The sequence below is a fragment of the Bombina bombina genome, chromosome 5, assembly GCF_027579735.1.
Source record: "Bombina bombina isolate aBomBom1 chromosome 5, aBomBom1.pri, whole genome shotgun sequence".
In the NCBI taxonomy this organism is placed as follows: domain Eukaryota; kingdom Metazoa; phylum Chordata; class Amphibia; order Anura; family Bombinatoridae; genus Bombina; species Bombina bombina.
Genome location: NC_069503.1, coordinates 1044071325 through 1044215503, shown reverse-complemented (window position 1 = coordinate 1044215503; position 144179 = coordinate 1044071325).

Below are 144179 nucleotides of genomic sequence, written 5' to 3'. Positions count from 1 at the left end.
TGAGCCTGTCAAGTCCTTCTTTTGACCCATTTTGCCAAAGGAAAGGAAGTTGCCTAATAATTATGCACACCTGATATAGGGTGTTGATGTCATTAGACCACACCCCTTCTCATTACAGAGATGCACATCACCTAATATGCTTAATTGGTAGTAGGCTTTCAAGCCTATACAGCTTGGAGTAAGACAACATGCATAAAGAGGATGATGTGGTCAAAATACTAATTTGCCTAATAATTCTGCACTCCCTGTATATATATATAAACAGCAACAAACCAGGATTTTCACCATAGCATATGATCAAATTTATTGACGTTTCAGGAATATGTTTCTCCCAAAATCGTGCTACCTATAATAGTGTACAAACACACAAATTAACTCCCACTTCCTTTGATAAAAAGCACCAAAATATACATCATATCCAGTATTCGTTATTGTGTACAACCAAGTGAGCCAGAAGTTATCACTAATCACTACCGGTATTTGAAATGCTTCTTTATTTACATAAGTGTCAAATCCTTGCACAACATAAACATTATTATAACCAATGTTTTTAAGGATATACATTCCTAGAGTATATTTACATCATCACACAATATTAACTGCTGTTACCTACAGACTTTTTGTGTACCTGGAAGTAGTTCATTTACATCACATCCGGTTCCAAAACTTCCGGATGTTGTCATCTTACATCACATCCGGTTTCATGAATACCGGAACTTCCCCAAAACTGTTATTTCCGATCTTTGCCGTGTACCCTATTACATTTGCTAAGTGTAAATCCACCTAGACACCTAAAAATAATAGGTAAGGGACCATATACTGCCCCTACAATGCAATCATAGTATCAACCGGAATGACATGGCAATATATAGGTAGTGTACCTCAGTGATATAGGAACATTACAAACACATACTCACTCTTAGTGATCCTAACCAATTATCCCAAATTGAATACACATAATATATACACATTGGTTCAGAAAGTGGATTAGCTGCTACATTCCATACATGGATTGATCCTATACATACATGATGCTGTATTATTTGTTACAATATATTATTCTCTGTATCACTTCACCTATCCGAGTCATTAGCCCTTTGGTTTAAAAAAAGAGAACAGTGCTTATACACAGAGAGAATGTATACAGAGTATCTGACTGGTATATGGAGTTACCATGTGAACATGCAGACACTTTCAGTCCACTGGCGCACATGTACTAACCAACAACATAGATCAGAGATTCACCTCCAATCCATAGACATAAAGGAACACCCATCCTGTCCCCACAAACGATCACTCTACTTTCCCTCATGCTTTTTTATTTCCACCGGGTGTTCAGCCTCCATCCAATGGTGTGCTACGGGCTGTTCAGATTCACCCTTTTTAATTGCTTGCCTCATCGCGATGATTTGCCATGCACTCATGGATAGTCCCTTGGGTTTTCCCTATATAATGCATGCCACAAGGACAGATCAACATTTAAACCACATGTGTGGTAGTACATGTGATAGAATGATTTATGGTATACTTTTTACTACTATGAGGATGAGTAAACTTCTTGATAGCAATCAGTCCATTGCAGGTGGTGCAGTTCGGGCACTTGTAGCATCCTTTACGTAATCCACATGCCTCATCTTTCATGTAGCATTTGATAGGGTCTTAGATGACCAATAGGTCCCTCAGATTAGTGTTACAACAGAAACCCACGATAGAGGTGATGTCCTTGGTGAATTTTAACTTTGTATCTGATAACAAAATATGCCAGAACTCTTTAATAGAACGTTCCACTCTGGATGTGTTGGGAGCAAATGTGGTAGTAAAGATGATATTATCCTTTTCTTAGTTTCTCACTTGCTTCTGTAACAATTTCTCTTAGGTAACATACTTCAGTTGTTCTTTGACAGAATCTATGAGGACTTTATTATATCCTCTTTTTTGGAATTTATTTTGCATCTCCTCTACTTGTGAGACCCCCTTCTCAATGTTAGAACTGTTCCTAATCTTACAATATCGTCATTAATTTAAGTTCCCACACCCTAACTGACTTGGAAAATTGGAATTGTTTCCCAAACAAAAATGGAAGGATAATTTAACCATGGGCCAATGTGAGGCCATTAGGAGATTGCAAAATGACAACACCATTGCCATCCGCAACGCAGATAAAGGGGGCACTTGTTAGGGTGCCAGGAATCAAACTGATATGAGAAGTGCAAAAATAATCATACCTTTATTAATAACAAAAATAATGAAAAGTCCACAAGTCAAACATCAAGCCAGGATTCTAAGCCAGAGATGGTAGTTAGATGAGTTGAATCAAGAGCCAAAGCGAGCAGTCAGACGAGCCGGAATCAGGAAAAAGGAGAACATCAGAGTCAGGAGCAAGCCAGGGAATACACAGGAACTGGAACACAGGAACTCACAAACAGGTCTGAGACAATGCAAGGGCAAAGCATACTGAACAGAGGCCCTTTAAATAATAAGTGATGACATCACAATACTGAGACTGCAACCTGTCTCACACGGATGATGTACACCAGTCTGGCCATAAGAGGGCGTGCAGGAAATGAGCAGCATCAGACACTCTGCACCAGATTCAGTAAGAGGTGAGTAAAATGGCTGCCAGCAGCACATGGCAAACAAAGCAGGGAAAAAACCCTGACAGTACCCTCTCCTCAATGTCCCCTCCCCCACAGAACGGGCATGGAGGAGGGCGGGAGCATGAACATCAGAGGAGGGAACCCATGAATGCTCCTCTGGACCGTAGCCCCTCCAGTGAACCAAATACTGTACGCGGCCCCTGGACATAGGATAATCAATAATGCTGCTGACCTCATATTCCTCATGGTTGTCAACAGAGATAGGACGAGGCAACACTGTAGCAAACCGATTGCAAACCAATGGTTTAAAGAGGGAGACATGAAAAACATTGGAGATGCGCAATGCAGGAGGAAAAGATGCGCAATGCAGGAGGAAGGTCAAGAAGGTAGGCCACAGGATTGACCCGGAAGAGTATACAAAAAGGACCAACATAATGGGGAGCCGGTTTATTGGAAGGCACCAGAAGGTTCAAGTTGCAGGAGGACAGCCAAACCCTCTCACCAACCTGGTAGGAAGCCACGGCAGTTGCCTACGATCAGCCTGAAACTTTTGGCACTGCATAGAACGATGAAGGCAATCCTGAATCTGCACCCACGTGGAACGGAGTTGCCGGATATGCTCCTTCAAAGCCGGAATACCCTGAGACTTGAATGAATCGGACAACAAGGATGGTTGGATCCCATAATTCACCATGAACGGGGTTAACTGGAAAGAAGCATTAATAGCACTATTACGAGCAAACTCTGCCCAAGGTAACAGTTCAGAAAAATTATTGTGGTGATCTGAGACATAGCAACGGAGGAACTGTTCCAGAGCATGATTAGACCCTTCCGTAGCCTCATTGGATTGAGGGTGATATGCTGAGGAGAAAGAAAGCTGGATCCCTATTTGAGAACAAAAGAAATGCCAAAATCTGGAGACAAATTGGCTACCCCAACAAGCAAGAAGGGGGCCAACGGCACTACTTGTCAGTATATATATATATATATATATATATATATATATATATATATATAAAATTAACCCACTGTTTCCAATCTGTCAATAAGGGAATTAATCCCTGTATAAAAATATGTTGGATAGAGTAGGTGCTATGTAGTAATAGATTAGTAAGAACAGTTCAGTAGAGGAGAAAACTCTAACTGGAAAAGACTACATATATAGCACTATAACACACATTATCTATACAGGGAGTGCAGAATTATTAGGCAAATGAGTATTTTGACCACATCATCCTCTTTATGCATGTTGTCTTACTCCAAGCTGTATAGGCTCGAAAGCCTACTACCAATTAAGCATATTAGGTGATGTGCATCTCTGTAATGAGAAGGGGTGTGGGCTAATGACATCAACACCCTATATCAGGTGTGCATAATTATTAGGCAACTTCCTTTCCTTTGGCAAAATGGGTCAAAAGAAGGACTTGACAGGCTGAGAAAAGTCAAAAATAGTGAGATATCTTGCAGAGGGATGCAGCACTCTTAAAATTGCAAAGCTTCTGAAGCGTGATCATCGAACAATCAAGCGTTTCATTCAAAATAGTCAACAGGGTCGCAAGAAGCGTGTGGAAAAACCAAGGCGCAAAATAACTGCCCATGAACTGAGAAAAGTCAAGCGTGCAGCTGCCAAGATGCCACTTGCCACCAGTTTGGCCATATTTCAGAGCTGCAACATCACTGGAGTGCCCAAAAGCACAAGGTGTGCAATACTCAGAGACATGGCCAAGGTAAGAAAGGCTGAAAGATGACCAGCACTGAACAAGACACACAAGCTGAAATGTCAAGACTGGGCCAAGAAATATCTCAAGACTGATTTTTCTAAGGTTTTATGGACTGATGAAATGAGAGTGAGTCTTGATGGGCCAGATGGATGGGCCCGTGGCTGGATTGGTAAAGGGCAGAGAGCTCCAGTCCGACTCAGATGCCAGCAAGGTGGAGGTGGAGTACTGGTTTGGGCTGGTATCATCAAAGATGAGCTTGTGGGGCCTTTTCGGGTTGAGGATGGAGTCAAGCTCAACTCCCAGTCCTACTGCCAGTTTCTGGAAGACACCTTCTTCAAGCAGTGGTACAGGAAGAAGTCTGCATCCTTCAAGAAAAACATGATTTTCATGCAGGACAATGCTCCATCACACGCGTCCAAGTACTCCACAGCGTGGCTGACAAGAAAGGGTATAAAAGAAGAAAATCTAATGACATGGCCTCCTTGTTCACCTGATCTGAACCCCATTGAGAACCTGTGGTCCATCATCAAATGTGAGATTTACAAGGAGGGAAAACAGTACACCTCTCTGAACAGTGTCTGGGAGGCTGTGGTTGCTGCTGCACGCAATGTTGATGGTGAACAGATCAAAACACTGACAGAATTCATGGATGGCAGGCTTTTGAGTGTCCTTGCAAAGAAAGGTGGCTATATTGGTCACTGATTTGCTTTTGTTTTGTTTTTGAATGTCAGAAATGTATATTTGTGAATGTTGAGATGTTATATTGGTTTCACTGGTAAAAATAAATAATTGAAATAGGTATATATTTGTTTTTTGTTAAGTTGCCTAATAATTATGCACAGTAATAGTCACCTGCACACACAGATATCCCCCTAAAATAGCTATAACTAAAAACAAACTAAAAACTACTTCCAAAACTATTCAGCTTTGATATTAATGAGTTTTTTGGGTTCATTGAGAACATGGTTGTTGTTCAATAATAAAATTAATCCTCAAAAATACAACTTGCCTAATAATTCTGCACTAACTGTACATGATGATCTATTCCATATTAACCCTTTGAGTGCTATATATATGTAGTCTTTCTAAGTTAGAGTTTTCTCCTCTACTGAACTGTTCTTACTAAACTGGCTACCCCAGTCCGAGACTATCTCCTTGGGTAACCCATGTAAATGGAAGACCTCCTGGGCAAAAATTGAAGCAAGTTCCTGAGCGGTAGGCAGCTTCTTCAAGGGAATGCAATGTGACATTTTAGAAAAACGGTCACCACTATTAGGATAACAGTATTGCTATTGGAAACAGGGAGCTTGACAATGAAGTCCATGGAAAGATGTGTCCAAGGACACTCACCATTAGCAATAGGTTGAAGAAGACCCAAAGGAAGATGTCGAGGAGTCTAATTCTGTGCACAGACTGAGCAGGAGGCAAAATACTCAGCAACATCAGAATGAAGACCTGGCCACCAGAATTGTCGAGTGACAGACCAAATAATTTGGTTCTTGCCCGGGTGACCTGCGGCTTTAGGATAATGGTAAGTGTGCAATAGTTTAGTTTGAAGATTCTCAGGAACAAAGCACTTAACACTAGGTTTCTCAGGAGGCGCATTGGTTTGTGCAGTCAGGATCTCCTCCCCCAAGGGAGAAGTCAAATTAGTATGTATGGTAACCAAAATATATTCAGGAGGTATAACTGGAAAAGTAAAGACTCCTCCTTGGACAGAGGAGAAAATTGTTGAGAGAGGACATCAACCCAACATTCTTACTACCAGGCAGGTAGGAGACCACATAATTAAACCGAGACAAAAATGGTGCCCATCTGGCCTGTTGGGGCGACAAACGTTTTGCTTCAGATAGATAAGTCAAATTCTTGTGGTCAGTAAGAATGAGAACTGGTACACTAGTACCCTCGAGAAGGTGCCTCCATTCCTTGAGTGCCAAAATTATGGCCAGTAATTCCCTGTTGCCAATTTCATAATTGCACTCCGCCGGAGACAATTTCTTAGAGAAGAAACCGCACGGATGCAAGGAACCATCAGGCGTAGGATATTGAGATAAGAGGGCACCTACTCCAGTCTCAGATGCATCAACCTCAAAAATGAAAGGCAGGACAGGGTTAGGATGAGCCAGAACTGGAGCAGCAGCAAAGGCAGTCTTAAGACTCTCAAAAACCTTATTGGCATCATGTCAGTGATAGGTTTGACCAAGGAAGAAAAGTTTTTAATAAACTTCCTATAGTAATTGGCAAAGACCAAAAAATGTTGAGTAGAGCGAAGACCAACTGGGCGAGGCCATTGCAGGACTGCAGACAACTTGTCAGGATCCATGGAGAACCCTGCAACAGAGATTACATAACCTAGGAGGGTTACTTGAGTCTGATGGAACTCACATTTTTCGAGTTTACACAACAGGCCGTTCTCACGTAATCTCTGAAGTACCCGTGTAACATCAGAATGATGAACCTCAAGAGTGGGTGAGTGTATGAGGATATCATCTAAATACACCACATTACACTGTTGCAACATATCTCGTAGGACATCATTAATAAATTGCTGGAAAACAGCTGGAGCATTACATAGGCCAAAAGGCATTACAAGATACTCATAGTGCCCGCTCCTGGTGTTAAATGCTGTTTTCCATTCATGGCCCTACTTAATCCTAACGAGATTGTATGCTCCTCTCAAATCAAGTTTAGAAAAGACTGTAGCAGAATAGGGTAAGCATTCTTAATGGTAAGATGATTAAGACCCCTATAATCGATGCATGGTCTTAACTCGACAAAATTTTCTTCACGAAGAAGAAGCCAGCCCCTGCAGGAGAGCAGGATTTGTGGATGATCCCCACGACAGAGCATTGGCAACATACTCCTCCATAGCACAATTCTTGAAGACATCGCCCGGATGGAAGAAGACTTCTCTGCCGCTTGATTGAAGACATCGCCTGGATGGGATGAAGAGTTCTGCCCTGCTGGGTGAATACAAGGTAGGGAGATCTTCAGGGGGGTAGTGTTAGGTTTTTTAAGGGGGGTTTGGGTGGGTTTAGAATAGGGGTATGTGGGTGGTGGGTTGTAATGTTGGGGGTGGTATTGTGTTTTTTTTACAGTCAAAAGAGCTGTTTTCTTTGGGGCATGCCCTGCAAAAGGCCCTTTTAAGGGCTGGTAAGGTAAAAGAGCTGTTAACTTTTTTAATTTAGAATAGGGTAGGGAATTTTTTTTATTTTGGGGGGCTTTATTATTTTATTAGGGGGCTTAGAATAGGTGTAATTAGCTTAACAATCTTGTAATCTTTTTTTATTTTTTGTAATTTAGTGGGTTTTTTTTTTGTAATTTAGTTTAGTTTATTTAATTGTATATTTAGATAGATATTTGTAGTTTATTTAATTTATTGATAGTGTAGGTGTATTTGTAACTTAGGTTAGGATTTATTTTACAGGTAAATTGGTAATTATTTTAACTAGGTAGATATTAAATAGTTATTAACTATTTAATAGCTATTGTACCTAGTTAAAATAAATACCAAGTTACCTGTAAAATAAATATAAACCCTAAAATAGCTACAATGTAATTATTAATTACATTGCAGCTATCTAACGGCTAGATTTAGAGTTGGGCGGTAGCCGTCAAAACCAGCGTTAGAGGCTCCTAACGCTGGTTTTTACCGAACTCTGGTATTTGGAGTCAGTCAGGAAAGGGTCTAACGCTCACTTTACAGCCGCGACTTTTCCATACCGCAGATCCCCCTACGCCATTTGCGTATCCTATCTTTTCAATGGGATCTTTCTAACGCCGGTATTTAGAGTCTTGGCTGAAGTGAGCGTTAGAAATCTAACGACAAAACTCCAGCCGCAGAAAAAAGTCAGTAGCCGGTTTATAAAGCTCTTCACTACTGTGCTCTAAAGTACACTAACACCCATAAACTACCTATGTACCCCTAAACCGAGCCCCCCCCCCACATCGCCGCCACTCTATTAAAATTTTTTAAACCCTAATCTGCCGACCGCACACCGCTGCCACCTACGTTATCCCTATGAACCCCTAATCTGCTGCCCCTAACACCGCCGACCCCTATATTATATTTATTAACCCCTAATATGCCGCCCCCAATGTCGCCCCTACCTACCTACCTACACTTATTAACCCCTAATCTGCCGACCGGACCGCGCCGCTATTATAATAAAGTTATTAACCCCTAATCCGCCTCACTCCCGCCTCAATAACCCTATAATAAATAGTATTAACCCATAATCTGCCCACCCTAACCTCACCGGCACCTAACTTCAAGTATTAACCCCTAATCTGCCGATCGGAGCTCACAGCTACTCTAATAAATTTTTTAACCCCTAAAGCTAATTATAACCCTAACCCTAACACCCCCTAAGTTAAATATAATTTTATTCTAACGAAATAAATTAACTCTTTTTAAATAAATTATTCCTATTTAAATCTAAATACTTACCTGTAAAATAAACCCTAATATAGCTACAATATAAATTATAATTATATTGTAGCTATTTTAGGATTAATATTTATTTTACAGGCAACTTTGTAATTATATTAACCAGGTACAATAGCTATTAAATAGTTAATAACTATTTAATAGTTACCTAGTTAAAATAATTACAAAATTACCTGTAAAATAAATCCTAACCTAAGTTACAATTAAACCTAACACTATACTATCATTAAATTAATTAAATACAATACCTACAATTATCTACAATTAAACCTAACACTACACTATCAATAAATTAAATACAATATCTACAAATAAATACAATGAAATAAACTAACTAAAGTACAAAAAATAAAAAAGAACTAAGTTACAAAAAATAAAAAAATATTTACAAACATTAGAAATAGATTACAACAATTTTAAACTAATTACACCTACTCTAAGCCCCCTAATAAAATAACAAAGCCCCCCAAAATAAAAAAAATGCCCTACCCTATTCTAAATTAAAAAAGTTCAAAGCTCTTTTACCTTACCAGCCCTGAAAAGGGCCCTTTGCGGGGCATGCCCCAAAGAATTCAGCTCTTTTGCCTGTAAAAAAAACACATACAATACCCCCCCCAACATTACAACCCACCACCCACATACCCCTAATCTAACCCAAACCCCCCTTAAATAAACTTAACACTAAGCCCCTGAAGATCTCCCTACCTTGTCTTCACCTCACCGGGTTCAGCGATCGGTCCAGAAGAGGGTCCGAAGTCTTGATCCAAGCGGTGGCTGAAGAACTCCATCATCGGGCTGAAGTCGGAAGTCCATGATCGGGATGAAGTCTTCTATCAAGCGGCATCTTCAATCTTCTTTCTTCCGGAGCGGAGCGGAGCCATCTTCTTCCCAGCCGACGCGGATCCATCCTCTTCAACTGACGCCTGCTAGCCGAATGACGGTTCCTTTAAATGACGTCATCCAAGATGGCGTCCCTCGATTTCCGATTGGCTGATAGGATCAGCTCAATCTGATTGGCTGATTGGATCAGCCAATCGGATTGAACTTGAATCTGATTGGCTGATTCCATCAGCCAATCAGAATATTCCTACCTTAATTCCGATTGGCTGATAGAATCCTATCAGCCAATCGGAATTCGAGGGACGCCATCTTGGATGACGTCATTTAAAGGAACCGTCATTCGGCTAGTAGGCGTCGGTTGAAGAGGATGGATCCGCGTCAGCTGGGAAGAAGATGGCTCCGCTCCGCTCTGGAAGAAAGAAGATTGAAGATGCCGCTTGATAGAAGACTTCATCCCGATGATGGACTTCCGACTTCAGCCCGATGATGGAGTTCTTCAGCCGCCGCTTGGATCAAGACTTCTGACCCTCTTCTGGACCGAACGCTGAACCCGGTGAGGTGAAGACAAGGTAGGGAGATCTTCAGGGGCTTAGTGTTAGGTTTATTTAAGGGGGGTTTGGATTAGATTAGGGGTATGTGGGTGGTGGGTTGTAATGTTGGGGGGGTATTATATGTGTTTTTTTTACAGGCAAAAGAGCTGAATTCTTTGGGGCATGCCCCGCAAAGGGCCCTTTTCAGGGCTGGTTAGGTAAAAGAGCTTTGAACTTTTTTAATTTAAAATAGGGTAGGGCATTTTTTTATTTTGGGGGGCTTTGTTATTTTATTAGGGGGCTTAGAGTAGGTGTAATTAGTTTAAAATTGTTGTAATATTTTTCTAATGTTTGTAAATATTTTTTTATTTTTTGTAACTTAGTTCTTTTTTATTTTTTGTACTTTAGTTAGTTTATTTCATTGTATTTATTTGTAGATATTGTATATAATAGTGTATTGATAGTGTAGTGTTAGGTTTAATTGTAACTTAGGTTAGGATTTATTTTACAGGTAATTTTGTAATTATTTTAACTAGGTAACTATTAAATAGTTATTAACTATTTAATAGCTATTGTACCTGGTTAATATATTTACAAAGTTGCCTGTAAAATAAATATTAATCCTAAAATAGCTACAATATAATCATTATTTATATTGTAGCTATATTAGGATTTATTTTACAGGTAAGTATTTAGCTTTAAATAGGAATAATTTATTTAATAATAGTTAATTTATTTCGTTAGATTTAAATTATATTTAAGTTAGGGGGGTGTTAGGGTTAGGGTTAGACTTAGCTTTAGGGGTTAATACATTTATTATAGTAGCGGTGAGCTCCGTTCGGCAGATTAGGGGTTAATGCTTGAAGTTAGGTGTTGGCGATGTTAGGGAGGGCAGATTAGGGGTTAATACAATTTATTATAAGGTTATTGAGGCGGGAGTGAGGCGGATTAGGGGTTAATAACTTTATTATAATAGCGGCGCAGTCCGGTCGGCAGATTAGGGGTTAATAAGTGTAAGCAGGTGGAGGCGACGTTGAGGGGGGCAGATTAGGGGTTAATAAATATAATATAGGGGTCGGCGGTGTTAGGGGCAGCAGATTAGGGGTACATAGCAATAATGTAGCTTGCGGTGGTGTACGGAGCAGCAGATTAGGGGTTAATAATAATATGCAGGGGTCAGCGATAGCGGGGGCGGCGGATTAGGGGTTAATAAGTGTAAGGTTAGGGATGTTTAGACTCGGGGTACATGTTAGAGTGTTAGGTGCAGACTTAGGAAGTGTTTCCCCATAGGAAACAATGTAGCTGCATTTGGAGCTGAACGCTGCTTTTTTGCAGGTGTTAGGTTTTTTTTCAGCTCAAACAGCCCCATTGTTTCCTATGGGGGAATCGTGCACGAGCACGTTTTTGAAGCTGGCCGCGTCCGTAAGCAACGCTGGTATCTAGAGTTGCAGTGGCGGTAAATATGCTCTACGCTCCCTTTTTGGAGCCTAACGCAGCCCTTCTGTGAACTCTAAATACCAGCGGTATTTAAAAGGTGCGGGAGAAAAAAAGCACGCGTAGCTAACGCACCCCTTTGGCCGCAGAACTCTAAATCAAGCCGTTAGGGTTTATTTTATAGGTAAATATTTAGATTTATAAATAAAGAATATTTTAATTAATAATATCAATATTAATTAGATTTATTTTAATAAGAATTTAGTTAGGGATGTTAGAGTTAGATAAGGTTATTATACTTAATATATATATATATATATATATATATATATATATATATATATATATAATATAATAACTATATTATCTATATTAACCCTAATATAATTAGGGTTAATATAGTTAATATAGCTGGCGGCGGTGTAGGGGGATTAGATTAGGGGTTAATCTATTTAATATAGCTGGCGGCGGTGTAAGGGGCTCACATTAGGTTGTAGTTAATGTAGATGGCGGGGGGTAGGAGCTCACATTAGGGGGTAGTTAATGTAGATGGTGGCGGGGTAGGAGCTCACATTAGGGGGTAGTTAATGTAGATGGCGGCGGGGTAGGAGCTCACATTAGGGGGTAATATAGATAATGTAGGTGGCGGCGGGGTCCGGGAGCGGCGGTTTAGGGGTTAATAACTTTATTAGGTGGTGGCGGGTTCCCGGGAGTGGTGGTTTAGGGGTTAATACATTTTTAATTGTTAGGATAGTGAGGGGGGATAGCGAATAGAGGGTTAGACGTGTCGGGCTATGTTTGGGAGGCATGTTAGACAGTACGGGAGATTTAATACTTTAGTCAGGTTTTGTAGGCGCCGCAGTTTCTAAAGTGCCGTAAGTCACTGGCGACTCCAGAAATTTGTACTTACGCAGATTTCTGGACATCGCTGGTTTATCAGACTTACGGCACTTTAGCATCTGACGGCGCTGTATATAGGATAGCTTGAGTTGCGAGCTGAAACTATGTGCGGCGGGGGTTCCCGCGCTTGCGCCGCAAACTATGATCTTTATCGGATCACGCCCCATAAGCCTATGCATCTTGTTTGTGCAAACTTAGGATAACATGAGAATAAACCTTATGTGATTATTAAAGTCAATTTGTATTTAATTTTCAAATCTGCTCTGTCTGAATCATGAAAGAATAGATTATTTTGTCATTTCCCTTTCAATAGTGATGTCGTGAACATAAAATTTTCCGTTTGCGAACGGCGCACGCAAATTTCCTCAAATGTTCGCGAACGGGCGAACTGAGCGAACCGCCATAGACTTCAATAGGCAGGCGAATTTTAAAACACACAGGGACTCTTTCTGGCCACAACAGTGATGGAAAAGTTGTTTCAAGGGGACTAACACCTGGACTGTGGCATGTCGGAGGGGGATCCATGGCAAAACTCCCATGGAAAATTACATAGTTGATGCAGAGTCTGGTTTTAATCCATAAAGGGCATAAATCACCTAACATTCCTAAATCCCCGAAAGGTGACAACAAGCCCCCTGGGACGCCTTCTGTGTTTGGTCTTCCACCTCCTCAAAGCCACCTTCCTCCTTTGACTCCTCTTCTTCAGACTCCTCTCTCTGCGTTGCCTCTCTCTGCGTTATTATAAGGTGTGTTAAGTAGTACTATTCTTATCAGTTTAATCCCTGTTATGTCCCCTATCAGGGGACATGTATATGGCATCGATTTTATGAACCGGGAGATGTAAAAAGATGCTTGGTCGGACCTCCTACTTCAAATTTGAGGCACTGCGCGTGCAATCTAATGTGCCACCAGATAGGAGTGGTGTGTTAAGTAGTACTATTCCTATCAGTTTAATCCCTATTATGTGCCTTTTTATTGGTTTGGTTTATGAAGCCACAGTGCAGCACCAGAAAAACTAGGTATTGTTGCTGCCGCTGCTGTAGCAGCGGCCTGAAAAATTGATGTTTGTTTCCATGGCAGAAAGTGCCCTAAAACATTGCGGCTTGAACCCTAGTTGGTGGCGGATAAGTCACGCAAGTCATCCGGCATTCAGAGATAAAATACAGCAGCGTGTGGACCATTTTTAGCCCAAGGCAGCTCATCTCATCAGGCCTTTTTTAGTCGAATGTATCGCCCACTGTCAGTCCCTTCGGGATCCATCCCTCATTCATTTTAATAAATGTGAGGTAATCTAGACTTTTTTGACCTAGGCGACTTCACTTCTCAGTGACAATACCTCCTGCTGCACTGAAGGTCCTTTCTGACAGGACACTTGAAGCGGGGCAGGCCAGAAGTTCTATCGCAAATTGGGATAGCTCAGGCCACAGGTCAAGCCTGCACACCCAATAGTCAAGGGGTTCATCGCTCCTCAGAGTGTCGATATCTGCAGTTAAGGCGAGGTAGTCTGCTACCTGACGGTTGAGTCGTTCTCTGAGGGTGGACCCGAAGGGCTGTGGCGATGCGTAGGACTTAAAAAGCTCTGCATGTCCTCCATCAACAACACGTCTGTAATGCATCTTATCCTTGCCGGCGTGGTCGTGGGAAGAGGAGGATTACTTTCACCTCTTCCCCTGTTAGATTCCAGTTGTGCTGTGACATCACCCTTATACGCTGTGTAAAGCATACTTTTTAATTTATTTTGAAACTGCTGCATCCTTTCCGACTTGCGGTAATTCTGTAACATTTCAGGCACTTTCTGCTTATACCGGGGGTCTAGTAGCGTGGACACCCAGTACAGGTCGTTCTCCTTCAGCCTTTTTATAAGAGGGTCCCTCAACAGGCACGACAGCATGAAAGACCCCATCTGCACAAGGTTTGATGCCGAGCTACTCATGTCCCGTTCCTCGCCCTCAGTGATCTCACTGAAGGTATGTTCTTCCCCCCAGCCATGTACAACACCACGGGTACCAGATAGGTGACAACGAGCACCCTGGGATGCCTGTTGTGGTTGGTCTTCCTCCTCCTCCTCAAAGCCACATTCCTCCTCTGACTCCTCTTCCTCACAATCCTCTTCCAGCGTTGCCGCAGGTCCAGCAAGCGATGCTGATAAGGCTGTTTCTGGTGGTGATGGTGACCACAACTCTTCCTCTTCACGCTCATCTACGGCCTGATACAGCACTCTTCGCAGGGCACGCTCCAGGAAGAAAACAAATGGTATGATGTCGCTGATGGTGCCTTCGGTGCGACTGACTAGGTTTGTCACCTCCTCAAAAGGACGCATGAGCCTACAGGCATTGCGCATGAGCGTCCAGTAACGTGGCAAAAAAAATCCCAGCTCCGCAGAGGCTGTCCTAGCACCCCGGTCATACAAATAGTCGTTAACGGCTTTTTCTTGTTGGAGCAGGCGGTCGAACATTAGGAGTGTTGAATTCCAATGTCTCGGGCTGTCGCAAATCATGCGCCTCACTGGCATGTTGTTTCAACGCTGGATATCTGAAAAGTGCGCCATGGCCATGTAGGAACGCCTGAAATGGCCACACACCTTTCTGGCCTGCTTCAGGACGTCCTGTAAGCCTGGGTACTTATGCACAAAGCCGTGAGAATAGAATTCAGAACAGCGCCTAGATCTGTTTACCTGCTGCACTATAAAGGACCCCCTAAATAGGTCCTGGGGAGTAAGACAGTACAAAGGATTATAGGAGCGCCAATAAAGGCTAAAGTAAACTGCAGGTTCCTTAATATCGGTTACACAAAACAATAAAACCAATTATGATGTATCCAATAAGTACAAAAATGTGACAAGAGAAATGTGTAAAATGTATCCTTTTAATAACACACAAGAATTTTAAAAATTTCTTTCTAAAATCATAGAGTATTAATACAACCGGATCAGACAACTTCACTGATCACGACTTAACTAATGACGTAGGGGTCACTAATAGCATAAGAAAACTACTATTCTTGTAATGTTACAGCCGGTTGAGGCAAATTTGTGAAATACTAAAAAGTGCATAAAAAAGGGGAATGTGATAGTGAATTGAAACCAAAATCACAATTACATATACAAAAATATTATTAATTCTCGGGTGGGTGTACAATAGACACACAAAAATGTGGGAAAAAAGAAAAAACAAATATAATCACTTGTGAAAAAAATGTGTACCAATAAATGTGTACAAAAAATATATAATACGATCTAATACCGGTATGATCTGGGAATAAAATCAAAAATAAAGTGTGATATCCATAAGTATCAGAGAAACAAGATGGATAACCAGAGCTGTCCTTAGCTGTTGTATCTAAGAGCCAGGTCTGGTTATATCAGAAACTGTAAGTTTCCTAAGCAATTTTCTAAATGCTATAATTATCAAAACACAATATCTGGCAACATCTGGGAATGACAGAAAAAATAAAAAATTGTATATATGATTGTATCCCAGCAGTTATACTTGTACAGAGCAAGCTGCTACTGTCTCAATACTCAATACAGTGGTTTCATGTTTCCGGAGACCTTGGGACTCAAGGATTATTTTCACTATTTGGCTGTCATTTGGACCAGTTATTTATTGGACTATGGACTTTGTTTTTTAATTGCTTTGTTCTTCTACCAAATTTGGTTTTATTATTGTCAACATCGTTATATTATTGCCAATTTTTTATTTTTTCTGTCATTCCCATATGTTGCCAGATATTGTGTTTTGATAATTATAGCATTTAGAAAATTGCTTAGGAAACTTAAAGTTTCTGATATAACCAGACCTGGCTCTTAGATACAACAGCTAAGGACAGCTCTGGTTATCCATCTTGTTTCTCTGATACTTATGGATATCACACTTTATTTTTGATTTTATTCCCAGATCATACCAGTATTAGATCGTATTATATATTTTTTGGTATATATTTTTTGTACACATTTATTGGTACACATTTTTTTCACAAGTGATTATATTAGTTTTTTCTTTTTTCCCACATTTTTGTGTGTCTATTGTACACCCACCCGAGAATTAATAATATTTTTGTATATGTAATTGTGATTTTGGTTTCAATTCACTATCACATTCCCCTTTTTTATGCACTTTTTAGTATTTCACAAATTTGCCTCAACCGGCTGTAACATTACCAGAATAGTAGTTTTCTTATGCTATTAGTGACCCCTACGTCATTAGTTAAGTCGTGATCAGTGAAGTTGTCTGATCCGGTTGTATTAATACTCTATGATTTTAGAAAGAAATTTTTAAAATTCTTGTGTGTTATTAAAAGGATACATTTTACACATTTCTCTTGTCACATTTTTGTACTTATTGGATACATCATAATTGGTGTTATTGTTTTGTGTAACCGATATTAAGGAACCTGCAGTTTACTTTAGCCTTTATTGGTGCTCCTATAATACTTATGCACAAAGCGTTGTACGATCAGATTACACACATATGCCATGCACGGCACATGTGTCAACTTGCCCAAATTCAATGCCGCCAACAAATTTCTTTCGTTTCACAAACCACTATGCCGATCTCCAGTTGGTGCAGAGTCAGCCACTGATCCACCTGTGCATTCAAGGCGGACAGGAGTGCTGGTCCGGTGTGACCCTCTGCTTTCAGGCAAGTCAACCCCAAGATGGCGTGACACTGCCGTATCCGGGATGTGGAATAGTACCTGGGGAGCTGGGGGGGGGGGTGCCGTTGATGTGGAGCAAGACGCAGCAGCAGAAGAGGACTCAGCCGAGGAGGTTATGGAAGAGGATGGAGTAGGAGGAGTAGAGGATGTGGCAGCAGGCCTGCCTGCAAGTTGTGGCGGTGTCACCAACTTCTCTGCAAAGCCACGCATTCCATGCTTGGCAGCCATCAGCAGGTTTACCCAATGCGCAATGTAGGTGATATACCTGCCCTGACCATGCTTTGCAGACCAGGTATCAGTGGTCAGATGGACCCTTGCCCCAACACTCTGTGCCAGACATGCCATTACTTCCTTTTGCACAATCGAGTACAGGTTGGGGATTGCCTTTTGTGCAAAGAAATTTCGGCCGGGTACCTTCCACTGCGGTGTCCCAATAGCTACAAATTTTTGGAACGCCTCAGACTCCACCAGCTTGTATGGTAAAAGCTGGCGGGCTAAGAGTTCAGACAAGCCAGCTGTCAGATGCCGGGCAAGGGGGTGACTTTGTGACATTGGCTTCTGACGCTCAAACATGTCCTTGACAGACACCTGACTGTGGGCAGATGAGCAGGAACTGCTCAAGGCGAGAGACAGAGTGGCGGATGGTTGAGATGGGGCAAGGAGGACAGCAGTGGTTGACGTGGCTGAAGATGCTGGACCAGGAGGAGGATGGCGGCTTAGAGTTTGTGTGCTGCTTGTACTCATGTGTTGATCCCATAGGCGTTTGTGATGTGCGATCATGTGCCTTCGCAAAGCAGTTGTACCTAGGTTGGTGTTGGACTTCCCACGACTCAGTTTCTTTTGGCACAGGTTGCAAATGGCATCGCTGTTGTCAGAGGCAGACACACAAAAAAATGCCACACTGCTGAGCTCTGCAATGACGGCATTCTGGTGGTGGCAACAGCATGCGTTGATTGGCGTGCTGTCTGGCTGACCCCGGGTGCCGATGCATGCTGTCTGACTGTGCCACTAGCTCCTTGCGACGACCTCCCCCTGCTTCCAACTCATCTCCTCCATCTGAACTTTCCCCCTTTTCTTCTTCTCTTCTAGCGGGCACCAACGTGACATCCACGGACGCATCGTCATCATCAACCGCTTCACTTGTATCTGACAACTCAGCAAAGGAAGCAGCAGCGGGTACAACATCATCATCATCACACCGTACGTCCATGTGTGTAATGCTGCCTGACTGAGACATATCCCTGTTATTTACATCCTCTGGCAATAATGTTTGCGCATCACTCATTTCTTCCAACTGATGTGTAAATAACGCCTCTGACAGATCAAGTGAAGCGGCTGTGGTGCTAGTGTTGGTGGTGGTGGCAGGCGGGCGAGTGGTAACTTGAGAGGTGCCCAAAGCTAAGCTGGAGGAAGATGGTGCATCAAGGTTCCGAGCGGAAGCTGTAGAAGATTGGGTGTCCTGTGTTAGCCAGTCAACTATGTCCTCAGAACTTTTCGAGTTCAGGGTACGTGGCCTCTGAAGACTGGGCATTATTCTAGGGCCAAAGGGAATCACAGCACCACAACCACGACAGCCCCTGTGGGGTGGCCTGCCTCTGCCTGTCATTTTTTTTTCGATTAGTGGTACTATGCGTGCAAGCTACTGTGACAACAGATATGAGTGGCACTGTGCACTGGCAGAAGTTGGCAGAGTAGACGCTGTAGGCCTGACACACACGCTTGCAGACAACTAACTGCTATTCAATCTATTACAGTCAAAATTGTATTTTTTTTTAAAATGTACACTACTGTTACAACAGATATGAGTTGCACTGGTGTGACACTGTGCCCTGGCAGGCCCTGAAATGCACACGCGTGAAGGAAACTGACTATTATTTCACAGTCAAATTTCTAGTTTTTTTTTAATGTACACTACTGTTACACCAGATATGAGTTGCACTGGTGTGACACTGTGCCCTGGCAGGCCCTGAAACGCACACCTGTGAAGGAAACTGACTGCTATTATTTCACAGTCAAATTTCTAGGTTTTTTTAACCCCTAAATGACCACAGCACTTTTCCATTTTCTGTCCGTTTGGGACCAAGGCTATTTTTTAATTTTTGCGGTGTTTGTGTTTAGCTGTAATTTTCCTCTTACTCATTTACTGTACCCACACATATTATATACCGTTTTTCTCGCCATTAAATGGACTTTTCAAAGATATCAGTATTTTTATCATATCTTATAATTTACTATAAAAAAAATTATAAAATATGAGGAAAAAATGGAAAAAAACACACTTTTTTTTAACTTTGACCCCCAAAATCTGTTACACATCTACAACCACCAAAAAAAAAAAAAACATGCTAAATAGTTTCTAAATTTTGTCCTGAGTTCAGAAATACCCAATGTTTACATGTTCTATGCTTTTTTTGCAAGTTATAGGGCCATAAATACAAGTAGCACTTTGCTATTTCCAAACCACTTTTTTTCAAAATTAGCGCTAGTTACATTGGAACACTAATATCTTTCAGGAATCCCTGAATATCCATTGACATGTATATATTTTTTTTTAGAAGACATCCCAAAGTATTGATCTAGCCCAATTTTGGTATATTTCATGCCACCATTTCACCGCCAAATGCGATCAAATACAAAAAATCGTTCACTTTTTCACAAACTTTTGGTTTCTCACTGAAATTATTTACAAACAGCTTGTGCAATTATGGCATAAATGGTTATAAATTCTTCTCTGGGATCCCCTTTGTTCAAAAATAGCAGACATATATGGCTTTGGCGTTGCTTTTTGGTAATTAGAAGGCCGCTAAATGCCACTGTGCACCACACGTGTATTATGCCCAGCAGTGAAGGGGTTAATTAGAGAGCATGTAGGGAGCTTTTTGGGGTAATTTTAGATTTAGTGTAGGGTAGTAGACAACCCCATTTATTGATTTAGGCCCATTTTGGTATATTTCATGCCACCATTTCACCGCCAAATACGATCAAATTAAAAAAAAAATGTAAAATTTTTCACAATTTTAGGTTTCTCACTGAAATCATTTACAAACAGCTTGTGCAATTATGGCACAAATGGTTGTAAATGCTTCTCTGGGATCCCCTTTGTTCAGAAATAGCAGACATATATGACTTTGGCGTTGCTTTCTGGTAATTAGAAGGCTGCTAAATGCTGCTGCGCATCACACGTGTATTATGGTTAGCAGTGAAGGGGTTAATTAGGTAGTTTGTAGGGAGCTTGCAGGGTTAATTTTAGCTTTAGTGTAGAGATCAGCCTCCCACCTGACCCATCAGACCCCCTGATCCCTCCCAATCAGCTCCCTTCCCTCCCCCACCCCACAATTGTCCCCGCCATCTTAAGTACTGGCAGAAAGTCTGCTAGTACTAAAAAAAAAAAAAAAAAAATGTTTTAGCATATTTACATATGCTGTGGTGTAGCATCCCCCCTTAGCCCCCAACCTCCCTGATCCCAACCAAAACAGCTCTCTAACCCTCCCCATCTGCCTTATTGGGGGCCATCTTGGGTACTGGCAGCTGTCTGCCAGTACCCAGTTTGCAAAAAAAAGGGCTTTTTTTTCTGTAGTGTAGTTTCCCCCCCCCTCAGAAAACCCCCCACCACCTTACTGATCGTTTGTTTGTTTTTTACTTCTACTTTACTTACTTACTTTTATCAACATTTTGTTATTACAGATTTTGCTGTAGTGTAGCGGTTCCCACCTGCTCCCTCCCCGTGCACGTGCCCGCCCCCGCCCTCCCGTGCACGTGCGCGCATCCGTGCTTGCCCCCGGCCATCCCCGCCCACGATCCCGCCCCCCTCCACATGACCAGGGCCATCGATGGCCGCCACCCGCCTCCCTAGTCTGCTCCCACCAAGAGGAAAGCCACCGATCTCCGGTGCAGATAGGGCCACAGAGTGGCTCTCTCTGCATCGGATGGCTACCAAAGGTTATTGCAGGATGACTCCATATCAAGGCATCATTGCAATAACCGGAAAGCAGCTGGAAGCGAGCAGGATCGCTTCCAGCTGCTTTCCACACTGAGGACGTGCAGGGTACGTCCTCAGGCGTTAACTGCCTTTTTTTTGAGGACGTACCCTGTACGTCCTCGGTCGTTAAAGGGTTAATGTACACTACTGTTACACCAGATATGAGTTGCACTGGTTTGACACTGTGCCCTGGCAGGCCCTGAAACGCACACGTGTGAAGGAAACTGACTGCTATTATTTCACAGTCAAAAAAGTGTTGTTTTTTTAAAATGTACACTACTGTTACACCAGATATGAGTTGCACTGGTGTGACACTGTGCCCCAGCAGGCCCTGAAACGCACACGTGAGAAGGAAACTGACTGCTATTATTTCAAAGTCAAAAAAGTGTTTTGTTTTTTTTAAATGTACACTACTGTTACACCAGATATGAGTGGTGGCACTGGGCAAGTGGGCACAGTATACGCTGTGGGTCTGACCCACACGCTGGCAGGCAGGCAACTGCAATTAGATTACACAGGAAAAAAAAGCAGACTGATGTTCTAGCCCTAAAAAGGGCTTTTTGGGGTGCTGTCCTTACAGCAGATATCAGATGTGTCCTTCAGGACTGTAGTGGACACTGAATACACTAGCCTAGCTATCGATTTCCCTATTAAATCAGCAGCAGCTACACTGTCCCTCCTCTCACTAAGAATGCAGCTTCCGAATGAATCTAAAATGGATGCTGTCCAGGAGGTGGGAGGGTCTGGGAGGGAGGGTCTGCTGCTGATTGGCTGGAATGTGTCTGCTGACTGTGAGGTACAGGGTTAAAGTTTACTCAATGATGACGAATTGGGGCCGGACCGAACATCACATATGTTCGCCCGCCTCGGCGAACGCGAACAAGCTATGTTCGCCGGGAACTATTCGCCGGCGAACTATTCACTACCTTTCAATAAAAATGAAATAGCCATCACAAGCTCTAAACTAAAACTAAGTTTATTTTTTAAATATGCAGTCATGTGTGAATATGAAAAATACATTTAAATATATTATTTTATATACATATAAAAGGGACAGTAAACCCGAAATATATTTACATTAAAACACTACTAATCATTGCATATTCGATCCTGTTATATGAATATACGTTTGACCTGTGTGAGAACCTTGTTTGTAAAATTTCCACATATCTCCATCCTTTCATGGAGCTTTTAAATGATTCAGAGCAGACTCTTAAAGGAATAGTATACTGTAATATTGTGATAAATTTATGTGTTTACAATTCATTATTATTTTATTATCAGCAGAGTATATAATGCATGAAATTAAATGGTTCATGTTAGTTTATGAATTATTATTGGGAATCGAAAACCACAAATATGTGTATTAGCTTGGATAGATAGTCTGATCTCCTAACTTTATCCCATTTTTAGACATATACATACTTCTTATATCTGCCAAACAATCAACATAAAACATTTGTAATTTGTATTACCTTATGTATTGTATGCCCCACTGTGAGTGAAATATCTTACAATGGCTGTATTTATACAGCTTTGCCTTAAAGGGACATTAAACCCAAATTATTTATTTCCTGATTTAGAAAGAGAATACAATGTTAAACAACTTTCTAATTTACTTCTTTTATCTCATTTGCTTTTATCTCTTGATATTCTTTCGTGAAAAGCATATCTAGATAGGCTCAGGTGCTGCTGATTGGTGGCTGCACATAGATGCCTTGTGTAATTGGCTAATCCATGTGCATTGTTATTTATTTAACAAAGGATATCTAAAGAATGAAGCAAATTAGATAATATAAGTAAATTTGAATGTTATTTAAATTTGTATTCTCTGTCTGAATCATGAAATAAAATTTTGGGTTTAATGTCCCTTTAAGGACAAAACCATTAGGAATAGGTGGAGATAAAATTGAAGAAATAAACCAAATTAAAATCAAGGGTAACAGAAATACTTATATAAATTTGATACACTCAAACAAGTAAAGAGTATAATTGTGAGAAATTATATTTTGATATATCTATAGTTAAATGATCCTTCAAATGACTCCACTAGAGTAAAAAGTCATCAATATGGCATACAATAACTAGCTTGGTATAAATGTGAAATTAACTTACTTTTTCTTTAAAGATAATTTAAACTAGATTACCTTTCAAATAATGAAAGCATAATAAATAACCTATATTTATTTTAAAAATATTTTTGCTACCTAAGAAAGATTAGAGATATTAGAATATAAATATAACATTAAACTACACTGTCACTTTAATGTAACAACTTTAATTGTAAAACTTTCATTTCTTAAATGTATGTATGTATTGGGTACTTGTAAAGCACGGCTAATCACCCGTAAGGGTCTCAAGACGCTGCTCATTTTATCAACCTCAGAACGATGAAAGGCTGAGTGGATTTTGCCAGGGATTGAACCTGCAACCCTTGGGTTGCTACAGAGCTCAGCCACAGTTGTTATGTATAATTTATACCGCATATCCTCGTCATAAACATTTTATGATTTTGAAATCTCTAAATCACACAACCAAATCATAGATGGCTGTATCTAACTCCACCTTAACTTTACTTTAACATTATCTGCTTAAGCTGAGTTGATATTTTTTCATTCAATAAATTAATCAAAATTAGTATATTTGATATCAGGCATGTGCTTGTAAAATAGATACTTTAACAGTCATGGGACTAATATTTTGTTTACATGTCAGAATATTAGATTGATGTATTTCTTCTTATCTAACTGGGATAGAGATATGTATCAAATATGTATTTCAATAAATAAAATATAAACATATAGTATGTAAAGAAATGTATTTAAAAATTTTTTTCAATATTAGTTTTGGAATTCATCCAAAATGAAAATCTGAAAAAGAAAGAATTTTTTTTAAAAAACATTAGCCAATTAAGTTATTTAATGAACATATGACTAACAAAATATTCATTAAATATAATAATTGTAAATTCATCTTCTGTCTATGCTCTAACATGTATTGTTTGTCTTGATATGAAAGACAGATTCAAGCTGGAGAGCTATATCTATCCATCTGTACATAATTTGAAATTAATCACATTAAATTGTCTAATCAATAGTTGAATTACACATATTAGCATTTCAAATTAGGCAAAATAATGCATAATATCAAATTTTGAAGAAAAAAATGATTCTATAGTATGAGGGACATAATTGAATGTAATATTTCATGTCCCTGAAAATAATAATATACCTAAATGTCAACTATAAAATGTATCCCTTTATCCGTCTGATTGCTCACAATCTGAGTCCTCTCTAGCACAAAGTAGGGGTAATGTATATAAAATAAACTTATTCTGAAATAGGACATGTATATATTATTAATTCCTTGAACATTATTCCTCCCATGATTCTTAAATAGCATGCATTGTGCAAACTAACCTGGATGTATGGACTTTGAAAGGCAATTCTATTCAAAATATTAGTTTATCTTCAATATGTGTCCTATTCATCATTTTCAAAATATAGCATTGTGAAATACCATCTAAAAAAAAAAATATATTATGAACCATAAGTGTCTCCCATAGGATGCATCCTGCATCCCAAGTCTTGTTCCAGAGAATTGTGCCCACTTACCATGTGAACGTGTCTTTATATGTTTTTCAAAGTCAGCACAGTTGAAAGACAATGCCACAGGCATGATCACTTTGGGATTCTTCACTTTCAGTCTGGGATTCTTCATTTTCAGTCTGGGATTCTTCACTTTCAGTCTGTAAATGAAGTCATCTCCCTAATGGAAAATAAAGTGTAAATAAAATCATTAATAAAAATGTGTGACTTGGTTCTGCATCCCCCCCTAACCATTTCTGAAACTATTTAGATCAATAGCTTACTAAGCATATTTAGCATATTTTGTGTTATGTTCTATCAAGTGTGAAGCTGATCATATACATTGTGCATACCTAACCTCTGATGTATGACCTTGAAGCACATAGTATTGATAGAGTATCCCTTTCTGACTATCTAAGAATCTAGTAATGTTTAAACTAAATAATACATTTAAAATTGTATGCCATATGATGGATCATTGTGTAAAATCCCCCCCCCCGTCCATAAATTGTGTATACTTACCATCTGATGTTGTCTTTGAAAATCAGGTGTCGAAGTCATTACAGGTGCCAATGCCAGAATCCTCTGATGTATATATTACCTATGATAAGAAAAATCTAAAATTATATTTGAATATAATCATTTGTTCAACAATCCTAACATGTTTGCACAATTCTCTACTTCTCATTTCCCTAAAATTCACACATACTCGCAATGCTACTATATAACTTATATTATTTACCGTCTGAAGTTGTGGTTGATGATGTTGTCTCTGACATTGAGCCCCTCGTCCCGGAATGGTCCCTCTAGAACTGGGTTGTCCTCCTCATCTTGGAGGAGGTCTCAGGGGGGCCTGGACGGTCTGCAGCATACCAGCCCGCTGAGCTATGTTATGCAGGGCGCTGCAGGCTATAACAATCTTTGCCACCTTCCTAGGGCTGTATTGGAGGGCTCCTCCAGACCTGTCCAGGCATCTTAAGCGCATTTTGAGGAGCCCAAACATCCACTCCACTACAGCCCTAGTCCGCTTGTGCACCCGATTGTAGCGCTCCTGGGCTTAGTCTGCGGGGTTATGCAATGGCGTAATGAGCCAAGGACGGCTCATGTAAACTGAATCACCTATAAATAATGAACATAACAAAATGTAAAATATTACAAATATTGTAAAAATTATTATATTAAAATACATTTCAATCAGATACAATGCATTTGTGTACATGAAAATGGCATAAACTAGACATTTGCTAAAAGAGAAATAAATGGTTTAATTGCAACCTATAGCTGCACATTTAAGCTAGGACCTGCTACATATCTGTTTGGAGCTAAAACTAGACATTTGCAGAAAGACAATTAAATGGTTAAATCGCATCCTATAGCTACACGTTTAAGCTAGGACATGCTACATATGCATTTTTTGCATAAACTAGACATTTTCTGAAAGAGAAATAAATGGTTAAATCGCATCCTATAGCTGCACATTTAAGCTAGGACATGCTACATATCTGTTTGGAGCTAAAACTAGACATTTACAGAAAGACAAATAAATGGTTAAATCGCATCCTATATCTGCATTTAAAGGGACAGTCTAGTCCAAAATAAACTTTCTCCAACATTGGTGTGTCCGGTCCACGGCGTCATCCATTACTTGTGGGATATTCTCCTCCCCCACAGGGAAAGGCAAGGAGAGCACACAGCAAGAGCTGTCCATATAGTCCCTCCCAGGCTCCGCCCCCTCAGTCATTCTCCTTGCCGCTCTGAACAAGTAGCATCTCCTCGGGGATGGTGAGGAGTTTGTGGTGTTTAGTTGTAGTTTTTTATTCTTCTATCAAGAGTTTGTTATTTTAAAATAGTGCTGGTATGTACTATTTACTCTGAAACAGAAAGAGATGAAGAGTTCTGTTTAAAAGAGGATTATGATTTTAGCAGACAGTAACTAAAATCAGTTGCTGTTCCCACACAGGACTGTTGAGATGAGAGAACTTCAGTTGGGGGGAACAGTTTGCAGACTTTTCTGCTCAAGGTATGACTAGTCATTTTTCTAACAAGACTGTGTAATGCTGGAAGGCTGTCATTTTCCCTCATGGGGTTTGGTAAGCCATTTTCTTAGTCTCAAACAGAATAAAGGGCTTATTATGGGCTATACACTGGTAGACACTCTTAAGGGCTAAATCGATTGCTTTATTTAAGTATTATATGCAGTTTGAAGTTGAATTTCACACTTTTATAACATTGGGGAACGTTTTTTAGCACCAGGCACTTGTTAAGACACCTTCCCAGTCAGGAAGGGCCTTTCTCTGTAGTAGGCAGAGCCTCATTTTCGTGCCATTACTGTGCAGTTACTTTTGAGTACAGTACATGCAGCTGCATGTGTGTGGGTCTGGAATCCACTAAAAACATTCCTAGAAGGCTTCATTTGATATCATATACCCCCCTGGGATTGGTGAAGTTGCAGCAAAGGCTCCGGTTTCCACATTTTAAGGGTTAACAGCTTGAAAATTGGGGTGCAATACTTTGAATGCATTAAGACACTGTGGTGAAAATTTGGTAAAGATTGGATAATTCCTTCATAGTTTTTCACAAATTCAGTAATAAAGTGTTCCCTGTTTAACATTTAAAGAGACAGAAACGGTTTTGGTTTGAAACGGTTTTTGTGCTTTATTAACCAGTTTAAGCCTGTTTAACATGTCTGTACCTTCAGATAGATCATGTTCTGTATGTATGGTAGCCAATGTGGTTCCCCCTTCAAATATGTGTGATAATTGTGCCATAGCGTCCAAACAAAGTAAGGACAGTACTGTCACAAATTGTAAAGTTGCCCAGGATGATTCCTCAGATGAAGGAAGTAGACATAGTTCTACATCATCTCCTTCTGTATCTATACCAGTTATGCCCGCGCAGGCGACCCCTAGTACTTCTAGCACGCCAATGCTTGTTACTATGCAGCAATTGACGGCAGTAATGGATAACTCCATAGCTAATATTTTATCCAAAATGCCAGCATTTCAGAGAAAGCGCTATTGCTCTGTTTTAAACACTGTAGAGCAGGAGGGCGCTGATGATAATTTTTCTGTCATACCCTCACACCAATCTGAAGTGGCAGTGAGGGAGGGTTTGTCAGATGGGGAAATTTCTGATACAGGAAGAATTTCTCAGCAGGCAGAACCTGATGTTGTGACATTTAAATCAAAATTAGAGCATCTCCGCGCATTACTTAAGGAGGTGCTATCTACTCTGGATGATTGTGACAATCTGGTCAACCCAGAAAAATTGTGCAAGATGGACAAGTTCCTTGAGGTCCCGGTGCACCCTGATGCTTTTCCGATACCTAAACGGGTGGCGGACATAGTGAATAAGGAGTGGGAGAAGCCAGGCATACCTTTTGTCCCTCCTCCTATATTTAAGAAATTGTTCCCTATGGTCGACCCCAGGAAGAACACATGGCAAACAGTCCCTAAGGTCGAGGGGGCGGTTTCTACTCTAGCCAAGCGCACGACCATTCCTATTGAGGACAATTGTGCTTTCAAAGATCCTATGGATAAAAAATTGGAGGGTTTGCTTAAAAAGATTTTTGTACAGCAAGGTTACCTCCTTTAACCTATTTCGTGCATTATTCCTGTCACTACAGCGGCGTGGTTCTGGTTCGAGGAACTGGAAAAGTCGCTCAGTAGGGAGACTCCGTATGAGGAAGTCATGGACAGAATTCACGCACTTAAGTTAGCTAATTCCTTTATTTTAGACACCGCTTTGCAGTTAGCGAGGTTAGCGGCGAAAAATTCAGGGTTTACAATTGGGGCGCGTAGAGCGCTCTGGCTAAAGTCTTGGTCGGCGGATGTATCTGCCAAGACAAAATTGCTTAATACCCCTTTCAAAGGTAAGACCCTTTTTGGGCCAGAATTGAAAGAGATTATTTCAGACATCACTGAGGGAAAGGGCCATGCCCTCCCACAAGATAAACCTTTCAAGGCTAAGAATAAGTCCAATTTTCGTTCCATTCGCAATTTCAGGAACGGACCGGCTTCCAACTCGGCAGCCTCTAGACAAGAGGGTAACGCTTCCCAGACTAAACCAGCTTGGAAATCAATGCAAGGCTGGAACAAGGGTAAACAGGCCAAGAAGCCTGCTGCTGCTACCAAAACAGCATGAAGGGGTAGCCCCCGATCCGGGACCGGATCTAGTAGGGGGCAGACTCTCTCTCTTTGCTCAGGCTTAGGCAAGAGATGTTCAGGATCCCTGGACACTAGAAATAGTCTCTCAGGGTTTTCTTCTGGAGTTCAAGGAACTACCCTCAAGGGGAAGGTTCCACATGTCTAACTTATCTTCAAACCAAATAAAGAGACAGGCATTCTTACATTGTGTAGAAGACCTGTTAAAGATGGGAGTGATACACCCAGTTCCAACTGTGTAACAAGGTCGGGGGTTTTACTCAAATCTGTTTGTAGTTCCCAAAAAAGAGGGAATTTTCAGACCAATTCTGGATTTAAAAATTCTAAACAAATTTCTCAGAGTTCCATCGTTCAAATGGAAACCATTCGAACAATTTTATCTACAATCCAGGAGGGTCAATTTATGACTACCGTGGATTTAAAGGATGCGTATCTACATATTCCTATCCACAAAGATCATCCAAGGATTTTCACAAAGGTGCTAGGGTCCCTTCTAGAGGTTCTAAGACCAAGGGGTATTGCAGTGGCACCTTATCTGGACGACATTCTAATCCAAACGTCGTCTCTTTCCAAAGCAAAGGCTCATACAGACATTGTTCTAGCCTTTCTCATATCTCACGGGTGGAAGGTGAATGTAGAAAAGAGTTCCCTGTCTCCGTCGACAAGAGTTCCCTTCTTGGGAACGATAATAGATTCTTTAAAAATGAAGATCTTCCTGACAAAAGTCAAAAAGTCAAAGCTTCTAAAGCTTGTCAAGTTCTTCACTCTATTCTGCAGCCTTCCATAGCTCAGTGCATTGTAGTAGTAGGGTTGATGGTTGCAGCAATGAACATAGTTCCTTTTGCTCAAATTCATCTAAGACCATTACAACTGTGCATGCTCAAGCAGTGGAATGGGGACTACACAGACTTGTCTCCCCAGATTCAAGTAGACCAGATGACCAGAGACTCACTCCGTTGGTGGTTGTCACAGGATCACCTGTCTCAGGGAATGAGTTTCCGCAGACCAGAGTGGGTCATTGTCACGACCGACGCCAGTCTATTAGGCTGGGGCGCGGTCTGGGATTCCCTGAAAGCTCAGGGTCTATGGTCTCGGGAAGAGTCTCTTCTCCCGATAAACATCCTGGAACTGAGAGCGATATTCAATGCTCTCCGGGCTTGGCCTCAACTAGCGAAGGCCGGATTCATAAGATTCCAGTCAGACAACATGACGACTGTAGCTTACATCAACCATCAGGGAGGAACAAAGAGTTCCTTGGCGATGAGAGAGGTATCCAAGATCATCAAATGGGCGGAGGATCACTCCTGCCATCTATCTGCAATTCACATCCCAGGAGTAGACAACTGGGAGGCGGATTATCTGAGTCGTCAGACTTTCCATCAGGGGGAGTGGGAACTCCACCCGGAGGTTTTTGCCCAGTTGACTCAATTATGGGACATTCCAGACATGGATCTGATGGCGTCTCGTTAGAACTTCAAGGTTCCTTGCTACGGGTCCAGATCCAGGGATCCCAAGGCGACTCTAGTGGATGCATTAGTGACGCCTTGGTCGTTCAACCTAGCTTATGCATTTCCACCGTTCCCTCTCCTTCCCAGGCTTGTAGCCAGGATCAAACAGGAGAAGGCCTCAGTGATTCTGATAGCTCCTGCGTGGCCACGCAGGACTTGGTATGCAGACCTGGTGAATATGTCATCGGCTCCACCATGGAAGCTACCTTTGAGACAGGATCTTCTAGTGCAAGGTCCATTCGAACATCCAAATCTAGTTTCTCTCCAGCTGACTGCTTGGAAATTGAATGCTTGATTTTATCCAAGCGCGGGTTTTCAGATTCAGTGATAGATACTCTGGTCCAAGCCAGAAAACCTGTGACTAGAAGGATTTACCATAAAATATGGAAAGGATATATCTGTTGGTGTGAATCCAAGGGATTCTCATGGATTAATATTCCCAGGATCCTCTCCTTTCTAACAAGAAGGTTTGGATAAGGGATTGTCAGCGAGTTCTCTAAAAGGACAGAGATCTTCTTTATCTGTCTTGTTACACAGACGACTGGCAGCTGTGCCAGATGTACAAGCTTTTGTACAGGCTTTGGTCAGAATCAAACCTGTTTACAGACCTTTGACTCCTCCCTGGAGTCTAAATTTAGTTTTTTCAGTTCTTCAAGGGGTTCCATTTGAACCCTTACATTCCATAGATATCAAGTTACTATCTTGGAAAGTTCTGTTTTTGGTTGCTATTTCTTCTGCTAGAAGAGTTTCTGAACTATCTGCTTTGCAGTGTGATCCACCCTATCTGGTGTTCCATTCAGATAAGGTTGTTTTGCGTACCAAGCCTGGTTTTCTTCCAAAAGTTGTTTCCAACAAGAATATTAACCAGGAAATAGTTGTCCCTTCTTTGTGTCCGAATCCAGTTTCAAAGAAGGAACATTTGTTACACCATTTAGATGTAGTCCGTGCTTTAAAGTTCTATTTAGAAGCAACAAAGGATTTCAGACAAAACTTCTTTTTTGTTTGTCGTTTATTCTGGTAAGAGGAGAGGACAAAAAGCTACTGCTACCTCTCTTTCTTTCTGGCTGAAAAGCATTATCCGATTGGCTTATGAGACTGCCGGACGGCAGCCTCCTGAACGAATCACAGCTCACTTCACTAGGGCTGTGGCTTCCACATGGGCCTTCAAGAACGAGGCTTCTGTTGATCAGATATGTGAGGCAGCAACTTGGTCTTCTCTGCACACTTTTGCCAAATTCTACAAATTTGATACTTTTTGCTTCTTCGGAGGCTATTTTTGGGAGAAAGGTTTTGCAAGCCGTGGTGCCTTCTGTTTAGGTAACCTGATTTGCTCCCTCCCTTCATCCGTGTCCTAAAGCTTTGGTATTGGTTCCCACAAGTAATGGATGACGCCGTGGACCGGACACACCAATGTTGGAGAAAACAGAATTTATGCTTACCTGATAAATTACTTTCTCCAACGGTGTGTCCGGTCCACGGCCCGCCCTGGTTTTTTAATCAGGTTTGAAAAATTTCTCTCTCTATACACTACAGTCACCACGGCACCCTATAGTTTCTCCTTTTTTTCTCCTAACCGTCGGTCGAATGACTGGGGGGGCGGAGCCTGGGAGGGACTATATGGACAGCTCTTGCTGTGTGCTCTCCTTGCCTTTCCCTGTGGGGGAGGAGAATATCCCACAAGTAATGGATGACACCGTGGACCGGACACACCGTTGGAGAAAGTAATTTATCAGGTAAGCATAATTTCTGTTTTCATGATTCAGATACAGGGCATGTAATTTTAAACAATTTTCCAATTTACGTTTATCACCAATTTTGCTTAGTTCTCTTGGTATTCTTAGTTGAAAGCTTAAGCTTAGGAGGTTCATATACTAATTTCTTAGACCTTGAAGGCCACCTCTTAAGATCGCATTTTAACAGGTTTTTCACCACTAGAGGGTGTTAGTTCATGAATTTCATATAGATAACAATATGCTCATGCACGTGAAGTTACCTGGGAGCTATCACTGATTGGCTAAACTGCAAGTCTGTCAAAAGAACTGAAAAAAGGGGCAGTTTGCAGAGGCTCAGATACAAGATAATCACAGAGGTAAAAAATATATAAATATAACTGTGTTGGTTATGCAAAACTGGGGAATGCGTAAAAAAGGGATTATCTATCTTTTAAAACAATAACAATTCTGGTGTAGACTGTCCATTTAAGCTAGGACATGCTACATATGCGTTTTTCGCATAAAGTCGACATTTGCTAAAAGAGAAAGAAATGGGTAAATTGCATCCTATAGCTGCACATTTAAGCTAGGACATGCTACATGTCTGTTTGGAGCTAAAACTAGACATTTGCAGAAAGACAATTAAATGGTTAAAGCGCATCCTATATCTGCACATTTAAGCTAGTACATGCTACATATGAGTTTTTGGCATAAACTAGACATTTGCTGAAAAAGAAAGAAATGGTTAAATTGCATCCTATAGCTGCACATTTAAGCTAGGACATGCTACATGTCTGTTTGGAGCTAAAACTAGACATTTGCAGAAAGACAATTAAATGGTTAAAGCGCATCTTATATCTGCACATTTAAGCTAGGACATGCTACATATGCGTTTTTCACATAAACTAGACATTTACTGAAAGAGAAAGAAATGGTTAAATCGCATCTTATAGCTGCACATTTAAGCTAGGACATGCTACATATCTGTTTGGAGCTAAAACTAGACATTTGCAGAAAGACAATTAAATGGGTAAAGCGCATCCTATAACTGCACATTTTGCACATTACAAAAACACAACTGTTTTTGAACATTAGTGGCAATTGTCTAAATTCTGAACCGTGCTGTGCCCAAATACTCACCAACGAGCCACCCATGGGGAAACTGTCTGCCCTCAAACTGCCGCCACAGTGACGACTGCCTGAGAATATGGGCATCATGACAAGCCCCACCGAAATTTGTGCACACATTCATAATCTGCACGTTGAGGCTATGAAAATGTTTGCGATTTCAGAAGGGCTGGTCATTTGCTGGAGCACGCAGTGCAATGTGGGTGCAATCTATTGCTCCCAACACATTGGGCATTCAAGCTTTTGCATAGAATTCCCTCTTCAGGCTCCTCCAATTGTCATCATTTTGAGGAAATCCTATGTAAAGCTTACAAACTCGTACCATGGCGTCCAAAAAATTGTTAAAAAACACAGAGAAGGTACCCCGAGACAGCCCATGCATGTACCCCAAAAAATAGGAAAGGCAGCACTAGCATTAAAATTCAAAAAATCTTTATTTTTTCATAGAGGCAAAAAAAGTGTATGACATGGAATGAACGTCTGACGCGTTTCATCAGAGACGAAAAAATTAAAAATAAAAAATAAAGATTTTTTGAATTTTAATGCTAGTGCTGCCTTTCCTATTTTTTTGATTGCTGCTTAGGGCAATAGATTCATTGCCTTCTAGGCTTAGCACCCAGCCACTGTGAGTTCTCTTTTGCCCATACCAGCCGAGTCACAGCGACGTCATTGACGTCATCAACCTGAGCCACAGTCAATGCCGACCTGAGAGTTTGGAGCTGCCGCTTTCACATTACATGCATGTACCCCTCTCCGGATTAAAAACTTTCGGAAGCCAGGGTAACATGACTCACATTTGGTGGAGCTGTGATAGACTGGATACTTTCTGGTTAGAGATTCTAAAACATATGTCAGATTTGGTAGGAGAACGAATACCCAATGATCCTTTAATACTCTTATATATGTCTCTCCCCAAGCTCACTAACAAAATAGCCAAGCTTCTGCTAATACTAATGATAAATAGCGCTAAATCAATTATACCAAAACACTGGAAATCAGACACCCCACCTACAGTAGAGGAATGGAAAGGACAGGTGGAAAACCTGCTCCATTTGGAAAGATACCATCACCTACAATCAGGCACCATAGAAACACACAAGCTAATGTTACTCTTATGGAAGCAACACCTCTCAGTAGACTAAAATAGGATATCACAACACAAAAAGAGACTCAGGTACCTTTCACATGGCTCACACACATGTTTAGCAGGCGGGGCGGATAGAGACACAGAGGCAGATGTTGGCAAACGGGTACGGTAGGTGTGTCAGAGAAACAGGTAACCTGTAGATAAGTGATTTTGTGTTCCTACAACAAGTATGTACTGTGTCTCACAAAACCTCCTCTTCTCTACCCTGTTGTTAGAAAGAGATTTATACAAGTTAATAGACCAATTTCATTCAACTAATTGCTCTCTCCAAAGACTGTGTCAGAGATATGGAACAGACACTTTGCTGGATAATGTGTGTCACCAATGTGGCAAGATTGAGAGACTTTTTCATGATATAAATGTTAAATTGGTTATGAATGTATACTGTTACAAAATACTATTTAATGCCTTGTATGACATTTTTGTTTCAATAAAGTATTTTTTGAAAAAAAAAAAAAAACTTTCGTAAGCCAGGACGTGTATGCAACTTAGCATCTTGGTCATGCCAGGTTTTGTATTCCACATACGTTTACGCGGCTCCAGATGAGGTTTAAGTACTTTGTAAAGGCCCATGAGTTGCTCTCGATTGATCCAAGGTGGGCCTCACCCTGTGAACAGGAAGATCTCTGATCAGCCGAACCTTACGCCTCTCTTGGAAAACGCAGAGAATGCCTGATTCTGTTGTACACAATTCGTGCAACAGCACCATCACCAACTAACTGGGGATCATCCATATTTGCCAAACCAAACAGCACAAAGCTAAACAGATGAGCAAATACACAAGGAGTAACAAGGTATGCAAAAACATAAAAGCGATTTGATACAATGTCGATCACATGGGATGCTTTGGCCGTGTTGTTTGGGTGATTTAAAGTACAAAATGTCCAATGGTAGTGTGTTCGTAATGATTGATGATTGTATACACTTGATTGTATCTGAGCGGCGTGAATGCTTTCAAAGTGGGCAGATTTTCTTGTGTTTGATGAAATTTATTTTCCCCCCAATGAATCGTAATGTGAAAGTGTAAAATATAACATATACAGTGCACCTTCGTGGTGTTTGTTCATATGCGTAATAAATACTTATTGAACGCAATGTTATAGTAAAAACCACACGTCCATGCTAACATGATTAAAAGTGCATACTTTTGTATAATGTGCATAGACATGGCATAGAATCTGATCGATCAATGTTGCTGCAATATTGTTGCCAAATGATAAAGTAATGACTGACATCTATAATACTATATATATAAGTGATTGGCGAGATTTCAATATGTTACATGTAACATTGAAACCGCAATAATAATGAAGATCTTCCAGCCCTCTATTACGTATATGTAGTACTGAGTGAGAAACTGATGAAAGGGGAGGTACAGTCCTAATGCTGTAATCTGTATGGTTGAAGCTTAGAATGATGTCATCATATTAGCAACATACCTGTCTAGTTTGCAAATCTTCATTCTCTTGTTGTATTTTTCAACATTCTTATTGTGTGCTGATTTAAAAGATAAATGTGTGCTTTGTTGTTGTGTGATATGTGTTATGTACATCTATGTATGTATTGTAATTCTCTCCCACATATGCTGATTTATATAAAGCAGTATAGCATTGTTGTTCCTTCCAAAAAAACGACAACTCTAATATATTCTAATGATATGTTATTATTGTACGTAATTCCTAATGGTATATTATGAGTGAATCGGGATGTTAAAGGGACACTAAATCCATATTTTATGTTTCATGATTCATAGAGAGAATCTAATGTTAAGCAACCTTCCAATGTAGTTGTATGATGTAAATGTGTTCATTGTTTATATCTGTTTTTTGACTGAATATCAATGCACATGTATGAGTCAGTGCCAAAATGCATGCATGTGCATCGATCAATTATCATCTGGTGAGCCTATCTAGATATGCTGTTCATCCAAGCATATGAGTTGAATAAATTAAATGCTAAAATAGATGTAAATGAGACGTGTTTACAATTGGCTACTGTTTGTGAATATTGAAATCTTAAAAAATAATATTTCTGTCCGTTTAAATATGATTTAATTTTTTAAACCGATTTCGTATTGTTGATGATAGAATTTATGGTGATTTATAGTTGATGTAATGTAATTTCCTTTAAGAATTTGATGTTTTAGTGATGTTCACACAAGTAAAAGCCATAACTCCATAGGGAAATAGTAATTTCTTGATCAATTTATCATAGCGGGACTAACGCAAGAATGAATGAATTAGCGCCACAATTCTAATGCTGGTATTACGAGTTTTAAAGGCTAAAAAAGTTTTGTGCATTAGGTAAATCTGCCGGTCTCATGCACGAGCACGTATTCCCCATAGAAGTCAATGAAAGAGAGAAATTTCAAGAGAAATAAAACCCAACACTTGTGTTGAGCGTAAAGTGAGTGACGTCATGTTATTCAGTGAAAAAGTAGCTAAATTATGTTAAACTTATAATAAACTAATGTTTTGTGTACGTAATGTGCTGTATATTGTTTGTATGTATCTAATTCTGTATTTATGTGATAATATTTGTAGTTAGATGTAGTTAGATGAGTGTTTGTTCTCGTATGTCTATGTAAGTCAATGTAAAATGGGTTTGTGTGCATTTTTTTCAAACACCCGAGATCTCGTAACTTTGATCCGTTATATTTTGACATGAAAAATTTTAATTTAATAATGAAATATTGTAGAGTGTTTGTATGAGTGTAAGTGTACTTTGTGTAATGCTTTTGAAGTGATTTGTGGATGTTTTTGTTATTGGTATATCATTAACTACTGGGTCTGTGTGAGCGTTTGGTATTTGAGCGTAGATGTGGATATTTGTGGCACTACGGAAACTTGTAATAGCAGCGTTAGGGAAAATGAAGAGTTATGGCCCTTAACGATGATATTTGAGTCATAACGCACATCTCGTAATCTAGCTGACAGTCATTTATGGATGAAACCAAAGTTTATTCAAAAACTGTGTATTACGAATTCTTCACATTGGTCTTGTGTGTATTCCAGGCTGCAGAAAAAAACATAACATTTTCAGGAAAATTAAAAAATACTTTATTTACAGCAATAGCAACATGGACACAGGATAAAAACACACTTGCAAGTGTTAGACTAGAGGGCTTGACGCGTTTCGACTTACGCCGTCATCAGAAGCCTGAGTCATATTACCCACCTATACCCATTTAAAGACAAATTACTGATAGGTTAATCACATAATTACACTTTTAGATGTTAGACAGTTTAACCCCTTAAAAGATCTACCCATCCCCATATCCTTGTCCTGTGTTTGAATAAATAACACCTAGATTTAGAGTTTTGCGGCCAAAGGGATGCATTAGCTACGCATGATTTTTTCCCCCCCGCACCTTTTAAATAACGCTGGTATTTAGAGTTCTCTGAAGGGATGCGTTAGGCTCCAAAAAGGGAGCGTAGAGGCATATTTACCGCCACTTCAACTCTCAATACCAGCATTGCTTACGGTAGCGGCTAGCTGGAAAAACCTGCTTGTGCACGATTCCCCCATAGGAAACAATGGGGCAGTTTGGGCTGAAAAAAAACCTAACACCTGCAAAAAAGTAGCGTTAAGCTCCTAACGCAGCCCCATTGTTTCCTATGGGGAAACAGTTTCTAAGTCTGCACCCTAATCTGCTGCCCACAACATCGCCGACCCCTATATTATATTTATTAACCCCTAATCTGCTGCCCCAACGTCGCCGCTACCTTACCTACACTTATTAACCCCTAATCTGCCGACCGGACCTCGCCGCCACTATAATAAATGTATTAACACCTAAACCGCCGCACTCCCGCCTCGCAAACCCTATAATAAATAGTATTAACCCCTAATCTGCCCTCCCTAACATCTGCGAAACCTAACTTCAAGTATTAACCCCGAATCTGCCGACCGGACCTCGCCGCTACTCTAATAAATGTATTAACCCCTAAAGCTAAGTCTAACCCTAACCCTAACACCCCCCTAAGTTAAATATAATTTTATTCTAACTAAATAAATTATTTCTTATTAAAAAAAATTATCCTATTTAAAGCTAAATACTTACCTGTAAAATAAACCCTATTATAGCTACAATATAAATAATGATTACATTGTAGCTATTTTAGGATTTATATTTATTTTACAGGCAACTTTGTATTTATTTTAACTAGGTACATTAGCTATTAAATAGTTATTTAATATTTAATAGCTACCTAGTTAAAATAATTACAAAATTACCTGTAAAATAAATCCTAACCTAAGTTACAATTAAACCTAACACTACACAATCAATAAATTAATTAACTAAACTACCTACAATTACCTACAATTAAATCAACTAAACTAAATTACAAAAACAAACAAACACTAAATTACAAAAAAAAAAAGATTACAAGAATTTTAAACTAATTAAACCTACTCTAAGCCCCCTAAAAAAATAACAAAGTCCCCCAAAATAAAAAAATGCCCTACCCTATTCGAAAATAAAAAGTTAACAGCTCTATTACCTTACCAGGGTTTTTTGCGGGGCATGCCCAAAAGAAATCAGCTCTGATCGGAACAGCCAATAGAATGCAAGCTCAATCTGATTGGCTGATTGGATCAGCCAATCCGATTGAACTTGAATCTGATTGGCTGATTCAATCAGCCAATCAGATTTTTCCTACCTTAATTCCGATTGGCTGATAGAATCCTATCAGCCAATCGGAATTCGAGGGACGCCATCTTGCATGACGTCATTTAAAGGAACCTTCATTCGGTGTTAGGACGTCGGAAGAAGAGGATGGATCCGTGCCGGCTGCTTCAAGATGGCCCGCTCAGCTCCGGATGGAAGAAGATAGAAGATGCCGCCTTTATGAAGACTTCAGACCCTCTGGAGGACCTCTTCTGGCCGGATAGGATGAAGACTTCGGACCCTCTGGAGGACCTCTTCTTGCCGGATAAGATGAAGACTTCGGACCCTCTGGAGGACCTCTTCTTGCCGGATAGGATGAAGACTTCGGACCCTCTTCTGGACGGATCAGATGGTACCCGGCTGGGTGAAGACAAGATAGGAAGATCTTCAGGGGCTTAGTGTTAGGTTTTTTAAGGGGGGTTTGGGTGTGTTAGATTAGGGGTATGTGGGTGGTGGGTTGTAATGTTGGGGGGGGTATTGTATGGTTTTTTTACAGGCAAAAGAGATGATTTCTTTGGGGCATGCCCCGCAAAAAGCCCTTTTAAGGGCTGGTAACATAATAGAGCTGTTAACTTTTTATTTTAGAATAGGGTAGGGCATTTTTTTATTTTGGGGGGCTTTGTTATTTTTTTAAGGGGCTTAGAGTAGGTGTAATTAGTTTAAAATTCTTGTAATCTTTTTTTTTGTAATTTGGTGGGTTTTTTTTGTAATTTAGTTTAGTTGATTTAATTGTAGGTAATTGTAGGTAGTTTAGTTAATTAATTTATTGATAGTGTAGTGTTAGGTTTAATTGTAACTTAGGTTAGGATTTATTTTACAGGTAATTTTGTAATTATTTTAACTAGGTAGCTATTAAATAGTAAATAACTATTTAATAGCTATTGTACCTAGTTAAAATAAATACAAAGTTGCCTGTAAAATAAATATAAATCCTAAAATAGCTACAATGTAATTATTATTTATATTGTAGCTATATTAGGGTTTATTTTACAGGTAAGTATTTAGCTTTAAATAGGATTAATTTTTTAATAAGAAATAATTTATTTAGTTAGATAAAAATTATATTTAACTTAGGGGGGTGTTAGGGTTAGGGTTAGACTAAGCTTTAGGGGTTAATACATTAATTAGAGTAGCGGCGAGGTCTGGTCGGCAGATTAGGGGTTAATACTTGAAGTTAGGTGTCGCAGATGTTAGGGAGGGCAGATTAGGGGTTAATACTATTTATTATAGGGTTTGCGAGGCGGGAGTGCGGCGGTTTAGGGGTTAATACATTTATTATAGTAGCGGCGAGGTCCGGTCGGCAGATTAGGGGTTAATAAGTGTAGGTAAGGTAGCGGCGACATTGGGGGGGGGGCAGATTAGGGGTTAATAAATATTATGTAGGTGTCGGCATATTTAGGGGAAGCAGATTAGGGGTACATAGGGATAATGTATGTGGCGGCGGTGTGCGGTCGGCAGATTAGGGGTTAAAAAAATTTATTAGAGTGGCGGCGATGTGGGGGGGCCTCGGTTTAGGGGTACATAGGTAGTTTATCGGTGTTAGTGTACTTTAGAGCACAGTAGTTAAGAGCTTTATAAACCGGCGTTAGCCCATAAAGCTCTTAACTCCTGACTTTTTTCTGCGGCTGGAGTCTTGTCGGTAGAGGGTCTACCGCTCACTTCAGCCAAGACTCTAAATACCGTCGTTAGGAAGATCCCATTGAAAAGATAGGATACGCAATTGGCGTTAGGGGATCTGCGGTATGGAAAAGTCGCGGCTGGAAAGTGAGCGTTAGACCCTTTCCTGACTGACTCCAAATACCAGCGGGCGGTAAAAAGCAGCGTTAGGACCCCTTAACGCTGCTTTTGATGGCTAATGCAGAACTCTAAATCTAGGCGATTGTCTTTAACTAAATTTTGTTTATAACTCAACTTTCTTCCTTAGCCTACCTCCCTACTTCTCATTTTTATAATTTGTTTAGAGTTTTCAGCTACACATATGATTATCTGGGCAGAGACCGTAACTAAAAAAACTTTTAGCTTATAATCTAGAACCTTACTTAAGTTACATTCCTAGTTTATTAAGGTAAGACTTAAAAAAAATATATAGATAAAAGTGTAGACAGTGAGGATTTCTATTGTGTCTTCTCTTATGCTTTTTGTCATCAGACAACAGCTCTTTCCTGTCTAAATCTACTACTTGTGCTATAGCTCTGTCTATAACTTCACCGTCATATACTCTGTCTAAGAACCTTTGCTTAAGTTCCAGTCCTTTCCTCTGAAAAACATCAGCCTCTGAGCAGTTTCTTTTCAACCTTATATATTCCCCCTTAATTATCCCAAAGCCATTTTGCTTGGGATTCTGTAACACTTTGTATAGTGTTTTGTACTGTGCCTTTAAGAATATCACTTACCAATTTCCTGCGCCTTTAAAAGGCAACCTCACTTTCAGAACGATGCTTGGTAATTTGTTGTTACCGTACATCGTTCCAAGCCTTTACAACAGCTCTTGACCTGTAGGACCTTCAGCTGAAGAATCGTTCTTCATACCTGCTTTCTAAACGCCTCAGTAAAGGTTATCCGCCACAGCAGCATTACTACGTCCTGTTAATCCTGATTTAAGTCTGCCTGTTACACTGCTACCTGCAGCTCCGGACTCAGCACTGCTGTGTGATGTCACCGCGGCCTCCGTGTTTGCTCTGTGTCTCTGTGAACAGCTCAGCTCTCTCCCTCAAAACCGATGCGGTAAGCGTTAATATAACCACAAGATCTTGTACTTTGTTTACTCTAGAGACTCTACTATTTATACTTAATAGTCTGTTGCTTAAACATATCTATTCTAACTTATATACTATTCACTGATATCAGCCTATTTCCTATTGGTGTCCTGTTGCAAACTTGAGACACCTGTCTTAATTACATTGGTTTACTTTCAGACACAGGGAAAGATGAAAATTGATCCATATGACACAGGATATTACAACAATAATATTCTGTATCATATTTGTCCGAATCCATCTTTTCTACCTTGGAGCATACATAAACTATATATATATATATATATATATATATATATATATATATATATATATATATATATATATATATATATATATATATATATACAGGGAGGTCAGAATTATTAGGCAAATGAGTATTTTGACCACATCATCCTCTTTATGCATGTTGTCTTACTCCAAGCTGTATAGGCTCGAAAGCCTACTACCAATTAAGCATATTAGGTGATGTGCATCTCTGTAATGAGAAGGGGTGTGGTCTAATGACATCAACACCCTATATCAGGTGTGCATAATTATTAGGCAACTTCCTTTCCTTTGGCAAAATGGGTCAAAAGAAGTACTTGACAGGCTCAGAAAAGTAAAAAATAGTGAGATATCTTGCAGAGGGATGCAGCACTCTTAAAATTGCAAAGCTTCTGAAGCGTGATCATCGAACAATCAAGCGTTTCATTCAAAATAGTCAACAGGGTCGCAAGAAGCATGTGGAAAAACCAAGGCGCAAAATAACTGCCCATGAACTGAGAAAAGTCAAGCGTGCAGCTGCCAAGATGCCACTTGCCACCAGTTTGGCCATATTTCAGAGCTGCAACATCACTGGAGTGCCCAAAAGCACAAGGTGTGCAATACTCAGAGACATGGCCAAGGTAAGAAAGGCTGAAAGACAACCACCACTGAACAAGACACACAAGCTGAAATGTCAAGACTGGGCCAAGAAATATCTCAAGACTGATTTTTCTAAGGTTTTATGGACTGATGAAATGAGGGTGAGTCTTGATGGGCCAGATGGATGGGCCCGTGGCTGGATTGGTAAAGGGCAGAGAGCTCCAGTCCGACTCAGATGCCAGCAAGGTGGAGGTGGAGTACTGGTTTGGGCTGGTATCATCAAAGATGAGCTTGTGGGGCCTTTTCGGGTTGAGGATGGAGTCAAGCTCAACTCCCAGTCCTACTGCCAGTTTCTGGAAGACACCTTCTTCAAGCAGTGGTACAGGAAGAAGTCTGCATCCTTCAAGAAAAACATGATTTTCATGCAGGACAATGTTCCATCACACGCGTCCAAGTACTCCACAGCGTGGCTGGCAAGAAAGGGTATAAAAGAAGAAAATCTAATGACATGGCCTCCTTGTTCACCTGATCTGAACCCCATTGAGAACCTGTGGTCCATCATCAAATGTGAGATTTACAAGGAGGGAAAACAGTACACCTCTCTGAACAGTGTCTGGGAGGCTGTGGTTGCTGCTGCACACAATGTTGATGGTGAACAGATCAAAACACTGACAGAATCCATGGATGGCAGGCTTTTGAGTGTCCTTGCAAAGAAAGGTGGCTATATTGGTCACTGATTTGTTTTTGTTTTGTTTTTGAATGTCAGAAATGTATATTTGTGAATGTTGAGATGTTATATTGGTTTCACTGGTAAAAATAAATAATTGAAATGGGTATATATTTTTTTTTGTTAAGTTGCCTAATAATTATGCACAGTAATAGTCACCTGCACACACAGATATCCCCCTAAAATAGCTAAAACTAAACACAAACTAAAAACTACTTCCAAAAATATTCAGCTTTGATATTAATGAGTTTTTTGGGTTCATTGAGAACATGGTTGTTGTTCAATAATAAAATTAATCCTCAAAAATACAACTTGCCTAATAATTCTGCACTCCCTGTATAAATATATATATAATATAATATAATTAAATTTCACACTACTTTATACAATAACAACTGATAATCTTATTGTTATATGCAGGAAACTACAGATGTGATTCACCAAGCAACCACTAGTGTTTTGAGTTATAATAAGAGAGTAACAGATGCAAGGTTTTAGCATGGAGAATTGAGTTAGACTAAATTGGCTTGCAATATAGTTCGTTTTTGATATTGCCCTTTGCAGCATCACCCTTTAGCGTCACATCAAGAAAGGATGTCTCCTTAGAACTGACTGTATATGTAAACTGTAACTTATGCCTGAGGGAGTTTTTTCTTTTTTGATATATTTGTTTAGAGCGGACTGCCAAGAGTGGAAATCCTCACATTGAGTGTTGGATACCCGGATGCATAACCTGCTCCACGCTGTATGGACGACAGCTTTTAAACCCCCAAGCTAAGTAATCAAGTAACCGCACCTTGCCTAAAGTCTTTTTTGTCTTTATGTAAACTGTAAGCCTACAGTGTTAGAATTTAAATACTTTACTTATCATCTATATATCGATGATAAAACTTAATCCAGTTTATGTATGGGTTACTATCTCCATAAACGTGGAACAGCTCCCACCAAACCATAAATAGTTTGGCATAGAAGGGGGCAAACATAGCCCCCATAGCTATTCCACACTTCTGGAGATAGTAATTCCCATCAAACAAAAAGTAATTATGATTTAACAGAAATCTTGTTACTCTGATAACATAATCTTTAAATGACTCATTAAAATTGGTATACTTGTCTAAAAAGAATCTAACCGCTGTAAGGCCTTTACTGCGAGGGATAGAAGAATAAAGTCCTACCACATCCACTGTCACCCAAAAATACCCTTCCTGCCAAGTTTCATCTTCCAATAATCTCAGGAGATGCTTTGTATTTCTTAAATATCTGGGAATGAGTTGAAAAAGTGGCTGCAAGAAGGAATCAATCCAAGTTGAAAGATTCTCAAATGGGGACCCTATCCCGGAGACTATGGGCCTCCTCTGCACATGTTCCAGGGACTTGTGTACTTTTGGCAAGTGGTGAAAAATTGGCACTACCGGGTCAGATACAAACAGAAAATCAAAAGTTGAATCATCTATAAGACCCGCTTCCCTGCCATCATCCAATATTTCATACACAAGCCCATGGAACACACCAGTGGGATTGCCAAACAGCCTGCAATAAACTTCACCATCCGCAAGCTGTCTTTCTGCTTCCCTTATATAGTCCTCCCTCCACATAACCACCTTGTTCCCTCCCTTGTCTGCCTTTATGTAAACTAGGTCACTTTTGTTACTTAATGACTTAGGGGCCTTTCTCAGTACAAAGGTAAGATTATTAGTATCCCTTTTAGCCTGATTCTGGCTGTGTAGTATTCTTAAATCAGCCTCCACATGATTATGAAAAGTTTCTAAAACTCCCCCTCTAACTTTTGTAGGGTAAAAAAAAATAATATATATATATATATATATATATATATATATATATATATATATATATGTATATACATATATATATTTACAGGGAACACACAGTTCCCATAGACTGCACTTTAAAGGAACTTTTCAGTACCGTTTTCTTTCTAACACCCTATACTCATCACTTTTAACCCATAGAAACAGCTAAGTCTTTTATTTTTTTTATGAAAAAAATGCTACACTTTTTTTCATAAAAAATAAAAGACTCTGGGCGAGATTACATATACGGCATTGGGCGCAAAACCCAGGGTTTCCAATTTTTAGTCAGATCGAGCAATCACATATACACGCAGCGTACATTTGTGCCAGGCTAAAACCTGTGGCTTGGATGGGAGTCACCCTATAGGCCAAGAGAGCTAGGTATGGATCAAATTGCTTCAGAATGAACTTGGTTATTTGAACTGCCCTTTTGGCCATTCCATTGGCCTGCGGGTAATGCAGACTTGATGTAGAATGGATAAAATAATATTCACTGCTGAAAGAACTGAACTCCATGGAAGCAAACTGCATTCCGTTCTCACTCACTAGCTCCATCAGTATGCCCCACCAGGCGAACAAGCTTTTGAGATGAGTGATAACCGCCAGACTGGTGGTCTCATTCAGGGGTACAATCTCCAAATACCTGGAATAGTAGTAGATCACAACCAGGTACTTCTTTCCATGAAGATTGAACAAATCTGCGTCTATCTTATGCTACAGGCCTGTAGGCAGTGGGGTAGAAAGTAAGGGCTCTCTTCTCTGAGTAGGAAGGTGTTCTCGGCAAAAGTCACATTTTAACACGTGGCTTGCAATGTCGGTGCTGATCCCACGCCACCATACCACTGAAGCTGCCCTTTCTCTGCACTTTGTAATTCCCAAGTGACCATCGTGAATCCTGTTTAACATCTTCTGCCGCATGCTAACAGGAATAACAATGCAGTCTTGGAACAGCACTAAACCATCCAGCTCCGTGAGCTAGCTGTGACCTCTCTGACTGGTAAGAGCTCAAAGACATCCAGGCTGCTGGGCTCTCGGGCCAACCTCATGAAGATCTGTATCTAAACGTGTCTCCTTTCTTATTTGCTCTAACTTTCTTGACGAGATGGATTTAGATGCCAGAACTAAATCTACGTACAAATCACATCTGATTCCGTTAAGATCTTTCTGCAGCAGCCAGCAGGAGCCTGGATAGTGTATCTGCCACAACCAGTTGTTTCCCCGGCACATGCACTGCCTGAATGTTGAACCTGAGTAGCCTCATCAGAAGTCTCTGGCATCTTAGGGGTGTCTTGTCAATATCATAAGAATTTATTAGACGGACTAGTAGTTTATGGTTAGTTTCAAGACTACATTTCTCTAAACCCACTAGGTAATGCTGGAAGTGCTCACAGACCTAAACTGCAGCCAGGCACTCTTTCTCAATTTTGGTGTATTTCGATTCTGCAGCCATTAGTGTACGGGAACAGTAAGCGATGGGCTGTAGTTTGTTCTCATTCAGCTGCAAAAGGGTGGCCCCTAGCCCATAACTGCTCGCATCAGCACTAACCATGGTCTTTTTAGAAGGGTCATAGAACCCCAACACTGGGAAAGACCCCAGCAGGGACTTGACCTGTATAAAATCTTCTTCCTGTGGAGGTCCCCAGAACCAGGCAGCATCTTTCTCAACAACTCAGTGATAGGATGGAGTACTGTGGATAAATCTGGTAGGAACCTGCCCACATAATTCACAAGGCACAGTATTTGTCTCAGCTCGAGTACATCAGAAGGACTTTTCATCTGTTCAATAGCAAGGTTTTTATCAGGGTTGATAATGGGTTGATGCCATTCCCATTGATGATATGCCCAAAATAACATAACTTAGATTTTCCAAAGTGGCATTTCTCTTTATTTGATTTTAGCCCGGACTCTCTAATGGTCTGCAGCACACAGCTTAATCGCTGATCATATTCTTCCTGTGTAGATCCATACACTAAAATGTCATCCATGACAACTGCCGTGCCCTCGTGGTCCCTTAAGAGGGAAATCATCTTTCTTTGAAAGATTTCAGGAGCAGAGGATATCCCGAAGGGGAGTCTACAGAAGCAAAACCGACCTACCGGTGTAATGAAGGTAGTCAGTTTGCGTCACTTTGGGTCTAGAGGTATCTTCCAGAAGCCACTTGAAGCATCCTGTATAGAGAAGAACTTCACCCAGCAAGTTTCGGAGCTATGTCTTCAAGCATCGGCAGCACGTATCGCTCTCTTTTCACCGCCTCATTCAACTGTTTCAAGTCTACGCAGATGTGTAACTTCCCGTTCTTCTTTGCAATGGGCACAATGGGGGCACCCCAGTCAGTTGCTTTGACAACCTCTTCAATAACCCCCATATTCTTCATAAGCAGAAGTTCCTTCTCCACTTGAGGCATGAGCGGGAATGGAATTCTACGAGGAGTAGTAATGCTGTATGGGACTGCATCAACTTTAAGTGATATTCGGACTGGGTTGCAATTTATCAGGCCCAATTCATCAAACATGTCTTCCATAATCTCATTTACTCTGGTGACAAAGCCCAAACCACAGGCTGCTTTCCTGCTCAATAGGTTGTTAACATACTGTCCTCTAATTTCATGTACCCACATGGTGAATTTTCTCTGCTTGTACTCGCAGCTGGCAAGAAATTTCCCGCACAATCGATGCGGCCACCAGGACTATGAACTTTCATTGTAACTTTTGCCAGCTGAGGCTGTCGATGCAGTTTTATGAATGCTGCAAGGGACAGAACAGTGATGCCTGCTCCTGTGTCAATCTTGAAGGCAACCTTGGCTCCAATTACAGTAAGGATAACCCACCAATCTTCATCTGAACCAGATCATTCAACAACAGACCCTTCAAAGGACACTTCTTAATCCTCCGGGTCACTATCCTTCTGCATCTCCTTAATGGACTCAGTTTTAGACACCACTTCAAAATGGCCCATCCGGTTACACTTTCTACATCTTTTATCTTTAGCAGGGCATATGACATTCTGATCATGAGTACGGTTACACCATGTGCAGAGAACCTGCTGCACCCATCCGCTTCTGGGCCTATCTGTTGCCCTTGGTCTACCACTCACACTGTGTCTTTCGCCTGCAGCTCTCCTGAACTGCTGCACTTCATCCACAATACTCTCAGAACTCATGTCAGCACTTTGCTTTTTCACCAGTTCACTCTGGCGGGCCATCCTAATAGCCCCATCTAACGTCAATTCAGCCTCCAACTGTAACTTCAGTGAGACTTCAGCATCTGTAATTCCTATAACTATTCTGTCTCTGATTTGCTCTTCTTTAGCAACGCCAAACTCACAGAATTCAGCTAGTTCATACAGGCTGCGCACAGGTGGGGTAAACTTCGACATCGCCATTAATCAGGAAACAGAAGCGCAGGCAAGTACTTCTGACACCATGTCATGAGATGGAGGACACAGCATAGAAGGTACAATGCTATTTTATTGCAGAGCATAGAAGTACAGACTGCACAACACATCCAACTTAGTAACAGCAACATTGACTATAACGGCTATAAGCAACGCCCCCATCTGGTGCGTCACACTCCCACTCTCAGCTCTTTTACTGCCCATAAAAATAAAAAAGTCCTAATCTAAAAAAAAAAAAAAAAGCACCCCAAAAAAATAAAATTAACACTAACCCCAAAATAAGTACTCACTATTGATGAAGTCCGGCTATCCATCTTCTTTCAGGCGGCGAAAAGTCCATCCAGGCAGATCCATCTTTATCCATCGCGGAACCATCTTCTTTCTTCTTGCCGGAGGTGCAAAGCGGTCTTCTGATGCGTGGATCCGGAGCAGTGGTTCTCGTCGACGATGATCATCAGCTTTGTGGAGGTCCTCTTCATGTGATCGTCCACCGCACACTGAAGATTGAGAGCAAGGTACCCCTTTTGGAGTGACCTTGCATTTCTAAGAGCTGCTTACATCCTATTGGCTGATTTTGAACCTAGGGGTTAATAGGTTTATATATTTATTTATCACATACCTGGCGCAGCAGACACCTTACGTGCAAATATTTTTGACGGCGTGCAGAACTGGCCTCACAAGTAAGTATCACATATTCAGAGCAAGGACTTAGGAGTGCAGAATGGATATATTTTACTCCATTTTAACCTCGCCACACATAGGCAGGCGCAGCAACCCTTGCGCATAGTAACAAAGCACCGTAACGCTCTGGAATCCTTAACAAACACCTAACGCATGCTCAATATCAACCCCTAAACCGACACTCCCCCACATCGCAATCACTAATGAAAGTGAACCCCTAAACCGCCATCCCTTCAAATCGCAATAACTAATAAAATGTAACTCCTAAACCGCCATCCCCCCACATAGCAAATACTAATAAAATGTATTAACCCCTAAACCACCATCCCCCCACAGCGCAAACTACTATATAAACCTATTAACCCCTAAACCTCCACCCCCACAATGCAAACTACCTAATGAACATATTAACCCCTAATCCGTCAACCCCCCACAATGCAGACACCTAATAAACCTTTTAACACCTAAACCGCCAACCCCCCACAAGGCAAACAACTAATACAACTGTTAACGCCTAAACCGTCAACCCCTACACTGCAATGTATCAAACTAAAAACTAAGCCCCCTAACCTAACACCCCCTAACTTAACCCCAATTAAAGTACACATAAATAAAAGTAAAAATATACTAACTACAATAAAAATTATAAAGTTACACAAAATATAAAACCTAATTTACAAAAAAAAACTAACATTACATTAAAATGATGTTCCCGTACTGCTGAACGGCATTGGAGAAAATCACGGAGTTCAGCTGATTTTCTTCATTACAAATTCATCTTGAACTCCTACTACTCTGCCCTTAATCTCCACAAGCAACACTACTTCTCTACTCTTATCTCTAATCTTTCTTCAAACCCAAAACGTCTGTTCTCCACTTTCAATACTCTCCTCCGCCCTCCCCCACTTCCTAATACAACTTCTCTGTCAGCTCAAGACTTTGCCAGTCACGTCATTAACAAAATTGATTCCATCAGACATGAAATCAGCTCTCAACACAATTCCATTCTCTCCCCCCCTCAAACACTCTCACTCACCCACAACCCTCATAACCTGAAACTTAGTTCATTCTCCCCTGTTACTGAGGATGAAGTTTCAGCACTTATACTGCGCTCTCACCTCACTACCTGTCCCCTTGACCCTATCCCCTTACAGCTGCTCCCCTCTCTCTCTGCTACCCTTACCCCTATACTAACACACATTTTCAACCTCTCCCTCAGCACTGGTACATTTCCCTCATCAATGAAGCATGCACTGGTCACACCTATCCTCAAAAAACCTTCCCTTGATCCTACCTCCCCATCCAACTACCACCCAATTTCCCTCCTCCCTCTTGCTTCAAAGCTTCTCGAAAAACTAGTATATGCACGCCTATCCCATTTCCTTACGCTAAACTCCCTTCTTGACCCGCTGCAATCTGGATTTCGTCCCTATCACTCCACAGAGACAGCTATTGTTAAGGTCAACAACGACCTACTTACAGCTAAATCAAAAGGCCACTTCTCTCTGCTTATCCTCCTTGATCTGTCCGCAGCCTTTGACACTGTCGACCACCCTCTTTTGCTCCAAACCCTCCAATCCTTCGGCATCTGTGACACAGCCCTTTCGTGGCTCTCTTCCTACCTGTCAAACCGTACCTTCAGTGTAGCCTTCTCTGGGGCCTCCTCTGCCCCGTCACCACTTTCTGTTGGAGTACCGCAAGGCTCTGTCCTCGGTCCCCTTCTCTTCTCAATCTATACGTCATCACTAGGTTCCCTAATTAAGTCCCACGGTTTCCAATATCATTTGTATGCCGATGACACCCAAATCTACTTCTCTGCACCAGAACTATCCCCTCCCTTGCTAACCCATGTCACTAACTGTCTATCTCACATCTCTTCCTGGATGTCCTCTCACTACCTCAGGCTAAATCTCTCCAAAACTGAGCTCCTCATTTTCCCCCCTTCTTCCAAAATCTCCACCCCCAATATCTCCATAACTGTCGACAACTCCATCATTACCCCTACCCCGCATGCCCGATGTCTCGGGGTCACATTTGACTCAGATCTTTCCTTCAATCCTCACATTCAGTCCTTGGCTACAGCCTGCCGCTTCCACCTTAAAAACATCTCTAAAATTAGACACTTCCTTACACAAGACACAACTAAGATTTTAATCCACTCTCTCATTCTTTCCCGCCTTGATTACTGCAACTCTGTCCTCTCTGGTCTCCCCACCTGCCGCCTAGCTCCTCTACAATCCATAATGAATGCCTCTGCCAGACTCATCTTCCTTACACGTCGCTCTTCATCTGCTGCGCCTCTCTGCCAATCCCTTCACTGGCTTCCTCTTGCCTCTAGGATCAAACACAAAACTCTCACTCTTACATACAAAGCCCTCAACTGCAGTGCTCCCCCCTACATCTCAGACCTTGCCTCCAGATACTCTCCCTCCTGTCCTCTTTGCTCTGCTCATGACCTCCTACTCTCCTCCTCTCTTGTCATCTCATCACACTCCCGTTTACAGGACTTCTCCAGACTGGCTCCCATCTTGTGGAACTCTCTGCCTCGCTCCACAAGACTCTCTTCTAGTTTTAAAAGCTTCAAGTGCTCCCTAAAGACTCTACTGTTCAGGGACGCATACAACCTACGCTAACCTTTCCTAACACCAGTTCCTCTCCTCCACTGCAATCCCCTGAACCCTCTTAGCATGTAAGCCTTAAAGTCCAGCTGTTTGTAGATCACCTTCTTAAGAGCTGACTACAACAGTGCAACTCTTGGCAGGGCCCTCTACCCTATAATTGTTTTGTTGTACTCCCCCTTTGTTTATAGCGCTGCGGAATCTGTTTGCGCTCTAAAAATAACCGATAATAATAATAATAATTAAAAAAAACATCTACCATTTTAGAAAATAAGAAAAACTACCATTACAGAAAATAACAAACGAAATTAAAATAATAAAGTTATTCCTATTCTAATACCTCCGTTTAAAAAAAAACAATTCCCCACATTAAAAAAAAAAACATAATCTATAAATAAACTACAAATAGCCCTTAAGAGGGCCTTTTGAATGTCAATGCCCTAAAGTTAGCAGCTCTTTTGCCAAAAGAAATAAACAAATTACCCCCTAACACTACAAACCCCCAAAATATTTTTTTTTTATAATCTACCCATTGCCCTGAAAAGGGCATTTGTATGGGCATTGCCCTTAAAGTGATAGTAAACACCAAAAATGTTATTGTTTAAAAAGATAGATAATCCCTTTATTTACCATTTTCCAGTTTTGCATAACCAACACTGTTATAGAAATATACTTTTTACCTCTGTAATTACCTTGTATCTAAACTTCTGCAGACTGCTTCCTTATCTCAGATCTTTTGACAGACTTGAATTTCAGGCAATTAGTGCTGACTCTTAAATAACTTCACGTGCGTGAGCACAGTCATCTATATGAAACACATGAACTAACGCCCTCTAGCTGTGAAAAAATGTCAAATTCATTCAGATTAGAGGCAGCCTTCAAGGGCTTAGAAATTAGCATATGAGCCTACCTAGTTTTAGCTTTCAACTAAGAATACCAAGAGAACAAAGCAAATTTGATGATAAAAGTAAATTAGAAAGTTGTTTAAAACTACATGCCCTATCTGAATCATGAAAGTTTAATTTGGACTTTACTATCCCTTTAAAAGGGCATTCAGCTCTTTTTAAAACCATTAAAAAAAAAAAAAATCTTAATCTTTAAAAAAAACACCCCAAAATGATCAGTCAAATCAGCCAATAGAATGTAAGCAGTTCTCATCCTATTGGCTGATTTGAATTTTTCAGCCAAAAGGGATGCAAGGGTACCCCCATATAAAAGGGGTACCTTGCATTCAATCTTCAGTGTGCAGCAAGAGACCGCATGAAGCGGACCTCCGTGTCGCTGATGACCTCCACCTCCATGACTCCGCCAACGGGATGAAGATAGAAGATGGACCTGAGGCCGGGATGAAGATGTTTCGCCGCATGGATGAAGACCTTTTGCCGCCGGGATGAAGATGGATCTCCACTCTTCAGCATTGAGTACAAATTTTGGGGTAGTGTTAGATTTTTTTTATTTTTGGGATAGGTTTTAAGGGGGTAATTTGTTTATTTTTTTGGCAAAAGAGCTGTTAACATTAGGGTATTGAGCATATTGGTAGTTTATTTATAGATTAGTTTTTATTTTTATTTTATTTTATTTTAGGGTAGTTAAAACGGGTATTAGAATAGGAATAACTTTTTTTAATTTTGGATAATTTTGTTTGTTATTTTCTGTAATGGTAGTTTTTTATTATTTTCTGTAATATTAGGTTGTTTTTTGTTGTTGTAAGGGAGGTTTTTCTATTTTCTGTAATGGTAGTTTTTTAATGTAATGTTAGGGTTATTTGTAAATTAGGTTTTTACATTTTTTTGGAACTTTTTTATTTTTAATGTAGTTAGTATATTTTTATTTTATTTCAATGTATTTTAATAAGGGTTAAGTTAGGGGGTGGTAGGTTAGGGGGTTTAGTTCTTAGTTTAATAGTTTGCGTTGCGGGGGATGGCGGTTTAGGGGTTTATAGTTTTATTAGGTGTTTGCGTTGTGGAGGGTTGGAGGTTTAGGTATTAATAGGTTAGTTAGGTAGTTTGCGTTGTGGGGGTGGTGGCGATTTAGGGCTTAATACATTTTATTAGTGATTGTGATGTGGGGGATTGCAGTTTAGGGGTTAATATGTTTATTTAGTATTTGCAATGTGGGGGGATGGCAGTTTAGGGGTTTTGAATGGCGCTTTGACGCATTGGTTTAAATTTTTTTGTCCGGTTTAGATTTTTACGGGGGAATTCAACTTTTTTTTTTGTTACTAGTACAATATGATATACTGCCATTTTACTGGCGATGTCAAATGTGTTAAAAATATTAAGAAAATAGCAACGATATGCTATTAAAAAGTGACTTGACTTTGGTAGCTTGTGCCCACTGAAAAAATATTAGCAATTTGACTTTTTTATTCTATATGAATATAAAAGAGAATGACCCTGATGTTCAAACTCATTTTGACCATGAACTCTACAGCTTATTATTTCTGCGAAAGGTACCAATTATACACTCTAAATAAAAGTGCCCGGAATAAAAGTAATGCTAAATATATATGCACCACTTAGTTTATTATAAATTTTGATGTTTTATCTGCAAAAGCAATTACCTTTAAACTGCAGTTAAAACATCATTTATTATTTGATGATAATATCTCATTAAAACTGACCTCTCAGCTTTTTTTCTGCGCCTTCATATTTTAGCCTTAAGTACTGCCATAAAAACATTATATTATATACCCTATTAGCTTCTAACAAATTATATTTTCTAAAACCTGCTTATTATACTGAACAACAAATAAAAAACTTTAAAAGTTGAACAGCCTAGGGAAGATTATATTTAAAGGGACAGTAAGATTAAAATCGAAATTTCATGATTCAGATAGCACATACAGCTTTTCCATGTACTTTTTAAATCTAATTTCAACTTGTCTCTTGGTACCGTTTGTTGAAAGGCATATCTAGGTAGGTTTAGGGGCAACAATGCACCACAGTGAGCTAGCTGTTAATTATTGGCTACACATATATGCCTCTCGTCATTGGTTCAACCTAGCTCCCAGCAGGGCATTTGTTTGTCTTCAACAAAGGATACCAAAATAATTAAACAAATTGATTATATAACTAAATTAGAAAGTTGTTTAAAATTGGATGCTCTAAGTCATGAAAGTATAATTTGGGATTTTAAAAACATGAAACACTGAAAAAATATATTTAATTGTTTGTAGTAAAAAAAAAAAAAGTATTTGTAACAGAATAATTTCTTGGGCAAGATTACATATGCAGTGTCGCCCGCAAAAGCCGGCGACGCCGGTTTTTACGCGGCTTTGGTATCACATATATGGCGCCACATATAAATGTGGCACATATATTTCACCTGTCGCCCACAATTTTTACTCCCTTAAGCTAACACAGAACGGCGTTGCAAATCGGTATCACATATTCAGCGCAAGGACTTGCTCCATTTTTACCTCGCCACACATAGGCAGGCATAGCAAGCCTTACGCTGAAAATGTGAACACCGTAACTCCTGTAACTGCCTGAAAATATTAACTAACGCCTAATGCATGCGCAATATCTACTTACCTGTCAACCGCCAACACCCACCGCAATAACTAATAAAATATGTTAACCCCTAAGTCACATTGCAATAAACCTAATAAAACTATTAACCCTAATCTGCCATTAACCGACAACGCAATAAAACTAATAAAACTATTAACTCCTAATCCGCCAAACCCACACAACGTAAATAACTAATTAAACTACTAAGCCCCCTAACTTAACACCCCCAAAATTAACCCCAATTACCTAAATTAAAAAAATACTAATTTACAGTTAAAATAAAACATTACTTAAAAAATAAAAACCTAATATTAAATTAATCTAAGATTACAAAAAATAAAAAAGTCTAACATTACATAAAATAATATACCATATTATCAATAATTAAACCTAATCCCTATGAAAATAAAAAAGCCCCCCCAAAATAAACCCCCCCAATCTACTACTAAACTACCAATAGCCCTTAAAAGGGCTTTTGTAGGGCATTGTCCTAAGATAATCAGCTCTTTTACTTTAAAAAATCCTAACTCCCCCTCTAACAGTAAACCCCCCCACCCACCAAACCCCCTAAAATAAAAAACCTAACACTAAAAAATCCTAAACTACCCATTGCCCCTAATGGGACATTTGTATGGGCATTGCCCTTAAAAGGACATTCAGCTCTTTTACTGCCCTTAAAAGGGCATTCAACTCTTTTAAGAGTGCCCAATAAATCCCAAATCTAAAAAAAAAAAAACCCCAAAAAATAAAAAAAAGCCTAAATCTAACCCCCAAATAGGTACTCACCGTTCCTGAAGTCCGGAGGATAAGGTCCTGTTCCAGGTGGTGAAGTCTTCTTCCAAGCGGCCAACATCTTCTTCCAAGCGGGGACCTCTTCCTTCTTCGTCCAGGACCAAGCCGGCGCAGAGCAGAGATGAGCACGGAGAAGGACCGGCGACCGCGGAACCATGGAGCATTGAGGATTCTCTTCATACGATCGCCGCCGTACACTGAATAGGGAATTCAAGGTACACACAGCCAATAGGATGAGAGCTACTGAAATCCTATTGGCTGAGGATTACGCTGAAGCCTGCGCCACATATGTAATCTTGCCCCTTGTGCTTGCTTTTGCTGTACAAAACCTTGCATCTGTGTAAACATTGCTTATGTACCACACTTCTTAGAGAGGAAGTAAAGTAAGTAATATAACCTCAGTTTTCATCAAAATGCTTCAAGTCCCTTAAAGTGAATGTAAACTTTCAAGAATGAGTGCCCGGTTTTTAAAATACTATTAACAACAGGGGCACTTTCATTCATGAAAGTTTACATTTCACCCGTTTTCTTTAAATACTTATCTTTTCTTCTTGAAACCGATCCAGCGCTTCACCAGCCCGTCGCAAACCTCTTGATACGTCAGTAATGATGATTCCAGCATCCTCCATTGGAGGAAGCCAGTTTTGTCATTGATAGGTAAGTTAACCAGGAAGAAGCAGGTGGGGGCATCATTGATTCGGTGTTTCCAAAGAAAAAGGTAAGTATTTTTAAAATCCGGTGCAATATCAATTTTCATGTATGAAAGTCCCACTGTTTTTAATAGTTTTTTTAAAAACTGGGCACTTTTACATGAAAATTGACATTCACATTAAACATTTTGAAAACTTAAAGGGATACTAAACCCAAATATTTTCTTTCATGACTCAGAGAGAGCATGCAATAATTTAAAGCAACTTTCTAATTTACTCCTACTATCAATTCTTCTTTGTTTTCTTGCTATCTTTATTTGAAAATGCAGGTATCTAAGCTAAGGAGCCAGCCCATTTTTGGTTGAGCACCCTGGATAGCGCTTGCTGATTGGTCTGCTACATTTAGCCACTAATCAGCAAGCGCAACCCAGTTGCTGAACAAAGTTTGGGTTTAGTATCCCTATAAGGGGCAGTAAAATCAAAATGAAACTTTAATGATTCAGATGAGCATGCAATTTTATTTTTCCCCCAATGTATTCCTATAATCAAATGTCTTTTCCTCTCTTGGTATCCTTCATTGAAGAGTAAATCTAGGTAAGCCAATAGGAGTTTAGGAGTGTGAATGTGTCTATACCAGTCTATGACAGCGGTGTTTGCTAATATATATAACATTGTTATAAACAATAAATGTTGCAAACACTACTACCAGATGGCAAAAGACACGCTCATGCTCCTGAGCTAACCTAGGATTACTCTTTAACAAAGGAGAACCAAGAGAACAAAGCAAAATTGATATTATTATTATTATTATTATTTATTTGTATAGTGCCACAAAATTCTTTAGAGCTGGGTTCAGAGATAGAGGTATACAATGCCAAGGATTTGTGATAAGATACAAAAACATAACAGACTAAACAAATCTAGTAGAGGAGGGAGAGAGTTCTGCTCTGAATCGCTTACTGTCCACAGGTTGCTGCAGCAAATAGAAGTAAATTGGAAAGTTTCATAAAGTTCCAGGCGCTATTAAAGGGATAGTCTAGCCAAAAATGGGCCGGCTCGTATGCTTACATTTCAGCTTTTTCAAATAAAGATAGCAAGAGAACGGAAAAAATGATAGTAGGAGTAAATTAGAATGTTGCTTAAAACTGCATGCTCTATCTGAATCATGAACGTTTAATTTTGACTAGACTATTCCTTTAATTTTGACTTTGCTGTCCGTTTAAAGCACAAGCTATAAAATGACAACATAAAACTTAACTTCCACCATCCAATGTGTTAAGCCTAACAGACGACTAGATTATGAGTTTTGCGGTATGAGGGGTGCGGTAATAACTTGCACGTTATTGTCACCGCTCACTTCCCTACAGCGCTGGTATTACAGGTTTTCATAAACCCAGAATTAACAGGCAAGAAGTGAACATAGAGCAAAATTGAGCTCCAAAGCCGCGGTGAGCTGGTTTTACGTGCTCATGCACGTTTTCCCCATAGACATCAATGGGGAGAGCCGGCTGAAAAAAAGTCCAACACCTGCAAAAAGCAGCGTAAAGCTCCGTAACATAGCCCCATTGATTCCTGGGGAAAAACACACTTATTAACCCCTAATCTGCTACCTCCGACATCGCTGACACCTACATTATACTTATTAACCCCTAATCTACCGCTCTGGACAATGCCGCCACTATAATAAACATATTAACCCCTAAACTGCCGCACTCCCGCCTCACAAACACTAGTTAATTATTAACCTCTAATCTGCTGCCCCTAACATCGCCGCCACCTACCTACATTTATTAATCCCTAATCTGCCGCCCCCAACGTCACCGGCACACTATACTAAATTTATTAACCCCTAAACCTAAGTCTAACCCTAACACCCCTTAACTTTAAAATAATTAAAATAAATCTAAATAAAACCTACTATCATTACCTAAATAACTTCTATTTAAAACGAAATACTTACCTGTAAAATAAACCCTAAGATAGCTACAATATAACTAATAGTTACATTGTAGCTAGCTTAGGGTTTATTTTTTTTTTATTTTTTTTTTTCCCTTTTATTTATAATCCAAGACATTGTCAAAAGAAAATAAAAATAATATGAACAACATGACATAATCACAAAATAATAATAAATTCATCCAGATGATACTATATTCTTTTATACATATAGATATATCAACATATTGACCTAGCATGATCAATTTATTCTCGACAATGCTTGGAGTTTTTTATTTTTTTCACCCCCTTCCCCCCCCTAGAGAATATTATAAACAGCATGACATAAACAGAAAATTATTGTAAATTCATTCAGATAATACTATGTTCTTTTATACATATATACACTAATCAACATATTAATATAGCCTGGTCAATTTATTCACAACGAGTGTTTGAGGTACTTTTCACATCCTCTCCCCCTCTCGTTCCCCCCTCCCCCCCCGTGCGGGGGAGCGACACAGCTGGGTCACCACCAAAAGAGGAGACAGAAAAAGGGAAGAAGAGAGAAGAAAAAAAAAAAAAAAAAAAAAAAAAAAAAATGGCTCTCTGTCTCTCTGTCACCCTCTTCCTCCTGCTTCTCTACCAGTTTCCTAATAGGACAATTTCTGTGTTCCTAAAAGGAAAAATTATATGATCTATTTCTGTAGCAGGAAATATTTTTAAAAAGGCTGCCCATTTATCAAAGAATCTTTTGATGTCCTGTTCATTGTTTATATCCGCACCTCTCTGCTCTAAAATACATTGCTTTTTCATGCAGTTTTTAATTTCAGAGATACTTAGTATTGTAAAGCTTTTCCACTTTTTACAGATTAGATATCTGGTGGCAAGGATAGTAGAGATTATTATTTTTTCATTATTTAGTCTGCCAGGATCTTTTTTAAGACAAAGTATAATCTGATATAGTGTCAAAGAAACGTGTTCTATCTTTAGTACCTTCTTTAGCCAGTATTCGACCTTAGTCCAGAGATTTTTAATCTTTGGACAGTGCCAGAACATATGTATTAAATCAGCTGCCTGGTATGAACATTTAGGACATTTATTAAACCCCATATTAGCACACTTAAAGCCTCTCTCCGGGGTAAAATATGCCCCATGAAGAAGCTTGACATGGGCCTCTCTCCAGGTTGCAGATAGTGTCGCCTGAGTAATTTTTTTGATTGACCGCTGTATAGTTTTTGACTCAATATTATTCTGAGGGATTAATGTATTCCAATAGGAGGCCAGTTTTGCCAAAACCGGCGCCCCTTTGTTCGCACAGAGAAGATGATAGCACGGTGCAACTGACATATGGCCCCTTTTTGTTAAGATAAGCCAGTCCTCCATTTTACCTAATCCCCATTCCCAGCCTACTTTTTTAACTAGGTCCTGGACAAAATGTCTCAATTGCAAATATGCAAAAAAATCTTTGTTGGACAAGTCGAATTCCCTTTTTAATTCCTGGAATGTTTTAATGCATTTCCTTCCTCTATCTATTACTTGATATACCTTTGTTAATCCGGAAATATGCCATCTTCTAAAAACCTCTGAATGCAAACCAGCTTGGAAAGTAGGGTTACCTAGTATAGGCAAGAGACAAGAAGCCTTATTATTAATTGAAAGAAGAGTTACTATTTTATGCCACGCCTTAAGTGGGTTAAGAATTGTTTTCAGTCTTTTGATTTCTGCTGGAAGTTCTTTAGGTAATAAGTGTAGTAGCGCAGTCAGAGAATACGGGTAGCAAATGTTGGCCTCGAGATAATTGTTCAGAACATAGTTGTTGGATGAAATCCAGTCTGCTACGACTCGAGCAAGAAAAGAAAGATTGTACAATCTTATGTCTGGTAGAGCTAAGCCTCCATTTTCTTTTAATGCCGAAAGTTTCATAAGAGAGATCTTTGATCTCTTATTCTGCCATAGAAACTGTATAAGCGAGGTGTTAATTGCACGTATATCCTTACCTAGAAGAATTATTGGAGTATTTTGAAGAATATACAATAGTTTCGGCAAAAGAACCATCTTAAAAAGAGCAATTCTTCCAGAAAGCGATAATGGAAGGTTTCGCCACATCAGGAGCTTCTCCTTAATCGTTTTTACTACTGGAGGGATATTCAAAGCATAGAGATCTGCACTCCTTATTGGGATATGAATCCCTAGATATTTGAAAGAATCTGTTACTTGGTGAAAAGGGGTTTTTAGTATAGAGGTGCTGTTTTTCCTAAGCCAGAATATCTCGGATTTTGTTGTATTTACTTTATATCCAGAGAATTAACCGAATTGTTCAAGTATGTGAAAAAGTTTTGGTAGGTTTATTTTAGTGTTAGCTAAATAGAGCAACAGGTCATCTGCATATAATCCAATTTTTATTTCAGAGTTGCGAATTTTTATGCCCTCCAAATGATGGCGGATCTTAATTGCCAGAGGTTCAATAGAAACATTAAATAAAAGCGGGGAGAGAGGACAACCCTGTCTCGTTCCTCTACCCAGTAGAATAGGAGAAGAGATGTTGTTATTCACTATTAATCTTGTAGATGGTTGTTTATATAGATTCTCAATAAATTCAAGGAAATTGCCTCCGATTCCGAAATGACTTAGCGAAGTTTTAATATGTTCATAGAAGATTGAATCGAAGGCTTTTTCAGCATCTAAGGAGATAATGGCAAGGTCAGGTGTGTCCTCTCCCCCGCTATTTAGGTTGGACAGGGCCTCAAAATATTCTGTCACTGTTAAAGCTTCTCTAATTTTTGCAGCCGAATTACGGTTATTTAGAAAGCCTGATTGATCAGTGTGGATGATTTCTGAAAGGATCCCTTGAAATCTAGATGCTAAAATTGCAGTTAGGATTTTATAATCTGAGTTTAGCAAAGCAATCGGTCTATAAGATTCTTTGCACTCAGGATCTTTTCCACCTTTTAATATCAAAGTTGTATAAGAGTTACAGAATGAAGAAGGAATCAGTTCACCATTAATAAAAAAAACTATTAAAAAGCATACAAAGGTGTGGGGTTGCTTCGTTGATCAAGATCTTATAGAATTCACTGGGAAGACCGTCTGGACCTGCTGCTTTATTTAAAGAAAGTTTAGATATCGTTTTCTCTATTTCTTCTATGGAGATAGGAGCGTTAAGACTGTTAGCCATTTCTGATGTGGCTATAGGATATGTAATATCCCTCCAGAAGTCAGCAGATTTCTGTATATCACTTGTTTTAAATGAATATATTTCCTGATAATATTCTTGGAATGCCTCCAGAATATCATCAGCTTTTGATAGCTGTAGTCCTTTATTGTACAATTTATCTATGATTGGTTGTTTTTTCTCATTTCTAATAAGTTTAGCCAACATCTTACCTGATTTATTACCATATCTGTATAACTTAGCCTGCATTTTTAATTCTTTTTGTGTCTCTTGAAATATTACAAAGGTATCCCTTTCATTTTTTGCTTTGACATATTTTGCCCAATTTAAAGGATTTTTATCCAGCAGATACTGATTGTAAGTATTAGTCAGATATCGGCAGGACTCTCTTTCTTTATTCCTGATTTTCTTATGTAAGGCAATGTTGTGTGAAGTAATCTCCCCTCTCATTACTGCTTTCGCGGTATCCCAGAATAATCCAGGAGAGCTTAAATAGTCTTTATTGAAATGTACATATTCCTTGTATTTATTTATGAGCCAGTTCTTAAATTTTATCTCAGACATCAAGTAATAAGGGAAGAAAAAGCGTGGTGAAATAGGATGCAGATGTGAAGGTTGGAACTCAAAGACAATCGGCGCATGATCCGAGAGAAGAATTGGCATTATATCTGATTTTACCTCTTTTGTTAACATACGCTCATCAATTAAAAACAGGTCAATTCTAGAAAGTGTCTTATGCGCCTTGGAAAGGCACGTAAAATTCTGTATGGAAGGATTCTGATGCCTCCAAATATCTCGCAATGCTAAATTCTGTGTAATCTTTTTGAGCATCTTACATTCTAAATTATCTTTTTTTTGTTTCATTTGTTTGACGCCGTGTCTTAACCTGTCAATTGGACACTGAGGTGCCATGTTGTAATCCCCGCCCATAATTAAACAACCCTCTGTGTAAGATAGTAGTTTAGTCTGCAAAGTGTTCCAAAATTTTGGATCAAAAGCATTGGGGCCATATGTGTTGCACAACGTATACATCTCCCGAGCAATCTTTATTTTCAAAAGAACATATCTCCCCCCTGGATCAGCCTCAAAATGTACCACCTCCGTATTAATTTTTTTCCCTATTAGTATCGCTACTCCCTTCTTTCTCTTGACACTAGGTGCAAAATATACTTCCTTTACCCATGTTGATTTAAGTTTTAAAGATTCTTCTGTAGATAGGTGGGTTTCTTGGATAAAACCTATATCAGTCTTAATTTTCCGAAGCTGAGTGAGGATTGCCTTCCTCTTTATAGGGGTGGATATGCCACCTACATTCCATGATACTATTTTACATTCATCCTTCCGTAGCGCCATTTATGAGTTAGGGAGGTAGTGGAGGAAAAAGGGGCAAAGAAGGAAGAAGGGGCAGAGAGGAGAGAGGGAAAAAAAAAAAAAAAAAAAAAAAAAAATTTCCTTTTCCCTTCCCTTCCCCTCCTAATAGATGCTTAATTCCACACTGGAGGGGGGGGGGATGTTAAAATCTTAAGACTCATATTAAAAAAAAAAAACACAATCTTCCTCAAAAACATTTGTCTATATATTATACCAGATTGAAATATTCAGCCATGTTATCCCTGAACCAAGGGGTCCAATGTATTATAAAAGTTCTCAGCCAGATGGGCTTCTTCAAAGAAATGAGTAACCTCTTTAACTTTAACCTTTAATTTATAGGGATATATTATGGTTGCCTGGTATCCTTTTTGTATTAGCTTAGAGCAAACAGGGGCAAGGTCCCTTCTCTTTGCTGCGGTTTCCGCAGAGAAATCCTGAAACAATAGAATTGTAGCATCTCCAACCTTAACCGGCTGCTGTTTTCGATAGTACTGAAATAAAGTAAGTTTATCTTGAAAATTTAATAGTCTGGCTATAACAGATCTGGGTCTAGTTCTACCTTTATCGCCTATACGAGGTGGGCCTAATCTATGCGCTCTCTCTACTGGGATGGGATAAAAGGTGGATGGCATTTTTAAAATTGCGGGCAAGATTTCTGATACAAAATTGACAAGGTTTTCATACTGTTGTTCTTCCGGTAGACCCACAATTCTTACATTATTTCTTCTGGAGCGGTTTTCTAAGACCTCTAATCTATTTTGAATTTTTTGTAAATTAGTATTTACAACTTCAAGATTTGAACTATGTGTTATTGTTAAGTCTTCCAGATCCGACACTCTTTGTTCGGCTTCTTGGAGCCTGCTAGAGAATTGGCGAACCTCCTGTGTCAAGGAGAGTAAGTCTTGCTTAATTTCAGCTCTAAGAGCTTCAAATTTAGGGGAGAGCGCTTCAGATATACTAGCAACCAAGCTATGGGTATTAGTTATTTCTTGTACCGCTGATGTGTTTAACAGTAAAGGTTGTGCATCTGTTGCGGTCTCTTGGTTAGCCTTCAATTTCCTATCCCTCTGTCTTGCTGCCATGTTTGGAGAGGGATTCCTAGGTGAAGTGTGAAGGAATTTGTCCATGTGCCGAAAGAGGAAACAACCAAAAAGGGGAAGAGAAGAAGTGAATACCCCAAAATTGTGTTACGTGAGGTTGGTGCAAGGGTTTACAGTGGTTATAAGGTTAGATTTCGAGAGGGCAAAGCGAACTCGAATAGACAAGTGAGGGCAGATAAGTGCGCAGTGATGGTATCCAGTGAGGAATGAAGGGTAGAGAGAGAAAAAAAAAAAAAAAGGTGGGAAAATTTAAAAAGGGGGGGGGGGGGAGGAGGGAAGGGGTAAAGTGAGAATTAAACCAGTGCTAGTTTAGCGTGTGCATAAGTCCAAACATGGATGCAAGGGCCAGGGGATATTATAAATGAAAAAGAAAGGCACCACGTTAACTTTTACCAGCGGTATTAATAATGTGTCCCATTAAGGATCACCCAATTTCCTGAGAAAGGATACAAGAAACATAGTCCGAACAAAAAAAAAGGAAAAAGGGGTGCCACCAAGGAGACTAGTATAGTTAGCCTACTTGAGTTGCATTCAGCAAGGATCTGGTGTTATTCCATCAGATGGAAACTATACCTCTTACAGACACATAAATAATATACACTGACCTATCTGTATCTCATTTCAGCAGGTCCTTTTTATGTCTTATATTGTAGGTACAAATATAGCTTTAGTTAACTTTTCTGTTTCCTTTCCTAAGCGGCACCTAGGTTCTATTAAGCAGATAGTATACTATTTAAGTCGTGTGATATGTCTATACAAATAGATTAGCTCTTGAAAACTTCTAAGGATTGTGATACATCAGTTCAGTTATTGGTCTTAAAAAATTTATCCTTACAAATGTCTATTTATATGGATTTTCTATTAGACTGTATCCTAGGAAGAAAAAATAAATAAATTAATTTAATCTGCCGCCCTTGCTTTATCAATTTATATTTGTGGGTATATAACCTTTTAGTTTTCAACCAGGCGAGAGAAAAAAGAAGAGAAAAGAAGAAAAAAAAAAAAAGAAAGAGAAAGAAAAACCTATACTACTTTAACACTTAAGTTGTTAAACACAGTTTAGCCAGAGCCTGAAATCAGGCCATGCTGCAGAGATAAATTGTATGGCCTTACTGGGCTGTTCAGTGATATTACTCAGCATCTAATACCATTAGAATAATGAAAACAACAGTATAACAATGCCCCCCCTATTTCCCTTTTAAAAAAAAAAAGGAATAATTTGCGCAGTGTAAAAAACAAGCACTAACATTTAGAAAGACAGGAATCAGCCCCAGAATTAATGATCTGAAATTATGTTTGTGGGGATTAGCATCCATCTACCAATAGACAAATATTTCAGGCAAATATGAATGTACTGTGCCAGATCAAAGTAAAGATATTAAGGAAAACCAGTATTATAGACAATAGCGCAGTGTAAAAATCAAACATTAACAGTTGGGAGAACAATAATCAGCCCCAGGGTTAGTAATATGATAATATGTTTGTGTGGGTTAGCGCCCATCTACCAATAGACAAATATTTCAGGCAAATATAAATGTATTGTGCCAGATCAAAGTAATGATAATAAGGAAGTCCAGTATTATAGACAATATACAGTTATGTCCTCATATAGACTTATGTCCGTTTATTCCGGAGGGCCGTGTTAAGCAAAGTTCATTTAATGCTTTTTTAGCAGTCTATGACCCCTATATATGAAAGAAAAGGGAGATGACATATAGTCAATTTTAACATTACCCGTTGTTGACTCCTGGCTTGTCTGCGGTAGGTGAGAGAGCCTTTCTACCGTGCGGCCCCCCTCACGCAGCACCGGTGGGAGGGGGATCGCTTGATCAATCTACACCCGGATCAAGAAATGATACCCAGTCCGTTCCAGGCCAGGCCGATACCAGGGAGCAAAGGAGCAGCTGATCCAGGAACAGGAGAGGCGAGAGAAACGATCCGCGTCCCTCACGCAGCACCGGTGGGAGGGAACACTCGGATGAGGAGCAGCCGTCTCCAGAGCCTCTCTATTACCTCTCTTCCGCAGGCAAGTGTAGCAGGGGACAACTTGGAACCTCTCCGTCAGGTAAGAAGCTTCAGTTATACAGCCAGGTGTCGGAGGCAGTAGGATCCAGACTAAGAGCAGGAGAGGTGAAGGTAAGAGTCCGTGCCCCTCACGCAGCACCGGTGGGAGGGGGCACTTAGAAGAAAGACAGCCGCTTCCAAAGCCTCTCTACCTCTTCCTTTCCTGCAGGTAACTGTAACCCGGATCGACCTGGAGCCACTCTGTCCAGTACAAAAGCTATGGTTCTGTAGCCAGGTATAAAAAATATAAGCAGGGGGAGCCAGAGGGTTGCGGGTGTCATAAACCCGATATCCCAGAGTAGAAATCAGTAATTAGCCGTTAATTTGGCCATATGTGAGATATCAGCCAGGTGAATCTCTCTTTGTTAAACTAAGCCATCCTCGACTCCTATTCAGGTGTGAGATCAAATTAACACAGACTAGGTGAGTTTTTCCCAATTTACCGCAAAAGTCTCTTTTCTGTAATATTTAAATTTACAAATAATGTTCTCAAATAGCTGCAGCCTGCAGCTCAGTGCAATGTTATAGCACTGTGTGGTTCCAGAAGCGGTGGATTAACTTTATCAAGCTACCCAGGTCTGAGGGTTTTAGGCGCAAAAATTTCACCAGCAGCTTAGTGTGGAGGTAATGCTAAACAGGTGCTGCAGACGACCAAACACCTGAGCTCCTCCTCCGGAACCACCGGTTTATTTTTATTTTATAGGCAAGTTTGTATTTATTTTAACTAGGTAGAATAGTTACTAAATAGTTATTAACTATTTACTAACTACCTAGTTAAAATAAATACAAATTCACCTGTAAAATAAAACCTAACCTGTCTTACACTAACACCTAACATTACACTACAATTAAATAAATTAAATTAATTAAATACAATTACCTAAATTACAAAAAAAAACACTAAATTACACAAAATAAAAAAAATAAATTATCAGATATTTAAACTAATTACAACTAATCTAATAGCCCTATCAAAATAAAAAAGCCCCCCAAAATAAAAAAAAACCCTAGCCTAAACTAAATTACCAATAGCCCTTAAAAGGACCTTTTGCGGGCATTACCCCAAATAAATCAGCTCTTTTACCTGTAAAAAAAAATACAAACAAGCCCCCAACAGTAAAACCCACCACCCACACAACCAACCCCCCAAATAAAATATTAACTAAAAAAACCTTAGCTCCCCATTGCCCTGAAAAGGGCATTTGTATGGGCATTGCCTTTAAAAGGGCATTTAGCTCTTTTTCAGCCCAAAAGCCCTAGTCTAAAAATAAAACCCACCTAAAAAACCCTTAAAAAAACCAAACACTATCTTCCGAAGATCCACTTACAGTTTTGAAGACTGGACATCCATCCTCAACGAAGCTGGGAGAAGTCTTCATACAAGTGGCAAGAAGTCCTCAACGAAGCCGGGAGAAGTCTTCATCCAAGCCGGCAGAAGTGGTCCTCCAGACGGGCTCCAGAAGACTTCATCCAGACGGCATCTTCTATCTTCATCCATCTGGCGCGGAGCGGCTCCATCTTCAAGACATCCGGCACGGAGCATCCTCTTCTTCCGATGACTAACGATGAATGAAAGTTCCTTTAAATGAAGTCATCCAAGATGGCGTCCCTTGAATTCCGATTGGCTGATAAAATTCTATCAGCCAATTGGAATTAAAGGTGAAAAAATCCTATTGGCTGATGCCATCAGCCAATAGGATTGAGCTTCAATCCTATTGGCTGATCCAATCAGCCAATAGGATTGAGCTTTCATTCTATTGGCTGTTCCAAGAATATGATGCTCCACGCTAGATGTCTTGAAGATGGTGCCGCTCCACGCAGGATGGATGAAGATAGAAGATGCCGTCTGGATGAAGACTTCTGCCCGTCTGGAGGACCACTTCTGCCGGCTTGGATGAAGACTTCTCCCGGCTTCGTTGAAGACTTCTTGCCACTTGAAGACTTCTTGACGTTTTTTTAGTTAGTATTTTATTTGGGGGGTTGGTTGTGTGGGTGGTGAGTTTTATTGTTGGGGGGTTGTTTGTATTTTTTTTTACAGGTAAAAGAGCTGCTTTCTTTGGGGCAATGCCCCACAAAAGGCCTTTTTAAGGGCTATTGGTAGTTTAGTTTAGGCTAGGGTTTTTTTTATTTTGGGGGGGCTTTTTTATTTTGATAGGGCTATTAGATTAGGTGTAATTAGTTTAAATATCTGATCATTTCTTTTTTTATTTTGTGTAATTTAGTGTTTGTTTTTTTGTAATTTAGGTAATTGTATTTAATTAATGTAATGTATTTAATTGTAGTGTAATGTTAGGTGTTAGTGTAAGACAGGTTAGGTTTTATTTTACAGGCCAATATGTATTTATTTTAGCTAGGTAGTTATTAAATAGTTAATAACTATTTAGTAACTATTATACCTAGTTAAAATAAATACAAACTTGCCTGTAAAATAAAAATAAACCCTAAGCTAGCTACAATGTAACTATTAGTTATATTGTAGCTAGCTTAGGGTTTATTTTACAGGTAAGTATTTAGTTTTAAAGAGGAATAATTTAGGTAATGATAGTAATTTTTATTTAGATTTATTTTAATTATATTTAAGTTAGGGGGTGTTAGGGTTAGACTTAGATTTAGGGGTTAATAAATTTAGTATAGTGGAGGCGACGTTGGGGGCGGCATATTACGGGTTAATAAATGTTGGTAGGTGGTAGCGATGTTAGGACGGGGAGATTAGGGGTTAATAATATTTAACTAGTGTTTGCAAGGCGGGAGTGCGGCTTTTTAGGGGTTAATATGTTTATTATAGTGGTGGCGATGTCCGGAGCAGCAGATTATGGGTTAATAATTTTATTTGAGTTTTTCCGATGCGGGAGGGCCTTGGTTTAGGGGTTAATAGGTAGTTTATGGGTGTTAGTGTACTTTTTAGCACTTTAGTTATGAGTTTTATGCTACAGCTTTGTAGGGTAAAACTCATAACTACTTACTTTAGATTTCTGTTACGAATCTTGCGGGATAGGCTGTACCGCTCACTTTTTGGCTTCCCAGAAAAAGCTTGTAATACCGGGGCTATTGAAGTCCCATTGAAAAAAGACTTTATGCAAATTGTGTAAGTTAATTTGCGGTACGGCCAAAAAAGTGTGAGGTGCCCCTAAACCTGCAAGACTCGTAATACCAGGGGGAGTGAAAAAGCAGCGTTATGAGCCTTAACGCTGCTTTTTCACTCATACTGCAAAACTCGTAATCTAGCCGAGAATATTTTAAAATCAGCATTAAAATAATCACCTGGATTCATTAAAATCCCTGTGTTAAATAAATGTCACATAGAAAGAAAAAAAAACTTTATAACTCAAAAATTGTGGAATTCAAAGAGATTTGTACCCACTAATCAACACAGCTTCAAGTTGTGAGTTCAGTTCCATTATAATCAAAGTAGCTGCATCCATCCAATCTCATCTTTGTGCATAGAACAAGCACCACTGTAAAAAATACTGGTATTATAAAAACCTTTTAAAACAAAGAAATTAAAACTTTAATACATACACATAAGAAAACCTTGAGGGAAAAAAGAAAGAAATATAAAAATCAGACAAGCTCATTAGCTTTGAGAAAGCAAACCATAGCCATGAATCAAGATGGTTTACAAGGGCATTAGAGTCTTATTAATTCCACATGATACAGAGCTGTGTATGTGGATTAGGTCAGAGCAGGATGAAATTGCTTTGCAAGGGGATTTATAAAATTGGAAAAATGGGCAGGTAAATGGAACATGAGATTTAATACCGGTTAATAGTGATGTTGCGAACCTAAAATTCGCAAATGGCGAACGCGAACTTCCGCAAATGTTTGCGAACGGGCGAACCCCCATAGACTTCAATAGGCAGGCGAATTTTAAAACCCACAGGGACTCTTTCTGGCCACAATAGTGATGGAAAAGTTGTTTCAAGGGGACTAACACCTGGACTGTGGCATGCCGGAGGGGGGTCCATGGCAAAACTCCCATGGAAAATTACATAGTTGATGCAGAGTCTGGTTTTAATCCATAAAGGGCATAAATCACCTAACATTCCTAAATTGTTTGGAATAACGTGCTTTAAAACATCAGGTATGATGTTGTATCGATCAGGTAGTGTAAGGGTTACGCCCGCTTCACAGTGACAGAACCAACTCCCCGTTTAACTCACCTCACTGCATTATTCTATGGCCAAAGGGAATCACAGCACCATGACCACAACGGCCCCTGCGGGGTGGCCTGCCTCTGCCTGTCATTTTTTTTTCCGATTAGTGGTACTATGCGTGCAAGCTACTGTGACAACAGATATGAGTGGCACTGTGCACTGGCAGAAGTTGGCAGAGTAGACGCTGTAGGCCTGACACACACGCTTGCAGACAACTAACTGCTATTCAATCTATTACAGTCAAAATTGTATTTTTTTTTTTAAATGTACACTACTGTTAAACCAGATATGAGTTGCACTGGTGTGACACTGTGCCCTGGCAGGCCCTGAAACGCACACGTGTGAAGGAAACTGACTGCTATTATTTCACAGTCAAATTTCTAGTTTTTTTTTTAACCCCTTAAAGACCGAGGACGTACGCCATACGTCTTCAGAAAAAATACAGTTAACGCCTGAGGACGTATGGCGTACGTCCTCAGTTTGGAAAGCAGCTGGAAGCGATCCTGATCGCTTCCAGCTGCTTTCCGGTTATTGCAGGATGCCTCGATATCGAGGCATCCTGCAATAACAAATTTTAACCCTCCAGTGCAGAGAGAGCCACTCTGTTGTACCAAATATGGCCCACAATAAGGCAGAGGGGGAGGGTTAGGAAGCTGTTTTGGGGGGGATCAGGGTGGTTGGGGGCCAAGGGAGGGATCCTACACAACAGCATATGTAAATATGCTAAAAAATAAATATATATATAAAAAGATACCTTTTATTTTAGTACTGGCAGACTTTCTGCCAGTACTTAAGATGGCGGGGACAATTGTGGGGTGGGGGAGGGAAGAGAGCTCTTTGGGAGGGATCAGGGGGTCTGATGTGTCAGGTGGGAAGCTGATATCTACACTAAAGCTAAAATTAACCCTGTAAACTCCCTACAAGCTACCGAATTAACCCCTTCACTGCTGGGCATAATTCATGTGTTGTGCACAGTTGCATTTAGTGGCCTTCTAACTACCAAAAAGCAACGCCAAAGCCATATATGTCTGCTATTTCTGAACAAAGGGGATCCCAGAGATGCATTTACAACCATTTGTGCCATAATTGCACAAGCTGTTTGTAAATAATTTCAGTGAGAAACCTAAAGTTTGTGAAAAAGTTGACTATTTTTTTTAATTTGATTGCATTTGGTGGTGAAATGGTGGCATGAAATATACCAAAATGGGCCTAGATCAATACTTTGGGTTGTCTACTACACTGCACTAAAGCTAAAATTAACCCTACAAGCTCCCTACAAGCTCCCTAATTAACCCCTGCACTGCTGAGCATAACACACGTGTGCTGCGCAGCGGCATTTAGCGGCCTTCTAATTACCAAAAAGCAATGCCAAAGCCATATATGTCTGCTATTTCTGAAAAAAGGGGATCCTAGAGAAGCATTTACAACCATTTGTGCCATAATTGCACAAAATGATTGTAAATGATTTCAGTGAGAAACCTAAAATTTGGAAAAATGTAACGTTTTTTTTTTTTATTTGATCGCATTTGGCGGTGAAATGGTGGCATGAAATATACCAAGATGGGCCTAGATCAATACTTTGGGTTGTCTACTACACTACACTAAAGCTAAAATTACCCCAAAAAGCTCCCTACATGCTCCCTAATTAACCCCTTCACTGCTGGACATAATACATGTGTGGTGCGCAGTGGCATTTAGCGGCCTTCTAATTATCAAAAAGCAACGTCAAAGCCATATATGTCTGCTATTTCTGAACAAAGGGGATCCCAGAGAAAAATGTACAATCATTTATGCCATAATTGCACAAGCTATTTGTAAATAATTTCAGTGAGAAACCTAAAGTTTGTGAAAAAATTTGTGAAAAAAGTGAACAATTTTTTTTTATTTGATCGCATTTGGTGGTGAAATGGTGGCATGAAATATACTAAAATGGGCCTAGATCAATACTTTGGGATGTCTTCTAAAAAAAAAACATGTCAATGGCTATTCAGGGATTCCTGACAGATATCAGTGTTCCAATGTAACTAGCGCTAATTTTGAAAAAAAATGGTTTGGAAGTAGCAAAGTGCTACTTGTATTTATGGCCCTATAACTTGCAAAAAAAGCAAAGAACATGTAAACATTGGGTATTTCTAAACTCAGGACAAAATTTAGAAACTATTTAGCATGGGTGTTTTTTGGTGGTTGTAGATGAGTAACAGATTTTGGGGGTCAAAGTTAGAAAAAGTGTGTTTTTTTCCATTTTTTCCTCATATTTTATCATTTTTTATAGTAAATTATAGGATATGATGAAAATAATGGTATCTTTAGAAAGTCCATTTAATGGCGAGAAAGACGGTATATAATATGTGTGGGTGCAGTAAACGAGTAAGAGGAAAATTACAGCTAAACACAAACACCGCAGAAATGTAAAAATAGCCCTGGTCCCAAACGGACAGAAAATGGAAAAGTGCTGTGGTCATTAAGGTGTTAATGTACACTACTGTTACACCAGATATGAGTTGCACTGGTGTGACACTGGAGGAAACTGACTGCTATTATTTCACAGTCAAAAAAGTGGTTTTTTTTTTAAATGTACACTACTGTTACACCAGATATGAGTGGTGGCACTGGGCAAGTGGGCACAGTATACGCTGTGAGCCTGACACACACGCTGGCAGGCAGGCAGGCAATTGCAATTAGATTACACAGGAAAAAAAAAAAGCAGACTGATGTTCTAGCCCAAAAAAGGGAGTTTTGGGGTGCTGTCCTTACAGCAGAGATCAGATGAGTCCTTCAGGACTGTAGTGGACACTGAATACACTAGCCTAGCTATCGATTTGCCTATTAAATCAGCAGCAGCTACACTGTCCCTCCTCTCACTAAGAATGCAGCTTCCAAATGAATCTAAAATGGATGCTGTCCAGGAGGTAGGAGGGTCTGGGAGGGAGGGTCTGCTGCTGATTGGCTGGAATGTGTCTGCTGACTGTGAGGTACAAAGTTTTACTCAATTATGACGAATAGGGGGCGGATCGAACATCGCATATGTTCACCCGCCGCGGCGAACGTGAACAAGCTATGTTCGCCGGGAACTATTCGCCGGCGAACTATTCGCAACCTCACTACCGGTTAATGTAAGGTTCTACATTTTGGATATAAAAATAAGCGGGCAACCTATTATTTAAATGTTACTAGACTTATCATAACAGAAGAGTCAAGGGATTTAAGAGTAAGCAAAGAATGAGTGCACAATATAATGCAGTGGCTTCTACAGCTAATAAAATACTAGCATGCATTAAAATAGGCATATATGCAGGGGAAGAAAGCTTAATTCTGTCACTATAAAATCCCTGGTAAAACTTCACCTTTAGTATAAAAGGCAGTTCTGGGGAATACATTTTTAAAAAGGACATTGAAAAATTAGAAAATGTTCACATAAAGGCCACAAAACTAATAAGGGGAATTAAGGATCTAGACTATGCATAGAGGTTAGCCAAACTGGGTCTGTTTACTATAGAAAAAAATGCACTTGAAAGGTGATATGATTATTTTATAAAAATACATTTTAGGTCCATATAGAGTTGGCGGAAGCTCTGTTTATTCCAGTTGTTTGTGACAAAAGGTCACAATTTGAGGCTAGAGGAAAGGACATTTAATCTTCAGCAACGTAAAAAAAAAAGTTTCACTGTAAGAGCAATCAAATTGTGGAACTCATTGCCATAGGAGGAAGTGAATGCCAATACATTAGATAAATAAAAAAAAAATTAAGACTAGAAAAATAATTCATGAATAGGATTGCTTGTGTTAAATGGGTCAGCTTTCTAATAGCAGTAATGAAAGTCCAACTGACAGCTTCTTATTGTAAATCAGGTAAATCCGTATAGGTTGAACTAAATGGACTTTTGCCTTCTTTTAACCTCATCTAATATGTTACTATGTAATATTCTACACATACAGACGTGTATTTTAACCATGTCGCAAACATGTTTCCAAAAATGCTGCTTTGTGTAATTGTGTTAACAGATTTGCAATAGGTTCTTTTTTGATGTGCAAGAATTTATGCATTGGGCAACTATAGATTATATAGAACGCCAATTAATTATACGCTTGAAGTGAGGCTCAATGAATTTAGAACAAGACTGTTGAAAACAAGACTGTTGCGCTTTTGTCAACCTCACTCTCTCGCTCGTGACCATCTGGATCCATCAGCAGGACGAGGTTGAGATGGCTGGAGATGGAAACAAGTGCAGTGGATGACCATGATGTCCTAAATGTCTCATCATGCCCTGAGTGTTCCACAACGCTTTGCTGAGAGACGCCTTTTTGCCCATTGAGCACAGTTATATGCTTCTTCTGTGTTGTATGCCAAATCCATTCTTCACATGCAGGGTAGACAAAAACCTAACTCACCGAAGGTTTGAGACCCATCGGCTACCCTCAACCTGGTTTAGCCGGCCAGTTGAAGCCATTGCCCGTGGTGTGGCCGGTGAGCATGCTACAGCTGTGAGGAGCCACAGGTGAGAGCTAAGTGCCAGATGGGGACCAAATGTGGATGAGCTACCCCTATAGGAGTACTATTGCCCCCCAACCAGAGGTGCTACCCCTGTCTTGACACCCTGTACACCACAATTTTTTTAGTACCTTGAATCTAACTACACAAGATGGTCTACTATTATCGACAGGAGTGTCACAAATCATAGACTTCGAGCCTGATTACGAGTGGAGCTCTATTTAACTGCGTTATCTGCGCTAGAAGTAAGCTTTTTGCGCTTGTGGCGCAAACTCAATCACACCCTACTCGTGCGCAAACCCAATTGCATATTCTCATGTGCGCTAATCCGACATGAAAATATGAATATTTCACATTCCAATGTTCTTCAAATACAAGAATATGCTCTATTTATTCTTAAATAAATATTTCTATATACATCTGATGGTATTTTGGTACAATATATATGTATATATATATATATATATATATATATATAATGTTTGTAAACTGCATGCTATATTTTCTTGTTTGTGTGTTTATTTGTAATGTAAACCTTATTTTCATCTTGTCCACATTACAATTAAAGTCCTTCCAAATGTTTGATTTAGTTTATGTGGTGCAATATGTTTTTGATTGATTAACCCCTTTTTTATTGAGGAAATGCACAATACAATTATTATACTGTCATACAATTAAATAAAAGAAAAATACAAGCAATACTTAGAAATACTTTTTTGTACAATTTAAGCAATGATCCTCATTTTTGTCCCTATTGCCAATAGTTAGGGCCTCTCTTGGGTCCTTGGTTTAACATAAAAAAGGGATCTAGGGATGTTGTGAATTTAGTTATTCTATTGAGTACACAGAAGTGTGATTTGAAAGTAAAAAGAAGAAAAAGAAAAGGAAAGGGGTCAATGAGAAGAAAGAAAATTAAGAAAAGGCCAGAACTGTCATTCTTTTTTATAAACTAGGACTTGAGCCTGTTAAATTCTGAATATGTTTGGGAAGGAAGATCTTATATATTTTCTCTTAATGTCCCAGAAGATAGGTTGTGCATTTTATTAAGGGCATTAGTTTCCCTTCTGTTAGTGATCAGGCAAGTGGAGTTGCGCATGCAGATAAACGAATAATTAAGACCTGTAGTTAGATGTTTCTTACAGTAGGATAGTACAGGTTAAAGACCCATATTAGTGGGCATTAGCAACTAGGTGAGAATATAGAGCTATAAACCGCACAATGTACCTGTATCTTTAACATTATAATTGTTATTTAAACCACGTATTATAGCCATGTTGTATGTTTCTGTAGGCTGATTAAATGTGATTAGGGTGTCCCTCCTATTGCCTCGGCTGCTGGCCACAAGAGGAAAGCCTAAATGTGGGTCACAAGAGCCAACAGTACTTACATTAGCATAGAAAAAAAAACTATTAGAAATCAGTAAACATTGTGCTTAATACAATAAACCTTAAACTGGAAAGACTGCTAGAAACAACAGCTCTTTTGGACATTGGTTGGATCTTAACTCGAGTAGAACATTTTGCTCAGCTACTGTAGCATGAGTATTTTAATAAATGCGACTGCATACCTACTCATAGCCTGAAAATCAGTAGACATGTGCTTGATACAAAAAAAACTAAATAAAACAAAGAACCTTTAACTGTAAAGACTGCCAGGGGCAATATTTTTTTTGAACATTGGTTGGGCTTTAACTCGTATAGAACAGTTTGCTCGGCTATTGTAGCATGAACCTTTTAATAAATGCAACTGTATATATGCTTGTAGGCTGAAAGTATAGGAATGTTTAATTAAGAGCTGAGACAGCAACTTTAAAGAAGTTGAGCATATTCATGCTATCATTAAGGGGGGTAACCAGTGGGCTAGTGCATCCTTCTTTGCCCGTTTACGTACCGGCCAGAGTCCTGTATGATAAATGTCCCCTGTTGATATGCAGGCCAGATAAGGCTGCTATGTTTTCTTCCAGCTGGAGATATACACGAAAGGACAGGGGGATCCTGCGTCCCGTCTTTTATGGCTGAAATAATTTTTCGCAGACAATAAGACTTATGATGCCCACTTTAACTGACGTCTTTATGGTTTGAATAAGTGACTGAATGTTGTAAGTTTCCTCTATGTACAGATTTTACCAATGCTACCGCGAGGTTCCAGCCTACCTGCTGGCCGGGCTTCACATTTTCTTGTGTGTTTTCCCTCTGGTGTTTACTGATGCCCATTAGATTTTTTTTTTGTCCGGTGAGCCTGTCGCTGTGGTGAAGAGTGCCACGCTTCTCTGCCCCTGCTTTAGTGGTGCCTCCTTAAGGTCTGATTGGGGTTATGGTCCCGCTTGCTGTTTCTCGCTGGTAAGCTCACGTGGAGATCTGGTGTCGTTGACCGGAGTTTAATTTTCTGCTTTATCCAAAGCAGGATCTGTGTTGCCCTTATTGAATAATTTTAAGAGGTAATCTGCTGGGGCTCTGTTTATTAGCGATTGCATGAGATGATTGAACCTTCTGTAGTAGTGATCTCTGGTTTGCAAATGTGCTCCCGCCATAACCGCCATTTCTAATGTTGTTGTAGTGACGTGGTCATAGGTCTGAGTTTTAGCTACCAGGGTTACTTCCTCTCGGGGTTTCAACAGGAGATATTTTTTTAGGTTGGGACTTACTGTGGATGCCAATCCTAGTCGATGGAAGGGTATTATATTTAGTTGTGGCCAAGATACCTCGGATGTACCAAGGGGGGTAGTGCCGCCTGTGATGAGCCGCCACACCAGGCCCCAAATGACCGTTCTAGAGTTCAGGTGTCAAGAACACAGCCGCCAAAGTGGTAATTGGCTCCGTATAGAGCTTAGGGATTGTAGAATTTTATATATTCGTGTAGAAGCTGTAGGAAGTAGCCCAATTCCGGCAGATATAAGGGTATTCAGCCAGAGCTTCAGAAAGTGTGACCACTTTGGATCGCTAGTTGGACACGCCCCCCAAGATATTTCATTTTTAACGTTAATTGTTGCCTTAATAAATATTTTTTTCTTGTGTCTCCAATGTAGTATCTTTTGTTGGCCAAATATTATTGTATCCATAACATGTCAAAACAAAAGATACTATATAGGTGGAGAAATATCATACTATGGGCAAAGCGCTTGTGTTTAAAGGTGAAAGGATACACTACATATGACTGTGATCATTTTAAAAAATCTGAATTTTCTATATTCTGATAGGATGTACGTGGAAATACAATATAAACGCCATTTCCCACATCTGCCGGAATTGGGCTACTTCCTACAGCTTCTACACGAATATATAAAATTCTACAATCCCTAAGCTCTATACGGAGCCAATTACCACTTTGGCGGCTGTGTTCTTGACACCTTGACACCTGAACTCTAGAACGGGCATTTGGGGCCTGGTGCGGCGGCTCATCACAGGCGGCACTATCCCCCTTGGTACATCCAAGGTATCTTGGCCACAACTAAATATAATACCCTTCCATCGACTAGGATTGGCATCCAAAGTAAGTCCCAACCTAAAAAAATATCTCCTGTTGAAACCCCGAGAGGAAGTAACCCTGGTAGCTAAAACTCAGACCTATGACCACGTCACTACAACAACATTAGAAATGGCGGTTATGGCGGGAGCACATTTGCAAACCAGAGATCACTACTACAGAAGGTTCAATCATCTCATGCAATCGCTAATAAACAGAGACCGGCAAAAGTTGAAATCTGTGATGTAACATACGATCCACCGGTCTCAATCCAACACAGAACGATACTTACGTCATTACAGATGCTCCCAAATACACATTCAGCACTATTTGACACTTTTTCAAAGTTATCAAATAGTTAATGGTACGCTCGTGGCTATTCCAGCCCAGCGTATCTGGTTTTCAATCTGCCACCCTAGAGTCTGCGGATGCCATAGGAATCAATGGGAGTCTGAAAGCAGCAAAAGCTTATGTTCGATGCTGCCAGATATTCCATTGATTTATATGTTAGAAACAAGTAACGTTTACACCTAACACCCTAACATAAGCCCCGAGTCTAAACATCTCTAATCTGCCGCCCCGACATCGCCACAACCTACATAAAGTTATTAACCCTTATTCCACCGCTCCCGGACCCCCCCAGCCGCAACTAAATAAATGTATTACCCCCAAACCTCTGGCCTCCCACATCACTACCATTAACTAAACCTATTAACCCCTAAACCGCCAGCCCCCACATCACCATAAACTAAATTAAGTTATTAACCCCCAAACCTAACAACCCGCTAACTTTACATTAAAATTACAACATCCCTATCTTATAATAAATTAAAACTTACCTTTAAATTTAAAATAAACTTTATTAAACTATTATCCAAAAGCTGTTCCAATCAGCCAATAGGATTTGAGCAGCTCTCATCCTATTAGCTGTTCCAATCAACCAATAGGATTTGAGCAGCTCTCATCCTATTGGCTGTCCCAATCAGCCAATAGGATAAGAGCTCAATCCTATTGGCTGATTGGAACAGCCAATAGGATGAGAGCTGCTCAAATCCTATTGGCTGATTGGAACAGCTTTTGGATTTTAGCAGCTTTAATCCTATTGGAATGCAAGGGACGCCATCTTGGATGACGTCACTTGCATTCAAGTTCCAGTTTACGGCGGCGACCATATTAAAGAGAAGCTCCGCACCGAATGTCTTCAGGATGGACCCGCTCCGCACCGGATGGATGAAGATAGAAGAGGCCACATCGATGAAGACTTTGCCGGATGGATGAAGATAGAAGAGGCAGCCCCGGTGAAGACTTCTCTCCACCCGGATGAAGACTTCTTGCCGGCTGGATGGATCCTTCAAGCGGAACTTCAAAAACTGTAAGTAGATCGTCGGGGGTTAGTGTTAGGTTTATTTAAGGTTTTTTGGGTGGGTTTCATTTTTAGAGTAGGGTCTGGGCAGGTAAAAGAGCTAAATACCTTTTAAGGGCAATGCCCATACAAATGCCCTTTTCAGGGCAATGGGGAGCTTAGGTTTTTTAGATAGGCTTTTTGTTTGGGTGGGTGGTGGGTTTTACTGTTGGGGGTGTTTGTATTTTTTTTTACAGGTAAAAGAGCTGATTTCTTTGGGGCAATGCCCTGTAAAAGCCATTGGTAGTTTTTTTTAGTCTAGCTTTTTTTTATTTGGGGGGGGCTTTTTTATTTTGATAGGGCTATTAAATTAGTTGTAATTTGTTTTTATTTTTGATACTGTGGTTTGTTTGTTTTTGTAACTTATTGTTTGTTTGTTTTTGTAATTTAGTAATTTTAAATAGTATTTTTAATAGTAGATTTAAGTAATAATTTTAGTAGGTTTAGGGTTTTTTAATATGTAATATAGTTAATTTAATTGCTATTTTAATGTAATTTTAGTGTAATATTTAGGGTAGGTTAATTAATAGTTTAATATAGTTTATTTTTATTCTAAAGGTAGGTTTAAATTTATTATAAGATAGGGACATTGTAATTTTAATGTAATGTTAGGTTTAGGGGTTAACAGCATAATTTATTTTATGGCGATGTGGGGGATGGCGGTTTAGGGGTTAATAGGTTTAGTTAATGGTAGTGCTGTAGGGATTAATATGTTTATTTAGGTGGCGGCGGGGTCCGGGAGCGGCGGGATAATAGTTAATACGTTTATTTAGGTGGTGACGGGGTCTGGGAGCGGTGGAATAGGGGTTAATACATTTATTTAGTGACGGCGGGCTCTGGGAGCGGCGGGATAGGGGTTAATAACTTTATTAAAGTTGTGGTGGGGTCCGGGAGCGGCGGGATAGGGGTTAATAATTTTATTAAAGTTGCAGCGGGGTTTGGGAGCGGCGGGATAGGGGTTAAACATTTTAGTATAGTGGCAGCGTTAGTGACAGGATATAAATAAAGTTGGGAAAAAGCCGAATAGCAGCGAAATCATTGACTGTTAGTTAACAACAATCCGATGCTCATCGCCCCGTACTTGGTGAGTGGCTTTTTGCCGGGTTTTTTTATAAATATGGAGAGCATATTCAGGTCTGCGACCGCGATGTTAGGCAATGTTAGCTGAGCGTATTGGTGCCGGCAAATGCAGCATAGTTGAGGCTTTGATAAATATTCCCCAAAGAGTCCTCTGTATAAATTGTCATAGCAGTCTTTATTGCAAATAATCCACAGAAGAATTCCTCAAAGAGAAGAAAAAGAAGACAACCATAGCAGAACTCTGTATAATTCGGATTATCCTAAGTTATGAAGGTATAATCTAGATTTTATTAAAGACACAGAGACGAGTATTTTGCTAACTCTTTCTTTACTACTTAAATGCAGTTTTTTAAAGTATACATAAAAATACAACAAACTGTCAAAATTTTGAAAAGGAGACAGTAAAACAAATAACAGATCAGTGACCAATAAAATTAGAGAACTGATTAAACTAAAACCACATAGCCAATCAGGTTACTAATGAGTCCTATAAACTGTCCAATATACATTAAAACATCCTCTTTCTTTGCAACTGAAGAAGGAAACAAAAAGTCCATCATGAAGAAGTAGCTCCAGACGAGAAGATAACAGACACCCATGAAGAGCAGAAATTTGAAGAGAAGAATCATCCGTGAAGAAAATTCCGTCTTATCTGGAAGAAATGAAGAACCACAAGAAGACTGTGCAAGATGGGAAAAACTTGATTGGAGTTTCGTCTTTTCATATAGATGTGATGGAGCAAAACCACTTAGGAAAATATCTTTATTATTGGTTGGTAACTGAAATAAATATACAAATCATGTTAGTAATATAATAAAACAAATAAGGGTGGGAAAAAATATAAATAACAATATAAAACAGAGGAGGGAAAATACTCGTCTCTGTGTCTTTAATAAAATCTAGATTATACCTTCATAATTTAGGATAATCTGAATTTTATTACAAGACCAGAGACTCATATTTTGCTAGTTTAAAGCAACTAACAAAATAATTTAAGCGAGGCATGTTCAATGGGTTTAAAATAAAATTGTTTAAAAATAGAATCACTAGACCAGTCAGCTGCATCCAAAATCTGCTGAAGGGTTGCAGCCTTCAAAAATGCTTTAGAAGCGGCTGATCCTCTAACAGAGTGAGCGGAAAAAGAAATATCAATACCTGCTTCATTCATAACCCATTTAACCCACTTGGCTATAGAGGTAGAGGAGACAGGAAAATGAGGAGGAATAAAAGATAACAAAAGTTGATTGGAAGCAGGAGTACGAAAAGAAAAAGTTCTGCGTTCATACTCTTTGAGACATACAACCACACAAAGAAGAGGTTCAGAAGGTAAGTAAGGATAGAATATTGAGGTTGAAAAAGATTTAGTTCTCTTAGATATAAAGAAAGTAACACCTTCAGGGGTAAAACGTTTAGAATTAAAATCTAAAGCTCTGACATCAGAAACTCTACGAAAAGAAATTAAACACAAAAGGGTAGCCAATTTAGCAGTAAGTTGTTTCAAGGATAAAAATTCGTTTGAAGGCCAAGATTTAAAAAGGGAAAAAATAAGATCAACATCCCAAAAAGAAGAATATTTAGGAGCCGGAGGTCTTTTAAGTTTAATTGCTTTCATTAATTTACGAATTAAAGGATGTTGTCCCACAGGAAAATTATTAATAAAAGAATGTTTAGCCGAAATGGCAGATCTAGAAACATTGATGGTTCTGTAAGCTAATCCCAAATCAAAAAGGGATGTGAGGAAGTTAATGATATAAATTATATCCACTGAAAGGGGATCCAAACTTCTTTCCACGCACCAGCCAGACCATCTGGTCCATGCGGAAAAATAGCATTTTTTGGTCCCGGGGGCCAAAGAGTCTTCAAGGAGTTCCTGAGCTTGTTGTGATAAACCTTGGAGAGATGAAGATTGCCCGAAATTGACCATGCTATGAAACGAAGAGATCCTTGAAGGATAAGATCGTGAGGATGACCTTCTGGATCTGACAAGAGAAGAGGGAAAACTGGAAGAAGAACAGGATGGTTGACAGACAATTCTAGAAGAGATGGGTACCAAGGTTGAGATGGCCAAAGAGGAGTGATTAGGAGAATTGAGAGGAGATCCCGACGGACTACTGATATAGTTCTCTGAATCATAGAGAATGGGGGAAATGCATAAGCTGTCTGAAGAGGCCAAGGGTGGAGAAATGCATCGATTGCCAAAGCTTCCGGATCTGGACGCCAACTGAAATAAGGACAAATCTGGTGATTCAGTCTCGAAGCGAACAGATCCATCGAAAAGGGCCCTCTGAGAGATTGAAGCGAAAGAAAAACTTGATGATGAAGTTTCCAATCGCTGGAATCTGTCAGATATCGAGATCCCCAATCCACCGCGACATTGGATAAACCTGGAATATATTCTGCTTTGACAGAAATATTTCTGTCCAAGCAAAGATGAATGAATTCTTTCATAATAATTGACAAATCTCTTGATTTTGTACCACCTAGGCGATTCAAATAGCGAACTGCAGAAATATTGTCCATTCTGAGTAAAATGGACACTGGAAAAGAACTTTTGACAAAACTCTTGACTGCAAAAGAGCCTGCCAAAAGTTCTAAGCAATTTATATGAAAACGTTTTTCTTCTGAAGACCATTTTCCTCCTGTGATTGAGGGGCCACAACGAGCTCCCCAACCCGAACGACTGGCATCGGATTCTATGATTAGATACGGAGATTTCCCAAAAATGGCTCTCCCGTTCCAAGCTTCTATATGGGATAGCCACCATGAAAGTTCTTCTTTGGCTTCTGAAGAAAGAGGGATTAAGTGGGAATATGAAAGACCTTTCTGAAGATGAACATTTTTTAAACGTTGAAGTTCCCTGTAATGAAGAGGAGCAGGGAAAATAGCCTGAATAGAGGATGAAAGTAACCCAACTATTCTGGCTATAGTCCTGATGGGAACCAATGATAAAGAAAGAGTTTTTGAAATCTCTTTCTTGATATTCACAATTTTGTCTCTGGGAAGGCTTAGTGTAGATTTCGAAGTGTCTATTTTGAAACCTAAAAAGGTTAGAGATTTGGTTGGAAAAAGAACAGACTTCTCTTTGTTTACCAAGAAACCTAAATTTTCTAGAATGAAAATAGTAAGTTGGAGTTGAGATTTTAGCGTGACAGAGTTTTGATTCATAATCAAAATATCGTCTAGATAGATGATAAGACGTACACCTCGAAGACGAAGCCAAGTAATTATAGGTTTCATTAGTTTGGTGAATATCCAAGGGGCTGAAGATAGACCGAAAGGCATACAAGTGAAACTCCAATACTTTTCTTCCCAAACAAAAGTAAGAAATTTCCTGTGTTCTTGAGCTACAGGAACTGTAAGATAAGCATCTGTTAGATCTAATCTGACTAGAAAATCGTTGTCTAGAAGGCAATCTCTGAGAAGATGAATGCCTTCCATTTTGAAATGTTGATAAACAACAAAGGCGTTTAGAGATCTTAAATTTATAACTGGACGAAATTGGCCATTTTTCTTTTTTACGAGAAAAAGATTGCTGAGGAAGCAATTTTGATAATTTAAAACTGGTTCTATTGCTTGTTTTAATACAAGGTTTGAAATTTCGTTTTGAACCAAAATTCTGTCTGAGACTGAAAACTTTATTGGAAGGGGCAGAAAATTTTGAAATGGAGGAGAAATAAAATCTATAAAAAGACCTGAAACAGTGTGAAGAACCCATTGATCTGAAGTGATCATGTTCCAATTGTGTGTGAAAAGAGATAATCTGCCTCCTATTATGTTTTGGGAAGAAATCTGAGAAGGAAGAAAAGAAAGATTTACCTTGAGGGGTGCGGGATCTTTGCCTCGAACACTGAAATCTTGGGTTCCAGAATCTTCCTCTAGATGGAAAGAAGCCTGAGGATACTGGATTCTGATATTGTCTCTGGTTATGGAATTGTTGACTGGCAAATTGAGACCTGTTTGGGAATGAAGCACGGCCGGGAAAGCGGCCTCTACCTTTCCCTGCCTGTTCAGAAAAACGATCCTGATGAAAGTTCTTTTTCATTGATGTTCTCACTTTATTAAGATTGGAGAACGTATTTACGTAACTGTTTAATTCCTTTATAAAAGTATCTCCAAATAAAAGGCCATTTGTATCGGTATGAATTTCATTAATTGCAAAATCACATACCCTGGGGTCAATTCTTCTAAGAATATTACGTCTGCGTTCAGTGTATATAGCAGAATTGGCGTTCCCTAAGAATGAGAGCATTCTCTGAAGCCATTCTCTGACAATGACTGGATCTAAAAGTGTGTTATCATATACAGCTTGTTCTGATAAATCAAAAAGTTTTGCTAAAGGACCGATTGTGTCAAGCATTTTATCCTGACAAATTTTCCAGGACCTGTCCATACCTTTCTTTAATTTGAAACCTGGGGACCCTATAAATTTTAAAAATTTTGGATCTACTTCAGGGGTACTGTTTGCATTGTTTGTGAGAATTGGTCTAGGACATTCAGCCCTCATTTTAGTCCTAGAATCCCTTTTTAAGGGTTGGCGAAGCTGGTAATCAATAAAATCTGCAATATCAGATGAAGGGCACCACTCTGCAGATCTAGGATGATGCAAATCATCCGCATTAAACCTAGGATTACCTAGGCAATCAAAAAATTTAACTTTATTAGTATCCAGATGTTTAGATTTTTTAACAGATTTTTTTAATTTTTTAATCTTCGGAGAAGCCGAAGAATTTTCAGATGAGGAATAAGATAAATAATCCTCAGATTTAACTGAATCCAGAGAGGAATCTGAATTAATTTCTGTATCAGAACAAATCTCACAATTATCATCATTGGCCAAAGCCTCTCCCATTAGTGACCTCTTGGGAGTAGAGGAAATAGCAGGTGTTTTTCTTTCTTTCCTGCAAGGAACGGCAGAACCAGCAACAAGTTGGCGTGATTTTTTAATTAATTTTTTACTAGTTTTAACACCACTGGAAATAGGTCTTTTTCTTTTTAAATCCTTTTTTGAGGATTTATTGATTAAAATGGTAATCTTTTCTAACATAGAATTCATTGAATTGTCAATCATCTTTTGAACGCCCTCAGTACTAAGTGAAGGGTTCAAATCAAATGATTGAGACATAGTGAACATAAAATATAATACTATAAAATATAATAAAACTTTTATATATAATACAATATTATAAAACTAAGTTGAATAAAATACTAATTAAGATTAACTAATTAAAATATATATATGAAATATATAAACTGAGAATTGACCCCAAAGAATATGAGCAAACAAATAAATAATGAATATTAAAAACTTAAAGTAATAACAAATGTGGCCATAAGATGGAGACCATTAAATGAGAAAAAATACTGATTACAAACAACGTATGGGTCTGAATTGTAACAAAGTTACAACAACGAAGACGGCAGCAGTTGTTTGAAGGCGGGAAGACAAACTGAACTGCGCAATGAGAAGGAGGATAACTGCGCATGCGCACTGACACCGACAACCACAAGATGGACGTCGGAACAGTGCAGAACAACGCAACAGTTAGAAAAAACTGAACGAAAGGGTAAGATTATTAAAAAATAAGTGAAAATAAGCACAATGAAAAACGGAAGTACATAGGGGGAAAATAAACACCAAAGAAATAGAATAAACCAACGAAAAGTCAACAAAATAAAAACAAATTATAAATAAACTTTACAAAAGATCAGACACACTAAAAAGAATGAATAACAAAAATAAATTATTTGGATAACCAAAGAAATGAATAATAATAACAAGAACACTTATTATTTATTAACACTATAGAACAATACTTATCTTTCTGAGCAGTAAAAGAAAGAGGATGTTTTAATGTATATTGGACAGTTTATAGGACTCATTAGTAACCTGATTGGCTATGTGGTTTTAGTTTAATCAGTTCTCTAATTTTATTGGTCACTGATCTGTTATTTGTTTTACTGTCTCCTTTTCAAAATTTTGACAGTTTGTTGTATTTTTATGTATACTTTAAAAAACTGCATTTAAGTAGTAAAGAAAGAGTTAGCAAAATATGAGTCTCTGGTCTTGTAATAAAATCACAAATCCCACACCTGAGCTATTCTACTCACATTATGTAGAGCTACACCAGCTCTAGTATAAGTGCTTTGTTATAAAAACTTCCTGGATACAGTATACAAATTCCACATTTATTCAAACAAAATCAGACTATAGGTCACTAAGTCTTTGAAGCAACATTCATCTTATAGCACTATAGTGTGTAAGAGTCCTTACAAGTAGGGCAGCATATTTCACACAGTGAAAAAAAGACGGTGCCGTAAAGTACATTCACCCATCCCTGTGATCAGTCTGTTCCAAATACTCCAACGTACATTTCGCTATACAGTCATAGCTTTTTATCTTGCTTATATGATATAAAGCTGTCTAGTGTTTAAAGGGACACTGAACCCACATTTTATCTTTCATGATTTAGATAGAGCATGTAATTTTAAGCAACTTTCTAATTTACTCATATTATCATTTTTTCTTCATTCTCTTGCTATCTTTATTTGAAAAGCAAGAATGTAAGTTTATAAGCCGGACCATTTTTGGTTCACAACCTGAGTTGTTCTTGCTGATTGTGGCTAAATGCTGTCCAGGGTTTTGAACCAAAAATTGTCTGACTTCTTAGCTTAGATGCCTTTTTCAAATAAAGATAGCAAGAGAACAAAGAAAAATTTACAATAGGAGTAAATTAGAAAGTTGCTTAAAATTGCATGCTCTATCTGAATCAATTAGCTGATTGGATATGATAAGTGTTATGATGTGAGCATATGGCTCACAGGGGCTTTAGGGCAATGGGTCTGATAGCTGATGTTTTATATTGACATATGACTAATAAAATATGTCCAGAATACAACTTTACAACTGGCTGATTCCTGCCATTTCTGACCTTATATGTTTCTGAGTCTGTACAAACACAAAAGCTTGCAGTAAATATTTTACAATCATTTCCTTAAAGATGTTTGTCTATATAGACGTAGAATTCAATTAATTAGACTAATTCATTAACCCTACACACTTAAATAGATTTCACTGTGGTCACTCAGTTGAAAAGGGTTTTTACCCCTTTTCCAGTTCTGATATGTTTTTTTTTATATTAATATTACACACTGAATACTTTTTAGTAATCCTTATGTACTGAAACATCTCTCATGCAATTTTAGTCTTTTTTGACATTCAAAATTAACTATATTCAGTTCAATGACTGAGCAATACAGATCATATATTGTTTTTTTGTTTTTACCAGATCATAAACAATTTTAAGAGGCTTTCTAATTACAGTCCTTTTATGTGCACACTTTCTGAGGTTTCAGCTTCAACTGAGCAGGTGCTTGAGTTCACAGTGGTCAGGTCTCTTATTGACTGAAGGCTGTTACGTAATACAAGGGGCTAGCAAATTGAAGTACATTTTGAAATTTGTCACAAAAAAAAATCTACGGATCATTTAAAATTCAAAGTAAGTGCTATAGCATTGTGTTTTTTTATATACTGATTGGTTATTCAGTTGTATTGTATTCACTGGTCCTTATAACTAAAATCTTTTAAAATTAAACATGTTGGTAAGAGAATGTATTTCAGTACACATGAGTTTTATGTTCATGTGGAGATGTTAATTAATTTCATTTGGAATCTGTATCTTGGGATATATGATGTGATAATAGGAAAGTTAGGAAAGACTTAATTGGTTGTATGTTAAAAGCACTAGTGGTTTGACTGAAAAGCAAAATGTGTTAGTCTCGAAAAATGTGATTATTTAGTGTCTAGTGAATAGGCAGAAGGATGTGCGTAGCTTGGTTGAACACAAGTGTCTACAGGTGAATTGAAGTGGGTGGATTGTAGTATGGCATTCATTACATAGAAAATGAAATACATGTGTTGTGCAGTTTTGCAAAAGAGGTAAGGAAAGTACAAAGTTAAATAGGAAGTTGACTAGTGTGCCTGTATTTAAAGGACAATGACATACAGTATATACAATATAATTGTGTAACCAACAAATACATATTAAAAAGACAATCCAATAGCACTTACTTAGTATTTCAAAGGAGCACTAGATTTTGCTGACAAATGTCAAAATTCTTCCATATCCCTACCTCATTGCATCATGTGACAGCCATTAGCCAATCACTAACATATCTATTTACATATCATTAAATATATTGCTCCTTACTCTGATAGGCAGTTAGTTAAAACTTAACTTTTAATAATCTTTCAAATATATATTAAAAATACTTAATAACTATTGCGGGAATACATATACAGTAAACCAGTGATTTTTAACCTTTTTTTTGCCGTGGCACACTTTTTTACATTAAAAAATTCTGTGGCACACCACCATCCCACCACCAAATTTTAAAAAAATCACACATTGTAGCCTAATACAGCATATATATATACACATACACACAAACACACACATACTGTATGTATTGTGCTGTTATTCCATGCCTCCTACAAACTACCCCTGCCCTGGGAGTAAAAAACAAGCAAAGTTTAAAAAATATGTCACACTGTTGTCAGTCTGCCGTGGCACACATGAGGATCTCTCACGGCACACTAGTGTGCCACGGCACACTGGTTGAAAAACACTGCAGTAAACAAACATATTGGTTAATTTCAGCTTCTAATTAGGCTTTCACAATATACAGGTATGTAACTATCCCCATTGTTGTAGAAGTCACAATTCAAAAAGATCCCTACATAAATAGGCTATCATTGACTCTTAGTTGATACATGGGATGAAATACTCGTGACTCTCGTGACTAAATGCAACAATTATTTGAAAAAGACAAGGGTATTCTTGTGCAAGCCAATTAATGCACTTCAAAGATTTGAAACATATTGAAATTAGGTGTACTGATAGGTTTGTTTATGTAACATTATGTGCACTAAGGTTTTATTGACTATTGAGAGAAACAGGGTTGTGGGTATGAATGGATGATGTGTAAGACCCACTCACTATAGAACCAAAGAATAAATGTGATGGGAACTACCCCAAGTTGATGAGGTGTTTGTGAATCCAGCCAATAGGATTTCAGTAGCTCTCATCCTATTAACTAATTAAATAATTTGATTTTGAAGAATCAAATTAGCCAATAGGAATGCAAGTGACGACATATTTAAACGCATTCAATATTCAGTGTACGGCGGGGAACGTATGAAGAGGATCCTCCATGCTCCTTGGCTCCGCGGTCACCGGTCTTCAGTTGATTGGTCGCCGGTCTTCAGTTCCATGGTCCTGGATGAAGATAAAAGAAGTCACCGCTTGGAAGAAGACTTCACCGCCGGACTTCAGGAAGTGTAAGTACCTATCGGTAGGCTTGACTTTTTTTGTAACTTTTTTATTTTTTTAGATTAGGGATTTTGGGCAATTGTAAAAGAGCTGAATGCCCTTTAAAGGGCAGTAAAATATCGGAATGCCCTGTTAAGGGCAATACCCATATAAATACCCCTTTATGGGCAATGGGTAGTTTAGGATTTTTTAGTGATAGTTTTTTTTTTGGTGTGTGGGGGTTTTACTGTTAGAAGGGGGACTTAGTGTTTTTAAAGGTAAAAGAGCTGTTTAACATAGGGCAATGCCCTACAAAAGGCCCTTTTAAGGGCTATTGGTAGTTTAGTATTAGATTGGGGGGTATATTGTGGGGGCTTTTTTATTTTCATATGTATTAGGTATCATTTTTTATTTTTGATAATTTAGTTTATTATTTTATGTAATATTAGACTTTTTTATTTTTTGTAATTTTAGATTAATTTAAAAAAAAAATATTTTTAAAGTAATGTTAGTTTTTTTTTATTTTAATTGTAATTAAGGATTTATTATTTTATTTTAATTTAGAATTATTTTAATTTATGTAATGGGGTTAATTTAGGGGGTGTTAGGTTAGGGGGCTTAGTGATGAGTTATTTGCAATATGGGGGCATGGCGGTTTAGGGGTTAATAGTTTTAAATGGCAAGATTGCGTAGTGGGGCATGGCGGATTAGGGGTTAATAGTTTAAATGGCTGGATTGCATTGCGGGGCATGTCAGATTAGGAGTTAATAGTTTAACTGGCTAGATTGCGTTGTGGGGCATGGCGGATAAGGGGTTAATAGTTTAAATTTATACTTTGCAATATGGGGGTTGGCGGATTGGGGGTTAATGGTTTAAATAGATACTTTGCGATATGGGTCATTGTGGATTAGGGGTTAATAGTTTTAATAGCTAGTTTGCGTTGTGGGGCATGGCGGTTTAGAGGTTAATACATTTATTATAAGTTGCGATGTGGGGGGGATGGCGGATAGAGGGGTTTTGACGTTTTGGGTTAGATTTCATTAGGAAAAAGGTCTCAAAGAGTATTTATGTAATGGGGTTAATTTAGGGGGTGTTAGGTTAGGGGGCTTAGTGATTAGTTATTTGCGATATGGGGGCATGGAGGTTAAGGGGTTAATAGTTTTAAATGGCAAGATTGCATAGTGGGGCATGGCGGATTAGGGGTTAATAGTTTAAATGGCTGGATTGCATTGCGGGGCATGTCAGATTAGGAGTTAATAGTTTAACTGGCTAGATTGCGTTGTGGGGCATGGCGGATAAGGGGTTAATAGTTTAAATTTATACTTTGCAATATGGGGGTTGGCGGATTGGGGGTTAATGGTTTAAATAGATACTTTGCAATATGGGTCATTGTGGATTAGGGGTTAATAGTTTTAATAGCTAGTTTGCGTTGTGGGGCATGGCGGTTTAGAGGTTAATACATTTATTATAAGTTGCGATGTGGGGGGGATGGCGGATAGAGGGGTTTTGACGTTTTGGGTTAGATTTCATTAGGAAAAAGGTCTCAAAGAGCACCTTTTTCCTGTTTTACACCTATTTGAGCTGGGTGTAATTTTTGGTACTGTATCGGCAGCCTCCGACAGTGTATTAACGGTTTGCACGGGCATTGGAAACCGGGTATTATTTAAAGATTAGCGGCTTCAGATACTTTGTATGGGACACGATAATGTTTGTGGCAGCCAGAGACCGGTCGCCGAAATTGAGTTATAATGGGCTGTTGGAAGCAGTCGATAAACAATCTTGCTTCTGACAGCTTATTTTATGGTTTGCGAGTGCACGCAAACCGAATTACAGCTCAATGGAAACAAGCTCTTAGTTGAAATGGTTAACCGATACTATATATCTTTGGTGGATAAACACATGTTGTTTATATTCGGTCACCATTTAATGCGGAGTTGTTAATTTTAAAAGGTGACGTCTGAGACCCACCCATTGTAGAATATGAGTGATGTGGTGGCGTAAATCACTCCATATTGATGGAATATCTGTGGAGCGAACTGTATACTAGTAAATTATTCTATTGTTTTATGATAGAAACGTGTTGTATTTTTTTTTTATTTCATATCTTTATTGAAATTCTTACAGAATACATATTACATCTTGCTAGGAAGCATTTACAGCAAGCAAAAGAAAAAAAAAGAAATTAAAGAGAATTAAGCAACATGTTACACATGTTTCCAAATTACATACCTTAATATATGCAAATCTTTGTATAGTTATAACAACTTAGTTGTAGCTCAATAAGATTTTCCTTTCACAACTCAAAACTAAAACAAAATCACCATAGTAAATCTTATCATACTTAATATGCATCAGATTATGGGGGGTAGTTATCAACGTGTCTACTTTTCCTGCCTTCGCCGGCCCAATACGCCCGCCTAAGATCGCCTCACATCGCCGCCGCGGACCTGCAAAAATTTGCCTAAGTTATCAAAAAAGCTGTCGAAAATCTGCGCACCAAGTACGGGCGAATAGCAGCGGACTGTGAGAGTTATCACTCATCCGATCTCGCTGCTCTTCTGCTTTTTTACAGCTTTATTGCTAGCCTGTCACTAAGCACCCACACTAACTACACTGTTCTACCCCCTATTCCGGCGCCCCCGGAGCCTCCCGCAACTAAATAAAGTTACTAACCCCTAAACCGCCACTCCTAGACCCCGCCACAACTCTTATAAATGTATTAACCCCTAAACCGCCACTCATAGACCCCGCCGCAACTCTTATAAATGTATTAACCCCTAAACCACCGCTCCCGGACCCTGCCGCAACCTATATTAAATTTATTAACCCCTATCCTGCCCCCCCTACACCGTCGCCACCTATAATACATTTATTAACCGCTATCCTGCCCCCCCCCACTACACCGCTGCCACTGTAATAAAATTATTAACCCCTTAAACTAAGTCTAACACTAACCCTAACATCCCCTAACTTAAATATTAATTGAATAAATCTAAATAATATTTCTATTATGAACTAAATTAATCCTATTTAAAACTAAATACTTACCTTTAAAATAAACCCTAATATAGCTACAATATAAATAATAATTATATTGTAGCTATTTTAGGATTTATTTTTATTTTACAGGCATCTTTCAATTTAAAAATATAGGTAAAATAAAGAGAAATTAACCTGTAAAATAAAAACTAACCTAAGTTACAATTACACCTAACACTACACTATACTTTAATAAATTATTCCTATTTAAAACTAAATACTTACCTGTAAAATAAACCCTAAGATAGCTACAATGTAATTAATAATTACATTGTAGCTATCTTAGTATTTATATTTATTTTACAGGTAACTTTGTATTTATTTTAGCTAGTTAGAATAGTTATTAAATAGTTATTAACTATTTAATAACTACCTAGCTAAAAGAAATACAAAATTACCTGTAAAATAAATCCTAACCTAAGTTACAATTAAACCTAACACTACACTATCATTAAATGAATTAAATAAATTAACTACAAATAACTACAATTAAATACAATTACATAAACTAACTAAAGTACAAAAAAAAACTAAGTTACAAAAAATAAAAAAAATAAGTTACAAACATTTTAAAAATATTAAAATTTTAAGCTAATTACACCTAATCTAAGCTCCCTAATAAAATAACAAAGCCCCCCAAAATAAAAAAATGCCCTACCCTATTCTAAATTAAAAAAGTTCAAAGCTCTTTTACCTTACCAGCCCTTAAAAGGGCCTTTTGTGGGGGCATGCCCCAAAGAGTTCAGCTCTTTTGCCTGTAAAAGAAAAATACAACCCCCTGCCCAACATTAAAACCCACCACCCACATACCCCTAATCTAACCCAAACCCCCCTTAAAATAACCTAACACTAATCCCATGAAGATCATCCTACCTTTAGTCGTCTTCACTCAGCCGAGCAGCGATGGAACCGAAGAGGAGCGGCAGAAGTGATCATCCAAGGGGCGCTGAAGAAATCTTCCATCCGATGAAGTGATCCTCCAGTCAGCGCTGAAGAAGTCTTCCATCCGGGCGATGTCATCTTCCAAGAGGCGCTGAAGAAGTCTTCTATCCGGGCGATGTCATCTTACAAGCGGGGTCTTCAATCTTCATCCCCCCGACGCGGAACATCCTTCTTTACCGACGGACTACCGATGAATGAAGGCTCCTTTAAGGGACGTCATCCAAGATGGCGTCCCTTCAATTCCGATTGGCTGATAGGATTCTATCAGCCAATCGGAATTAAGGTAGGAAAAATCTGATTGGCTGATTGAATCAGCCAATCAGATTCAAGTTCAATCCGATTGGCTGATCCAATAAGCCAATCAGATTGAACTCGCATTCTATTGGCTGTTCTGATCAGCCAATAGAATGCGAGCTCAATCTGATTGGCTGATTCAATCAGCCAATCAGATTTTTCCTACCTTAATTCCGATTGGCTGATAGAATCCTATCAGCCAATCGGAATTGAAGGGACGCCATCTTGGATGACGTCCCTTAAAGGAGCCTTCATTTGTCGGTAGTCCGTCGGTAAAGAAGGATGTTCCGCGTCGGCGGGATGAAGATTGAAGACCCCGCTTGGAAGATGACATCGCCCGGATAGAAGACTTCTTCAGCGCCTCTTGGAAGATGACATCGCCCGGATGGAAGACTTCTTCAGCGCCGACTGGAGGATCACTTCATCGGATGGAAGAGTTCTTCAGCGCCCCTTGGATGATCACTTCTGCCGCTCCGGATCTCCTCTTCGGTTCCATCGCTGCTCGGCTGAGTGAAGACGACTAAAGGTAGGATGATCTTCAGGGGATTAGTGTTAGGTTATTTTAAGGGGGGTTTGGGTTAGATTAGGGGTATGTGGGTGGTGGGTTTTAATGTTGGGGGGGTTGTATTTTTCTTTTACAGGCAAAAGAGCTGAATTCTTTGGGGCATGCCCCCACAAAAGGCCCTTTTAAGGGCTGTCAAGGTAAAAGAGCTTTGAACTTTTTTAATTTAGAATAGGGTAGGGCATTTTTTTTATTTTGGGGGGCTTTGTTATTTTATTAGGGGGCTTAGATTAGGTGTAATTAGCTTAAAATTGTTGTAATATTTTTAAAATGTTTGTAACTTATTTTTTTTATTTTTTGTAACTTAGCTTTTTTATTTTTTTGTACTTTAGTTAGTTTATGTAATTGTATTTAATTGTAGTTATTTGTAGTTAATTTATTTACTTAATTTAATGATAGTGTAGTGTTAGGTTTAATTGTAACTTAGGTTAGGATTTATTTTACAGGTTAATTTCTCTTTATTTTAGCTAGGTAAGCTATTAAATAGTTAATAACTATTTAATAGCTATTGTACCTAGTTAAAATAAATTGAAAGTTGCCTGTAAAATAAAAATAAATCCTAAGATAGCTACAATATAATTATTATTTATATTCTAGCTATAGTAGGGTTTATTTTAAAGGTAAGTATTAAGTTTTAAATAGGAATAATTTAGTTCATAATAGAAATATTTTTTAGATTTATTTAATTGATATTTAAGTTAGGGGGGTGTTAGGGTTAGTGTTAGACTTAGGTTTAGGGGTTAATAAATTTATTACAGTGGCGGCGGTGTAGTGGGGGGGCAGGATAGGGGTTAATAAATGTATTATAGGTGGCGACGGTGTAGGGGGGGCAGATTAGGGGTTAATAAATTTAATATATGTTGCAGCAGGGTCCGAGAGCAGCGGTTTAGGAGTTAAACTATTTATTTAGTTGCGGCGAGGTCTGGAATCAGCAGGATAGGGGTTAATAACTTTATTATAGAGGGCGGCGGTATAGGGGGGCAGGATAGGGGTTACTAGGTATAATATAGGTGGCGGTGGGCTCCGGGAACGGCGGTTTAGGGGTTAATATGAATAGAGTAGCTTGCGGTGGGCTCCGGGAGCGGCGGTTTAGGGGGTAATAACTTTATTTAGTTGCGGCGGTGTAGGGGGGACAGATTAGTGGTGTTTAGACTCGGGGTACATGTTAGGGTGTTAGGTGTAGACAGCTCCCATAGAAATCAATGGGATGTCTGGCAGCAGCGAACTTGTACTTTTGCTATGGTCAGACTCCCATTGATTCCTATGGGATCCGCCGCCTCCAGGGTGGCGGTTTGAAAACCAGGTATGCTGGGCCGGAAAAGTGCCGAGCGTACCTGCTAGTTTTTTGATAACTAGCAAAAGTGGTCCGATTGTGCCGCACTTGTGTGTGGAACATCTGGAGTGACATAAGAATTGATCTGTGTCGAACTGAGTCCGGCGGATCGAAGTTTCCGTCACAAAATTCTACTTTTGCCGGTATCTAGGGCTTGATAACTAAGGCGAATCAGCCTCGCCATAAATACGCTGCGGAATTCCAGCGTATTTGAGGTTGACGGCTTGATAACTAGGCCCCTATGAGTCTATTATATTTTAAACACTATCAATGACAATCCCCCTTATTTAATCCCAAAACAAAAATAAAAAATAAAATAATAATAAAAAATAAAATAACAACAAAAAATATTTTGTTCTCCCCTAATCACCCCACTCCTCTACTCATTCACAATTGACCATTGTCCTCTAAAGTCCAGTATTGAAAAAGAGATATATAACCTACTTTTGAAAGCCTCTCTCCTGAGATGAAATAAATTGCTCCCATTTCTGTATGAACCTTATTCAGCCTTCCATATGAAAAAGAGCATCAACCTCTTCTATTATAAGTTGATTACGAAGATCTGAAATCAGATTCCCCAGCAATGGCCATCTCCAAGATTTCCATATTTTTAGTATAATTTTCTCTCGGTCAATATTGTTATATTTATAAATATGGTATCTTCTTAATACTTTAAGCTATCTAGTAAGAAAAAAATATCTTGGACTTCAAAATCCACTCTCATTTGATATAATCTACTAAACGAATTAGAAACTTTATACTGAAATAATTTTTTTTATTTATTAAAAGAAAAGTAAACAAATACAAAAAGAGAGAAAAAAAGAAGAAAAATCAGTGCAATTGTACAGAAGATATTGCATAGTTTTAACACATGACTATCCTCAGTTCTTGAAACATTAGAGTAACCCATCCCACATCTGATCCTTATGTCACCCCATTTAATACCATGGATATCTCTAACCTATGCTCCCACTTCTTCCTCTCTAAATTTCCTTCTCGTTTCCTCATAGAACATAATGTAAAGTTCCCATTCTGCTATAAATGTATTTTGTCTATCTAATATCTTTGCCGTTAGTTCAGTTCTATGATATTGGTATTCTAACTTACGTAACACATATGTGTAAGATGGGGGTACCGATTTCCAAAATTTTGCTATGCTCAGCCTCGTTATAGTGCATATCATTTCTGTTAATTTGTGATGGCGCTTAAGGATATCCTCATTTGGGATGTGCAAAAGGGTTTGTTCTGGTTTAAGAGTTATTTCCCTAAAGAATAGCTTTCCCAAGAAATTAGATGTTTCTTCCCATATTCCTCTAATTTTAGGGCAACTCCACCACATATGCAAATACGTGCCTTGTTCTCCACAGCCTCTAGAGCATAGTTGATTTTGTGTTTCTGTTGTGAAATTTTGTTGGGTATACAGGGAGTGCAGAATTATTAGGCAAATGAGTATTTTGACCACATCATCCTCTTTATGCATGTTGTCTTACTCCAAGCTGTATAGGCTCGAAAGCCTACTACCAATTAAGCATATTAGGTGATGTGCATCTCTGTAATGAGAAGGGGTGTGGTCTAATGACATCAACACCCTATATCAGGTGTGCATAATTATTAGGCAACTTCCTTTCCTTTGGCAAAATGGGTCAAAATAAGGACTTGACAGGCTGCAGCACTCTTAAAATTGCAAAGCTTCTGAAGCGTGATCATCGAACAATCAAGCGTTTCATTCAAAATAGTCAACAGGGTCGCAAGAAGCGTGTGGAAAAACCAAGGCGCAAAATAACTGCCCATGAACTGAGAAAAGTCAAGCGTGCAGCTGCCAAGATGCCACTTGCCACCAGTTTGGCCATATGTCAGAGCTGCAACATCACTGGAGTGCCCAAAAGCACAAGGTGTGCAATACTCAGAGACATGGCCAAGGTAAGAAAGGCTGAAAGACGACCACCACTGAACAAGATACAAAAGCTGAAACGTCAAGACTGGGCCAAGAAATATCTCAAGACTGATTTTTCTAAGGTTTTATGGACTGATGAAATGAGAGTGAGTCTTGATGGGCCAGATGGATGGGCCCGTGGCTGGATTGGTAAAGGGCAGAGAGCTCCAGTCTGACTCAGACACCAGCAAGGTGGAGGTGGAGTACTGGTTTGGGATGGTATCATCAAAGATGAGCTTGTGGGGTCTTTTCGGGTTGAGGAGGGAGTCAAGCTCAACTCCCAGTCCTACTGCCAGTTTCTGGAGGACACCTTCTTCAAGCAGTGGTACAGGAAGAAGTCTGCATCCTTCAAGAAAAACATGATTTTCATGCAGGACAATGCTCCATCACACGCGTCCAAGTACTCCACAGCGTGGCTGGCAAGAAAGGGTATAAAAGAAGAAAATCTAATGACATGGCCTCCTTGTTCACCTGATCTGAACCCCATTGAGAACCTGTGGTCCATCATCAAATGTGAGATTTACAAGGAGGGAAAACAGTACACCTCTCTGAACAGTGTCTGGGAGGCTGTGGTTGCTGCTGCACGCAATGTTGATGGTGAATAGATCAAAACACAGACAGAATCCATGGATGGCAGGCTTTTGAGTGTCCTTGCAAAGAAAGGTGGCTATATTGGTCACTGATTTGTTTTTGTTTTGTTTTTGAATGTCAGAAATGTATATTTGTGAATGTTGAGATGTTATATTGGTTTCACTGGTAAAAATAAATAATTGAAATGGGTATATATTTGTTTTTGTTAAGTTGCCTAATAATTATGCACAGTAATAGTCACCTGCACACACAGATATCCCCCTAAAATAGCTAAAACTAAAAACAAACTAAAAACTACTTCCAAAAATATTCAGCTTTGATATTAATGAGTTTTTTGTGTTCATTGAGAACATGGTTGTTGTTCAATAATAAAATTAATCCTCAAAAATACAACTTGCCTAATAATTCTGCACTCCCTGTATATACCATTTGAAAGCAGTTTTCATTAAGTTTTCCTTTAAGAAACAGATATAGTCCTTCAAACCTGGTGTATGGGTTGCTTGTCCCCCCCCCCCACCACCACCACTTCATTAATTCTTGATTTTAGTTGTAAGTAATGGAACCAGTGAGAGCCCTCTGACATGTCAAGCTTTGTATAATGTTCATAGGATATACGTTTATTATGTACCAAGGCATCTTCTATTCTGTATATTTGGTTCCCAGGGCTTCCTCCTCTATACTTATTAGGGGAGCAAGAGTGGAATTTTGACTTAGTAAGGGACATTTATGGATCAACTTGTCCCACAATTGTATCCTATGTTCAATGGCTTTAAAAACATCTTTTTTCTGTGGTCTCCTTTTTTGGGGGGCCAAAGGATTCTATCTATCTGGTCTTTATCAATAAGGCTGGATTCCAACTTAACTCGTTGTTTATCTCCATCATGTTTGGCCCAATATAATATTTGCGCCATGCGTGCTGCTTGATAGTATGCTATCATGTTAGGAACCCCTATTCCCCTTCTGCTAGGTTTCTAACAATTAAATGTTTATTTGTTCATGCTCTTTTGCCTATTTCTCGATTTTGCGTAGTTCAAGCATTGGTACTGATAATGGCAAGGACTGAAACAAATATAGGCTGTCAGATTAATTCCCAGATATTTAAGAGTCTTTTTGGGCCATCTGAATGAAAAATTTATCTCCAACAGTTTTCTTGTCTGTTGCGGTAGCTGTATACCTATTGCTTTGCATTTTTCTTCATTTATTTTATAACCCGACAATTGTCCAAATTTGTGAATAGTGGAATATAGAGGTGGGATTGATAGGAGTGGCTTAGTAAGCGTTAATTTAATATCATCTGCAAACAATGATATTTTGTAGTTTTGAGTCCAGATTATCTTTAACTTTCGCTGCTAATGGATCAATACTGAGGGCAAATAGGAGAGGGGATAAGGGGTACCTTTGTCTTGTACCATTTCGAATTTTTATGTTTTTGGATTGATATCCAGCTAACTAGATAAATGCTTTGGGGTCTGAGTATAAAGTCGAGACTGCTTTATGAAATGGGCCTATTATTCCAAACTTATGTAGATTAGCATGCAGGTAGTCCCAATTGATTCTATCAAATGCCTTCTCTGCGTCCAGGGCAAGAAACAGAGAAAGCATATCTTTACTTTGGGTATAATTTAAGAGGCTTAGGTATCTCAATTCCTTGCATAATTAGGTTAAGCAATTTAACTAGCTGTGGGACAAGGACCTGTTGGAGATCTTTATAAAAGGAACCGTAAAACCATCTGGGCCTGGAGTTTTGTTTCTCTTGATTTCCTTAATGACTATACAAACTTCTTGAGCCGTTATCGTTGCATCTAAATATTCCCTATCTTTCAGATACATTACAAGTTTTGAGCGCTATAGGGAAATTAAGGACCACCACAAAAGCGGCGGTATTTCATCTCCCTATAGCGCTGCTATTACAGGTTTTGAAAAACCTGGCTTGTGTGGGCAATATGGTGGCATTGAGCTTCATACCTCACCCAAATACAAGCAGTGTTTCAACGTGCTCGAGCATGATTTTCCCATACACATCAATGGGGAGAGTCGGCTAAAAAAAACCTAACATCTGCGATCGCGGTAACAAAAGCTCTGTAACGCAGCCCCATTGATGTCTATGGGGAAAGAAAAAGTTATGTTTAAACCTTACACTCTAACATAAAAACCATGTCTAAACACCGCTAATCTGCCGCCCCCGACATCGCCGCAACCTACATAATTTTATTAACCCCTAACATCACCACCACCTACATTACAGTTATTAACCCCTAATCTGCTGGCCCTAACATCAACGCCACTATACTAAAGTTATTAACCCCTAAACCTCTGGTCTCCCACATCACGTAACCCTAAGCATAAGTCTAACCCTAATATAACCCTGAACCTAACCCTAAAGGCGGCAGAATTCTTCATCCAAGCGGGCAGAAGTCCTTATCGATGCCGGCAGAAGTCTTCATCCAAGCGGGCAAAAGTCTTCATCCAGACAGTATCTTCTATCTTCATCCATCCGGTGAAAAGCAGGTCCATCGTCAAGACATCCGACGCGGAGCATCCTCTTCTTACGATGGTCGATATAGAATGAAGTTTCAATTTAAGTGACGTCATCCAAGATGGCATCCCTTACATTCCGATTGGCTGATAGAATCAGCCAATAGGAATTAAAGGTGAAAAAATCCTATTGGCTGTTGCAATCAGCCAATAGGATTGAGCTTTCATCCTATTGGCTGATCCAATCAGCCAATAGGATTGAACTTGCATTCTATTGGCTGATTGGAATAGCCAATAGAATGCAAGCTCAATCCTATTTGCTGATTGGATCAGCCAATAGGATGAAAGCTCAATCCTATTGGCTGATTGCAACAGCCAATATAATTTTTTTTCCCCTTTAATTCCTATTGGCTGATAGAATTCTATCAGCCAATCAGAATGTAAGAGACACCATCTTGGATGACGTCACTTAAAGGAAAACTTCATTCTACAGCGACCATCGTAAGAAGAGGATGCTCCACGCCAGATGTCTTGAAGATGGACTCGCTCCGCCCCGGATAGATGAAGATAGAAGATGCCGTCTGGATGAAGACTTCTGCCTGCTTGGATGAAGACTTCTGCCGGCTTCGATGAGGACTTCTGCCCGCTTGGATGAAGAATTCTGCCGTCTGCATGAAGATGGATGTCCGGTCTTCGAAAACTGTAAGTGGATCATCGGGGGTTAGTGTTAGGGTTTTTTTTAAGGGTTTATTGGGTGGATTTTATTTTTAGCTTAGGGTTTGGGTACCATAAAATAGCTAAATGCCCTTTTAAGGGCAATGCCCATCCAAATGCCCTTTTCAGGGCAATGGTTAGCTTAGGTGTATTTAGATAGAATTTTATTTGGGGAGTTTGGTAGTGTGGTTGGTGGGTTTTACTGTTGGGGGATGTTTGTATTTTTTTTTTACAGGTAAAAGCTGATTTCTTTGGGGCAATGCCCCACAAAAGGCACTTTTAAGGGCTATTGGCAGTTTAGTGTAGGCTAGGTTTTTTTTTATATTTTGGGGGGCTTTTTATTTTGATAGGGCTATTAGATTAGGAGTAATTCGTTTTTAGTATAAGACAGGTTAGGTTTTATTTTTTAAGTGGCTGCGATGTCCGGAAGATTAGGGGTTAATCATTTTATTTTAGTGTTTGTGATGTGGGAGGGCCTTAGTTTAGGGGTTAATAGGTAGTTTTATGCTACAGCTTAGATGGCAGTACGGATCTTGTGGTTATAGGCTGTACCGCTCACTTTTTGGCCTCCCAGGCAAACTTGTAATACCGGTGCTATGGAAGTCCCATTAAAAAAGTACTTTTTAAAAAGTGCGGTACTGACATTGCGTGACGGCCATAAAGGTGTGCGGTACACCTATACCTAAAAGACTTGTAATAGCGGCGTTAGGGAAAAAGCAGCGTTATGAAGCATAACGATGCTTTTTCACTCATAACGCCAAACTCGTAATTTAGCTGTTTTGTAGTTATCTTTGGTAGTTGGGACGTTTCTAAAAAAATATCTAATTCTGTTGTTTTGCTTAGATTAATTTTAGATGAGGTAAGATTATATAAATTATTATAGAAATCTGCAAACGAGTTAGCTATCTTTAAAGGGTCATTCATAGTCGTGCCATCAGCTTGTTGTATTTGTGGAATTGAAGAGTGTTGGGTTATGTCTTTCAATTTGTTTGCAAGCATTTTATCTGGCTTATTGCCTTATATATAGTATTGTATATCCACAAGTTTAATGGTGTTAATTGCCTCCTTATCAAGTAATTGATTTAGCTCTTCATTCTTTTTGCTAAGTGTTTTTATTGTGGTTTTCTTTGGGATATGTGTGGATTCCCTGCGTAGTGTTGAGGTCTCTGCCTTAAGTTCAGCTATTCTAGCATTATCCTGCCTTTTCATCTTATTAGATTCTGAAATCAGAATACCTCTTGCATACAGTTTAAGAGCTCCCCAGGAATAAATTAGGTTTGAAGTAGAACCCTCATTAACCAATATAAATTTGGTGATATTTTGATGGAGTTTCTGTCAGAGGACGGTATCTTTCAGTAGGTTAGGGTGTAGAGACCAGGATCGACCTCTTAGGGTTTATTAATCCCTTGAGGGTCATCTCTACCATAGAGTGGTCTGACCACAAACAATTAATGATGTCAGCTGAGACAAGTAGTGGCATCAAAATTTGGCTAATTAGAATATAATCGATCCTTGAGTATGTCTTTTATTGAGGGATCTCCAACTATCTATTAAGTTCTGATCTAAAAGAAAATCATTAAGAATTTTTTGTGACAGTCTATGTCCTATTATTTCGACATCTCTTTCTGTGGACCTATCTAGCTTGTTATTAAGGGTTAAATTGAAGTCTCCCCCAATTAGGGTTTTATACTTTTGCCATTGTGTGAGATGCTTATTAAGCTTCGAGATGAAAGAGGCTTGATAGAATTAGGTGCATAAACGTTAACTAAAAGTATTGGGACATTTTGGATTTGTCCTCTTACAATAAGAAACCTGCCTTTTTGTCCATAACAACCTCCTACTCTTTAAAATTTAGTGATGTGTGTAGCAACAGAGAGACACCATTTTTTTTTTATTGGTATCATGATATTGTATGGCAAATATTTTATCCCAATATTTGGGTGTAGACTGGGTGGTAAAGTGTGTTTCCTGGAGCATAACAATTTGAGCTTTAAGTGTTTTATATTAAAGTATAGCTTTTTTCCTTTTGATATTTGTGTTTAAGCCTCTGACATTGTATGAAGCTATTTTAATCCCCATAGTGTTTTGCTGGGTCATATGCCTTTCTGAATCGACTGAAGTGTAGTGGTAGTGGTGAGTGTTTCATATCTACTATCCATCTAATGGGGTTTAACTGTTGGTATTTGGTGTAGTACCGTCTAATCTCAGATATAATCTCCACACTTTTCCTGGCTCTGTACGTATTTGTGTTGTGGGTCAGGGTGTGGAGTACTACAAAAGTTATTTTAATCTTCGTCCAATTATCTGAGATATTCTCACTTCTTCAAGGCTTCTCACATCTAGAACCATAGATTACCATCTCTAGTTTCTTTTATTATAACTTCTGTATTTTTCAGATGTTGCACCTCACTTCTGCCACACACTACCCCCCAGGGAGGTTGCCCTCACACGACGATCACGAGAAATGGTGTTGGGGTATGACCAGACAGCCCCAAGAGCAGCCGGAAAGGGGAGGGGGGAGTGTATGGTTGTATCAAACTTGTGTAGTGTGATAAAGGACTAAGTGAAATGTATAGGATAAGAAACAAAATTAGTACCAATTGTGGAACAAGTTGTTAGGGTAGGGATTAGTCCAATCCCAAGCTTATTGTGTAAACTGTTTCTCTCAGAGTTTGTTCCACTCTCTTCAATCAGCGGTATGCTAAGAAGCGCTTTATCTGGAATTTGCCCTGACAGATTTTATATCTTTGTGTGCTGTAATTTGCTTGGGGGTAAATATACCTGTCAGGTAGAAACACACTGTCTCCAAATCCAACTATCTATTAAGTTCTGATCTAAAAGAAAATCATTAAGAATTTTTTGTGATGGTTTATGTACTATTATTTCGACATTACTTTCTGTGGACCTATCTAGTTTGTTATTAAGGGTTAAATTTAAGTTTCCCCCAATTAGGGTTTTATACTTTTGCCATTGTGTGAGATGCTTATTAAGCTTCGAGATAAAAGAGGCTTCATTAGAATTAGGTGCATAAACGTTAACTAAAAGTATTGGGACATTTTGGATTTGTTCTCTTACAATAAGAAACCTGCCTTCTTTGTCCCTAACAACCTCCTCCTCTTTAAAATTTAGTGATGTGTGTAGCAACAGAGAGACACCACTTTTTAATTTTTATTGGTATCATGATATTGTATGGCAAATATTTTGTCCCAATATTTGGGTGTAGACTGGGTGGTAAAGTACGTCTCCTGGAGCATAACAAACTGAGCATTAAGCGATTTGTATTAAAGTATAGCTTTTTTCCTTTTTGATATTCATGTTTAAGACTCTGACATTATGTGAGACTATTTTAATCCCCATAGTGTCTTGCTGGGTCATATGCCTTTCTGAATCGACTGAAGTGTAGTGGTAGTGGTGAGTGTTTCATATCTACTATCCATCTAATGGGGGTTAACTGGTGGTGTACTAGTGTTGGCTGAATCAACCCGCTACAATATAAAACCCCAATAATATTGCAACATTTAAACTCTGCATTTCCTACAATCTGTGCAAACAAGATAAACATGTGTCGGATAACCAACACACTTTGAAAACATAACATTGACAAAATAACAATAAAATGTCTGAAATAGGTCACAGCTTTTATCGGTAACTTCATTGGGCATAGTGACTAGAACAGACTGGCCTTTCAAATAGACCTGAGGTGAGGTAAAGGTTGAGGATACCGGATAAGGGGAAGGATAAAGTACAGATACTATGCATTATAGTAGGAGTTTGGGCGGGAAAAGGGGGAGGATGGGTGTTGGGAGGGGGAGGGGTATATTAGAACATGACCTCCACAGAATACATTCTAAAAATATTTTAATGAACACTTATATCTCAAAGGATACCAGACAGCCCCAAGAGCAGCCGTAAAGGGGAGGGGGGAGTGTATGAAATGTATAGGATAAGAAACAAGATTAGTACCAGTTGTGGAACAAGTTGTTAGGGTAGGGATTAGTCCAATCTCAAGCTTATTGTGTAAACTGTTTCTCTCAGAGTTTGTTCCACTCCACTCTCTTCAATCAGCGGTATGCTAAGAAGCGCTAACTCTGGAATTTGCCCTAGCAGATTTTATATCTTTTGTGTGCTGTAATTTGCTTGGGGGTAAATATACCTGTCAGGTAGAAACAAACTGTCTCAGAGTATTGTAATTACGGAGTAACTTTTCTAAACCCCAGTTCTGCTGCCTTAAGACAGTTTAGTTGTTTCCACACAGTTTCTTTTTGCTATTTGGTGGTCTACAGCTCTGGTCCAGAGCCTCCTTACTTTAAGCTGTATTATAAGTTTAAGTCTCTAGGCATTCCACCACCATGTCTTGAATTTATTAGTAAAAGGCCGCCACTGAGTTATCTCACTCCGGAGTGGAACCCCGACTCAACAGGGTACCAACTTGTGTTTAACTACAGTGCCCCTTACTTTTGGAATGGTAGCTGGTCCCCTTTCTCACCTCTCGACTCCTCCAGTCTGCGTATCTGCTGAAATATGAGTTAGGCCTCCGTATCGTATCAGTGGCTCAAATCGTGGTGCCAAATGATCCTGCAGCTCCGGAGTGGAGCCCCGACCCTCCAAAGCCTCACATGTAGCTGCTTGTTAATAATGCAGTCTGTAGGAGGAAAACTCATTCACCACAACTTTATATTCAGGTGTAGGGGAGTTGTCACTACCTCCAAGTACTTTTGTTTTCTTATGGTGGCAAGAGCTATAGCTCCTCTGCCAAGGCTCCTCTGTAGGGGTCAGAGGCAATCTGGATCAGACACCGCAAGCTCTCTCTACTTCGGACACAGGTCTTCAGCCGTTATCTGAGTGATACTCCCTATGATGTTGGCGCCCTCAGGTTAAAGCTTCAAAGTTTCTGCAGTGCCTCACCTACGATATATTTCTTTTAATGTGTAAAGAGAGAGAGAGATTAGAGAGAGAGAGATTAGAGATGGAGATCACGAATGCTGTTAATGCAGTGGGGGACCATAAGAGGGATGTCAAGTCTATCCAGCACTGTTACCGGAACTGCAGAGCTGAACTTAAGAAGAAGCTCACAAAGGAGAGGGAATATCTTGCAGGGATCGGTGGCGGTCCGGAACAAACCTTTGTACTGCTGCTGGGAGGAGATTCTGCATCCCAACATCTCTGAGGTGGCCATATTCAGTATCAGAGGAGTTGATACCAGGAAACTGCGCCTCTCATCTGCCAGTAGGCTCATTTACTAATCTCTTTACATCCACCTCATAACCTATTCACACGCAAACAAAATACGAATAGGACTAACACAATAAACCGTTTTTAAACATTATTATGTAAATGCATTCACAATTAACTTGAGAAAGTTGCATTTGAAGAAAAGCCATCACAATAGTATGCATTTCAACAGATTTAAGACAAACGCTAAAAGACATTATATCTAAGCAAATTCGAACTGCACCATGATGACATAGTTTAAAATATATCTTATGTCTTGCATTGTGAACAATATGTGTTGTGTCAGAAACCAGATTACTGTACATTGCACAAATGTATATATGTGCCACATGTATTATGTTCTAGTTGTCACCAGTTGTTATTCAAAGTGTTGTCTGTCTGGATTATTTTACAAAGAGGGACCAATAGTTAATTGCAGATATACCATAGATTAATATGATAAGAATTGGCTGTCTAAAATTTTAAGAAATCGGACATATGTGAAAGACATAATTTTCTTCCCACTCACCTTGATGAACTAATACATTTATTTTTCATATTAGTGGTCTAGTCTTCACATTTCAAAAGATATTATTTCAAATAGTTTAGATTAATGTTATTTTGGAATACCAAATATGTATATTTAAAGTTGATGTACAACTTGTGTTGCATAATATTTTTTTATATCATTAATAGATCTAGTTATTGTGACAGACTCTGAGGGATCCAGCACTGACACAGACCTGCATTTGCAGGGTTCTGGTAAGTCCATTGACTCATTCATGTATCATTAGAGGTATCTTTTTCCAAAATATTCTGATCATGATTATGATATAGCATTCCATTTAAATAAAACATAATGGACTTCTCTACTTATATATTTATTTATTTATTTTAATATTAAGATCTCAAAGCTTCTTAGTCTATACCTTTGTGCTTCAGAACATGACTAGCACTGGTTGATATTTTGTATAAATGCAGACAACAATCATCAAGCAATACACACATGAGAAATATTAAATGTTCCATGTACTATGCTTTTTTCCTGATTTACAAAATACAGGCAATCACATTTAATTATTAATCATCGATAATTATATATTTTATTTCATTTGCATGCTCCATTAAAATTATGACATTCCTAACTTTGGTTCACTATCTCTTTAATGCAGCATTGATGTGTATCCTTGAGCAACAGTAATACATGTTATAATATTTGATTTTAACGTGTACACAACATATTATGTTTTACAGATATTGAGGTAACAACATGTGCGATGGAGGAGGAAGTGGCTCCCTCGGAGTCTGATGGTAGGTCAAATATATATAACATGTATCTAACGTGTATTATTGTTTCCAAATCATACTATTGTTGAAAAATCAAGTCTGCAGCTTTGTCCCTTTAAAATATATTTTTATATTATTTTTTCAATACACTACTGCCCCCCTTTCTATATCATGCAGCTTGAACATATGTTTTTATTTTTTGTCATTAATGACACATCATGATGTCACATGCATATTACATCCAAACCTCCAATAATCATCTTATGATTGTACAGACAGTCATAGCCATTCATCTGGGTGCCTAGATGCAGACCATCTCATTAGGTCATCACTGTTCTGAGCTTCTCAGCCACTTCTAAGTATACATAAAACATAATAGTGTTGAAATTTATTGATTTAATTTCATGATGTATGATATGTAAAGGGATTTGCAAATGATTTATGTGTATTGTGTCGATTTCAATCAAACAAACATTAATATTCCTCTAACCTAGAAAATGCTTTTCTGAATGAGTCTATTAATATTGAGATGACATACATTTAATCCTAATGTGAAAGAGATATTCACAAAACATACTCTGTAAAAGTAATGTCAGATAGATACCATTCTATTCTTAATATTTAATATGAATGGTAGTATCTACCTTGTATAGATTCTGAATAGTAATTGATTGAACCATCAAGCTTAAAATAATTCTATTTAAAATTACAAAGGCAATCATCTTAATCTATATGTTAATCAGTGATTACCTTGTTTCAAAGGCTATGTGGAGTGGCCATTTAGATTTGATCATATTACACACTCCCATATTATACAATTGTTGGGGTCTCCAAAGTCAATCCACGGGCATGTATTTAAAAGAAAATCTCAAATGCGTACATGTGTACTAATATATTATCAAAAAGAGAAATATCATATTATAAATTCATAAAGATTAACACATAATGTTGACTTTGAAAAAATAGTTTTTGATGTATTGATTAAATGTTCCATGAAAAAACCATTGAACAATCAGAGTTTCAAGGATCAATTAAATATTATTATTAATTAGTATTGATTCCAATCAATCAATCAATCAATTCCTTTAGACATAAAAAAAGGACTGTGATGCACTATGTCACCTTGTCTTTGTATAAATATTTAATGAGAACAAGAATACAGATTTTAAATGATGGTGAATATTGAATTCTCTCAAGATAATAATATATTTTAATATAATATATGTATTTTTACAATTGTATTATATATTTCAGATGGAACTTCCACTACTGGGCATCAGCATCCTGACCCCTCTCCCGGCCCTTCCCATCCTGATCCCTCTCCTGGCCTTTCCCATCCTGACCCCTCTCCCGTCCCGTCCCATCCCCAAATCCTTGTCCTCCCTTGCCGCTCTCCCCATTTTGACCGAGCACAGCCACCAAATCCCCCAGTCCATGACTGAGCAGGACCCCAATCCCCCACCTTGGCACACATCCCTCCCCCACCTTGCCCCATCCCTCCCCCTCGCCCCATCCCTCCCCAACAACACCCTTACCCTAATCCCCACCTTCATTGTCCTGGGTGTCGGATCATCCTTCCCAGCCACCAATGCAAGTATCATTCCAAATCAACATTAGAACATACATTCTTAAAGGGACATTATACTGATCTAATTATACATAAATTGATTTGGAATAGAAAATGTTTTTATAAATCTTTTCTTTATTTGATTAATGTAAATGTTTCCAATTTTTAGTTTTTTAAATCAACATCCACATTTTCTAATATCTAAATGATATTGGCTAGATGTTGGATATCTATTATGTATATATGCCAATTTTTTTTATTTGTTATCACCACATTTTTCACAGTGTGTCATAAACCAAAGAACACATTTTTAAATGAAGAACATAATTAAATGTGTAAATCTTCTTCCCTATAGCATATTTTATTATAATACTGATTTGTATTTTAATTAGTACAATGTCTCTTTTCTCTATTTTTATTATGTTCTGTAATTATTATTAATATATATTTTTTTATGTTTAGGTTGTGACTCGCATGGTTAACGTTAGAGGCTCTAGCTTGGATTGAGTTCCAATCAGTTGCTGGGAAGGATGCATGACACCATGGGTATCCAACTGCGGCTTCATCGCTTGACTCTAGAACGCATAATGCAGTTAGAGGCAATGCATGAAGCCGCAGCTGGAGGTGCACACAACGATTAAGGTGATGCTGATGCCCCGTAAGTGGAGGTTCCAGAGATGGCCCGAGGGAGAATTAATAACTCCTCCATCCACATGTTATTTGTTTTTTTTGTATTTGTTGCCATTCGGCCTATTTAGAATTTATTGTTGTGTCTGTTACAATATTTCACCTTGTCAGATGTATACTAAGGGGCCATGTTGGCATTTGTTTGCCCTTGTCAACTCCCTGAAAGGACTGTGATGCACTATGTCACCTTGTCAGTTGTATACTAAGGGGTCATGTTGGCCTTTGTTTGCCCTTGTCAACTCCCTGAAAGGACTGTGATGCACTATTTCACCTTGTCAGATGTATACTAAGGGGCCATGTTGGCTTTTGCTTGCCCTTGTCAACTCCCTGAAAGGACTATGATGCACTATGTCACTTTGTCAGATGTCTTCAAAGGGGCCATGTTGGCTTTTGCTTGCCCTTGTCAACTCCCTGAAAGGACTATGATGCACTATGTCACTTTGTCAGATGTCTTCAAAGGGGCTGTGTTGGCTTTTGTTTGCCCTTGTCAACTCCCTCTAAGGACTGTGATGCACTATGTCACCTTGTCAGATGTTTCCAAAGGGGCTTTGTTGGCATTTGTTTGCCCTTGTCAACTCCCTCTATGGACTGTGATGCACTATGTCACCTTGTCAGATGTCTCCAAAGGAGCTGTGTTGTCCTTTATTTGCCCTTGTCAACTCCCTCTAAGGACTTTGATGCACTATGTCAGCTTGTCAGATGTCTCCAAAGGGGCTGTGTTGGCCTTTGTTTGCCATTGTCAACTCCCTCTAAGGACTGTGATGCACTATGTCACCTTGTCAGATGTCTCCAAAGGGGCTGTGTTGGCCTTTGTTTGCCCTTGCTTACTCCCCCTAAGGACTGGGATGCACTATGTCACCTTGTCAGATGGCTCCAAAAGGGGCTGTTTTCTCATTCTGACTTGTTTTTTAAATTATCTTATTTTCTTTCAGCTAGATTACGAGTTTTGCATTATGAGTGAAAAAGCATTGTTATGCTTGATTTCAATGCTTTTTCCCTGACGCCGCCATTACAAGTCTTGCAGGTATAGGTTTTCCGCATACCTTTTAAGCCATCACTTTTTCAATGGGACTTCCATAGCGCCGGTATTATGAGTTTGCCTGGGAGGCCAAAAAGTGAGCGGTACACTATATAACCACAAGATCCGTACCGCTATCTAATATCAGTACTTATGAGCTGTACATTACAAAGCTGTAACATAAAACTCATAACTAAAGTGTTAAAAAGTACACTAACACCCATAAACTACCTATTAACCCCTAAACCGAGGATATCCCGCATTTCAAACACTAAAATAAAATTATTAACCCCCTAATCTGCCGCTCCAGAAATCTTAAAAAATGTGTTAACCCCTATTCCCCCACTCGCCAACATCGTTGCCCCTAAGCGTATTAACCCCTAAACTGCCGCCCACTGCCGCTATAATAAACCTATTAACCCCTAAACCACCACCCTCCCGCATCACTACATATATATATTAACCCCTAAACCTAACCCTAACCCTAACATAAGCCTAAGTCTAACCCTAACCCTAACGTAACCCTAACCCTAACATACTTTATTTAACACATCAAGAGAATTATGGCATACAGGCTTATTATCAAATAGTAATGGTCAATATTTTTAATTAGGAGAACAGTTTGGACATCACAACGCAAAAAACAATCAATCTAATCAACAAGGACAGCATGTGATGATGTTGTCTCCACACACTTGTAAAACACACTCTGCAAACAATATGCTTCCATGGACCCGGTCCCATAGAAACCTGTTAAATACACATTGTGCTCCACAAGTGTAAGAAGACAACATCATCACATACCTATCCTTTACACATTAAATTCCCACGAGACGGAGGCTCTGTGGAGAGCAACTGCCCCCTCTGATGAGTTCTCCAAGGAAATGGTTGTGGAAGAAGGGGAGGAGGAGTACTATGAGTGGTTAAGGGATCACCAGGCTAAGGAGGAGATTGAGGCAGAGGAGAAGATGGAGGCCCAGGAGCAGATGGTCCAGGATCAGACGCTCTTTCCCCCGTTCCGCTTGGCACCTCCTGGAGGACCTGCAACATATTATTTAGCGTATTCAAGATATTAGTTTGTCCTTCGAGCAGTTGGTTCATTACTCCTGTAATGAACACCCTGTATTCCACCTGTTCCCTCTGGGAGGCACGCATCTCTTTGAGGAAGTTCCTCAGGATCTCCACCTCTGGCACCTCTGGGGGGATGTTCTCCTCAGGAGGAGCTGCTGGTGCACGGTGGGCTGCTGGTACGGGGATCTCTTCTGCTGGGAGGGGCTTCTTCAGGGATGTCTTCCATTTCTCCCCAAGGGGGCAAGTCATCTGCACCACTCTCATGCCTGGGTGAAGGAGGAGCCTGTTGGTGTTGTGCTTCCTCCTCCCTGGCCACAGACTCTGTACATTTTCAAAAGAAAGAAATCAAGATATTTGCACATTTACAAATAAAGATGTACATGTTAATGAGGCTGGCTTTGTAATTCAATTGTAAGCCAAAGCAATCAATACGATTTCCGTATTTTCAAACCCGTCTTTCTGATATCTATATGGTCAATCTGAATGTCTTTATGCATTTGTCTTAAATCTGTTGAAATACACACTATTGTGATGGCTTTTCTTCAAATGCAACTTTCTCAAGTTAATTGTGAATGCGTTTACATAATAATGTTTAAAAATAGTTTATTGTGTTAGTCCTATCCATATTTTGTTTGCGTGTGAATGGGTTATGAGGTGGATTTAAAGAGATTAGTAAATGAGCTTACTGGCAGATGAGAGGCGCAGGATCCCGGTATCAACTCCTCCGATACCGACTATGCCAACTCGGAGATGTTGGGATGCAGAATCTCCTCCCAGCAGCAGTACACAAAGGTTTGTTCTGGACTGCCACCGATCCCTGCGAGGTATTCCCTCTCCTTTGTGAGCTTCTTCTTAAGTTCAGCTCTGCAGTTCCGGTAACAGTGCTGGATAGACTTGACATCCCTCTTATGGTCCCCCACTGCATTAACAGCATTCGTGATCTCTATCTCTAATCTCTCTCTCTCTCTAATCTCTCTCTCTCTCTCTCACTCTAATCTCTCTCTAATCTCTTTCTTTACAAAGTTATGAAGTTTCTAATTGGGGGGAGGCAGGGCTAACGGCTGAACAGAGAAGTAGCATCTTTCTGTAGCTCTGCATAAAAAAGAAACAAAAAGCCATTTAAACATTACAAATTGGTGTTTCAGTTATCCAATTTTAACACAGTAAAGGTCCCAGGATGTTGGACCTTTACTGTGGGGGAGTGAGGGAAAAGGGGTTAATACATTGTTTAAGATTTCCGGAGTGGCAGGTTAGGGGTTAATAATTTTATTTTAGTGTTTGCGATGCGGGAGGGCCTTGGTTTGGGGGTTAATAGGTAGTTTATGGGTGTTAGTGTACTTTTTAACACTTTAGTTATAAGTTTTATGTTACAGCTTTGTAACATAAAGCTCATAAGTACTGACTTTAGATAGCAGTACGGATCTTGTGCTTATAGCATAACAATGCATTTTCACTCATAACACAAAACTCGTAATCTAGCTGAAAGAAAATAAGATAATTTAAAAAACAAGTCAGAATGAGAAAACAGCCCCTTTTGGAGCCATCTGACAAAGTGACATAGTGCATCCCAATCCTTAGAGGGAGTTAGCAAGGGCAAACAAAGGCCAACACAGCCCATTAGGAGACATCTGACAAGGTGACATAGTGCATCACAGTCCTTAGAGGGAGTTGACAATGGCAAACAAAGGCCAACACGGCTCCTTTGGAGACATCTGACAAGGTGACATAGTGCATCACAGTCCTTAGAGGAAGTTGAAAAGGGCAAACAAAGGCCAACACAGCCCCTTTGGAGACATCTGACAAAGTGACATAGTGCATCACAGTTCTTAGAGGGAGTTGATGAGGGCAAACAAAGCCCAACACAGCCCCATTGGAAACATCTGACAAGGTGACATAGTGCATCACAATCCATAGAGGGAGTTGACAAGGGCAAACAAATGCCAACACAGCCCCTTTGGAAACATCTGATAAGGTGACATAGTGCATCACAGTCCTTAGAGGGAGTTGACAAGGGCAAACAAAAGCCAACACAACCCCTTTGGAGACATCTGACAAGGTGAAATAGTGCATCACAGTCCTTTCAGGGAGTTGGCAAGGGCAAACAAAGGCCAACATGGCCCCTTAGTATACAACTGACAAGGTGACATAGTGCATCGCAGTCCTTTCAGGGAGTTGACAAGGGCAAAAAAATGCCAACATAGCCCCTTAGTATACATCTGACAAGGTGAAATATTGCAACAGACACAACAATAAATTCTAAATAGGCCGAATGGCAACAAAAACAAAAAAACAAATGACATGTGGATGGAGGAGTTATTAGTTCTCCCTCGGGCCATCTCGGGATCCTCCACTTACGGGGCATCAGCATCACCTTCATCGTCGTGTGCACCTCCAGCTGCGGCTTCATGCATTGCCTCTAACTGCATTATGCGTTCTAGAGTAAAGCAATGAAGCCGCAGCTGGATACACATGGTGTCATGCATCCTTCCCAGCAACTGATTGGAACTCATTCCGAGCTAGAGCCTCTAACGTTAACCATGCTTAGTCACAACCTAAACATAAAAAAAAAATATTAATAATAATTAAAGAACATAATAAAAATAGAGCAAAGAGACATTGTACTAATTAAAATACAAATCAGTATTATAATAAAATATGCTATAGAGAAGAAGATTTACACATTAAATATGTTCTTCAGAGATAAACCATTAAGATATTAAGAAAAATCAAAACACTATCAATCTTGAAAAAATGTGTTCTTTGGTTTATGATGACACACTGTGAAAAGTGTTGTGATAACAAATCAAAAAAATTGGCATATATACATAATAGATATCCAACATCTAGCCAATATCATTTAGATATTAGAAAATGTGGATGTTGATTTCAAAAACTGCAAATAGGAAACATTTACATTAATCAAATAAAGAAAAGGTTTATAAAAAACATTTTCTATTCCAAATCAATTTATGTATAATTAGATCAGTATAATGTCCCTTTAAGAATGTATGTTCTAATGTTGATTTGGAATGATACTTACATCGGTGGCTGGGAAGGACGATCCAACACCCAGGACAATGAAGGTGGGGATTAGGGTAAAGGTGTTGTTGGGGAGGGATGGGGCTAGGGGGAGGGATGGGGCAAGGTGGGGGAGGGATGTGGCAAAGTGGGGGATTGGGGTCCTGCTCCGGTGGAGCCTGCACAGCTGGGGAGTCATGGGCTGGGGGATTTGGTGGCTGTGCTCGGGCAAAATGGGGAGAGCGGCAAGGGAGGACAAAGATTTGGGGTTGGGAAGGGACGGGAAGGGCTGGGAGAGGGATCAGGATGGGAAGGGCCGGGAGAGGGGTCAGGATGCTGATGCCCAGAAGGGGAAGTTCCATCTGAAATATATAATACAATTGTAAAAATACATATATTATATTAAAATATATTATTATCTCGAGAGTATTCAATATTCACCATCATTTAAAATCTGTAATCTTGTTCTCATAAAATATTTATACAAAGTCACAATAATGACTATGTTTAAAGGAATTAATTGATTGATTGATTGATTGATTGATTTGAATCAATACTAATTAATAATAATATTTAATTGATCCTTGAAACTCTGATTGTTCAATGGTTTTTTCATGGAACATTTGATCAATACATCAAAAACTATTTATCAAATTCAACATTATGTGCTAATCTTTATGAATTTATAATATGATATTTCTCTTTTTGATAAGATATCAGTATGCATGTATGCATTTGAGATTGAAACTCCATAGAGTTCTTTTAGGTAAATGCCCGGGGATTGACTTTGGAGACTCCAACAATTGTATAATATGGGAGTGTGTATTATGATCAAATCTAAATTGCCACTCCACATAGCCTTTGAAACAAGGTAATCGCTGATTAACATATAGATTAAGATGATTGCCTTTGTAATCTTAAATATAATTGTTTTAAGCTTGATGATTCAATCAATTAGTATTCAGAATCTATACAAGGTAGATACTACCGTTGATATTAAATATTAAGAATAGAATGGTATCTATCTGACATTACTTTTACAGAGTATGTTTTGGGAATATCTCTTTCACATTAGGATTAAATGTATGTCAGCCCAATATTAATAGACACATTCAGAATAGCATTTTCTAGGTTAGAGGAATATTAATGTTTGTTTGATTGAAATCGACTCAATACACATAAATCATTTGCAAATCCCTTTACATATCATACATTATGAAATTAAATCAATGAATTTCAACACGATTATGTTTTATGTATACTTATAAGTGGCTGAGATGCTCAGAGCAGTGATGACCTAATGAAATGGTCTGCATCTAGGCACTCAGATGAATAGCAATGACTGTCTGTACAATCATAAGATGATTATTGGGGGTTTGGATGTAATATGCATGTGACATCATGATGTCATTACTGACAATTCATACATAAATAGGAAAAAAATAAAAACATATGTTCAAGCTGCATGATATAGAAAGGGGGGCAGTAGTGTATTGAAAAAATAATATAAAAATATATTTTAAAGGGACAAAGCTGTAGACTTTATTTTTCAACAATAGTATGATTTGGAAACAGTAATACACATTAGATACATGTTATATATATTTGGCCTACCATCAGACTCCGAGGGAGTCACTTCCTCCTCCATCGCACATGTTGTTACCTCAATATCTGTAAAACATAATATGTTGTGTACATGTTAAAATCAAATATTATAACATGTGTTACTGTTGCTCAAGGACACACATCAATGTTGCATTAAAGAGATAGTGAACCAAAGTTAGGAATGTCATAATTTTAATGGAGCATGCAAATGAAATAAAATATATAATTATCGATAAATTAAATGTGATTGTCTGTATTTTGTAAATGAGGAAAAAAGCATAGTACATGGAACATTTAATAGTTCGCATGTGTGTATTGCTTGATGATTGTTGTCTACTTTATCCAAAATATCAACCAGTGCTAGTCATGTTCTGAAGCACAAAGGTATAGACTAAGAAGCTTTGAGATCTTAATATTAAAATAAATTTAAAAATATATAAGTAGAGGAGTCCATTATGTTTTATTTAAATGGAATGCTTCATCATAATCATGATCAGAATATTTTGGGAAAAGATACCTTTAATAACATATGAATGAGTTAATGGACTTTCCAGAACCCTGCAAAGGCAGGTCTGTGTCAGTGCTGGATCCCTCAGAGTCTGTCACAATAACTAGATCTATTAATGATATAAAAAAATATTATGTAACACAATTTGTACATCAACTTTAAATATACATATTTGGTATTCCAAAATAACATTAATCTAAACTATTTTAAATAATATCTTTTGAAATGTGAAGACTAGACCACTAATATGAAAAATAAATTCATTAATTCATCAAGGTGAGTGGGAAGAAAATTATGTCTTTCACATATGTCCGATTTCTTAAAGTTTTAGACAGCCATTTCTTATCATATTAATCTATGGAATATCTACAATTAACTATTGGTCCCTCTTTGTAAAATAATCCAGACAGACAACACTTTGAATAACAACTGGTGACAACTAGAACATAATACATGTGGCACATATATACATTTGTGCAATGTACAGTAATCTGGTTTCTGACACAACACATATTGTTCACAATGCAAAACATAAAATATATTTTATACTATGTCATCATGGTGCAATTCGAATTTATTAGATATAAAGGTAGTCCAAGAGTGAAAGATGTGATTTAAATCACAGAATTTATTCATAAAAACAGTGTAATCATTACTAAAGATATTTTTTATCTATAAATAAATGCCATACAAATATTTGAGAATGTCACTCTAAAGGAATTGTCTATTCTATATTATGATGTAATGAATCGGAGAGAGAGCATGCAATTTCAAAAATATATATAATTTCCTCCTATCATCATGAATCTTTCATTATCCTTCTCTCTTAATGACAAGAAGAAAATATCAAAACATATGAGATGTATATTTATATATTATGCACATGTGTAAAAATGTGTTAGTGTTGTCTAAATGTAGCCAACAACTGTCAAGCACTACCCAGGTGCAGAATACATCATGGGTAAGAGCCTAATATTACATTCAAATAAAGATAGCAAGATTAAGAGAAATATCTTTGAATACTAATAAATTGTGATTTTGATTACAATGGATTTTGATCTCTGAATTGTGATTCTTCTTTTTAAATACACTTGAAATCAAATTAGAGGATCCATGTTAATATAGATCAAAGTGAATGGATTAGGCAATGTTATGTCCAAATTTGTAAGACAAAAGTAAAGTATAATGAGACATACCAGACTGGGACAAACCCGAGCTTGAGGGTCCAGCACCAACATCCATCTCTGTAAAATATGAAATCAGGATTGGATATCATTACTGCAACTCAAAACTTTGGCACAAACAATCATACATTGTTTTTCAAATTGACAAAGTTAAACATTCTAATTCTTCACATGAGGGCATGGTTTTCAAAAATGTATTTATAAATAAAGAGATCATGTATATTTTTATTCAAGCTTTTATGTTGACGGTCCCTTTAAGTCATTTTATGTCTTCTTGCATTGTCATCAATTGTTAAACATTGAACGGTCATTTTTTAGTTTTATATTGCCCGTATAGCTTTTGTAATTTATAAGATTGAAAATCAGGATACTGTATTCTTCACATTTATACTAATTAATGTATACATTTGACAAACATGTCTAAAGTAATGCCACTGTTACATCAAACCCATGTTCACATCTCTGCGCAATTATATCTTCCATGAGCATTGCGCAATAATTAAAAGCGTAATTGCACATCCGTGATTAAGAATTGATTTGGATCTATTAGTGTGATGAGTATAATTTTTAACTCTTTAGAATATATTTAAAATTGTGTGTATCACTATATTCCAATAGGATTATTGTAAAGATTGAATAATACAAATTAATATTTCTAACTTTTGTATGAATAGATATTTAACGTATGAAATGGCGGAGGATAGGGATTTCACGGATGCGCTATTCGATTTTAGCTCTGTGACGCATATTCGGGAGAGCGCAAGAAAAAGCATTATTCCTATTTGATGTGTAACGAATCTAAATTCAGATGTCTACCATCGTATGTAATGTCTGTTGGGGGATCTATATAGGTTGAATATATGACTATATACACATTGCTTAAATATATACTCAAATATTAATGTATTATATGAAGTCAGATATTTACCTGGTTCAGCCTCTACACTTCCTTCTCCCAGGTCACCAATTGGGACTGAGAAGGGGCCGAGGAGCATGCTGAAGCAAATCTGCAGGGGAAACGGAGATTGAGGAGGGTGCATAAAGTCTCCTCATAAGGTTGTAGGAAAAGTTTTCGTGGGGGTGGATCCTGATTTCCACCGACGGGCTTTTGCCCACTCCCTTATGAGGTGGTCTTTGTTGCGAATCCACAACCTCATATCCCAGAATCTCCGCATGATTTGATCCAGGGTCTTATTTATATATATAGATAGATAGATAGATAGATAGATAGATAGAAAAGAAGCACTCACTGACTTTTCATCAACATGTGGCAAAGTGATTTTATTGCAGTATGTGACGTTTCGGGACAGCAACAGTCCCTTCCTCTGACAAGTTAACACTAAACAAAATCAGCCTTTAAATAGGCTCCCAAACACACTCCCCTCAAGATCAGCCAATCACGGCTGAAAAATTAAACACACCCCTGTGATAGCCAATAGGAATTAATGATACATTTGTGCAAGTGGATGTTGTGAAGTAATTAATCAAACACAGATCGTTAAAAACAAACAAACAAACCCAAAGTGAGCCCTATTGTTGGTAGCCATGTCCCTTTAGGAAAATCTGAGTCGAGTACATTAATAAAATGATGAAATATAGCCAAACCTTAATCGAAGGTTTATAACCAATCAGCCATCAGTTCGTATTGGACTCTGATACGTCATCACCTCAATAACCAAGTCCAGCCTCCTGTGGTTAAGGACGCGGACATTATACAAAGTTGAAAACTAAGATCAATCATAGTGTAAAATTACAAAAAGCTATTGATACAGAAAAGCGTCAGCTTGCATATTGCCATCTTCTCTCAAACAAAATATGATCATCGGATTGTATTAGATCCCAATTGTGTACAAATGTCTAATGTAGAAGAATATATGAAAAAAAAAAAAATAACTAAATAGCGTTGCCAAAAAGCCCCTATGGGTGCCAAAGTCTACAGGTTGCGTGAGAACTCATAAATGTCAATGGTATCTACATGCTCGATCACACTGTGGTAAGAATCAATGTAAACAAAAAACTGAATCATCCAATCACAGAATGCCATGTCAAAATAGGCGTGTATGTAGAGGCGTGTATACAGAGACGTTTCTCTGTCCTAAAGTATGGCATAATAGTATGTACTACCAACCTCCACTAGCGTAAATGAGCAATCATCCAATCACAGAATGCCATGTCAAAATAGGCGTGTATGTAGAGGCGTGTATACAGAGACGTATCTCTGTCTTAAAGTATGGCATAATAGTATGTACTACCAACCTCCACTAGCGTAAATGAGCAAACAGTGTATTCATTCATAATACTTATACATCATGGACCCTTCTATACATACTGTAGTGTGCGTGAAGACTCATGATTACCAATGTAATCATATCAATCAAATCGTCGTATGATGATCGTCAATATCAACATAGAAAATGTAAACAAAAGGTAACCGAAACCCTCAAATCACCAAATGCCATGTCAGAGTAGGTGTGTATTTAGAGGCATGTATACCACTGCCTTATATTATGACATTACAATGTGCACTACCAACCTACAATAGCGTAAAATAATAAATATATAAAAATCCAAAAAAATTCTATATGGGTACTATCTTAAATAAATGTAGATACTATCTTAGATAAGTCAAAATATAAAAATAAATAAACAAACACCTATGCCAAATCATACAACAAAGTTCATGTTAAAACTTACACGAAACATAACAATCACTAAATTTCGCAATCACTGCTATATGGTAGAAAAACCAATATATTTAACTAAATATCCAGAGTCATAGAAATACATAAAACCTAAAACCTGTATGACTGAATCAGGAGTATCATTTGCGCTTCTGCTCAATAGCAATAAAAATAAAAATAAAAAATATACAGTGTGGGACATGACTAACCAGCAAAAGGAACCATCAGAAACTCGGTAAGCACTCCTAAGATTAGTGCATATATATATATATATATATATATATATATATAGTATAATATAAATGTACCAACAGGCAGAGAACTGACAAAAATGGCAATGTGTAATGGACTTTTATATTGGGAAGTAAACATGAGATGCACCATGGGGCATGGTATATGTACATCTGATTGGATAAAATACTGTAATTTTGTAAGCATGTCTGTGAGGCCATACTGACTCAAGTCATGTTTGTGTGATGAAGTCTGATTAGCCGTTACTTAATGGTTCATGGATTCATATCTTTGTAACTTCCATACACATACCTCCTGGGGGTGCTGTTACTACATTTGGCATGTAGAATAAATTAGAATTTATGAGAATGGTATGCGTATATATGTGACGCATATATAATATACAGAATCTGTTAAATATTAATATTTTAGGTTGATATTTGAACTAGATTGTATTTTTCCTCACAATAGTAAATATAATTGTCACATTAGTAAATGTTTATTACACATTTGGATGTTTTATATTGTTCAAGTTATTTATTAAAAGTTTACAAATATTTTACAATCCAAAAAGTAAAGATTGTATGTATCCATTGTTTATTCAATAAATATCGTGACTCATTGTGAAGTATTGACAGTGCTCAATTAAATCTATTTACAATCCCAACAATGCACATCGATTGTGTGCTAGTACGTGAAATTATATTCGAGTTTACATAGATGCAAATCTCATGTTGAAAGATAGGTTTACCACGCTATATTTCAATAATGGTGAAATGCGTAATTTGTATTTATAATGGACGTTATATATATAGATATTTACTTTAATACAAATTATGGCATACTCAAGCCTGTTTTATGAATCCCTCCTTTGATGGAGATTTGGAATAGTTCAGTGCAGACTCTAAAAGGGACAGTATACTCTAATATTTGGATCACTTAATGTGTTTACAATTCCTTATTATTTTATTAGCTGCAGAGTATATTATGTATAAAATTAGTTTTTTCCTGTTTGTTTATGAATTATTTGCTTAGCTTGTAGATATAATCTGATCTCCTAACTTTATCCCACTGTTTACATATACATCTTATATCTGCAAAATAATAAACCTATTTTTTTAAATCTTGTATTAAAATATATAAGGTATGCCCCACTTGGAGTGAAATATCTTATAATGGCTGTGTTTAAGGATACAAACATTATGAATTGCTGGAGATACCATCACAGAAAAAATATTTGAAAATAAAAATGAAGGGTAACAAATACTTGTAAACCATTTTATACACTCCAGCAGGTAAAGAGGATAATTGTGAGAAATTATATGTTGAAATATCTACAAGTTAACTGCCCCTTCAAATGGCTCCACTAGAGTGTAAAGTCATCAATATGGCATACAATAACTAGCTCTGTCTAAATGTGAAAATAAACTTAGCTATCATGTTTTCTTTAAAGATCATTTAATCTACCTAGGTTACCTTGCAAAAAAATGATAACATAATAACTAAGATATATTTATTTTAAGAATATGTTAAAGATTTTTTTTTAACAATTATAGATTTTAGAATGTGAATAAATATAATCTGTTGTATGCGCTGGTGGTTGGTTGTACTCCTTGTAACTCTAAGCTTTGCACCACCTTGCTCAGTTCCTCCATGGGAGTCCAGTGCATCTCCTTCCCCTAAAAAAAGAATCTCCTCCATTGCCACCTTCCACATCACTTCCAAACGGCGTAACGAGTTGCACAGTTCTTCTTGCAGTCAGAGTTACAAGTACGTGCTGTCAATACTTTATATGGGGCGCATGGCGAGGCTCTGATTGGCTAAAGCAACTGCCAGCCAAGGAAGCCAAAGAGAAATTCTGTGACAGAGGCTGCATTACAGCAGTTAACGGAGCCGGAGAAAAACTTTAATTATTAAAGGTAGATTGGACTTTTTAATGTGAAAATCAGATCGATATGCTAGTTAGCACAGGAGAGTTCATAATTTGTGACTTTATGATAGAGAATTTGCCATCACTTTAAGTGTGAGGTGTTTACATTGCTTGCCAGTATTTATTGTGTTCTGTCAATTGTATCCGTTTGTATCAATAAATGTCACAGTTGCTTCACCTTTAACATGTAGCAATCCACTGTGGTAAAGCTATTCGTCTGCTTCTCTTTTAATATCAGAAGGCATCCATAGTAATACAGTAAATAAAGTATGGAATGCATGTTAAAAGAGAGAATGGCAGTAAATAGGTCTAGCATAAGGACAACGATAGATACGGGTAAAACTGATCAACTCCAAAGGGAGGCCTGCTGGATTTATGAGTTGGACACGGTCCAACCCAAAGGGCTGAATACATTCTTAAATTTGACATGTTTTCTGTAAATAGGATGAGATTAAACACATTCAATAGTTTACTGGATGGGTTCATTCAGTACTGATGACATTGTCTTTCGTCTTTTTTCAGCAAGCCCATAAAAAAAAATAGAAGCAAAGAAAGCAGTTTTATATGAGGCTAAATACAGAGAAAGGTAGATGTGTGACGTCAGCTGAGGGAACCTGGCGCAAAATTAAGAAGCTCAGGGTATTTAAACAGTTCTGTTCAGTTATTGTGCACCTTGATAAAGGCCCATGCTGGGGCCGAAACATTGGTCATGTTCATATGAACTATGAAATGATGAATAAAATTAATGCAGATAATGCAGATTGATAAATATAAATTCTTCAAGTCTTATTTACTTTATTACTATGGATGACTTCTGATATTAAAAGAGAAGAAAACGAATAGCTTCACCACAGTGTAATGCTATATATTTATACATATATTTATATTAAATATATATATATATATATATTGTATATACTGATATATATGTTCAGAGGAGGATTGCCTGGTATTTCAAAGCTGAACTTACCATTACTAGGCAAGATCGGAATGATATACTTCAGGAAAGTTTTCCTATGTGAAGGCACAATTGGACTAAAAGAGGCTGCTCTTAGGTGGTAGCTCGCTATAGAACAACCTACTGAGCTATTGTTCATTTCTGGTAGAGTTAGAGCGCTTCTCTTTCTGTATGCATATATATTTTATATATATATATATATATATATATATATATATATATGTATATATAAATATATATATGTATACAGATATATATATATATATACACATATATATATATATATATATATATACAGATACACATATATATATATATATATATATATATAGTATATATATAAATATTTATTTTAAAATAAAAATATATTTTTTCCCAATCCCGCACCTTGTCATAAACCATATCTCTTTAATTTTGCCACAAATCCTTTTTTTAATCAATAAACCTTTGTTTCATATGTATGATGTCTAAATATAACTTAAAACCTTTATATATACTGCAAAGGATAGCAGCAGAGATGGGGAAGCTCAGACATTTTCATTCACTTTAACTAGAGCTATTGGATTGTGCAGTTGTGTGACTTCTGTTTATCTATGAGCTAGTCATTGAATTAAATCAATGAGTTGTATGTTCTGCTAGCATTGACAGAAAGGTTCTGTTTATTGTTCGAAATCTATAATGTAATTTTTTTGTTAAAATTACTTGTATATATTTGTTGTTCTTATTGAAAATAACAGTAACAAATCCAAACCAATATTCGGTTGAAACAAATGCCCACATGAACACAATTCGGCCAAACTGAATGTTGGGCAAAAGTGAAATAAATCCTAGATACCAGCATCACAACAATGCCTTCAAGAATGAACAACTTAAAACCAAAAAAAAACCCTCCTTCTATAAAATTGTCCACTCTAACGTTTGTACATATGAAAACTTTTTAAAAGAAATAAACAGTTAAATAGAAATAAAATAAAAACTAGACAACCTTGTAAGCTTTGCAAGATATTAACACAAGTCATGAGACTTTACAACAGAGTCTTTATAAATTCTGCATTCTGGGCCGACATGTAGGTAAAAAATCCTGACCCTATTTCATGTCTGTTAGATTGACAAAACACCTTTTGTTTAATCCATCCAGACTACTTTACAATAACAAAATAGACATGTAAATATATTACACTTCAAAAATACCCATTTCTAAGTTTTGTCGTGGTAATTTTTTCTTTTTCACTTTCAAAGGGTTTATATTTGAAGTGGGGTGCGAGATATAACGTATTGGACAGCACCTCAAGCAATTATACATGTTAATGGCCAAACACCCACACAAAATGCTGGAAAAGCAAAGGTAAAACAATGCTCAGTAAGATTAGAACATTCAAAAGGAATGAGGGAGCTGCACTAAGTTCAAATTTCAAAATAAGCAAATTTATTGCATATAAACAAATAGAACAAACACAGCAAGAAAGGTGTCTGACGCGTTTCCTGCCCTCTAGTGGCGCTTCATCAGAGACATAATGAACATGTACACAGCCTATCCTTATATCAGGCAGAAATTGCCCACACATTTGCCCACACTTAACTCAATTTAAAAAATTAAACAGGTACAGTGAAAAACAACAAATATATTATAAAAACCAAACCCAGTACATCTCATTTACAGTGCTGCCCCAAAACACATCATTCTATCTTGGATTCTTAGCCATTATGAGCAGCAATATTCAAAAAGTGTGATATAAGGATAGGCTGTGTACATGTTCATTATGTCTTTGATGAAGCGCCACTAGAGGGCGGGAAACGCGTCAGACACCTTTCTTGCTGTGTTTGTTCTATTTGTTTATATGCAATAAATTTGCTTATTTTGAAATTTGAACTTAGTGCGGCTCCCTCATTCTTTTTGCATCATCTTGTGCGGTGGTTCCCACACACTTGAGCCTTGCACCTTACCTAGATCGCTGATCTTCCACGGAAGCAATTGCAGCCGCTACAGCGGGTGGCGTCATACACCCTGGACGGACTTTGGTAGTGAGCGCCGAGAGCTGTGCAGCTGCAAACACCTTCTCACAAGATCAGAACATTAGCCTATCACTTCGATGACTAAGGCCATATGCAAGCTAAAATGTTTAAAGGGACATGAAACCAAAATTTTTCGGTAAAGGTGTAGTTTAGTGTCCCAATTTCAGAAGGTACCGCATCCCGCCGTGGGGAGCATGGATAGGTTCCAAGCGGCGGTTATGGCGCCCGTGAACGATATTGGAACAGAATTATCAACTCCATATTTACCTAAACATGTTATATTTTTACAGTGGGAATTACTTCAGAAATGTACACTTTACCGTGGGAATTATTTCAGAAAGGTAACGTGAGGGGCGAGGGGACCATGGATAGGTTCCCAGCGGTTGTTGCGGTGCCTAGGGCAGGTATTGGAACAGATAGCTATTTTCCAATATCGTTCCCGGGCGCCACAACTGCTGCTGGGAACCTCCTGAATTTTGAACGCTACACTACATCTTTACCAATTTTTCTTTCATGATTCCGATACAGCATGCAATTTTAAACAACTTTCTAATTTACTTCTATTATAAAATTATTTTTGTACTCTTGGTATCTGTTGTTGAAAATCAGGGACGTAGGTTTGGGAGCAGGCACATGTCTGAAGCACTTTACGGTAGCAGTTTTGCAAGAATGTTATCCATTTGCAAGAGCACTAGATGGCAGCACTATTTCTTGCCAGGTAGTGCTCCTACCTAGGTTTCTCTTCAACAAAGAATCCCATGGGAACAAAGAAAATTGGATAATAGAAGTAATTTGGAAACATTTTAAGAATTGTAAGTTCTGTCTGAATCACAAAAGAAAATGTTTCATATCCCTTTTAGAATGATGCATTCCTATAAGTAGGGTTGCAATATTGCCACTTTGATGGAGGAAATATGTCCAGGGCTGTTTAAGGAAACCAAAAAAACATTCTGCTGCAAGAACCATGACATATGCACTTTTCATAAGTGTCCAACTTTAAAGCGTCCATAGAGCAACTGTCATTAGAACAGCTATTGATTATGAATGTGTTTTAAAAGGACATGAAATCCAAAAAATTTTCTTTCATGAATCCGACAGAACGTGCAATTTTAAAAATGTTCCAATTTACGTCTATTATCAAATATGCTTCATTCTCTTAATATCCTTTGTTGAAGTGGCAGCACTGTATGCATGGTAAATAGCAGAATACTTCTGGTGAACCAATGGCAATGGCAATATGTGAAGCCACCAATCAGCAGCTAGCACCCAGTAATGTAACAATACAAACAAAAAAGAAAGGTAAGGAGCGCCGGGTGCTCTAATATATCTAAACACGGGCTAAAAATAAGCCTAAAAAAGAAACACAAATCATAAATGTGTATTTATCTCTTCCAAGGTTTTAACATATGAGGAAAATGTATTATTAAGGAAGGGACTCTCTTTTGTTCCAGAAAATCCCCCAAATGAATTTGAGCTTATTATTGACACTAAGAAACTTGTCAGGAAACTCACACTAATAAGACATTTTAATTTGAACAATGGTGAGGTTGCAACTAATAATGTGGATGATGTTGCACTCTTAGATGAATCAGTGGACATCATAGAAGCATCAGCTAGTGAGAGCAAAAGGGGGATTTTGAATAACATTGAACAAAAGTATTTAGAAGTGGTCAATCTGGTGCTCCTGATTTTCTATCACCTCCCCAAGATACATAAGGGGTTAGATAACCTGCCAGGGAGGCCAATAGTATTGGGAATTGGTGGATTGACCACAAAATTATCAGAGTACATGGATCATATCCTCAAACCATTAGTTCTAGTTTTGAAATAATTTGTTCGAGATACTCCGCATATTTTGAAACTATTGGAAGGTATTGAATGGCAAGACAATTATCTGTGGGTCACGATGGATGTAAACTCTCTATACACCTCTATCCCTCATGATTTGTCAAGTATTTCCTAGAGAAATATGGTTTTATAAACGATAACCAAATATGGTTTTAAACCATTAGGTTTATTTTAACAAAAAACTATTTCATGTTCGAAAATAAATACTATCTTCAGAAGACTGGTACCGCGATGGGTACTAAATTCGCCACAAATTTTACAAATCTTTATATGGGGTGGTGGGAGGATTTGTATATTTATAATATAGAGAACCCGTATAAAAATAATATCATCAAATGGTATCGCTATATTGATGACGTGCTCATCATATGGCAAGGGGAGATTAATATCCTAAATGAAGTTGTGAAATATACCAATATGAACATGTTAAACCTTGGATTCACTATGGAATCCGATAGGGAAACAAATCACCTTCCTGGATCTTGAAATTGCCCAAGAGAATGGTGGGATCTATACTAAATTGTATCGCAAGCCCACGGATACGAATGGGTATCTACACGCTGGGAGTGGGCACCATGAAAAATGGATACGCAGCATTCCTTTTGGTGCTGTTTCATAGTGCGAAAAGAAATTGTTCCAGGAGGCATGATTTTCAGAATGAGTCTGTAATTATTAGTAATAGGTTTCTAGTTAAAGGGTACCCTGAATATATTGTTAAAGGTGCATATGAGAGAGTTGAAGTGATGGATAGAGGTGATCTCTTAGATAATAAAGGAAAAATGGAATATAAAGAAACCAATCAAAGACGTGAGGTACAATTGGTCACTAAATTTAATAGAGCATCTAGAAAAATTGAGGGAGCAGTAAAGAAATGTTGGCCTATCCTTATGCAAGATCCAATTTTAAAAGGGATATTGGTTGATAGAGGTAAAGTGGTATTCATATGAATATGAATATTAGGAATCGCATTAGTCCCAGTTGTTTAAAACGTGATGTACAACAGAATTGGTTAAATTGAGTATCATGTGGCTTCTACAAATGTGGAAGGAAGGGCTGTACCTGCTGTGAACATATAGATATAAATAAGGAATTTGGTAAACCAGAATATGAACATGAATTTAAGATAAAGGATTTAATGAACTGCAAAACTAAATATGTGGTTTACTTGCTCAAATGTTCATGCAATAGGTTATATGTAGGTCGCACAAAACGCCCGGTCAAAGTGAGGTTCAGTGAGCATCTAAGAAATATAGAGAATGGGTTGACAACGCATGGCTTATCTGCACATGTTTTTGAAGTACATAATAGAGATAAGACAGGTTTGAGTATCAGAGCAATTAAACACGTAAAAGTCCATGTAAGAGGAGGGAATTGATTAGGCAAACTCAGACAACGTGAGACCTACTGGATCCATAGGTTGGGTACCATGGAACCGGTTGGTCTCAATAGAAATTTTGACCTAGCAGCATTTATAGAGGAATAGTGCAGCCCCCTTAGGAGATATAATATAAAGGAAATAGATAGGCATGAGTACAAGATAATATTTTGAGGAATGGAGTTAAATATATATGAATATGTATTTATTCCTTTATCCATTTATTTTGCCACTTTATTGTTCTTGACAATAATCATAATACAGATCCCCTATATGGTAGGGATTGAGTCCCATTATTCTTTGTGCATATAGGTATTGTAGGTAGGTATATATATATTTATGTAACTAATGAATTGGTTTTAAGAAAGATGTGATGTGTTCTTAGTATGGGTATGAGGGAATTGTAAATTTTTTATAAACTAGTGTGTTTTGTGATTTTTATCTCATAAAATGTTTTAGATTGCATGAATGATTATAGTTATACACATATTGTTTAGTGTATGTAGTGAGCTTATTATTATTATGTGGACATCGAGAGGTACTGCATTTTGCTATATTTATTATAGAGGTTTTTATGTTTTTGTGATATGCATTATGAATTGGGAAGTGTAAATATGTACATGTATGGATTGTTTTTAATTTTTAGGATAAGTAATAGTGTGTATTATGTTGAAAAAAGCAAGAGATTGGGAGCCCGTACTATTCTGCCAAATTATAGTTGATAAAAAAAGACACTCAATACATCTGGTTCCTCTACGTATAGCCTGCATATAAATAGGAGTGGGTATAGCCTTTGATGAATCGGGAGGAGTCCCGTGAAATGCGTAAGGCCACGCCCACTGAGACATACTGTGACGTTAGTGCTTCCGGTTTTGGCTCAGATCCGTTGCCGGCAACACGGGCCGCTCCACCCAGGAAAAAGGGACCTACTCTTGGAGTAGAAGATCTTCTCTGGATCTTCCCTGGAATATCCCCCAGTGTATAGCTGAGGTCTGGTGTTACAGACATATCTAGATCATGGGACACAAATAGTGCTCCTGTGTGTAGTAGGAGAACCTACACTAACGCTGTTACTATACCTCATATTGATTGAGGTCACACTTGTGAGTTTTTGTCCTTGTTTATGTATTAAATTATACTTTTATTGAATATTCTGCACCATGATATTCTTTCTTCTCCTTTTGCTCTCCATGTTTGTCTGTATCTAGCATCCAGTAATGCATTGCTTTTCCAAAGCCAATCTAGGTTTGCTTTTCATCAAAGGATACAAAGAAAAGGAAGCAAAATTAAATAAGAAAAAAATGGAAAGTTGTTTCAAATGGTACAGTCTGATTCATGAGAAAAAGAATTTGGGTTACATGCCCCTTTTTCTAATAAATAGCACATTTTCATTATTTTGGTGAATTGCTTCACTAATTGCTTATTTATATATTATTTATATTAACACTTCTAAGTTAAACTGTGTATTTGGTGCAGTTTAACCCATTTAATGGTAGACAAATAATCATATCAATGGAGAAAAAAAAAATTTAAACAAAGGATACACTTACATGACAGTCATTTGTTTGTATACTGTATGTATGCAGTTTTCATAATTAAATATATAACTCTATTACTTATTTATAATTATCTGCAAGGTTTAAAAGAATATAAAACCAAAAAATGTTCTTTTGTGATTCAGACAGAACATACCATTTAAAAAAAGTTACCAATTTAATTATATTATCAAATGTACTTCTTTCCCATGATGCTCTGTGTTGAAGAGATACCTAGGTAGACATTTGGAGCACTACAATAGTGCTCTGGCAAATGGATAACATTCTTGCAAAACTGCTGCCATATAGTGCTTTCGAAATGGGCCGACTCCTAAGCATAGATCCCTGCTTTTCAACAAAAGATACCAAGAGAACAAAGAAAAATTGATAATAGATTTAAAAGAGAAAAATATTTAAAATTACATGCTCTATCTAAATCATAAAAAAAAGGTTTGGGTTTCAGCTCCCTTTAAATAAAAAAAAAGTTTTATTTAAAACACACTTCAGTGTAACCACACAAATTGTATTTTACAAAAAATAAGCCCTGATATATTTCTAATCATTTCTGAGTTACAGTAAAACAAAAAAACGTAACTGCAATGTATTATAGTTTCCTTTGGGGTTTATACAAAAGCTTTTTACAAATAATAAAATCTCTAACAAGCAAACAGTATATAAATTAGCATTCCGCTTTCTGAGTTTGATATATTTTTTAAGAAGCGTACACAATAAATGCTAACCTTTTATTTTCTAAAGCTGGCTTACTGTGGACTGGTCCTTTGATACTGGCGTGCAAGAAATGTGAATATCCTGTCAATATGATGTATTTGAAAAAAAATGCAAACAAAATGTTGCCTTTCAGTGCGCGTCCCAAGTGCTGCTTTTTCAAATAAAAACAAATTATATGAAGCGACAGTTATTGTAGCTATCATAATCCGCAGACCAAGGGGAACTGAGGCTTCAAAGTTACATTATTGCTTTAGTCACATTCCAATGCCATTTCTGTTCTAGTTTTACATATGTCTTATCACCTTTTGAAAGATGAATTCATGAGATGAAAGCATTATAATAGACTATATAAAACCATACATTTTTTTGAAAACAAGACTTGCAAGAGTTTTATGCATGACAGAATGTTGTGAACCTGGGTAACTCATCAGTTATTTAACTTGTCATTTGTTATGTGACTGAAACACATTTCAGAAAATTTTGATATCCGTAAAGGAACATTTTAAGCAGAGAGAAATAATGCAATTTTATCCCTACAACATTATAAAAAGTTATCAAGATTTTTACGGAACAATAAAAATTGGGGACATAATGTATATTTTGGTGACAAAATGACATTGTTATCAAGTTTATGATAAGCTACGGAGTTGATCACAATATTGTGCTTTTTTCAGTAAATAATTTATGAACATCAGTGCAAAAATGAATGAGCAAGTAAATTGAAAACAAAATTTATTACTGGAAAATGCAAGGTTCTACATTTTGGAAGTAAAAATAAGCATGCAATGGGGCTGATTTATCAAGTTCCATATGAGCTCCGCTTGCTCTGAGACCGTGGACAGAAATCAACCCATCAAATTAGATCGGGTTGATTGATTCCCTGCTAGCGATTGGCCGCGAATCTGCAGGGGGCGGCATTGCACCAGCAGTTCTTGTGAACTGCTGGTGCAATGCCGCCCCCTGCAGATTCGCGGCCAATCGCTAGCAGGGAATCAATCAACCCGATCTAATTTGATAAATGCTGACAGTGTATGCTGTCGGCATTTATCGATGTGCAGTGGACATGATATGCTACATTGTATCATGTCCTCTCGCACTATGTTAAATATACCCCAATGTGTTATTTAAATGGGACAAGACTTAGCTAAACAGAGGAGGAAAGGGATTTAGGAGTAGTAATAGATAACAAGCTAAAGATGGGTGCACAATACAGTGCAGTGACTTCTAAGGCTAATTGGATACTAGCATGTATATAAAGAGGCATATATGCAAGGGAGGAAAGCATAATTCTGTCACTATATTTATCCCTGGTAAGACCTCACCCTGAGTATGGAGTGTAGTTCTGGGGACCAATCTCTAATAAGACATTGCAGACCTAGAAAAAGTTCAGAAAAGGGCCACAAAGCTAATGAGGGGAATGGAGATTTTAAGATATGAGGATAAATTAGCCAAACTGAGTCTGTTTTCTCTAGAAAAAAGGTGCTTAAGAGGTGACATGATTACCTTATATAAATATATTCAAGGTCCATATACAGAGAAGGCAGGAGCTCTGTTTATTCCAAGAAAATTGTTTGTGACATTGTTGAAAGCTCAAGAAGACGAGACAGCCCTAGTGGAATGAGCTGTAATTCTCTCAGGAGGCTGCTGTCCAGCAGACTCATAAGCAAACAAATCATACTTCTCAACCAAAAGGAAAGAGAAATAGCAGTAGCCTTCTGACCCTTATGTTTTCCACAGAAACAAACAAAAAGGACAGAAGACTGGCGAAAATCTTTAGTGCCTGTAAATAGAATTTTAAAGCATGCACTATATCCAAGTTTTGCAACAGACGCTCCTTATGAGAAGAAGGATTGGGACAGAGAGAAGGAACAACAATTTCCTGATTAATATTCCTAACCAAAACCACTTTAGTATGTAGGACCATCTTATCCACATGAAATATAAGGTAAGGAGTATCATACTGCAAAGCCGAGAGTTCAGAAACTCTCCTCACAGAAGAAATGGCTACAAGAAACAAAACCTTCCAAGATAACAATTTAATATCTATGGAATGCATTGGCTCAAACGGAGCCTGCGGCAAAACCTTAAGAACATGGTTGAGACTCCAAGGAGGAGTAACCAACGTAAACACCAACTTGATTCTGACCAAGGCCTGACAAAAAGATTGAACATCTGGCATGACCGCCAAATGCTTATGCAACAGAATAGATAAAGCAGAAATCTGACATTTCAGAGTACTGACTGACAACCCCTTCTCCAGACCATCCTGGAGAAAAGACAATATTCTAGGAATCCTAACCCTACTCCAAGAGTAGTCCTTAGATTCACACCAATAAAGGTATTTACACCATACCTTATGGTAAATTTTACGAGCAACAGGCTTGCAAGCTTGAATCATGGTCTCAATGACCGATTCAGAAAAACCACACTTAGCCAAAACTAAGCATTCAATCTGCAAGCAGTCAGTTTCAGAGAAACGAGATTTGGATGGAAGAAAGGACCCTGAATTAGAAGGTCCTTCTTCAGAGGCAGCCTCCAAGGAAGCAGAGATGACATGTTCACTAGGTCTGTATACCAGATCCTGCGAGGCCATGCAAAAGCAATCGACGCTCTCTCCTGTTTGATACAAGCAATGACTCGTGTAAAAAGAGCAAATGGAAGAAACAGATAAACTAGACTGAACCCCCAAGGCACCGCCAGAGCATCTATCAGAGCTGCCTGCAGATCTCTTGACCTTGAACTGTACCTTGGAAGCTTGGAGAACAGCTCCGGATGGAGAGCCCACTCCCCGAGATGAAATGTCTGTCTGCTCAGAAAATCCGCTTCCCAATTGTCCACTCCTTGAATGTGGATTGCAGATAGACAACAATCATGAACTTCCACCCACTGAATAATCCGAGCCACCTCCCTCATGGCTAAGGAACTCCGAGTTCCACCCTAGTGGTGGATGTAAGCGACAGAGGTGATATTGTCCGACTGAAATCTGATAAATCGGGCTAAAGCCAACTGAGGCCAAGCCATCAGAGAATTGTAAATTACTCTCAACTCTAAGATGTTTATGGGGAGAGCAGACTCCTCCCGAGTCCATAAACCCGGTGCCCTTAACAAGTCCCAGACTGCTCCCCAGTCTAGCAGGCTGGCATCCGTGGTCACAATCACCCAAGAAGGTCTCCGGAAGCATGTGCCCTGAGACAGATGTTCCTGAGAAAACCACCATGGAAGAGAGTCTCTTGTTAACATGTCTAGATCTATCCTCTGGGACGGATCCAAATGGTTTCCGTTCCATTGCTTGAGCATGCACAATTTCAGAGCTCTCAAATGGAATCAAGCAAAGGGAATGATGTCCATGGAAGCAACCATCAAACCAATTACTTCCATACATTGGGCTACAGATGGCTGGACAGTAGACTGAAGTGAGAGGCAAGCAGAGAGAATTTTGGATTTCCTGACCTACATCAGAAAAATCTTCATAGATAGGAAATCTATTATAATCCCTAAGAACACCACCCTTGCAGCTGGAACAAGGGAACTCTTTCCCAGATTCACTTTCCATCCATGGGAACGTAGAAAAGATAACAAGATCTCTGTATGGGAGCTTGCTAGTTGAAAAGATGGCACCTGAACCAGAATGTCGTCTAATTATGGTGCCACTTCAATTCCCTAAAACCTGATCACTGCCAAAAGAGCCCCCATAATTTTTTAGAAAATTCTGGGAGCTGTGGAAAGGCCAAACGGAAGAGCCACAAACTGAAAATGTTTGTCTAGAAAAGTGAATCTCAGAAATTTGTGATGATCCCTGTGAATAGGAACATGGAGATAAGTATCCTTTAGGTCTATGGTCGTCATGAACTGACCTTCCTGAAACAAAGGAAGAATGGACCGAATAGTCTCCATTTTGAAGGACGGCACCCTGAGAAACCTGTTGAGACACTTTAGGTCTAACATGGGACAAAAAGTTCCCTCTTTCTTGGGAACTACAAACAGATTTGAATAAAATCCTAGACCCTGTTCCTTTACTGGAACTGGAACAATTACTCCCAGAGAGAAAAGATCCTGAACACAGTTCAAGAATGCCTCTCTTTTTACCTGATCTGCAGACAACCTTGATAGGTAAAACCTGCCCCTGGGAGGGAGACAATTTAATTCTATCTTGTAACCCTGAGAAAAAATACCCACAGCCCAAGGAAGTGGGACATCTTGTAACCACTCCCGAAAAAACAGGGAAAGTCTGCCCCCCACTTGATCCGACTCCGGACCGAAGGCCGACCCATCATGCTGACTTTGACTTAGCTGAGGGTTTCTTAGATTGTTTCCTACTGCTCCAGGACTGACTTGGTCTACAAGAGGGCTTGGATTGTTCCTGTTTGGAAGAGGAGGAGGAAGGCTTTTGACCTTTGAAATTACGAAAGGAATGAAAATTACTTTGACATCCCTTAAATCTAATCTTCTTGTCTTTTGCGGTAGAAAAGATCCTTTTCCACCCATAATATCAGATATTATTTCTGCCAGTCCAGGCCCAAACAAAGTTTTACCCTTGTAAGGAAGTGCCAAAAGCTTAGACTTGGAGGAAACATCAGCTGACTAAGACTTAAGCCACAAAGCCCTGCGAGCCAAGACAGAGAAACCAGACAGCTTGGCCCCCAATTTAATAACTTGCATATTAGCATCAGAATTAAAAAAAATTGGCTAGCTTAAGAGCCTTAATCCTATCCTGAATTAACTGCAATGAAATTTCCTCAAAAATACATTCAGATAAAGCATTCCACCAATGAGATGCTGCACTTGTCACTGAGGCAATACAAACTGCAGGTTGCCATTGAAGACCCTGATGCACATACATCTTCAAATATACCTCCAACTTCTTATCCATCAGATCCTAAAAAGAGCAACTATCCTCTATAGGGATTGTAGTTCTCTTAGCCAGAAAAGAAACAGCCCCTTCCACCTTAGGTACTGAGCGCCAAGAATCCTTAATGGATTCAGCAAAAGGAAACATCTTCTTAAAAACTCTAGATGGAGAAAACGGAATCCCTGATTTTTCCCATTCCTGCACAATAATCTACGTCACACAATCTGGAACAGGAAACACTTCCATAGAGGAAGAGACATCATAGAATCTATTAAGCTTATTAGATTTCTTAGGGTTAACTACAACAGGAGAGTCAGAATCATCTAAAATAGCCAAAACCTCTTTTAATAAAACATGAAGGTGTTCAAGCTTAAACCTAAAGCTTACTTCTTCCACCTCAGACAAAAGATTAACACTGTCAGAATCAGAAATTTCACCCTCAGAAGGAAATGAGGTAACATCCTCCTTAGAATTATAAGGAGGATCAACCTGTATAGAAGCTGCTGAAACAGGAACTAAGTGTTTAGTTTACCCCTTGCATTTTTCCTAAAACAGGAAAGGCAGATAAAGCTGCAGATACTGCAGAAGATATATGTGCAGCTAAATCTGCAGGCAAATATACCCCACCAGGAGGTTGAGAGGAACCGCAGGGTACTGCATGTGATGCCATAGAGGCTTGGGACATTTGAGGAGAAGGCTGCGGCACTGCCTGAACAGCATCATCCTGAGAGACATTAGACTCATAAGGCAATATTCTTTCTTTACATTATAGCGTTCTAGCTAAATATGTAGTACAAAACTGAAAAGGAGAAACAATTTGCACCTCTAAGCATAATAAACATGTATTAAAAACAATAGCATCATTATCCATGTCCATAGCTAAGAAAAATCAGCCCCAGAAAATACATTTGATTAAAGGACAACTGTCACTTTAAGAGAAACGAAAAAAGCAAAAAACTTTATAAAAAAAACTGATTTTGACACCCTCTACCCCCCAGCAGTACTGAGGTGCCTACTATACAATTCCAGGAGACTTGAAGAGGACACAGAGACTGCCACGCAACTGCATGTACACTGAGACAGACTGCAGCAACAACATAGAGATGCCGATCCGTTCCATATAACTGAAACACAAGGAGCACAAGACCAGCACATCCGGCAAAGCGCAGATAAGAAAAAAGGCGCACAATTTAAAAGACATAGCAAAAACCGCTACCACATAAACAAACAAACATTTGCCAAAATTTTAAAATTTAGCAGCACCCGGTCTTTAACGTGCAATCCCAGTGTCTGCATACTGCCTATCGAATCCTATTCAAAGGATTACTGAATCACATAAATAAAAAACTGCAGAAAATAAATAATGAACCTTTAAAAGTGCAAAGTCTCCTATACCTAGAAGACAAAAAAGCACTTCTAGCAGTCTAGCTGTCCAGCACGAAGACAGCTCACAAGGCGTGAAAGGACACAAACTCCTAACAGAGACCTGTAGAAAAAAAGAAAGAACAGAGTAACCTACTCTGCGTTTCCACACTTAGGGCAGCAATATGTTAGAAAACTTACACCTAGATTACGAGTTTTGCGTAACGGTTTTAACGCTGAAAAAATTGCCATTTCAGTGTAAAAACCGTAACGCATCCATTACGAGTTGTGTCGGTATAGCTATACCGCAAGCATTTTAGCAATCCCGCACTCAAATAAATTATGTTTTTATGTGGGATTTCTATAGCGCCGGTATTACAAGTTGTGCGGTGAGGCTAAAATGCTTGCGTCCCAGCCTATACCGACGTGATCCATTCTGCTATCTGAGATCAGTAGTTATGAGTTTTGCACAACAAAACTGTTACACAAAACTCATTACTTAAATGTTACAAAGAACACTAACACCAATAAACTACCTATTAACCCCTAAACCAAGGCCCTCCCACATCGCAAACACTATATTAAAGTTATTAACCCCTAATCTGCCACTCCCGACATCACCGCTACTAATAAAAGTTATTAACCCCTATTCCGTCGCTCCCCAACATCGCCACCACTAAATAAAGTTATTAACCCCTAAACATCTGGCCTCCCACATCACCACCACTAACTAAACCTATTAACCCCTACACCGCCAGCCCCCACATTGCAAAAAACTAAATTAAACTATTAACCCCTAAACTTTATAACCCCTAACTTTAAATTAAAATTACAATATCCATTTAGCTCTTTTTAAAAAGACCAAACCTTAATCTAAAAAAAATAACCACCCACAAAAAGTTAAAAAAAAAAACCTAACACTAACCCCCGACGATCCACTTACAGTTTCTGAAGTCCGTACATCCAGGTGGCGAGAAGTCTTCATCCAGACGTCCCCTTCCCATAATCCCCAGTCATTTTCTTTGCCTCTGTTAAGGGAGGAGGTGAAGTTTGGTGTCTGAAGAAATGAAATCCTTTATGGGGATAGTTTTCCCTGTAAGCAAGGATTTAGGTATAGCTGTAGTCCATGTCAATCTCTTCCACAGAGTAGTGGTGGTTTTAAGCAGTTAGGAAGTTGTAAGGTGGTGTTTACTTTCACCTAGATTAGAAGTTTTGCGTTATAGAGGGTGCGAAACAAAAGTTGCACCCTCCATAGCGCTGCCATTACAAATTTCTAAAAAGCCGCAATGTGCAAACGATATGGTGGCGATGAGCTCCATACCACAAAAAATCCAAGGGCTGCTTTGACGTGCTTGTGCACACTTTCCCCATAGACATCAATGGGGAGAAGGTTTTAGAAAAAAAACTAATACCTGAAGCGCAGAATGGCGATCACTGTAACGCAACCCCATTGATGCCTAAGGGGAAAAAAAGTTACGTTTAAACCTAACACCCTGACATAAACCCTAAGTCTAAACACCCCTAATCTGCCGCCCCCAACATCGCTGACACCTAAATGAAGTTATTAACCCCTAATCTGCTGATACCGATATCGCCGCCACTATAATAAAGTTATTAACCCCTATTCCCCCGCACCCCAACATCGCTGCCACTATATTAAAGCTATTAACCCCTATTCCACCGCTCCCCAACACTGCCGCCACTAAATAAAGTTACTACCCCATAACCTCTGGCCTCCCACATCACTGCCACTAACTAAACCTATTAACCCCTAAACTGCCAGCACCCCACATCGCAAAAAACTAAATTAAACTATTAACCCCTAAACCTATAACCCCTTAACTTTATATTAAAATTACAATATCCCTATCTTAAAATAAATAAAAACTTACCTGTGAAATAAAAAAAAACTAAGTTTATACTAATTAACCTTACATAACTATTATACTAAAATTAAAATAACTACCAATTAAAAAAACTAAATTACACATTAAAAAAAAACTAACACTGCGAAAAAAAATTAAATCTAAAATTACAAAAAATAAAAAACACTAAATTACAAAAAATAACAAACACTGTAACAAATAACAATAAGAATGTGTTATTTTTGTCGTTAATCTTGATTTTGTGATCCAAAAATAAAATGCAGGTTTAAAGGGACATAAAACCATGATTCAAATAGATCATGTGTTTTTAAAAAAAAAAAAAAATACTTCTATTATTTAATGTGTTTTGTTTTCTCTGTATCTTTTGTTGAAAAGGATACTCAGGTATCCTCAGAATCTGCTGATTGGTGGCTGCATATATATGCCTCTGGTCATTGGCTTTTAACTAGCTCCCAGTAGTACATTTCTACTACTACAAAGCAAATTAGATAATGGAAGTAAATTGGAAACTTGTTTAAATTTGTATTCTCTGTCTGAATCACAAAAGAAAAAATGGTGTTTTATGTCCCTTTAAAGGCCAACGATATGGTGATTTTGTTTTTAGCAATCACAAAACAGATTAAAGGGTCTGTTTGTTGATTCATCTCTTTTAAGAGTGTGTAGTGATGCTACACATGACACGTGCGTAATTAATCTGTCATTATTTTCACTAATACTTATTAGCAAAAAAGTGCTTATTAGTAATGTTTCACTTTAATTGATTGAGTAGAGCATCTGCATCTGTTTGGTGATGTTGCTTCCTAATTGCACCCTATATGGCTTTGAGTAATTTAAAGGGACTGATTTTTTTACACCCTTTAGGGCTAGATTACAAGTGGAACGCTAATTTATCGCGCAAGCTGAAAAGTGCCTTTACATAGCATAACCGCATGTTCCCTGTAAATATATATGTATATTCATATACGTATATATATTTAACTTTGCTGCCCATCTCTGCACTAGTTCTCATGCTGTATCTGATGGCATGAGAACGAGGCTCCCATTGGAGCCTATGGAAGTACACTCTTGTGAGCGCAATGCTTCCGTGCAATGAGAATTTGAGGTTGCGTTCACATTGTACCTCACTAGTTATACCAGCGCACATTTGCGTGCGCTGGTATTACTTAGTTGTGCGCAAAAATCGCTTTCGTGTAAGCAATATTTTGTGCTAAACTCAGAATCTGGTCTTTAATGTTTTCCCAATGATCCATTTTACCTGCCAAAATTATTTAAATTGTTGACAAATAACTCCTTTACCTTTATGTTGTCTTTTAAAATAGCTGGTTTTGCTTATACTGAAAATTGCCATATTTAACTACTGTTTATAAAAAAGCCATGTACAAAACAATGTTTATGACACATTACACTCCCCATGGGAGTGGGCAGTATTTAAGTAGTTAAAGGGACAATAAAGTCAAAATTAAACTTTTATAATTCAGAATGCAGTTTTAAGAGACGTTTCACACTTCTACCACTATCAAACTATGCACAGTTTTTCTATATGCACACTGTCTGAGCATATGCAAGAGTTGACAGTGTATACGTATATGAGTCTGTGTTTGGCTGATGGCTATCACATGGTACAGGGGGCTGGCAAATTAAAGTACATGTGTACTGCTCATTTAAAATGAGTGCTATTATATTGTTTTCTTAGTATGCACTTGTTTGCAATTTTACTGTATTAATTGGTCCTATAAGTATTAATCTCACTGTGTAAAAAGAGATGAGATAAGGAAAACTGTTTTATTATAGTTGCACAGCAATGTAGCTATAGTGTAAAATTATTTCAAATTAATATTTGTTAGAGTTTCTCCCTGACTTTAATACATTATTTACTGCTTTTGATTTTTGCTGCCATATTAGACTCACCTGTCTTCTCCCCTTGCTTGTAGCAGAGTGTGTAACACTGCTCACTACCCCAGGATCCCTCTTATGGCTAAACTGGAGAACATCATCAGAGAGAGAGAGTTTGCAGTCCAAGAATGATTATGTCATTATTCCCTATTTAACTACCTCAGTCCTGTTTGTCTTTGCCCTTGTGTTGTCTCTGACTTTTCTGTGAGTTCTAGTGTTCCTGGTAGGTTGGAACAATGAAGCCCTTGTAGCGGCCTTCTCTCATGGGCTTTCCGATGTGCATGTAATAGACACTACTATAAAGAATAAGATGCACAGATACTGATATAAAAATCCAGTATAAAACTGTTTAAAAACATACTTAGAAGCTCTCAGTTTAGCTCTGCTGAAAAGGTAGCTGGAAAGCCCACTGCAAGTGGGAAATAAGACACTCCCCCTCCCCCTTCTTTTGCATATGAAAAGACCCTTTACACAAACAGGAGCAAGATGGAGAAGGTAGCTTACGGTATCCTCATAAAACTTTGGGGCTTGGTCAGGAGTCTGAAAATCAGAGCAATTTTATTTAAAAATAAGCAAAACTATACATTTAAAAAAATCAAAAAACTTTATGGGCAATATAAATAGATCATCTACAAAACATTTATGCAAAGAAAAAATGAGTGTATAATGTCCCTTTAAAGAAGAAGTTGCTGCCAGAGATTTACCAGAGAGTCCCTCTTTCAAGGAGCGCTTGCGGAAGCCTCTTGTCCAGTTGTTTTCTATGTTTTCATTCCCACGCATGCCTCCCTCACCTCCCATGCCTCCTGGTTCCGAGACACCAGGTACTACTGAGCCTATGCAGCTGGGATTCACACGCCTCTCTGCCTGATGAAGAGGGTATTCTTTAGGAGGGAGGGGCTCTGCCACGGTTGTCCTTTCCTGGATGGACTCCTCCAAAGTCACCCAGGCTCTTGTAGACTCCGGTGCTGTGAGTTATTTCATTGACAAAGCTTTTGTATCACAGCACTACATTCCAGTATAACCTTGGTCCGCTCCACTTGCTATTGAGGCCATTGATGGCATGTCCCTTCAGCCCGCACTCGTTACTCATGAAACTGCTCTGTTATCCATGGCTGTTGGGGCTCTACATTGGTTTGTAATCGGTTTACCACTGTGTTGCCTCGTCCCCGTCCTATTTCTGTTGACAACCATGACGAATATAAGGTCAACAGCATTATTGACTCTCGTATGTCTAGAGCTTGCATACAGTATTTGGTTCACTGGAGGGGTTACGGTCCGGAGGAGCGTTCATGGGTTCCCTCAGCTGATGTTTATTCTCCCGCCCTCCTTCATGCCTTCCATGCCCATTTCCCCAATAAGCCTTTTGTCCTCCCACAGGGGAGGGGCCATTGAGGGGAGGGTACTGTCAGGGTTTCTCCCTGACTTTAATAAGTTAGTTGCTGATTTTTATTTTTGCTGCCATATTAGACTCACCTGTCTTCTCCCCTTGCTTGTAGC